The 144,179-nt window shown below is 39.1% G+C and overlaps 1 protein-coding gene, 4 long non-coding RNA genes, 1 other non-coding gene and 3 gene segments (V, D, J or C); 3 read left to right on the top strand and 6 right to left on the bottom strand.

Annotated features, from left to right (window-relative positions):
- Positions 1-1,979: 1,979 nt before the first annotated feature.
- Positions 1,980-5,812, bottom strand: LOC113043622 (uncharacterized). The gene is made up of 2 exons (XM_026203120.1): positions 5,016-5,812; positions 1,980-4,556 (listed from the first exon to the last, which is right to left on the bottom strand). The coding sequence occupies exon 2, from the start codon at positions 3,454-3,456 to the stop codon at positions 1,993-1,995; it is 1,464 nt and encodes a 487-aa protein (XP_026058905.1). The 5' UTR covers positions 3,457-4,556; positions 5,016-5,812; the 3' UTR covers positions 1,980-1,992.
- On the top strand, positions 5,218-8,423 carry LOC113043673 (immunoglobulin lambda constant 7-like). The segment is given in 4 exon segments: positions 5,218-5,254; positions 5,421-5,608; positions 6,991-7,039; positions 7,891-8,423. Coding segments are annotated over 4 exon segments (588 nt in total).
- A 22,670-nt stretch (positions 8,424-31,093) lies between these two features.
- Positions 31,094-31,175, bottom strand: trnal-aag (transfer RNA leucine (anticodon AAG)). Its single transcript has one exon. It is a non-coding gene; the product is annotated as a tRNA-Leu (tRNA).
- A 20,756-nt stretch (positions 31,176-51,931) lies between these two features.
- Positions 51,932-52,665, top strand: LOC113043906 (uncharacterized). Its single transcript, XR_003275817.1, has 2 exons — positions 51,932-52,183; positions 52,438-52,665. It is a non-coding gene; the product is annotated as an uncharacterized LOC113043906 (long non-coding RNA).
- Positions 52,666-65,810: 13,145 nt separating this feature from the next.
- On the bottom strand, positions 65,811-66,505 carry LOC113043905 (immunoglobulin kappa variable 1D-13-like). The segment is given in 2 exon segments: positions 65,811-66,136; positions 66,252-66,505. Coding segments are annotated over 2 exon segments (375 nt in total).
- Positions 66,506-85,577: 19,072 nt separating this feature from the next.
- LOC113043620 (uncharacterized) lies at positions 85,578-95,517 on the bottom strand. Its single transcript, XR_003275761.1, has 3 exons — positions 95,506-95,517; positions 91,652-91,655; positions 85,578-85,913 (listed from the first exon to the last, which is right to left on the bottom strand). It is a non-coding gene; the product is annotated as an uncharacterized LOC113043620 (long non-coding RNA).
- LOC113043621 (uncharacterized) lies at positions 91,975-92,623 on the bottom strand. The gene is made up of 2 exons (XR_003275762.1): positions 92,495-92,623; positions 91,975-92,330 (listed from the first exon to the last, which is right to left on the bottom strand). It is a non-coding gene; the product is annotated as an uncharacterized LOC113043621 (long non-coding RNA).
- Positions 95,518-125,716: 30,199 nt separating the features above from the next.
- On the top strand, positions 125,717-126,463 carry LOC113043617 (immunoglobulin kappa variable 1D-13-like). The segment is given in 2 exon segments: positions 125,717-125,855; positions 126,050-126,463. Coding segments are annotated over 2 exon segments (363 nt in total).
- A 16,302-nt stretch (positions 126,464-142,765) lies between these two features.
- LOC113043619 (uncharacterized) lies at positions 142,766-143,606 on the bottom strand. The gene is made up of 3 exons (XR_003275760.1): positions 143,567-143,606; positions 142,899-142,960; positions 142,766-142,805 (listed from the first exon to the last, which is right to left on the bottom strand). It is a non-coding gene; the product is annotated as an uncharacterized LOC113043619 (long non-coding RNA).
- Positions 143,607-144,179: the final 573 nt, after the last annotated feature.

Raw genomic sequence — 144,179 nt, 5'->3', positions numbered from 1 at the left:
CTTCTTAGAGAAAAATGGTATATGTGAGGATTTCCAGTCAGGATTTAGACCGTATCATAGTACTGAAACTGCTCTCCTTAGAGTTACAAATGATCTGCTCTTATCATCTGATCGTGGGTGTATCTCTCTATTAGTTTTATTGGATCTTAGTGCTGCGTTTGACACAATTGACCACAACATTCTTTTGCATAGACTTGAACACTTTGTTGGCATCAGTGGAAGTGCATTAGCATGGTTTAAATCGTACTTATATGACCGCCATCAGTTCGTAGCAGTGAATGAAGATGTATCATATCGATCACAAGTGCAGTATGGAGTACCTCAAGGCTCAGTTCTAGGGCCGCTACTCTTCACGCTTTATATGTTACCCTTGGGAGATATCATCAGGAAACATGGTGTTAGCTTTCACTGTTATGCTGATGATACGCAGCTCTATATTTCCTCGCAGCCCGGTGAAACACACCAATTTGAAAAACTAAGGGAATGCATAGTCGATATAAAAAATTGGATGACGAGTAATTTCTTACTGCTAAATTCAGAAAAAACAGAGGTGTTAATCATAGGGCCTAAAAACTCTACTTGTAATAACCTAGAACACTGTCTAAGACTTGATGGTTGCTCTGTCAATTCTTCGTCATCAGTTAGGAACCTAGGTGTGCTACTTGATCGCAATCTTTCCTTAGAAAGCCACGTTTCTAGCATTTGTAAAACTGCATTTTTCCATCTCAAAAATATATCTAAATTACGGCCTATGCTCTCAATGTCAAATGCAGAAATGTTAATCCATGCATTTATGACTTCAAGGCTAGACTACTGTAATGCTTTATTGGGTGGTTGTTCTGCACGCTTGGTAAACAAACTACAGCTAGTCCAAAATGCAGCAGCAAGAGTTCTTACTAGAACCAGGAAGTATGACCATATTAGCCCGGTCCTGTCCACACTGCACTGGCTCCCTATCAAACATCGTATAGATTTTAAAATATTGCTTATTACTTATAAAGCCCTGAATGGTTTAGCACCTCAGTATTTGAATGAGCTCCTTTTACATTATACTCCTCTACGTCCGCTACGTTCTCAAAACTCAGGCAATTTGATAATACCTAGAATATCAAAATCAACTGCGGGCGGCAGATCCTTTTCCTATTTGGCGCCTAAACTCTGGAATAACCTACCTAACATTGTTCAGGAGGCAGACACACTCTTGCAGTTTAAATCTAGATTAAAGACCCATCTCTTTAACCTGGCATACACATAACATACTAATATGCTTTTAATATCCAAATCCGTTAAAGGATTTTTAGGCTGCATTAATTAGGTAAACTGGAACCGGAACACTTCACATAACACCGTACTTTCTACATCATTAGAAGAATGGCATCTATGCTAATATTTGTCTGTTTCTCTCTTGTTCCGAGGTCACCATGGCCACCAGATCCAGTCTGTGTCCAGATCAGAGGGTCACTGCAGTCACCCGGATCCAGTACGTATCCAGACCAGATGGTGGATCAGCACCTAGAAAGGACCTCTACTGCCCTGAAAGACAGTGGAGACCAGGACAACTAGAGCCATAGATACAGATCCCCCGTAAAGACCTTGTCTCAGAGGAGCACCAGGACAAGACCACAGGAAACAGATGATTCTTCTGCACAATCTGACTTTGCTGCAGCCTGGAATTGAACTACTGGTTTCGTCTGGTCAGAGGAGAACTGGCCCCCCAACTGAGCCTGGTTTCTCCCAAGGTTTTTTTCTCCATTCTGTCACCGATGGAGTTTCGGTTCCTTGCCGCTGTCGCCTCTGGCTTGCTTAGTTGGGGTCACTTCATCTACAGCGATATCGTTGACTTGATTGCAAATTAAAACAGACACTATTTCAACTGAACAGAGATGACATCAATGAATTCAATGATGAACTGCCTTTAACTATCATTTTGCATTATTGAGACACTGTTTTCCAAATGAATGTTGTTCAGTGCTTTGGCGCAATGTATTTTGTTTAAAGCACTATATAAATAAAGGTGATTGATTGATTGACTTGGGCTTGGATTTCAGCAACTTGTTTCTTTAGTTCGAAACTATCAGAGCTGGGCACATCACATGAACAGACTGACACTTGGTTGGAGGCTGCTCGTGACTTCGGGTAGGCATTATGGGGCTTAGTCATCCCAAGATGCTTCCTCATCTGTTCCTCTTTAGAGGCGTGTTTGTCTTCTTGAGTTCGAATGAGCACTGCTAATTCGGCAAAAGTGGGGGGTCGGATTTCTCTTTTTCCAAGCTGAAGATCAGCAATGAGACCATTGTCCCAACACCCTCTGCAGAATTGTTTCAAAAGGTAACGGTCACGTTCACTTTCTGCTATGCCACCTCGTCTGATTGCTGCACTCAAAATGACCTGTAGGCGGTGCAGGTAGTCTGATGGTTTTTCACTCTGATTTTGTAGAGTGCTCATGAGTTTGGCCAACAACTCGTCTCCATCCTCGACTGAACCATATACGGACTCTAACAGCTCAAGATACACAGCAGGCAGGGCTGGAGGGCGCACAAGTTTTACAATATCAGCAGCTGGAGGTAAGAGACTGTCAAGGATTTTTCGCGTTCTGTGCAGGTCAGAGATGGAAGGGTCATTTATCAAGAAGTCGACACTTGCACGCCAGGTGTCGAAATCTGGTTCATTGGGGGGACGAGGAGACCTCCCTGAGAAAACCCTCAAACGGACTGAGGTTTGCTGTGACAGAGTAGCTTCGCTTGTCTTCACAATGTGTTCAACCACCATTCTCTGGACACTGGGTGGGTCCACAATATTTGTGAAAGCAGGGCAGCTTGTCACAGTAAAGTTATCAGTGGTAGTTTCTGGAGAAGGGGGAGACACAGATGTCTTTTTATTCTTGGTTGGGTTTTTAGTTTCTGAGCTTTGAGTTGGTGTCACTTTTGAATTAGTCAGGGGGCTACTTATTGACGATGGGGTGGTGGCCTCTGCACTCTGGGAGTCACTGCTAGAACCATGACAGCTAGTTTGCTGAGATTCTGCTGGAGCTTGCTTTTCAGAATGGGTTTCTCGGAGTTTCTCCAGTTCCTCTTGAAGCACACTCTGGAAAGACAGTCCACTTTCTTCAGCAATGGCCTTCAATTCCTCAAGATACCCTTCAGTGGCAGTGCAGATAGAAGGTTGAGTGTAGACAGTAGCTAAGGCACGCACTCGGAAGGTAACACCTGGGTCAGAGAGACTCCCCAAAGTTAAGGGTAAGAAGGGACACACATTTTTAATTGCTGAGTAATGGTTATATTCTATGATGGCATTTCTGTGAAACTCTGAACCTTGGTTGTCAATGATAATAGTGCGGCTAATTGAACCATATCTCTCCAGGTACTTTTCCAGCTCATTGTCTACTTCAGTTAACGTAAGGCCTTCGACTATGAGAGCATTTGCTACGTTAACGTTTTCTCGCTTCACAATATCCATCCGTTTCTCTTGTTTTACTAATTTCCCTTCTCTGTTTCTTTAACAGTTACCCTTTTTGCAAGAACCGACTCCTGGCTGGCTCGCCAACTTTTATGTAACATTCGTCCTACAGCCTACATGTTCACTATGTCTCGGACCAGATCAGAAGTCTATGCTCGCTCTTGAGCCAGTGTTGCAGCAAGACAAGGGAAATAATCACAAAAGACAGGTTTGTAGTTGAAAGGTAAGTAGTTTTTCTTTTATACTCAAAAGGTAAGTATTTTTTATATACTTGTATTAATTTGTGTAACGTTGGAGAAAACCAACAAACAAAGGAGAAAACAAACAAAAACAAACAAAATGACAGCTTCGATAACAAATTAAAAAAAAAAACCTCTTGAAATAAATTCCTTGGAATTAAAGATACTTTTACTCAAATATGACTCCTTGTGTGTTATTTCTATAATTAGACATTTAGTTAATTCTAGTTCACTCAATTTAGCTGCTCTAATTCCTTAGCTGGATAGCTATCCACTTTCAAACAACCCTGCTTCTTATTTTCACATAAATGATAAACAAAGTGTATGTTCAATACCAAAATGTTAAATTGTTCAACTTAATACCCTTTGTATTCACTCTTTTTTAAGGAAAATTTCAATAAAAGATGGAAAAAAAATAAAAAAAATAAAACAGCAATAGAGATAATTTCAGATAAACCGTCCAATGAATGACACACCAAATCAGAAATGACTCAAACAATTAAATAGGACTTTAGCTCAGTTCAGTGTCCATCCTGTTTTTGATGTTCAGTTAAAGAATTTCAGATATGCAATTCCGAGATGAAATGAGTGAGAGGAAGGGGAAAAAAAAAACCTTCATTCACAGTTGCAATAACGTCCAGGGAAGGAAAAAAAATGATACGTGTGGTCCTACCACTTTGATGAAACATGAAATTGTCCAAGTTCAGGAAAATCAGGTTGGCTCGCCAGTTTCCACCAATGTTGAGCACTCCTCGTTGATGGCAGAAACAGTTCTAACTCAGAACTCCTCGTTCACTTTCAAAGAGAGATATCAAGGACCGGAAACACAGAAAATAGAGAGAAGGGGGAAAAAAAAACAACCTTGCAAAGACAAGGCAGAAAAAAAAAAATAATTACAATTAATTCTCTTTAAACAGCATTAACACTTAAAATGGCAATTATCACAACAAATTCTTCAAAATGAATATATATACACACATTTACTAGTGCTTATCACCCTTTTCAACCCTAATAGAAACAACTATGGGCTAAAAATGAAGAAAATGACGTCTTAAAATGACGTGCACTCAATTAGCTTTTATAGCTCGTTCCACATGGCTAGCAAAACTCCACGTGAGCTGTGTTACACACATTACACTCATGACGTCAACAAATGTGCATAAAACATTTTCAGCAGCAAATAAACTCTTAATTTACCACTTAAATCACATTTTCTAAGTATATTTCACAAGAATTATACAGATCAGTACCATTTAAGACCACAAAAGACTGAACAATACACAACTATGACTAATTAAGGTAGTTTATGAACTCACTTACCAAGAATAAAGTGCTAATGATTAGAAATAATCTCAGATGAATCAAGAAAATCTTTTCGAATGCCGTTTTCGTCGGATGAATCAGCTCAACTTCTCGTTTAATCTTTAACTCCACAACTGCAAATGAATCTGCATCACTGCTTCAGCAGCCATTTCACTTTTTTTCCGTGACGAGACTCACTTCCCTAACCCGCGCTAGAATGATGACGCAACCCACTCAGGGCGGAGCTAATCCGAATGGTTCAATTTATTTCTTTTTCTAGTCTGTTACATTTTTTGTTATTTATTGAGCAATATTTAATTTCTTAATCATTAAAATAAAGTAATTAAATATTTATATGAAAATCGTTCTTTTCTTTTTGTTTCATAGGTTCAATATGAGTAATAGTAACCTTGGTTACACCAGTACCGCATCGTCAGCTCGAGGACAGGTCCGGGGACGAGGGCGAAGCAGAGGAGGTCGTGCAAGAGGCCTTGCAACTAGGGTCCGAGGAAGTAGAGGCCGAGGACGGGGTGGTCGAAGTGCAGGGCAAGGAGCACTTGAGTTCCCTCAGTTCTCACCATCGCTGGAAAGCCACGCCGATATTAACTCGCGTTTTATTTCTTTGTTTATCCAAAGACTTTTTGTTCATTGCCTTTTCTTGTACTGTTACTGTCTTTTTTTTTTTTTGCCTGGTTTGCCTTCACTAACTGCATAGGCCGGTACTGTGAATGTGCTTGCTGTTTCTCTGCCATTGTTTTGGTATTCCTAGGATCCGTGCGTGCGCAAGTGGGCAGGTCATGTGTGGCAAAAGGGTGGTTGCCATGGTTGCGAGAGAGTGACAGTCGCCTAAGCCAATCCTATGTTTCGTCCCGAATGGAAATAATGAGCTGTGTTTAATACAGATTAAACGGTCTAGAGTCACTCGATTTTTATACGCTTTTTTATCAGAGTACTTACATTTTAATTATGCATTGATATATATAGAGAGTTTAAACAAATTTGGAAGAAAGTTGTTTATAAATTTCTTACCTACCCTGCCTTTAATGCTGTTTTTTTGGGGGGGGGGCTAATCTGTGCAGGGTTGTTATGCCCTGGCAACCAAAAAGACACTTCTTTTGTGACAATTCGGTCTCTCGCTCTGATAGGTGAATGTCTCATCTCTGCTCTGCTGCACGGGAGCGCGCGCTCTTCCGGGAGAAATGCCCTTAGGACCCATATAAGGAAATTCAGCTCCATCTAACGTCACACAGACCCATACTCGAAAAAAACTTTCTGAAACTTGTGACAAACCGGAACAGGTATTTTTGGAACAAAAATACTCCTTCAAACGTACAACTTAATTTTTGAAACTTTGTCCATGTTTAGCATGGGAATCCAACTCTTTAACAGTGTAAAAAACTCAGTATGCATGAAATAGCATTTCACCCCCCCTTTAAAGATGGTGATAGATTACAGCTTGATCATGTGAAGTTTTGTTGTTCTTGTGCTGAGGATTCACAACAGCCTGTACAGTATATATTTACGGTATATATGAACAATTGTGTCTTGATTCTTTTGTCTGAAAATGCAGGTTGTTTTGTGAAATATTATGATTGAGTTGCATATAAAGAACATAAGCAGAAACTCCACAACATCGTCATGATAAAAGAGGTCAAAGGTCACCTCAGAGGTCACAGGTCATCAATTACTGTATATTTCTTTAGAAAGGTCTAAATCAGCAGACAGCTAGAGATTGATAGAGACATACAGGATTTAAAGTCAAAGTGAATCATGTCTATCGTAAATGTGATTAATTAACTCTTCAACTGATTATGAAAATAACTAAATTTATGTTTTTTCTTCAGTTAATAACAAACATTTTGAAAACACTTTGTCTTTGTTCTTAATTTTTGAAGTATTTTTGAAACTAAATGAGTGTTGAAGTGTTTCTCTCTCTGCTGGAGTGTGTGTTCAATCGAGTGGAATAGAGGTTTTTGTACGAGTGTTTCATTAGATTGTATCACTGTGGTACACATTCGGTGGAGGAACTAAACTGGTGCTCGGTAAGTCTGTCTCTTTTGACTGTCTTTTACAAAATTATTAAAATGTTTAGATTTGTTTAATTTATTGTATTTTCACATTTAGAGCTTTAAAATAACTGAATTAAATACTCAGAAAACAAATATTGTCCAAACACATTTCCATGATGTGTCTCACTTTGAGTTTTATCAGTTAATTTTATTTACAGATTTATTTTCATTAATGTTTACACCGTCCATATGATGTTCATATTTTATTATATATATTATATATGGAGAAATGTCATCAGAATGTCAATAAAGTTACTTCTTGTAGTTCAGTCAATGATTTTGAATCTCTTTTGGTCATGCTGTGCTTCAAGAACTTACAAAATACTAAATATGTGACTGTTCAGAAAAGTTGATTCTATTGTTTATTATTATTACAATAATTTGCATTTGATGTGAGATATAGTAATAAAAAAGCAGCTTGAAACATTAACATTTTTAAAAGTGTAAAAAATTATTTAACAGTGTAATAGGATTTTAAGTTCAGTTAAGACAATGTAAGAACTTTATGATGAGATTTAAGACTATACTGGAATTAAAGCGTTCAGTGTCTTTGTACAGTGTCAGCGTTCATGTACATTGTTTCATTTTATGAGGTCTCATTTAAATGTATGTAGTGATTATATAAAGTTTGTATATTGTGTATATATCAGCTGTAGTAATGTTGAATAACGTGAATGATGAGACTGTTGTGATTTTGACTGCACTCCTCATGTCTGCTGCTGAAAGTCCTGTTGAAATGCTGTGAATGCTGCAGGGCAGAAGAGTGCTGGAGCTGCAGTGTGTTTTCTCTGTGTTTGTGAATGTGTTGTGTTTGTCTCCTGCAGCTGGTCCCACAGTGAAGCCCTCAGTGTCTCTGCTGCCACCCTCTTCTCTGCAGATCTCTGGAGACTCAGCCGCACTGCTCTGCCTGCTCAGCTCTTACTCTCCACAGGGGGCGCTGGTGAGCTGGACACTGGACGGCTCAGAGGTCACCGAGGGGGTTGTGACCAGCGCAGAGAGTGAGCAGGACGGCCGCTACAGCCGCAGTAGTGTCCTGACCCTCAGCACAGCACGCTGGGAAGCGGGAGAGCAGTACGTCTGCAGAGTAACACATGATGGAGCTCCTCATGAAGCCTCGTTCCACAAGAGTCGCTGTTAGTCGCTCGCAGTGCTGATGTTTCTCCAGTGAGCGCTGCTCTCTCCTGAAGATGAGAGTATCTGAGTGTCCTGTGTCAGGCAGGATTCACATGAGTCTAGTGCTGCAGCTGTAGTCATTTACAACTCAATACTGAAAGAGAGCTCTAGTGTCAAAGCACTGGCTGATCTTTCAATCTGCTGTGTTTGCTGCAACATTCAATAAAGCTTCTCAACAAACTCCAATTGTTTCTGACAACATCATTCAACTAACAGATGAAGATGCATGTAGTGTTTGTCCAGGTGTCTTTCAAAAGCTCGATCAGTAGCAGTAAATCTAGTCAAATAAAGCTCTTGGGGTTTGAACATGGTCTCTGGAGACAGAGCTGCTCTATTCTGAGAGGATCACAATCACTCCACTCTGACAATGCAAATTAGATTTTCAGCTCACACTCCCAGAGTCACTGTTTGATTGGTTACATGATCTGGACTGAAACACACCAGTTTCACTTCTGCTGTAGTCCAGCAGCCCAGGTGAAAAGGAAATATTTTTAAATGGTGCTTTTTTTGGACATACTTAGTATATTTTGTTTTTAACTATTGTGTACTTACATTAAAAATTAATAATTTGATACAATGCACTTATTGTGTACACACGTTTTTACATTGCACTTTAGTACTGTAGGAGCCATAAGGCTATAAATAATGTTACTTAATGTCATGGCTGTATTTAGCTAGGGTCTGTACTTCCCCCTGTGGTAAAGGGAAAGAATTGCACCACTTTGGGGACTTCCTCAAGGCAGCCATCTTAAACAGGAAGTGATGTGGCAAAGGGGAAGAGGGAAGGGAGACAGTTTTTTGAACTACATTATACTACACTGTTTGTTTTTGAATTAAGAGTTTTGTTTCCAAGTTTTCACCTTTTGGTTACAATAAATCTCAAGTCTGGTTAAAACAGGTGTAGCATCAAACATACTTTCCCTCACGGAAGTGGCTTAAGAAGGAAAGGAAGCCACTACATTAAGTCAAAAAACTCCCAAGAAGGACATACAGGCATGCGGTAGGCCCAGTGAAGGCTAAATTCAGAATGATCGAGCCATGTGTGGCGGCATCGACAGCTTTCTAAGGATTCTGAAACTCATCCAATGCGTGAGTAAACAAGGGTGAACTTATTTCTAAGAGCTGTGGTTGAGAAATTTTGGCTTTGATCAAAGCATGGTACAAAAAGTTGATGCTTACGTGTACATTGTGGCCTGTTGATTCTAAGGAAAGCTGGATACTTGATTGTGCTTGTTTGTGTCAAACATGGCTGATGAAAAGGATGAAATTGGACAAAGCATTGGATCCCTCAGTTCTATGCGTAGGGGAAAGCTTGGCGTGTGCACACGTAGGATGAATGAAGTAAAGGCATTGCTTGCTGATGGTGGTGATGTAGAATCAATAAAAAGAAGTGCAGAGACATTTTTTATGTCACTTGGAGAATTTAAGTCTGCCATAGTCTTGTGCAAGAACAAATATCTGATGATATCAGAGAAAATGAGCGTATTGACTGGTTTGAGCCTAAAATGGCTACATTTGAGAACTTTATGAGTGAATATGCAGAGATGTATAAAGTACTAGAGACCCATACTTGAGTAAAAGTCAGTGTTAATTTCGTTGACTAAATATTTTCGTCATTATTTTCGTCACGAATATATTTTTGCGGACGAAAACGAAACAAAAACTAAAATAGAAGGCACTGATGGAGACTAAAACTATGACTAAATTGATTGACATTATCGTCAATGAATAAAGGACGAGACGAAAATAGACTGTGACGAAAATCAAATCAGCAGATGGGAGAGATGCGAGGAATGAGCAAAAGAACCGGCAAAACGGAACAGGCGAGACTGCATGAGAGAAGAGAACCAATCCGAGCCTGACTTATTGAGACGTGAAGCGAAGGTTTTCAGTTTTTAAATGAGCTCACAGGAAGTCGGCATTCGAAGAGGTGATGTCTAAAAGAGCGACAAAATGTCCACAGCTCACTTCACATTTGACGACGAACAAAACAAAACAAAGCGTAAAGCACGCGGATCGCTCATTCGTGGCAAGAACACAACCAATTTGAAAAGACATTTACAGACGAGCCACCTGGACATTTTCTCAAATGTAATTTCACAACGATGTTCTTTTGTTTATTGAGCTAAGCAAAATTGGAAGACTGCGGTGCGTAGATGTTGTAGCATTAAATATTACGAACTGAAAAGTAATGTAAAATAGCCCCTTCTTCAAGTTAGATGAGAGCACAATACTAATACGCAATATTATGATACATACATTTGATTAATACCAATGTTTAGTATATTTTATAATGTTCTACTTGTTGACAATATCACAAATATTTCTATATTAGTCATGTGAAACGTGAATGTTCAAATCCTATCATTATACATACTAATCTAGCAATATTGTAGTATTTAAAACATACAATATTGCTAGACAAATGAATACCTTATAAAATCTTGTTACTTTTTTTATCCACCTAATTTACTTTAAATGTATGCACTTATTGTTCAGCTCAGCTGTAAGCTTTAAGGTCCTGGACCTAACTTTACTTTTCTTTTATTGATGGTCAATTGGCAGCTAGTTATTGTTTATATTATCATGACAGTGTTTGTTGCTGCATAAAAGCTTTTGAAACGTAATAAAAACAGAGTTGTGTTGAAATAAAGTTGAATTTGTGTTTTATATATTTTGGTTAAGTTTGTTTCCTATACCAGCTGTAAAAAATTGTCTAGTAAATCTGTTATTGATTTTAGTCTTATTTTAGTCGACTAAAATACCAAGCAATTTTAGTCGACTAAAATAAGACTAAAATTAAAACAAATCAGATGACTAAAACTTGACTAAAACTAAAAAGAATTATAGTCAAAAGACTAAGACTAAAACTAAATTAAAATTTCGTGTCAAAATTAACACTGGTAAAAGTACAAGTGCTCTATCAAAAAAGTGACTTGAGTAGAAGTTGAAGTGCTCTTTAAGCACCACACTTAAGTAGAAGTACTAAAGTATTCAAAATTTTTTGTACTTAAGTATTGCAAGTAGTCTATTTTAAAATGTACTACTCAAGTACTGAAAGTAAAAGTAGAAGTATTGTGTTATGTAGCTGTTAAAGAAAGTAGTCAAAAGTTTGAACATATTGTTTTTACTATTTCAAATGATTAACCTAAAGGACAATCACAATTCCTTTGACTGTAACTTCTTGTAAACAAAAAACGGTTACTAGGGTTAGTTAGCCCAATTTGCAAAATGATGTCATTAATAACTTACCCTCATGTTGTTTCACACCCATAAGACATCAGAGGGTCATTTAGAATTTTTTGAAGCATCGAAAATACATTTTGGTCCAAAAATAGCAAAAACTACGACTTTATTCAGCATTGCCTTCTCTTCCGTGTCTGTTGTAAGACAGTTAAAAACAAAGCAGTTTGTGATATCTGGTTCGCGAACGAATCATTCGATGTAACCGGATCTTTTTGAAACCGTTCACCAAATCGAACTGAATCGTTTTAAACAGTTCGCGTCTCCAATACGCATTAATCCACAGATGAATTAAGCTGTAAACTTGTTTAATGTGTCTGACACTCCCTCTGAGTTAAAACAAACCAATATCCCGGAGTAATTCATTGACTCAAACAGTACACTGACTGAACTGCTGTGAAGAGAGAACTGAAGATGAACACCGAGCTGATTCTATGTTAATGTTATGAGCCCAGGTGCAGTCAAGGCCAATGACGCCATTGCATCGAGCGCAAAAGAATCGGTGAACAGTTTTCTTCAACTGGTTTATTGAATCGAAATGTCAGAAAGAACTAACGTTACTGGTCATCCGAGAACCGATGCAACCGGTTCTTGACTCGTGAACGAGTCATTATCTGGCTCGGCTCGGTGTTCATTTCTCTCTTCACAGCAGTTCAGTCAACACGTCTTCTTAATCGCTTGTTTCGTTCAATGATGTGCCAGCTTCATCAAACCTGCCATCTACAGTTCTGGCAGTGGTTTGTAATGGAATGATTCGTAACATTATTATAATTGTAACGAGTAACGATGCAGCACATAAAAGAAATATCGGAGTAAAAGTATTAAACTCAGCGAAAATATGTACCGAAGTAAAAGTGGAAGTAGGAGAAAAAAATAATACTCTAGTAAAGTACAGATACCGCCTTTTAGTACTTAAATACAGTAGTGAAGTAGTTCTACTTCGTTACTATACATCTCTGTGAATATGAGATGTGGAAAAATGTTCAAAAGGATCCACAAACACTTATCGAGCCAAGTGATAGCGTTTCGAATGTGTCCAATAGGGCTGTAGTACTCGAGTCCGGTCTTGGACTTGAGTCCGGACTCGAGACATTTTTCTGCCGTCTCGGACTTGTCTCGGACTCTTTGCATTTGCACTCGGACTTGTCCATTGGACTCGCCAAGTCTTCTAGTTGGTCTCGACCGAGTCCAGCAAAAAAAAGAAAAGAAAAAATTTCTCCTTCAAAACAAAACCACATTTGCATGATGTCGCGACTGAAAACGTGTGGAAAACGCTAGGCGCGCCGCTCTCCTTATTTCCAAACTCTGTATCCTGCGCTTGCGCTCCAGTGGCGTCTGCTGTTGCTGGGCAACCATGACCCGCTCTCCATGATGATGCATAAGTTTCAGCAAAGAATAAATGGATTTCCAGCACTAAACATCCCTTTCAGTAGCTCTGATAATAGATTAATTTACAAAATGGCTTTCCTTGTACAGCTATGATCATCTGTTTCTCCATCTTAGCTTTCAGTATTGTTCATAGAAAGGATGTGTATGACCAGCGGTGCACTTACTGCGACCTGAAAAGTTTAGATGTTTCTAATTTAATTTTCTACCTGTTAGATTGTGTTTTATTTACGTCTACACCTAGATCGCCTCAAACATCCCCTTTACAATAATGAAATACTAATTATTGTTGTACAGTATAGGGGTTGCAAGACTACTGATTTCTAGTCGATTTTTTTTTTTTTATAAAAAAATGCTTGAGTTACTCGACTCGTGGTTCATGCTATTGCAAATTAAAACACTAAATCTTTTTTTTTAATGGATAAACGCTTATTAATTTATTGCCTTATGCAAAAGTTACATATGTAAATTTTAAAAACTTTATAATTATGACATTACATATTAAAATTTTCATGTAACAGCCAGTATTTGTATATGTAGCAATCACACATTTTTTCCTATCTGCATTCGGATACAGCGTCGTACAGTTACTTAATAAGACCGTTATGAATTTTTATATTTTTTTTTGTAGTTATCACTGAACAAGTATGTCGTGTTAAACTAAAATAATTATTAATTTCTAAAATAATATTTATCATGCAAGCAGAGAGATGTCATGACAAATGTTCAGTGATCATCTGAACATGACTGAATCCATTCAATGCGCACATTTTCATTACGCAGAACACTATAAGCGAGTCTATAATGTTTAGTGAACTTCACTAAACAGATGTGTGTGTGCCGCGCAAACCAGCATAAGGTAAAGATGCAAACATGTAGGACAAGTAGACAATGTATCCATATCTAAGCTGATTAGCCTACTCTTGAGAGGGAACTGATTTGGTTTTTGAGAGACTGAGATGCGCAGCGCTGCTGTTTGATTGGTGAGCACGCTGTGCTTATTCCATTCATTAGTATCATATCGTAGCCTAAGCTTTAAATCATTGCCTTTTAAATATATAAAAATACTATAACGTGTATGATGTATTATTATAGCTAAAATGACTCTTGCAACACTCTGAATTCTGAGAGATGAACAGAGAAGCGACAACAATGCGGTGTTTGATTTGTGCTCTTTTCACTCATAAAGTTCATTCATTCACTTCTGGCGCTGTTTCCCTGGCTCACCTGTTATCTAGCCAACACCAAACTGTCTCAGCTTCAGCCGAGTATTCAGGCAGAATTATTCCTTCTCAGTTATTCATTTTTTAAGCCATTATCCTTGCCATTCCGAATAAGGTATTTGGCTTCAGGCACAACCCTAATTATTACATTACATATTTTATTTTTACATGCAACATAGATAAGGTCATATAGTAACAGCTCCACGTAATATTGTAATTCTAAAATTCACGTCGTACTTGCAAACACTTTGTATGCATTATGGTTAATGCATGCATGATTGTTTCCAACAGCGCCGAGTAGTCTATGCAAGCACTAGTATAGTATGACAAAAATATTGCTGCATGACAAAAATATCGCTGTATTTATGTGCGCATGCCCAGTAGAGTCAAACGTATCCCTTATATCCTTAACTGCGTGCATTTGTCATATCCCGAGCTTTGCATGTGTGTGTGCACTGTGCCAAGGCATCAGTCATTTTAATTTTTGACCACAGACATAACGTCAGCAAAAGCAGCATTATTAAGTATATAAAATGAAAATAAAGTACATAAAAATAATTTGACCTTACAGCTCCAAACTCTGTTCTAGAGGGCCAGTGTCCTTTATAGTTTAGCTCCCAGGGTCAGACTGGGGGTAACACCAGTACTGATTACCAATGCCCCAAAGGAAGAGAGGGCCCTTGAAAAGTATGAATCTGAAATATATTTTATTTTACCTGGATATTTTCATGGGTGGGGGGCATGGGGGCCCATCAGGACTGCCTATGCATAGGGCCCGGGAACTTGTGTAACGCCCCTGTTAGCTTTAACCCTAATTATACACACTTGAACCAGCTAATCAAGCTCTTACTAGACACACTAATCTTCCAGGTGTGTTAAGGCCAGTTGGAGCTAAACTTTTCAGGACATTGGCCCTCCAGGATCTAGTTTGGAGACCCCTGTGCTACAGAGTTGTTACTTTGCACATGCTTTTTGATCATTACAAATAATAATGTAAATTAATTTTCTTAGAATAGGAGATATGCTGTCTCTCGCATCGCAAACATTATCAGTAGTTAAGTATGTTGTCTTGAAGAGGACCCTTTTTTCTCTCATTTGGACTCGGTCTTGACTTGGACTCGAAACTTTTGGACTTGGACTTGACTTGGACTCTAACCTCTTTGGACTCTGTCTTGACTCGGTCTCGACTAGTCCTGGACTTGGACTTGACTTGGACTCGACAAAGCTGGACTTGACTACAGCTCTAGTGTCCAAGAGGTCACATAAATCTCGTTGTTCTCACAGCTCAAGTATATCATCATCGGTATCATCAATGAGGATATGCAAAGCTGTATTAAAACAAAAACATGCCCTTGAAATGGAAAAGGCTGCTTTGAATATGAGACTGGAAACAGTAAATTTGGAATGTGACATAGCTGCAGATTATGCTAAACTGAAGGTCTTTGAAGACTCTGCAACAACAGCAAGCCCAAGTCTACAAGTTCAATCTGTTAATTTTCAGCAATCTTTTGAACCTAAGGACGAAATGAATGAGTATCTTGAAAAGTACGGTGCTGAGAATTCTAAGACATCAACGAAACAGGATCATACATCACCAGGACCCTCGCCATCTTTTGAATTTCTTCAACTTGGAGCTATCCCAAAAACTCGGTTGAGTTTTGGAGGTTGAACAACAAAGTAGCACATTAAAAGTCCAATGTTGAGGAGGCTACAGCAGCAACATCTGATAATCCTGCTACAACTTTTCAAAATCCATCTGTTAGTTTCACAGACGTGGGGCTTACAAATATGAATCTTTCGAATGTGGTGCAGAGGCAAAATGACATTGCTGAACTTATGGTCTTGCAGCAAAAGCACAAATTACTCCCATCTAGAGAAATTCCAGTGTTCGATGGAGATCCACTAAATTTTAGCCCTTTCATGCAAGCCTTTGAACATGGCATAGAAGATAATTACTTCTGGCCAGTCAAAGGAACTTGTCCGAAGCTGCTTGCGTATGGATACTAGAAGGGGTTATGGTAAAGCTAAGAAGCTCCTCAAATGTCATTTTGGTGATGAAGTGAAATCACCAGTGCTTATATGGAAAAGGCCCTAGGCTTATGCACTTTATTTGAGAGGCTGTTGCAATGCTTCGGAAGACCTTCCTAACATGCTTGATCTTGATTTGCCTTCCAATCTTAAACAGGTTATATCCAAACTCCCATATAAACTATGTGAAAGGTGGAGAAAAATAGCATGTGACTTTCTTGAAAGAACACACAGTAGAGCCAAATTCCAGGACGTGGTTGCCTTTATTGAAAAACAGGCAAAGATACTTCAAGACCCTCTCTTTGGTAATATTCTAGACCCTACTTCTGCTACAAAGGGCATTAGGGCAGAGACAGGGTCTCGTCCTTTCAAGTCCGGGAGTAAGAAAAGCTTTGCTACTTCCATATCACCACTGATAACCAGTATGAAAGAAATAAAGATCCATGAGGCTATAGGTGTTGCATTACAGGCTCCCTGCTTGTTCTGTTCTCGCAATCATGCATTGGAAGCATGTCGTCAGATAGCGTTAAAGCCTCATGGAGAGAAGATCGATTTTCTAAAGGGAAAAGGACTATGCTTTGCATGTCTTCTAAATGAACATATGAGCAAAGCCTGTAGAAAACGTCTGGATTGTAAGACTTGTCACAGAAGCCACCCAACAATTCTCCATGTCGAAAGTATGCCCCTCAAAGAGCAATACACTTCTCAGAAGGATAAAGGTTGCAGTAACTTAATTACAATTGCCATGGTGACAGCAGAACAGGTGGAGCCAGGCCCTTTAGACTAAAAACTTGCTATTTTGCCAGTGAAGATAAAGACCGGCAATGGGAGTAACAAACTGAGACTTATGCTTTCTTGATCCAGGAAGTTCTGCAACTTTCTGTACAGAAAGTATAACTAAAAAGCTACATGTAAGAGGGAGGAGAACAGAAGTTCTACTCGGGACTATGGGACAAGAAAGACCAATATATACATAAAAATTGGATGGGTTGGAAGTAGCCTTGACAGTAACAATTTTTTGCCCCTGCCAGAGGTTTTTACTCAAGCTTCTATACCAGTTGGTAAAGAAAACTGTGGCGAGGGGGTGTGGTTTTTGCCGGAATCTGCAACGGGAGAGAGACGAGGGAGCAGAGCGAGGCATAAGTAGGTCAAGTGCAAATAACGAACACGTGTGTTTGATTGCAGTAATTGGCGTGGAGAGACCGGATATAAGCCGAGTCACCACAGAGAGAGAGCGAGAGAGACACGCTGGGACCTCATGCAGTGCTGGGAAAAAATCGACAGAAAGTGAATTCTGAGTTATTAGCTGTGAATGTTCATTACTCTACTGTTTGTGCCAAGAGGGCACCGTTATTTTCTTTTGTCTTCGAATAAACGAGCGTCCCAGCAACCAGCCGACCCCTGTCTTCTTCCTTCCTACTAAGACTGTATTGAACCTCATCACACTGGTGCCGAAACCCGGGAAGGAAGAAGATCGCCGCCACCATGCAATCTCCATCAGGTACGCCATTTGCGGACATTATCCAGTCGCTCGCTGGATCTCAACTATGAGGTAGCTCGAACAGATAGGGGCGGGGCACATCAAATATATCACCTCAGCCTGCTTAAAAAATGGTCTGAGGCTGAATCAGTGATGCTGGCGACGGTAGTGAGTGGGGAGGAGGATCTCGGTCAAAAAGTCAGTTCAAAATTCCAATCTCTCGCTCTGGCCCCTGGAGGAGACCACCTCTCGCCCTCGCAGCTCACTGATATAAAGTCTATTCAAGCAGCGTTTGCTGATGTGTTCTCGCCCCTGCCTGGTCGAACGAATCTCATTCAGCACCCTGTTGAGACTGAGCCGGGCGTGGTAGTTCGCAGCCGGCCATATAGATTACCCGAACATAAAAAAAGGTGGTTCAAGGGGAGTTAGAGGCAATTCTAAAAATGGGAGTAATAAAAGAGTCCAACAGTGACTGGGCGAGCCCGATAGTGTTAGTTCCTAAAACGGATGGCTCAGTGCGGTTCTGTGTGGATTTTAGAAAGGTGAATGCTGTGTCAAAATTCGACGCATATCCAATGCCCAGGGTGGACGAATTGCTTGATCTACTAGGCACTGCTCGCTTTTATTCGACGCTGGACTTAACTAAGGGTTATTGGCAGATCCCCTTGTCTCCCATGACCAAAGAAAAAACAGCTTTCACAACGCCGTTCGGTTTACACCAATTTGTTACTCTTCAGTTCGGGTTGTTCGGGGCTCCAGCCACTTTTCAGCGTCTGATGGACAAAATTCTCCGTCCGGATGCTGCATATGCTGCCGCTTACCTGGATGACATCATCATCTACAGTGGTGATTGGCAGCGACATATGCAGCATTTGTGAGTGGTCCTGAAGACGCTGAAGAGGGCTGGGCTTGCGGCTAATCCGAAGAAGTGTGCAATTGGGCGAGTGGAAGTAAGATATCTGGGTTTCCACTTGGGTCATGGACAGGTGCGTCCCCAAATTGATAAGACGACAGCAGTTGCAACGTGTCCAAGGCCTAAGACCAAAAAGGAGGTTAGACAGTTCCTGGGGCTGGCAGGTTATTATAGAAGGTTTGTACCTAATTTTTCGGAAACTGCTAGCCCGCTGACTGATTTAACTAAAAAGGAGGCACCAGATAGAGTCCAGTGGACGGAGCAGTGTCAGCAGGCTTTCACCCAGATAAAGGCTGCTCTGTGTGGCGGACCGCTCCTAAATGCTCCTAACTTTTCTCTCCCATTTATCTTGCAGACAGACGCGTCGAACAGAGGGCTGGACACAGTCCTGTCCCAGGAGGTGGAGGGGGAAGAACGGCCGGTGCTGTACATCAGTTGGAATCTCTCTAAGAGAGAGACGATGTACAGCACCATAGAAAAATAGTGTCTGGCTATCAAATGGGCTGTTCTTACCCTATGGTATTACCTCCTGGGGCGGGAGTTCACCCTCTGTTAGGACCACGCTCCCCTGCAGTGGCTCCACTGCATGAAAGATACCAACGCGCGGATCACCCGGTGGTATCTCGCTTTACAACCTTTTAAATTTCAGGTGATCCACAGGCCGGAAGAACAGATGGCTGTGGCTGACTTCCTCTCCAGGAGGGGGGGGGGAGGCTGCAGGCCGGATGGCTCCCCGGCCTGAGTCGGTCGGTGGGGGTATGTGGCAAAGGGAGCGTGGTTTGGTGGAAACGGGAGAGAGACGAGGGAGCAGAGCGAGGCGTAAGTTGGTCAAGTGCAAATAACGAACACGTGTGTTTGATTGCAGTAATTGGCGTGGAGAGAACAGATATAAGCCGAGTCACCGCAGAGAGAGAGAGAGAGAGAGAGAGAGAGAGAGACACGCTGGGACTTCGTGCAGTGGTGGGAAAAAAACGACAAAAAGTGAATTCTGAGTTATTAGCTGTGAATGTGCATTACTCTACTGTTTGTGCCAAGAGGGCATTTTCTTTTGTCTTTGAATAAACGAGCATCCCAGCAACCAGCCGACCCCTGTCTTTTTCCTTCCTACTAAGACTGTATTGAACCTCATCACACAAACATTCCTACTCAAGAGGACATTCAGCACTGGCCATATCTCAAAGAGATCAGTTTGAATTCCATTGAAGCAGAAGTCGTCTGTGGATTGGAGTTAATGCTCCAAAGCTTATAGAGCCATGGAGGGTCATTAATAGTCAAGAAGACGGACCCTATGCAGTCCTAACTTAATTGGGATGGCTTATTAATGGACCATTGGGCAGAAGCCCATCTATAAGCAGAAATGAATGACTAAAGGTGTAGGATTTCAATTTCCAGCATGGAACAGCTCATCCTGAGTCAGCTGAATCATGATTTTCCTGAAAAGGTATGTGATGAGAAGTCTGAGTATGCAGCAGAGGACAGGATGTTCCTCAAAATTGCAGCAGACTCGGTTGTTAAACAAGATGGTCACTATCAACTTCGACTTCCATTCCGTCAAGAGGAGGTTCACCTACCTAATAATAGAATGATAGCTGAACAGAGAGCTAATACCCTCATGAAGAGATTCCATAGAGATGACATGTTATTTGATGATTATAAGGAATTCATGGATAACCTCTTGGAGAAAGGGTATGCCGAAAAGGTGACACTAGATCAGCTGTCAGGAAAATTCAGAAGAGTATGGTACATACCCCATCATGGTGTGTACCACAAGAGGAAAAAGAAGATAAGGGTTGTATTTCATTGCGGATATTCATTTCAAGACACATTCTTAAATAAAGAGCTTCTACAGGGACCTGATCTCTCTAACAGTCTCCTTGGAGTTATCCTTCGATTCCGTCAAGAACCCGTGGCAGTTATGGCGGTTATTGAAGGAATGTTTCATCAGGTTAAAGTCACACCTGAGGACGTTGACTTTCTGCAGTTCTTATGGTGGCCTAACGGTGATATAAGCCAACCATTGGTAGAATATCAGATGTTAGTTCACCTCTTTGGTGCTGTCTCTTCACCTAGTTGTGCAAACTATGCACTCAAGAAAACAGCAGAGGACAACGAGGGCAGTGTTGGTAAAGAACTTCTTAGTACCATTCGAAGGAACTTCTATGTTGACAACTGCCTAACTTCCTTACCCAAAGAGGATGCAGCTATTGCCCTGATTCGAGACTTGACAGCGGTCTGCGCCACCGGCGGATTTAGACTGACAAAGTGGACAAGTAATAGTCGCTCTGCCCCAGCCTCAATTCCAGTAGAGGAGAAGGCCAAGGACGTGAAGGCGTTAGATCTTGATATTGATAAACTCCCTGTGTAAAGAGCTCTTGGAATTCAGTGGAGCACCGAAACAGACTCATTTTTCTTTAAGGTTAACTTAAAAAAGTGAAGTGACATTCAGCCAAGTATGGTGACCCATACTCAGAATTTGTGCTCTGCATTTAACCCATCCGAAATGCACACACACAGAGCAGTGAACACACACACACACACTGTGAGCACACACCCGGAGCAGTGGGCAGCCATTTATGCTGCGGTGCCCAGGGAGCAGTTGGGGGTTCGATGCCTTGCTCAAGGGCACCTAAGTCGTGGTATTGAAGGTGGAGAGAGAGCTGTTCATACACTAACCCCACCCACAATTCCATCCGGGCCGAGACTAGAACTCACAACCCTTCAATTGGGAGTCCAACCCTCTAACCATTAGGCCACGACTTCCCCAAAGGAAGTCCTTCCCCTAAAGGAGCAACATTCCACCAAGAGGATAATTCTTTCTACTGTGAATTCCATCTACGATCCAATTGGGTTTCTTGCCCCATTGATTCTTCCTGCAAAAAGAATCCAACAGGAACTTTGCCGAGTCAGTTATGGTTGGGATGATAAGATTCCAGACAACTTAATATTAAAAGGACAAAAACAAAATATTGGAAGGAATGGCTCGAGTGTTTGGACAAACGTAACCATCTAAGTATTCGCAGATGTATCAAACCAGCAAGTTACGGCAAATAAAAACTGCCCAGCTACATCACTTTAGTGATGCGAGTGAATCAGGGTACGGTACTGCTAGTTACCTGCGTCTTACCAACATCAGTGGTGATGTTCATGTGGCCTTTGTATTAAGCAAGGCCACAGTTGCTCCATTAAAACCTGTAACTATCCCCAGGCTTGAGTTGGCAGCTGCTGTCCTTGCAACATGTGTTGACAGAATGCTAAAGACAGAAATTGAAATTCCACTCACAAAATCTTTTTTCTGGACAGAAAGCACATCTGTCTTAAAATACATCTTTAATGACACAACACGATTTAAAACATACGTTGCAAATAGAGTTGTCTGAGAAAGCCCAGTGGCATTATGTGAATGGCTCACTGAACCCTGAAGATACAGCATCAAGCGGCCTGTCAGTCGGTTCCTTTCTTGGTTCAGAAAGATGGTGGAATGGTCCAGAATTCCTTTCATTACCTGAATCAAACTGGCCTTGCTTTCCGGACGAGCAAATGACCATATCTTGTGACGACTCCGAGATAGTGAAAAGGGCTATGGCTTTTACTACAGTTTTAACAGGAGGCTCTGATACTGTTAACAAATTCATCGAGCACTTCTCTTCTTGGAATAGCCTCAAAAGGGCTACTGCATGGATTCTGAAGTTTAAATGGATGCTTCGGATGATGAGCCAAAAACAAAAAGATGCTCACTCAATTCTTCATCTACAAAGCATCAAACCTCATTATTCGGCCAGGTCCAATGACAGGAAAGCTGAGAGCAAAACTCAATTTGGAGATGAAGAGCGTTCAGTGGATGATCTTAAGCAAGCAGAGAAGGCGTTAGTAGGCTTTATCCAGCAACAGACATTTCAATCGGAAATTGCATCTCTAAAAAAAAGACATACTGTTAAGAAAATTAGCAGTATCTATAAACTCGATCCTTTTCTGATAGATGGTATCTTAAGAGTTGGAGGGAGGCTGCATAAGATGTCAATGCCTGAAGATTTGAAACATCAAAGTAATTTTGCCAAAGAACAGTTATCTGTCCACATTACTTTTAGACCACATTCGTCAATCATTAGGTCATTGCAGAAAAAAATCAGATACTCTCAAAGCTTCGCCAGAAATACTGGATAGTTCATGCCAATTCCGCTGCCCGGAAGCTAGTCAAGAACTGCCTGCCATGCAGACGTTGGAATGGAGCAAAAAATGCCCAATCTACCTCTAAGTCATCTAGCTTGTGACTCCCCTCCATTTACATGTGTAGGTACAGATTATTTTGGTCCAGTTGAGGTAAAAAGGGTCCGGAGCCTGGTAAAGCGATATGATGTCTTATTTACATGCTTGGCGAGCAGAGCAATCCATCTAGAAATGGCCTATTCATTGGATACAGATTCCTGCATTTTGGCCTTGAGAAGTTTCATATGTAGAAGAGGTCAAGTTCAAGAAATGATATCAGACAATGGAACTAATTACGTAGGAGCCGAACGAGAGCTTAGAGATTGTCTCGCTAAGCTGGATAACAGCAAGATCAAACGTGCAATGTTGAACGAGGGAATCAAATGGGGTTTTAATCCTCCCTCAGGGGATCATCATGGAGGTGTATGGGAAAGGATTGTCCGCATCATTAAGAAGTCTCTGTATTCCGTCCTAAAACAACAAGCCTTAGATGAAGAGGGACTACAGACTGCACTCTGTGAGGTAGAGGCTATAGTCAATGATCGCCCTATTACTACCATTTTTGATGATATCACTGATCCCGAGCCTCTTACACCTAATCATCTCCTACTCCAGAAAGGAAAACCGATTCTGCCACCTGGATTATTCATGAAAAATGACTTGTATTCAAGACGGAGATGGAGACAAGTCCAGTATATCAGTTATCTTTTTCGGAAGAGATGGACAAGAGAGTACCTGCCATTGATGCAAGAGAGGCAGAAATGGCATGAAGTGCGAAAAAATCTTAAGACGGGAGACATAGTTCTTATAGTGGATGATACATCGCCTAGAAACTCTTGGCCTATGGGACGGATCACAAAGACCTTGCCTGACAAAAGTTGACGTTCATCGTGTCTTGGTTAAAACAAAGTCCAACATACTGGAAAGACCTATTAATAAGCTTCAAGAGTAACCCTTTTGACAATTTTTGGGACTATTTTTGAATCTTTTTCTTTAATTGATTTCTCCATTGGACTATTTTTGAATCTTTTTCTTTGATTGATTTTTCTATTGGACTATTTTTGAATCTTTTTCTTTGATTGATTTTTCCATTGGACTATTTTTGAATCTTTTTCTTTGATTTATTTTTCTATTGGACTATTTCTGAATCTTTTTCTTTGATTGATTTTTCCATTGGACTATTTCAGAAACTTTTGTGTGTGCAAACATATTTAAAAAATCTTGAAGTACATTGTAATATGTATTTATATGGCTCCTCAATATATGTATAATTTATATAATTGCCTTTTCATCGTCAATTAAGGGGCTGGAATGTAGGAGCCATAAGGCTATTAATAATGTTACTTAATGTCATGGCTGAGGAGGAAGAGGGAGAGTGCTACAATGTACCTGCCTATTTGCTTTTTTGGTTGTTTGAAAATGTCCTGAAAATATGCCTTCTGAATGAACAGTGAAAATCAAAGGCTGCAGTGTTTTATATAAAGTAGACTAGTGTGTTCCCCCTGATCTGAAAGTGTATGCATATGATGCAAGTATGTGTAATTTTTTCATCAGAGTTACACTTTGACAAAGGAATGTAAGGTTTTGATAGCAGAGTTTAGGTTTTGATAGTAGAGCTTCAATTTGACAAAGATGTGAATGGTATATTTCCCAGTGTTGTGTCATGTTTTCTTGTGTGTAGAGTTTTAGCACAACGAGGGAAGTTTTGCAAAATGTGTTCAAGCAATGGGCAAAAACTGTAATAGAAAAAACACTATACTGTAAACAGCGAAAATCATGGCAATTGTGCATACGTGGGCTCATGGATCCCGCCGTCTGTTGGGCTCTGGCCACAGGACCTCATCGGCATCGCAAGCAATGTCTTCTCCTGCTAGGCACCGGGGAAAATATCCCCTTGCATGTCGAAACCAACCATGGATTGCGGTCACCTGAATGTTACCGCAGGCCTGTTCATTTGCCTGCAGAAGAGACATGCGGCGTGTGGGTGGACTCTCTGCCCAGCTTCCCTCACAGTCAGGCCATGGTTGATGACATGGTCCACCAAAGTTGCTCTTATATCATCAGAAATATGGGTCCGTGCATGGCCTCTTCGACTTAGACCTCCTCCTCCTCCTCCTCTTCCTGCTTTTCCTCTTGCTCTTCCTCTTCCTCTCCCTCCATCCATGCTTGCAAAGTTCTTGAAATGGCTAAACTGAGGGCTTTTTGTAGCTGGCTGATTGGTGTTCAGTTTTAGTATGCAGGACCAAGTGTGTTGCAGAATTGCAACTAGAGTGCAAAGCAGCGCTTTTGTTTACATGTGTTTGAGGTATGGTAACAAAAGCTTCAAGTTGTGTTTCTTTAGTCTAAGCATGGGTCTATAGTGTTCAAGCAACGGAAAAAAACTGTTTTAGTGTTTGTTCATTGATCAGTGGTGTGTGTGTGTGTGATTGTGTTATCAGTGGTGTGTGTGTGTCGATCAGTGTTGTGTGTCGATCAGTGTTGTTTATGTTTGTGTGGATCAGTGTTGTGTGTGTGTGTGTGTGCGTGTGTGTGCGTGTGTGTGTGATTGGTGTTGATCAGTGTTGTGTGTGTGTTTGTGTGGATCAGTATTGTGTGTGTGTGTCTGTGTCGATCAGTGTTGTGTGTGTTTGTGATTGTGTTGATCAGTGTTGTGTTTGTGTGTGTGTGATTGTGTCGATCAGTGTTGTGTGTGTGATTGTGTCGATCAGTGTTGTGTGTGTGTATTTGTGTCGATTAGTGTTGCATGTGTGTGATTGTGTTGATCAGTGTTGTGTGTGTGTGTTTGTGTCGATCAGTGTTGTGTGTGTGTGTGTTTGTGTCGATCAGTGTTGTGTGTGTGATTGTGTTGATCAGTCGATACCACTTTCTGATGACACCGTGGCTAGACGAATTGTCGACATGAGTGATGACATTGAATGCCAACTTGTTGAATGAATAAAGGCAAGCCTTTATTTTGTCATTCAACTGGACAAATCAACGGACATAAGCAACGCACTGTTACTGTTAGTTTTTGTCTGATATTTCATGGACTGCAATCTTTGTGAAGATCTGCTGTTTTGCAAAGAACTTCCAACGAGAACAGCGGCAGATAATTTCATGCACTGCCTTGATGATTACTTTACTGAAGCACGTCCTGATATTGCTGAGTTAGATGTGTTCCTGGGTCAACATATTTTGTTGACCCTGGAAAACCATTTTACTCCAAACATGTATTCTTGACCATATCCCTACACCTAAACCTAGCCTTAACCATGAGTAATCCCTAAAATCAGAGGAAATGACAGATGAATGACACTGATGTAAAAGCACCAAACAGTGATTTTAAGCGTAAACTTCACATAATCTATACACTGGTTCTTCAAATCTGATCAGTTAATCACAATGTTGTTCCAGGGAAAACAAAGATATTGTCCCAGGAACGTCTCACTTGGTAAAATCAGGTTCTGCGTCACTGAAAAAGGTCTTGATTGGAAATACTGCTCAGGTATTTTCACAAACGGCACGGCTGCTATGACGGTAAAACATCACGGTGTCGTTAAACAAATCCAAGCGCGAGCAATAGAAGTGAAGTGGACACATTGTTTCTTGAACGGGGTAGTCTTGCAAAAAATCAGAACTGCATGAGGCCATGAACATTATTGTGAAAACTGTGAACTATATTAAGAAAAATGCACTCAACTCAAGGTGTTTTGCAGCTCTGTATGAACGACTTGATGCTGTTGCAGCTCTTGTACCACAGTGAAATACGGTGGCTTTCAAGATGATGTGTCCTTAATCGTCTTTTTGAACTGAGAAAAGAAGTGCACAAATTTCTAGAAGAGCAATGATCCCCTGTGGCTGAACATCACACTAATGATCAATTTTGTGCAAAACTGGTCTACTTATCTGATGTATTTGATCAGTTAAATCAGCTGAGTGTATCAGTCAATGCAAGGCAGAAACAGCACAGTGTTTTTTGGTTTCAGACAATATTGAGGGATTCAAGAAAAACTGATTCTTTGGAATAGAAGAGTCAAGAAAGGATATTTAAAATGGACTGTGGCAAAACAGTGGAAAACTGTTCTGTGGTCAGAAGAATCAAAATTTGAAGTTCTTTTGGGAAAACTGGGATGCCATGTCATCCGGACTAAAGGACAACCCAAGTTGTTATCAGTTCAGAAGCCTGCATCTCTGATGGTATGGGGTTGCATGAGTGCGTGTAACATGGGTAGTTTACATCTGGAAAGACACCATCAATGCTGAAAGGTATATCCAAGTTCTAGAACAACATATTCTCCCATCCAGACGTCGTCTCTTTCAGGGAAGACCTTGCATTTTCCAACATGACAATGCCAGTCCACATACTGCATCAATTACAACATCACGGCTGTGTAGAAGAAGGATCCGGGTACTGAAATGGCCAGCCTGCAGTCCAGATCTTTCACCCATAGAAAACATTTGCCATGTCATAAAGAGGAAGATGTGACAAAGAAGACCTAAGACAATTGAGCAGCTAGAAGCCTGTAATAGACAAGAATGGGACAACATTCATATTCCTAAACTTGAGCAACTTGTTTCCTCAGTCCCCAGACGTTTGCAGACTGTTATAAAAAGAAGAGGGAATGCCACACAGTGGTAAACATGGCCTTGTCCCAACTTTTTTGAGATCTGTTGAAGTCATGAAATTTAAAATCAACAAATTTTTACCTTAAAATTATACCTTTTTTCAGTTTAAACATTTGATATGTCATCTATGTTGTATTCTGAATAAAATATTGAAATTTGAAACTTCCACATCATTGCTTTCTGTTATTATTCACAATTTGTACAGTGTCCCAACTTTTTGGAATCAGGTTTGTCATTTTAATAATAAATAAGTACATCATTTTCATTGTATGAATAGTTTTTAAAGTGCAAAATGTCTTGTGAGTCCCACAGCAGGCCTTAGTGTGTTACTTACATTTAGTAATTTTGCTATAATCTATATGATGTTTGTGATCTTCTCATCAGCAGCTGCAGTGTCTCTCAGCTGTATCAGTGCAGTCACTGTGACTCTGACTGACGGAGGTTTTTGTACGACTCTTTATCACTGTGTGAACACACCATCATTGTTATACACCTGACAGTAATAATCTCCTGTATCTTCAGTCTGGACTCCACTGATGGTCAGAGAGAAATCACTTCCATAGTTTGATCCACTGCCACTGAATCTAGAAGGAGTTCCAATGTTATGGGTTGATATAGCATATATGAGGCGTCTAGGAGCTTCTCCAGGTTTCTTCTGATACCAAGACACACGGTTATAGCAGCTAGTAAGTGTCTGACTTGATTTACAGTTGATTGTAAAAGTTTCTCCTTGATTGATGGATTTTATTGCTGGATTCTGAGTCACTGTCCTTTGTCCCCAGATCTCTGAATTGAGACATCTTAGCTGTTTAGTGAATATTTTTGATCATATATTAACATTCTAATATATGATACTATATGAGATGATGTAGTATAGTTTGTGATTTATTATTCACAAACTCCATACAAACATATTTAAGATATTTACCCTGGATGCAGAGCGTCAGAGTCCAGATGAGGATGATGATGTTGTTCATTGTTGTTGTTGTGTCTTGTGTGATGATGAAGATTGTGTTCTGTTCTGCTCTCAGTCATGAAGTGTTAAACTCACAGCTCTATAAACACTCTCATGCAAAGTGTCTCTGTATGTAAATGCTCTGTATGTAAAACACAGACAGACAGCTGTCAAAAAAAAAACAGACAGCTGTCAGTCTCAGAATGCAGATTAATTTCATTTTGCATGTTCATGTTCTATAAACCAATAACATACATAACAATAACATGAATACTTTGATGAATATTAGCACTCACTCCTATCCTCATGAAGTACTTTGAGAGGTTCATCATGAAGCACATCAAGAACCTGCTGACCCCCACTCTGGACCCACTACAGTTTGTATACCGCCCAAAACGCTCAACAGATGATGCCATCACAACAACCCTACATCTAGCTCTCCCTCACCTGGATAAAAAAGATACATATGTCAGAATGCTGTTCATAGGGTGTACTCACACTAGCCAGTTTGAACCGTGCCCGAGTGCGTTTGACCACCAAAGCGCGGTCCGTTTGACTAGTGTGAGTGCTCCAAACCGTGCCTGGGCGCGGCTCGATTAGCCGGCCCTGGCCCGCTTGGAAGAGGTGGGCAAGGGCACGGTTCAGTTGGACTCGGGCGCGGTTCGCATGCAGTGTGAGTGCTTACCGTGCTGGAGCACGGAAAAGGACTCGTTGCGTCACGGTTTTGCGACGCTCCAAAACCAACATGGCAGGGAAAGGGTCGCTTTGGTCTACGGCAGAGGTGCAAAACGCATAAAAACTAAAAACTGCAAAGTCCTTGCTGCACTTCAGCTGGTACCTTGCAAACATCCTCATACCAGCAGCAAGATTACGTGAACATTTTCGCGCCACTAAGGCGACACATCTGTTTAACAACAGGCTGTGAGAGGGATGTGGACCAAACGACACAAAATTATCCACAAAGAAAACAGATGTACTCCATTGTGTTCAGAGAGCGCTGCTCTTCCTGTTTATCCCGAAACCGTCGCACCATAATGACGTAAGCGTGCTCCGGCACGAATGCTGAAACCCTATATGTGAGTTCAGGCCAGAGGGGGAGTGGGAAGGGGACAATCGTACTCTGGCCCGATTCATGGCAACCGTGCCTAGTGTGAGTACACCCATAGACTTCAGCTCAACATTTAACTTAAGTTCACTTTGCTGATACACAAGCAGCAAAGCCCAGCTCAAACCACGTCATCAAGTTTACTGATGACCTGTCCATGGTGGGTCTTATAAGCAAAGGAGATGAATCAGCGTAGAGAGAGGAGATGCATCGGCTAGTGGACTGGTGTAAAGTTAACAAACTATCCCTGAATGTGGACAAAACTAAAGAGATGGTTGTTGACTTTAGGAGATCACATGCAGCGGATCGTGAGGACAGCTGTAAAGATCATTGGAGTCTATTTCCCCTCTATCACAGACGTTTAGTCCACACTCTGCATTTGGAAACCCATCACGATTACTAGTGACCCCACACACCCCTCAAACCAGCTCTTCACCCTCCTGCCGACCGATAGAAGGTACAGAAGCATTCGGACCCTCACGGTCAGATTACAGGACAGTCTCTTCCCTCGAGTCATCAGACTCCTCAACTCCACGTTAACTGACCTGACAACTACACTCACACATATACACCGCTACTAAAAATACCTGAATCACAAACACATGAAACCCAACTTGCATACTTTGCACATCCGCACATTTGCATAAATTGACCTCAAAATTGTGCCTTGTCTATTAATATTGTGACCTGTTCTATGTACAAAAAAAAAAAAGTATATATATATATATATATATATATATATATATATATGTTTGTGTGTGTGTTTGTGTGTTTTGTAATGTCCCAGGCTGTTGCACGGTTTCATTCTAGGAATGCACACACTCACTTTATGTAGTCTGTATTTTTTTTTATGTTCAACTTTTTACTTTACTTTTAGTTTTAGTATTATGTTAGATTATTTAAGATATTTTAATTATGTATATTGTTTTGCACAGTACAATTTGAGATTTGTAGTTAATGTTGTTGTGTAGCACCTTGGTCCTGGAGAAACGCTGTTTCCTTTCACGGTGTATGAGCTGTATAGAGCTGAAACGATATTAAAGCCTCTCTGACTCTGACTCATTGCTCATATCTTAGAATTGGGATTTTCTAAGACAAATGATGCGAAATTATGTGAAAATATTTGTATCTGTATAAAAGAGCATTAGTACAAACTTTGTACACATTTATAACATGAAAATAGTTCAACATTTTTTATAAAACTGTAAAGATTAAATAATAATAGTAATAATAATAATAATAAAGTAAAGACAGACAATCACAATATTCATTAATATTATCCTTTATATTACATATATATATATATATATATATATATATATATATATATATATATATATATAATATGTGTGAAGTGAAAGTGAAAGTGACATTCAGCCAAGTATGGTGACCCATAGCCTACTCAGAATTTGTGCTCTGCATTTAACCCATCCGAAATGCACACACACAGAGCAGTGAACACACACAGACACACTGTGAGCACACACCCGGAGCAGTGGGAAGCCATTTATGCTGCGGCGCCCGGGGAGCAGTTGGGGGTTAGATGCCTTGCTCAAGGGCACCAAAGTCATGGTATTGAAGGTGGAGAGAGAGCTGTTCATTCACTACCGCCACCCACAATTCCGTCCGGCCCGAGACTCGAACTCACAACCCTTTGATTGGGAGTCCGACGCTCTAACCATTAGGCCACGACTTCCCCAAAAAAGGCTTTCCTGGCAGCGGTGGGATTCGAACCCACGCCCCCGAAGAGACTGGAGCCTTAATCCAGCGCCTTAGACCACTCGGCCACGCTACCTTGTTTTTTGTGTATGTGTGTGTGTATATATATATATATATATATATGTATGTATGTATTATTACATCACAGGTGTTAATGATTTCATGAATATGAACACATTTGGATTTTCTTGTTCATGGTTATGAGTGCTGAACTTCTTCTGAACCATAAAGTGACATTTGTGGCCGTTCTGTCGGCTGATGTGTTTGATTCAGTCACTTTGTGCTTGTATTTAAAATGAACTGAGATCTATAAAGATTGATGCATTTAGAAACAAATAAAATAAAAATTGTGTGCATTGTTTCTTGGTCTTGTAAATTACTCAAAATTTCAGAAAATTATATGCACGTCTTTATAAATGAGGCCCTAGAACTCAAGCTCATATTTTTTTTTATTGAATATCAATCAGTGAATTATGAAAACACCTGCAGAAGATGGAAATTAAGACACAAGACTGTGTAATCAAATTGTGAGTCTCAAACACTGAAACAGATCACTGTTGGTTTCTCTGTGTGTTGACTCTGTGTAGTTTTACTGTATCATGAAGCTCCTGTGAGGATGCTGAACATCTGCTGATGGAGCTGCTCTATTCTGAGAGGAACACAATCACTCAAATATGAGTTTGACTGTTTGACTCTTTATTCTCTGAAATGAGTCAGTTGTGTTGGACTGATGGAGAGATGAGGTTTGTTCACACTGAGACTCTAAGCAGTCATACTGACCTTCTGAATGATTGAATCAACTGTTGATCTGTGAATGATTCATCACGAACATCAGATGAGAGAATCAGATGAGCCAGACAATAAGTTACTGGCCTGACTTGATCATGAGTCAGTGAGTCTTTTACAATAATGTCCTTCAGAGCTTCAGTCAAATACAGACATCAAAATATTATAAAGAGAGGGGAAATATTGGAAAATTGTTTACATTCGTGATGCCAAGTTTTGCAAGAACAAGCAGCACACATTTATTTGTTCTTCTAGACAATGTGAAATCTAGTAATTTACAGTAAAATTGTATGTTTTATTGGTATTGTCAACACAGTTTGTCACTTTTTAACTCCACCAGACAATCACGTGAACTCTGATGCAATTCAACTCGTGTCATGAATAGGTAATCAGATTCACATATTGATCAATAATATAAAAATATACAAGAGTGTGATTATAATTAATAATTTATGGGAGTAGTAGCAATTATATTTTGGGTGAGCTGTTCGGGGTCTGTGAGACCCCAGCTATAGAACATGATAAAATTCAGTAGAGGTGTGACGTGCATTCAGTTTCTGTCTGGTGCTCAGGTTATTCTAAACTATTCTACTGAATCCTAAATAAATACACACACCCACACACCCACACACACAACCAAGTTCAATGAAACAAGAGTCATGCAAAGGGCCGATTTTTTCAAACCATTTGTCCTGACCTTCTGATATTATATGATGTTCTAAGCTTCAAACTTCATCAATCACATGGTATTGCTATTTTAATACAAGCATCGGCACAATGTGTGATACAATAGTGTTTTGAAAACTGTGTCGGAGCATCGGTATCAATTGTCCCATCACTAGATTTTGACCCATTGCTTGGTTTTGACTACTCTCTCCTTGTTTCTACTATTAGATCTCTGCTTCTCAACTTTATCATACAACTAAATAGTCTCTGAAATGTTTGATATGCTGAGTGATTGTGTTGTTTGTGATCCTCTCATCAGCAGCTGCAGTGTCTCTCAGCTGTATCAGTGCAGTCACTGTGACTCTGACTGACGGAGGTTTTTGTACGACTCTTTATCACATAGCTACTACTGATCCAGTGTCCACGCAGACAGTAATAATCTCCTGTATCTTCAGTCTGGCGAGAGAGAAATCAGTTCTGGATCCACTGCCACTGAATCTAGAAGTGTGTTTGAATCTCTTTGGACTGCATAACGAATGAGTTTAGGAGCTTCTCCAGGTTTCTGCTGGTATCATTTGAGTTTTTGGCCCCGCTTACACCTGCCATTAAAGGAAGATGTTTTGGTCAATCACATCATAGGTAAACATTTGTTTTACATGTTTTGTTTTATATGCATCCGACCACATGAGCGTCTTCACTACAAGCACAATCCAGTCTACCTCTGGAAGGTCAAAAGTGGACAAACTCAACACATTTTACACTTGTTTACACTTGTATTAAGCTTTTGTCCACTTGTGATAAGATCAATGAAAAGGCATCTTAATATCAGGTGTAAACAGTACAGGTTCTGTACAGACACTGATTACTGCAATCTATGAATCCATTGTGAGTCTTTGTGTGTAATTTTTATATTCAGCTTTTGACTGCAGTGCTGTGGATGATTGATTATTTTTTTAGATGTTGTGCATGAAAATTGTATTTTGTTCAGCCACTATAGCTACAAGATCACTTTCTACAAGCTACAGCGATCACAAAAATGGACTTTATAATTGAAGAAGGGGATGGATGCTGAGCAGTGTTGTGGGTAACGCATTACAAAGTAACGCGTTAGAGTACTCTAATTACTTTTTTCCTGAAATGTGTAACTTAACGCGTTAGTTCCGTGCGTAAGTAATCAGTAACTTCGTTATTTTTTTTTAAAAAGTAATCCGTTATTTTAAGGAAAGGAAAATCCCGACTGCAGCCTGCTTTTTGTCAGACAGTAGTCCTAGGTCTACTGTGCCATCTGCGGATGTATCAGCGGAGCCGAAGCTCTGTGATCGTAAAGTCAATGGCTGTGATGCGTCTGTGCCCTGCGCCTGACCCTGTGTGTGTGTGTGGGTTTTTTTTTTTTTTTCGAACTCCCGGCAAGATGGCAGAGAGGACAGCGTTTGGTTTATGGAAGTACGCACATTATTTTAAATTTGTCAACAAAAAGAAAAGAACATAACGGGAAAATGCACACTCTGCTTTGGTGAAAAGCTTCTGTCGACCGCCAAAAATTCTACCTCAAATTTAACGCTACGTTTTAATCACTACTTTGAAGAGTAAATGTAAGAGGACTGTGTTAAAGCGAATTTAGGCTTGTGACTGTGAGTGACACTTTAATAATAATTAGTTCGGCTATTAAGCGATTTGTCATTTGCCTGTGTGGCAGTGAAGGATTTAATTTGTTTTGTTATCATTTTTGTTTGACAGTAAGCAGTTAATTTCTTTTAGATCGTTGGCTGGCTGGTTGTTCATCATTTCTAAATGGATTTAAATCTGCAAGCCTGTTTAAGGTTGTGTTTACAAGTAAGCATATTTGTACTTTGATAACTGCATTATTTAAAGTTAAAGAAAAATCAGGAGTTATCTTGTGGTGCTCATAATATACAGTAGCCTAAGCTACTCGGGCTGGGTAACGTTAGGTGCGAATTTTGATTAATAATATGTTCTGTGATAATAAATAAATAAAACGCCATGTGGAATAGCTTATTGCTGACTGTCTTTCCTGTTATTGTTATCCTGCAGTGTTAATTTAGTCGGATGACTGACGTTATTCATTGTCGGGAGTCACGACTTCTAGGTGCATTTAAAGGGGCCGGGGGCTGTGTCTGTCGTGTGTGAGCCGCTGCAAACGGCTTTTAATTTTTGGTAACGCATGAGTACTCTAACGCGTTACTTTTATGAATAGGTAACGCTGTATCATAACTGATTACTTTTAATTGATGGTAACGTTGTAACCTAACTAACTACTTTCCAAAGTAACTATACCCAACACTGATACCCAACAAGAGAGAGAATATCATGCTGAACTCAGGGAAGCAGCTACATGTGTGCAGGAACATTTTAGTAAATTTGGTGGACATCTGCTGATAAACAAACAGTGAATTCAGCTGGGGTTTAGTCATGGGGTAGAAAAATTGAAAGAGATGTTATTTTTCTGATGCACAGGCACTGATTATTGTAATCTTTCCTTTCTTTCTTAGAAGTTTGTGTGTATATATATATATATATATATATATATATATATATATATATATATATATATATATATATATATATATATATATTATACAAACATTGTTACAGTAGATAAAGTCCAGTGCCAATAAAGATATACAAAATTGTAAATGTTTATAAACATTTACAAATGATGAATAGTTTCCACTTTAGATTGGGTATTGCAAAAAACATTGACAAATAATTAATAAATGATTTGTAAATGAAGTTGTGCAAATAGTAAGTCTACTCAACAAACCAAAACCAAATATATGACCTTTACAGACTGTGATTATGAGTTAATGAATATATTAACTATTAAATAATTTGTTAAGTGATTAAAATGTCTAATTAATTTAAAATTAACAAGCACATTGACATATTTCTTATATGTTAATATAATCGAGTAATGATTAGCTAAACATTATATAATATTTGTTAAATATTTATTAATGAAAGTTATTATAAAGTGTTACCACTGATTAAATACACACACACACAAACACAAAGGTCATTCTTTTTTAATTATTTAAATATTTTGGGTTGTTTCTGGGGTGGACATTTTGATTTAACCCTTCAAGTCCCTCAACAATATTTCAATTAGTCTGAGGTCTGGACTCTGATGATCATTAAAACCTTTCATTTCATTCTTCTCAGACATTCCTCTTGCATGATTAATGTCACAATTACCTTTGACTTTTCTGTCCAGAGCACATTGTTCCAGTCATTTAGTCCTCATACAGATCAGGATAGAGCAGATAGATCTGATATTCAAATGTTCATGTTAGTAAATTAATACACAAATAAATAGTTAATTTTAATATCCGTATGCCATAATGTGAAATAATGTGAAAATGTGTTACTTTTTTAGTCACTGTGTTGTTTGTGATCCTCTCATCAGCAGCTGCAGTGTCTCTCAGCTGTATCAGTGCAGTCACTGTGACTCTGACTGACGGAGGTTTTTGTACGACTCTTTATCACTGTGTGAACACATAGCTACTAGGACAGTGTACACTCATACAGTAATAATCTCCTGTATCCAGGGCCGCGGGAAGTAATTTTGAACAGGGGGTGCTGTGAATTTTTTTTTTTTACAAAAAACCTATGAGCCTATAGGCCTATTTAAAATACATTTTAAAAATATATACATTGAGATTTACTACTTTATTGTCATATACACTTCAGTGCACAGCCAGCCAGGGTCTGAAACACACAGACATCGGTTCTCAGATATGCGCAATGCGCTATTAATCTGAAGCAGAAGCAGAATCAGAAATAATAGTTTAAATAATAGTTTAATAATCGAAAAAAACGAAATAATTACTTTCATTACAATTTCAGATAGCCTATACATACATGCAACTCATTTATATACAACAAATAATATTACAACAAAATATAATATTGATCAAACTTCACAATAACGCTAAAACAATGCAATCGATTTGGTCAGCTGGCTTGAGTCACTGCACGTTTATGTCACACGCAACTCTATTAACTCCAAAATCTTTTTACACACACCACAAGGAAATAATCTCTGACTATTTAAGCAATTTGTTTATTGAACAGTTCTCCACATCCATTACGCAAAGAACACACGCACAGTATAAAGCTTTCTGTCTCCATCTCCAACCTTTTTACACAAACCACAAGGAATCTCCGACTATTTAATAGGGCTGGGTAAAAAATAGATTTTTCGATTAATCGTTTTTTAAAATGTGGTCGATTCAAAATCGATTCTCAAAGGCCATGAATCGATTTTTTTCCGTATTTATTTCCGCATACATTGAACGTAATATTAGCGTTAATCTAATTACAAATCTTCTCCACTAGATATCACCCTCTCACGTGCCTTGTGCGATGTTACCAACGAACCTGTCATTCATTCATTCAGTTTAAAGCAGTGGTTCCATTTTCTGCAATGTGCGTCAGGTCATGCTCCCGTTCGCTTCTTACAGACTGCATCTTAAAGCCTCTTATACTTTCTGCGTCCTCGAGTCCGCTATGGACCGCTATGCAGGCTTGATGTAAACATCGCCATCGGAGAGCGTGTACCGAGGCTCTGAGCAGAGCAGACAACCGCGCGGACAGGTTGCGCGTGGTCAGTTGTCTTCAAAAGCACAATTGCACATGTTCAGACAGTGTGAAGAAGCCTATTGCCAATTGAACCAATCGGGCCGGGCTCGGGCTTGTGCGGTAAATGAGCGGTCATGTAATGTTTCGATTAGCGCGAGAAATATGCGAAAATGTATGCTGAGTAGTTGAAACGGAGGCTTGCTTCTGACGATTACGTTTTGGTAGCACCAGCAACTAAAGCAAAGTCTGAGGTTTGGAAAAGTTTTGACCTTGTTTATAATGAGAATAATGAGTGAATAATGACGCACCATCAGTGAGCGCAGGAGCGCGCTGAAGACATCTACAGTGGATTCAATCATTTTCCTCCACATAAACACTTAGGCCTTACCTAATATTGGTGAGTAAATGTTTTTCAAATAATAACTAAATATTACTTGAGTCTTAAATGCATAATGTAGACAGAGTAGGCTATATAAGCTAATGTTGGCATTATTATTTTATTATGTCAGCTGCTATGGCGAAGCAAATCCGGCAGAGCCTTTATCTTAATTCATTTCGTTATTGCCAAATACCCATCTTAATTTATAATTTATCTTAATTAAATTTTTTAAGAAAGACTTGTTTTTATTGGTGCGTTGGCCTATTTATATGCTAAATGAGCCTATACCTTAGGGCTATTTATAGAGTGCTGAGATGTTACGATGTTACAGAGGACTTATTTTATTTCTTTGTTCAAACTTCCAAGTGGCCTATTACGTTAGTCATGTATAAATTATGTTAAACTATGTATAAATGACTCATTCCTGACAAAAGGCAAAAGAGCTGTGTGCTGCTTACATTTGAATAATGTCGGGTTGTAAATGGGTTCGGGCTTTTAAAAAGCGGTCAATCAAAATGTACGTGTCGGCTCGGGACATGTCGGGCTTAACTTTTAAGGCCCGATTACAGCTCTAATAGAAAATCGAATCGAAAATCGAAATCGAATCGAGAATCGAAATATAATCGATTTGAGAGCTTGTGAATCGAAATCGAATCGATCTGGAACATCTGAATCGATACCCAGCCCTACTATTTAAACGTTATTTAACAGTTCTCCACAACCATTACACAAAGAACACACGAACGAAATAATACTCTCCATCTCCATCCCCACCACCTTAAAAAAATACTATAGTGTACTACTTACAATTGCTTGGCTAGTCAAAGCTGATCCCACACTTGTTGCCAAAAAAAAAAGTTACAAGCGCGTTACAAATATTTTAATAGGCCTACATTTTTTTAATCTCCCTCTCGTCACTAGGGGGTGCTGCAGCACCCCCAGCACCCCCACTTCCCGCGGCCATGCCTGTATCTTCAGTCTGGACTCCACTGATGGTCAGAGAGAAATCAGTGCCAGATCCACTGCCACTGAATCTAGAAGGAGTTCCAGTGTAACGGCTTGTTGCATCATGTACGAGGAGTTTAGGAGCTTCTCCAGGTTTCTGTAAGTACCAGGCTAAGTCATCACCACCACACACACTACTGCTGGTTTTACAGTTTATTCTGACGTCTTGTCCTTGAGCTGGTGTTATTACTGATGGACTCTGAGTTACTGTATACTGTCCCCTACACTCTGAAAAAGAAAAAAGAAATGTAATTAAAAACTGTAATTTTATATATATATATATATATATATATATATATATATATATATTTTTTTTTTTTAACTTCAAAGTATGTATAATCTTTGTTAAAATTTTACTACACAAACCTTCAGCAAACAGTGTGAGAGTCCAGATGAGGATGATGATGTTGTTCATTGTTGTTGTTGTGTCTTGTGTGATGATGAAGATTGTGTTCTGTTCTGCTCTCAGTCATGAAGTGTTAAACTCACAGCTCTATAAACACTCTCAGAAATCCAGGGGTGTGTCTGTGTTGTGCCCCCCCCCCCCCCCCCCCTAATTTGTAGAAAATGTCTATCTGCATCTGGCAGTGTCAGATCCTCACATGTGTAGGCAGCTGCCTAGGGACGATTTTTTTTCTCTTCTTTATAGTTAATTTTAGGCTGTTTCTATAATTTTATCTTAATGACAAATCTAAAGAGTGAATATTGTTACGTGATCCATGTAATGCATGAGCAAAAATCTCTCCACTCGCAACCGGATAACCTCCAAACTGTACGTATGGTTTTAAATATACATTGTACTTTTCTCTGCTCTGCTCTCGCTCAGATATTGTGTGTACCCTCAAACATTGTTCTCGCATCACTGAAGACCAGAAGTTTTTTTTTTTTTTTTTAATTCAGGTGAAGAGAAGACTTTTCTCACTAATTGGAAGCAAGCTGGTTGTATTCAGCCTTCTCTAGTAATTTATTTTGTTATTTAGTACTTATTTTAATTTAGTGCTTACAAACGGGTGCATAGTCATTATTATTATTATCATCATCATTATAATAATTATTATAATTATTATTTACTCTTACAGTTACATTGCTGTAGTTTCTACAGCAACATTTTACAAGATGCAGCTGTAATTCGCAATGCATTATGGGTCAAATAAGGTTTTACAGTTGTTAACAGTATATTTCCACGTCAACTGTAATTCATTTACAAGAAGCAGGTGTTTCCTACACTAACTTACTGTAGTGTGGCATTATGGGATTGTGCGCGCATCATTCAAATTCAGAAACCCAGCCGACTGGAGCAGCCCGAGAACGATTGAAGATAAGAGGCTTTATTCATAATTCCTGGTAAGTTCACTTAATTATACTTAAGAAATATAACCTTTTATATTTATTTAAGTTAATCTATAAGTAATTTCATGTCACAATAGCCTCCTATCCTGACATTCAGTGGCCTTGTTAACTTCTGTGCAGTAAACTGGGAATTGCTACTACATAGTTACGCCAAATGTTCGATTTTTGGAAGTAAAATGTTCTTATTGAGAGCATTTAAAAGTAGTGTTTACCTAATGCGAACGATTGTCATAGTAACTAACGTTAATATCTATCTAAATAACTGACGAACAGCAACATTTGAAATTTCATTCGTTTATATGTGTTCAACTATCCCATATTGACTCGACGCCTTACTATAATAAGTGAAAGAGATCTTTATTTGCTCGACTGGACAAGTTAGCCTGATTAAAAAAGAAAAAAGAAAAGAAAAAAAGACTGAGGAAGCATCGAAACGCGAGACTGATTCTGATTATATACGTTTCATTCAACATCAAAACAAGCTTAACCGCACACATAAACTCTTTTATATATAAAAAAATATTTTGCTCATTCTCAAATCAAAACTCTCCAAACTTGAGCTAAATGATTCATCTTTTTGAAGGGATCGATTTAATGAATGACTCAGTTGATTCCCTCATTAAGTTATTTACTGCCACCTAATGGCGGATTAGTTTCAGGTTTAATAAGTAGCATTGTTTTTTTCCAACATTTATTAATTGTATTTTCAAATTTCATGTCATTACACAGTTGTAATTTTGCACTGTTAATTATTTAATTTGATTGGTGGTACAGTTCTACAATGTAATATTACAATTTATAATTAAAAATTATATAATTTATAATAGTTTGTTTATTCTAAAATATATGCCTTTTTGGGTGTTAATTTTGGTCTCATTTACAGTACATAATACTTTAAAGGATTGACAAGATTATTTTCTTTATGTCTTGTAGGTGCAAAGAATAGCAGCTGATGTGGAGAAATGTTCGATGCTTCAAGACTTTGGAGCTGATTTTATTAGGTAATATATTCATTATTTAAATAATTTGATAAACTTGTAATTTAGATTACATTTTATATTGAAATACTACATTGTAGGTTACATTATTGCTTATATTTATTCATTTCAGGTCCACCCAGTGGCTTTTGACTTTTTGAGGGTCAGATGGTTGTGAATTCATACCTCAACATTGTGCGTGCCGGGAGCAGGCATCTTTTGCACACATAAATTTTTTCAAAGGTAACAAGTTTTACTTAAGTAATTTCATTCGCGAAAAAGGTTACTTATTCAAAATGAAATGTAGTCATTCATCACTGTTTACTGTTAATGTCATTCCAAACCCGTAAAAGCTTTGTTCATCTTCGGAACACAATTTTAGATATTTCAGTTGAGAACCGGGAGGCTTGCGTCTGTCCCAATGACTGCCAAACAATTAACAATGTCTAAGCCCAGAAAAGTATGAAAAGAATTGTCAGAATAATCCATCTGCCATCAGTGGTTCAACTGTAATTTTACGGAGCTACAATAATTTTTTCATGCAAAGAAAACAAATAGAACAACTTTATTCAACAAAGTCGTTATTTTTTATTATGTCAGCCGCACCACACGGATACACTGTTTTCGTTCAAATCAAAGCGTAAATAAACATAGAAAACATGTCCATGTGACCCAGCTGACACAGAACAGGCTATGTAGTGTGTGTCCAACAGATACTCTCCAAAAATGGCACTACACTGACGCAGAGGAGACTAATTGTTGAATAAATCCTTATTTTAGTTTTCTTTGCATACAAAAAATATTGTCGTCACTTCATAATGTTACTGTTGAACCACTGATGGACTATTCTGATGATGTCTTTCATACTTTTCTGGGCCTTGACAGTGGTATTTACTGGAGAGTCTATGGGACAGTCACAATCTTCCCAGTTAGCATTCAGAATATCTTAAATTGTGTTCCGAAGACGAACGAACCTTTTACGTAATGTCCAGTAATGTCCTGTAATCCATTTTACAGCAATTAACATCATTTTTACAGGATTTTATTGGCAACTTTTTGCCAGTAAAATACTGTAAATTCTACAGTACATTTTTTACAGTTATGCATTTCTGGTCTCAAATTGTAGCTTTTTACTTCTTACAGTTTATAAATGCATGTATTTCTGACATGATGGTTATTTTCTATACACTGAATGTTGTAACAAAGGTAATAAAGAGTATTTATTAATGAACACATGATTATGGTGGGTTTAATTTCCTTGATTTCTCTTCTTTGAACAACACTTTTCCAAATTATATGGTCTCCCTTTTTTCTATTGATCTGTAATTATAATATTGCTAGAATCCCTTACAATTTATCTAAATTTCATAAACAGGCATTACTTAAGCTCCCATCACCGGTACTTCATTTGGAACAATCAAGACATTTTTATATATTTTTTTTTTCTTGGCTGCTTCTCAGTTATTTAACTCGGAAGGTCTTATTTTAATTAATGAAGAATTATTATGTAAATGTAATTTTCCAGTAACTCCCAAAGAATTCTCCATTATCATGGACGCTATTCTAAAAGGAGCTGTTCTGCTTTTAAGAGACTCTGTTAGATCATCCAGCACTTTATCTTTATCTTTAGACCCATTTGAAATCCCAGTATGAAAACTATGCTTTTTGACACATCCTTCATCATGTAACTTTAAGATTAGATCACTTTTTCAAAAGTAGCGTGTAACAACTCCATATGTAATATCTTATTGGAAGAATGTGGTTGATCATTGATTGGAAAGTATGGACTCTGTCTTCGGAATGCATAATAACTAACAAGCTTAGATGAATCTCATTCAAATTTTACCCTCCTAAAGTGTTTTTGAAAAGGTTTAAATCAGACATACTGTAGATACAAGCTGTTGTTTTTGTGGTGACCCTAATGAAACTGATATGCATATCTTTAGGGATTGTTCGCATACACAGCTATTTTGGATTGAATTTTCTAATGTTATCCATCGCAGTGTGCTACAGGGGTTCTCTCTGCTTTTTAAGGATGTACTGTTTCAACACAGTCTGAGGAGGGCGGATCTCTTGGCAGAGAGTAGATTTGAAAGAATGGCGGAGGCTGCTCATCGGAAATGAGTATAAAGTACAATTTGTCGGCGAGTGTTCTCTGTTGCGCACGGTGGCTTGTCAGATGTGCGACAGCTTGACTCGGGAGAACAACATTCATACACTTTACAATAAGGTTAATTCATTAAACATTAGTGTATTGACTTACATGAACTAACAATGAGTAATAGTTATACATTTGTTAAAGTATTTATTAATCTTTGTTAATGTTAGTTAATATAAATAAAGCTGTTCATTGATTGTTCATGTTAGTTCAGTGCATTAACTAATATTAACAAGATTTTAATAAAGAATTATTAAATGTGGAAATTAACATGAATAAAGATGAACAATTGCTGTATAAGTGCAGATCATTATTAGTTAATGTTATTTAATGTAGTTAACTAATGTAACTTATTTTAAAGTGTTAGCGTTTTACAGTTAAGGTGTACAGTTAGACACAAGCATTATTTTAATAAGAGATAAAATAGATATAGTTAAAGCTGCGGTAGGTAACTTTTGACGCTCTAGCGGTTAATAAACAGAAGAATCACAAAGGTACTGGGTTACTCCGCCGCGGTATCCCCGAAGCAATCTAAAATAGTCCGAATATAAACACTTATTATAGGTGTACCCTAGTGATTCAGGACAAGCTACAAACATGGTTTGGAAAATGGATTTATGGTGTACTCGCTTATTATATACATTTTTCTACATTTTGAACAGAAACAAAGTAAGTAAATAAATGTTATATATATATATAGCACATTTAAACATAGCAGGTCTATCCAAAGTGCTGAACAAAGTAAAAACAAATAGAATAAAACACAGAAACAACCAAACAGAAACAGCATCAGGAGAAAAATGCTGAAAAAATGCCAGGGAATAAAAATACGTTTTCAATTTAGATTTAAAAATAGCAATTGAAGGTGGAAGCCAGATATCTAGAGGCAATTGGTTCCATATATGTTACATATACATTCCAACAAAGTTACGGACCGCAGCTCTGATTGGTTGTTTCTTAACGGGAGCGATTTATTTTCTGCAAATGGCAATAAGACCACTGGGAGGAGCCAAAGGAGCTTGATTTTTTCACAGATTATCTGTCTCATATTCTACTCTCAGGACATAATGACAGGTTTAACAAATATGTAAAAAATGCATTTTTACAAAAGTTACCAACTGCAGCTTTGATAATAAAAATATAGTGCCGAAGCAAATAAAAAACGTAACTAATTTAAATGATTGTAAAATTAACAATAAAATATATAAAATAAATTAAATGACCAATACTAATAAAAAAATATGTGTTTTACATGAATTTAGAAATGTTTTTAGATCGGTTATTTATTATGTGGTTTCATTGTTTGTATGGTGTTACTGTCTGCAAACAATAACAAATATTTTATCCAAAATCTGTGTTCACGCCACCTTATACAATTACTAAAGTTCATTAGTAATTAATATTTTTATGAAAACATGTTTTAAGTTAGGCGTCCCTTATTTTTCTGTATTGAAGGTGGCAACCCTACGTAGAGGGGGGTCGTCCGATATTTGAATGCAAATCCCTCATCTTTGGATTTTGACGAGCCTGGCTTATCCATCTAGCGGTTTTCCTGCACTGGAAAGTATGGTTTCAGGCGATTGATTTTAATGCTCCTAATTGTGTATTTTGCAATAGCATGCGGCACAGATACTGTTACAATCATAAATTGGTGCAGTGACCTTATATTTTATTGGAGCAGAAACCCTGGTCTAAATCGGAATCACGACTTTTTTAATATAATTTTGGGCTACATTAAAAACGGCATAATTGCAGGACTGCATATTTGCTGTAGACTTAAACATGCCTTAATTTAAGTGGGATAATTTTAATTGTCGATGGTATTTCTGTTTGCAATGGCTTATAGTGAGCCTACTTGGCTTTTTTTGTGACCAAAAAAAAAAAAACACCCAAAAAAGGATTAGCATACTTTTGTAGGCCTTTCATCTCAACACTAATTATGAAGTTGTGATAAATAGCCTGCTGCAGAAATGTTTATATTACCTAATATGGACACATCCTTTGGCAAAGAGATGGATGCATTCTGGGATGTGATGTGTTAAAATCAAATGTAATGGCTAACACATACCCGTGTTTCCTTAGACATTTCTGCTGACCCCTTTAAAATTTTGAGCGAGGATATAAAATATTAAGACTGTACTTTTTCATTATGATTTATATTTTGGCCCAGTTTTGTGCAAAGCGTCACTGTGTGCGACCATCACAGAAACCATTGCCCAGTGCGATTCTACCACGGTAAGTCACTTACAACAGTCTAATAAGCAAGAGAAATGAATAGGCATTAATGGTCCAAAATTAATACAATAATGAGTTTATATATATATATATATAAAAACATGGTGTGTGTGTGTGTCTGTGTGTATGTATATATATATGTATATGTATATATATATATATATATATATATATGTGTGTGTGTGTGTGTGTGTGTGTGTGTGTGTGTGTGTGTGTGTGTGTGTGTGTGTGTGTGTGTGTGTGTGTTATTCCTGTTTGTTTATCCATTTGAATTAAAGCAGAACCAGGATGTGTTCAAAATATCGTGATAGAACCCTTGCTCACACATATAGGGCGCCGTTTTTAAAGCTGCTCATGCTGAAAATAGCAGCAACATTTTGTCACATTTAGCCTCAAACAATGTAAAAAAAAAAGGGTATGAATTTTTTGATGGTCACTTTTTAGCACATTTACCACAATATTTGTCAACTAAAAGATATGTTAAGTAGTTAAATATGAATATTAAATGTTAAACCTAAATGTTAAATGTTAAATCTAAATGCTAAATATTAAATCTAAATCTAAATGTTAAATATAAATATAAATATAAAATCTAAATGTTAAATATAAATATATATGTTAAATATATATTTTTTAAAATCTTAATGTTACATTTTAAGTCTAAATCTAAATGTTAAATCTAAATGTTGAATCTAAATGTTGAATCTAAATGTTTCGGGTGAAATTAAATATTTAGCTAATATGCAAATTCCAAAATGCGTGAAGCTTGATGAGGTCAGTGTGTGTTTATAGCATCGTGTTAAATAAGGAACTAATAAAAAATCATCTCATCCGAGGAAATTGACTCTTGGACATGGATTATCGTGATAATGACTACCGTATTTTCCGGACTATAAGTCACACTTTTTTCATAGTTTGGCTGGTCCTGCAACTTATTTATCAAAATTAATTTGACATGAACCAAGAGAAAACATGACCGTCTACAGCCACGAGAGGGTGGTCTATGCTGCTCAATGCTCCTGTAGTTTTTATATTTTTAACTCCACTAATGTGATTTTTTATATATGTATATAGAATTAGAAAACCCAAATCTCTATAATATTTTTTCAATTAATTTATGTATTTTTTTTTTTCTTGTATAGGATCTCATATGATGAACACGTAACATTTTTATTTACTGTTTTATGGCGTTACGATTTTTATTTTTAAATACAACCGTCTTACCCTGATCTTTTATGTTATAAGTTTGGCAATAATAATAAAAAGAGGTACAGGTGCACTACCACTTCACAGCATCATCTGACTCCACAGTCCAGTACAGTTTCTCTCAGCGACTCTACAATGTCTGCACACGTCGAACAGCTGCTCGAAGATCTCACCTTTGGAGAAGACTGATGATTTTATACTCTAAAAATGTAAGTATTACTACTCAAAAATGAAGATTACCCCATAACGAACTGCATCCTTTGCCCACCCCAACACTTACAGGCAATAATAATGATAAATGCTAACCAATAATTATATACATTTTTTTTCCTTAATGACTAATTTCAAACTCACGAGATGGTTCAAATACAATATCGATATACGTGTCTCAAAACAACGTGCATACCAAAAGCTCAAGATTTTATTTATTTTTCCCCAATCAAAATCATACCAAATATGAACCAAATTCCATCTTATGATGTAATTTCGTTTTAGGACGAGCTCCCATTTGTTACGATCTCTTCTGAGTCACAACAAAATAAGTCACCACACACCACAGCTAATTAATAAATGGATTTATTAATCCGTATGATAGAACAATATTAAGAATCAGTGTAAATGATAATCAGTGTGTCAGTAGGTGGGTGCAAATGTATATGGAAATCAGCAGTCTAACAATCCCAGAGGAGATGGATCAAAGGGCACAGGTGATCTCCCAAATCCCTCACATCTCATGAGTTCTCCAAGCTGACAAGAGTCCAACATACAGCACAAACGTGACCAGTGCAAGATCTGCCCAGGATCAGCCCCCCATGCTCTCATCTCTGTCCCACGCTGTGTCCGAAACCGCTCCCTATCCACTATATAGTGCATTATATGGGGTGTCAGCCATTTTGTAGTGCTGTCCGAATTCTGAGTGAACTACTTCATTCCCTACATTTGTCCACTATTTTTACCCACAATTCATTCTGATTTCGAGTGTACAAACGATGTACACTCGCTGAAGCACTATTTCTCACAATCCAATGCTAAGGAGCGTCGAGCTGGAAGCGAGAGCGAGAGCGGGAGCGAGCGAGTTTGAATGAGAGATGAAGTTTACATCTTTATTATTTCTGTTTTAACGTTTTTCCTACATTATTTATATTAAAATGTTATGTACTGTAGGCAATAACTCAGTTTAATATTTGACTAATTTACTGAGGTGGCATCGTTGTTAACTTACAAAAATGATGATAATTTGGTAGATAATTAAAATTGTTTCGTTAATAACAGGTAGTGCATTCTAATGTAAAATTAACGGTCGCCTGAGGACGCTCTACAACCATCTTATCTGAGCTCAAAACGCTGCTTGAGCGATTATCAAGATACTATAAATAATAAATAAATAATTATGAACGTGTTTATGTGTGTTTATTTTAATAGCATTTAATGATTATGAACAGAAAAGCATTACAAAAAAAATTTATAATTATATACCATCAATGAAATCACAGAGCTGACGCGGAGGTATGCATAACTGCAATATAAAATAATTTTGAGAATTATTGCTATTAGTATGATTTTCTAAAATTAGGTACATGTGACGGAGTGTGACGGGGTGGAACCAAAAATGATTGGAGAGAGAGTGTATGGTGTACTGTGTACTGTGGAGTTTGGGCAAAGAGAGATACACACACAGGGCTGAGTATACAAATATATTTATTGGAGCATTGTGTTCAGATGCATTGTGTGATGTGAACAGTGTTGGGTGTAATGGTAATAATATTACTTTTTTCAGTAACTAGTAGTGTAAGGCATTACTCGTCTGAAAATGGTAATATTATTACAGTTTTCCCAAGCTAGTTACTTGCGTTACATTTGCCAGTAGCACCTTCATCACTCACAAGGCACACAACACAGAGAACAGAAGGGAAGGGAAGGAGGGCGTGAATGGAACAGTGATTGGTCTGGGTTTGGCACGAGGTATCATTTACTATCACTGATTGGTCGACAGCCGGCAGCAGAGCGGCACGCTCAGACAGATGGGGAAAAATGGAAGCGTCAACAACGGCAAGCTCTTTTTCAGAGGAAGGTTCCCAGCAACAGAAAGCTAGTTTCGACGGGTGGAGATTCAGTAATTATTTTGTAGGAGTGCTCCGATCACGATCGGCCGCTCGTTAATGCGCATCTCAGTAAAGCCGGTTCTCTAATCAGCGGTTTATTCCATCAGGTGCGTGAACCATATGTTCATACAACCGTGCCAATAAACGCTGAAAATGAACGTGGATTTGCGCATCTTCTCAGTTAATAACGGCTCTGTGTAGTAACAGCTGCTCTATGTGAAATCACGCACCTGATGGAATTAACCGCTGATTAGAGAACAGGTGTACTTACGAGCAGTAATATAAGTGAGTTGTGTAAACAGTGATTTATGTGACTTCAATTATTTCTTATTAAACTGAAATCGAAAAGTAAAAAGTATTTTTGGGAAAAACCACATCCTGGTGTTAGTCTTCATATGCTGCTGAATAGTGTTAACACGGATATAGAAAAATAAGGAGTGCAAGAGATTGATTCCTAATGTCAGTTTATTTTTAATTAATACTACAGTAGTTCGGTTCCCTTTACATCTTTAACTACCCGTTAATTTATCAATTGAATGGGTGACCTATCCTCATTAATAGAGCAAACATTTGCCCCCCCTGAGAGAATTGGCAGGAGCCGCCACTGATAAAGACCCTAAAGAACACTCCTCCTTTGTATGTTCTCCCTCCATCTGATGCATCTCAGGCAATCATAGAGTAATTAAGAAAAAAAGATGTAACTAGTAATATAACTAGTTACTTTCTCCAGGGAGTAATAAAGTAAAGTAAGGCATTACTATTTTTGAGAGTAATATGTAATATGTAATATATTACTTTTTTGAGTAACTAGCCCCAACACTGGATGTGAAGTTAACACATTGAAGATCTGCTAGGATTGCAGGAAGGAGATCGTGCTGCCAGTTGTGTCGGATGTCGGTTATCTGGAAGAGAAGTGGAAAGATCCAGTGTTAATGAAAGTGTGAGTACACTGAAATATTCATTGTGTCAACAGTTATTTTGCAAATGTGGAATATCCATATACCTCTTGTGAGTTATGACCAGTGTGAGCGGCCCCACCGTAATACAGTATTGTTCAAAATAATAGCAGTACAATGTGACTAACCAGAATAATCAAGGTTTTTCGTATATTTTTTTATTGCTACGTGGCAAACAAGTTACCAGTAGGTTCAGTAGATTCTCAGAAAACAAATGAGACCCAGCATTCATGATATGCACGCTCTTAAGGCTGTGCAATTGGGCAATTAGTTGAATTAGTTGAAAGGGGTGTGTTCAAAAAAATAGCAGTGTGGCATTCAATCACTGAGGTCATCAATTTTGTGAAGAAACAGGTGTGAATCAGGTGGCCCCTATTTAAGGATGAAGCCAACACTTGTTGAACATGCATTTGAAAGCTGAGGAAAATGGGTCGTTCAAGACATTGTTCAGAAGAACAGCGTACTTTGATTAAAAAGTTGATTAGAGAGGGGAAAACCTATAAAGAGGTGCAAAAAATGATAGGCTGTTCAGCTAAAATGATCTCCAATGCCTTAAAATGGAGAGCAAAACCAGAGAGACATGGAAGAAAACGGAAGACAACCATCAAAATGGATTGAAGAATAACCAGAATGGCAAAGGCTCAGCCAATGATCACCTCCAGGATGATCAAAGACAGTCTGGAGTTACCTGTAAGTACTGTGACCGTTAGAAGACGTCTGTGTGAAGCTAATCTATTTTCAAGAATCCCCCGCAAAGTCCCTCTGTTAAAAAAAAGGCATGTGCAGAAGAGGTTACAATTTGCCAAAGAACACATCAACTGGCCTAAAGAGAAATGGAGGAACATTTTGTGGACTGATGAGAGTAAAATTGTTCTTTTTGGGTCCAAGGGCCACAGGCAGTTTGTGAGACGACCCCCAAACTCTGAATTCAAGCCACAGTACACAGTGAAGACAGTGAAGCATGGAGGTGCAAGCATCATGATATGGGCATGTTTCTCCTACTATGGTGTTGGGCCTATTTATCGCATACCAGGGATCATGGATCAGTTTGCATATGTTAAAATACTTGAAGAGGTCATGTTGCCCTATGCTGAAGAGGACATGCCCTTGAAATGGTTGTTTCAACAAGACAATGACCCAAAACACACTAGTAAATGGGCAAAGTCTTGGTTCCAAACCAACAAAATTAATGTTATGGAGTGGCCAGCCCAATCTCCAGACCTTAATCCAATTGAGAACTTGTGGGGTGATATCAAAAATGCTGTTTCTGAAGCAAAACCAAGAAATGTGAATGAATTGTGGAATGTTGTTAAAGAATCATGGAGTGGAATAACAGCTGAGAGGTGCCACAAGTTGGTTGACTCCATGCCACACAGATGTCAAGCAGTTTTAAAAAACTGTGGTCATACAACTAAATATTAGTTTAGTGATTCACAGGATTGCTAAATCCCAGAAAAAAAAATGTTTGTACAAAATAGTTTTGAGTTTGTACAGTCAAAGGTAGACACTGCTATTTTTTTGAACACACCCCTTTCAACTAATTGCCCAATTGCACAGCCTTAAGAGCGTGCATATCATGAATGCTGGGTCTTGTTTGTTTTCTGACAATCTACTGAACCTACTGGTAACTTGTTTGCCACGTAGCAATAAAAAATATACTAAAAATCTTGATTATTCTGGTTAGTCACATTGTACTGCTATTATTTTGAACAATACTGTAGGATTGGTGGGTGAGCCGGAACCAGCGAAAAAGGAGTCTGGTGCCTTGTCGTGGCTGTGACGTTTCCTCTGGCCGTCTGCTGCATCAGTGCCCCCAACGTCCAGGAACTAATCCCCGGTCCTATGTGGTTTTGACCCTAATTCACTGTGAGTGTGTGGAGTGCAGTGGGCGAGTCCTTTTCTTTGCTGTGTGTACACTTGAAGTCTGCTGTGTCATGTTGTCCGTAACCACCCTCTAGGCTGGGAGAGAAAACCCTGTGGAGAAGAACGTGCACCGGTGTTGTGAGACGACCGTCTTTTATATACATGCCCGCTCGTGGGTTTGGACCCCTACTCCGCCGAGTGGTGACGTGTCAACAATAGCAAGTAAGGAACAGTGTGCATATTGTGGGGGACGACGACTGAGTGAAGTGTTGGCTGCTATATGAACATCCAGCTGTGTAGCCCTTGTGTATGAATACCTGTTTGTGGAGTGCTTTCAGAGGTTCGTCCCTGTCTAGATCTCTGGTCCGTTGTCTGGAAGAGAGGAGAGGGAAGCGTTCGAGTCATTCCTGAGGTACATACCCGGTGGCACAAATCTACCTGAAGTCACCCAGTGTGGTGGCACCAGCTGAGGCCGTGGAAGGCCCAACTTGCAGCAACTTCAATCTGTACTTCTATCCACTCTTGGTCAAATTCGAGAGGTGGTGTGCCTTTCTCCATATATTCACTGAAGCTAAGTAAATTTGTGAAGGAACTCTGTCTGTCTGTTACCAGTCCTACAGGTCTGAGCTTGAGGCTCTGAGTCGTAGTGGGAGAGTTTCCACGGTTAGAGGTGACCGTGTTGAGTGTTGGTCTGGGAAGTCTGCCCCGGTGAAGAAGACCACAGTTGTCGTGACATATACACCTTCTCTAGACTCCCGAGCTGAAAAGGGCTAAAGCCTGACGTCCACCTCTTCGAGGGTCTGTGAGTTGTATCCATTCAGTATTGTCATTGTATACCCACCTGCATGCCCAGAGCAAAGCTCCAGTCGCCCTTTGTATGCCCTTCTGTACGCCCACCGCTAAGAGCCAGCGTATTGTCCTTGTATACTTACTTGTATGCCCAGAGTCAAGCTCTAGTTGCCCTTGTATACTCACCTGTATCTCGTGGTGAACGGCGTCAGGTACGCACCCCACCCAATTCATCAGAGTCACTTACCTTTTTTACTCTGCGTGCAGGGACTGGAAGGGCCCCAACGACGGTTCTCCTGCAGGAAAAACACAAAGGCATTACTGAGAAAAACCCTGTTGAGTCACGTGAAGGAAAGGACACAAATTACCTACAGGCTTAACTGAGAGTCCCCGTGACAGAGTCAGAAGCGACTCGGACCTATACTCTCTGGCCCCGAGATTGGATTTTAGATCACCTTTACACCTTTAAATTTAAATAAAGTTGTTTTAATTATACTCACTCACTCTCGTGTGTCTGGTCATTGGGGTGTTCTTGGGACCTCCTCGAGGTGGAAACTAGGGAGGGGCGAGACTCACGACATCTGTGGTCCGCTCCGACCTGTGACATACATGTAATATAAAAGTACATATGGCAAAGTTTTTGCAACCGCTCCAAGTCTCACCCGCAGTGAGGCGATAAGGTCAGGTGAGTTTGCTGGCCAACTAAAAGCCTAAGTCCATTCAGTTAGTGTTTGATGGGTCTACTCGTGTTCCTGCCGTTTCCATTGTGGATTATCCCCTGTGTTTCCTGGATTAAAGACTATTATTTGTACTCCAAGTTTCTTTTGTTCCTCCCAGCACAGATCGTGACGGTGTAACTTTCGGCCCTCTAGCGCTTATGCTTCTTGTAGAAAAATATTGTGTCTTAATCATGACAGTTGATGAATGAATGAAAACATGATTATTACTTGTAATTTATCACGATCACAAATCACGATCACAAATTAAATGGGATTTTCAGCCCACACTCCCACCCACTGGGCAAAGTTTTGTCCAGTAGACGTCTTTTTATGTCTTTGGAGAAGTTGAAAAGACGTCCACTGAGGGGCCAGAATGAAAGTTTTTATGACGTATTTTTTGACGTGTTCTGTTTGTCCGATTTAGATGTTCACAAAACCTTCTTACAAGGTTGAAAACTAGTTCAAAAGTATTCAGTGGAAATATTTTCAACACCATTTAAGGTTCATTTAGGCAGAATTTATACTGTTTCTGGAACAAATCAACACTCAGACTCATGTTATTTCAATGTAATTTCCAGACACAGGTTTGTCCTAAAATCAAGAAAATAAAACAATCTTTATGAAATAATGAAATAACTGATGACTGAGCATGTGGTAAAATCAACTGCAAATCAAAGACATTAAATCTCTGAAGATCTCAGCAGAGGAGGAAAATTCATTCAAGTTTTAATATTTTATTAGCTAAACAAATGCAAAGCTTCCACCAAGAACAAATAATTCAAGCAAGAGTACAGCGCTGCCTTCAGTTACCCGGATGAATCTGTGTTATTGGCTTTTACTGGTTGTTATCAAGGGATAGCAAACCTCGAAATGTTGCGACTGACCAATCAGAATCAAGTATTCCACCGAGCCGTGCAATGAGGCCCAATAATGAATTTCAACTAAAAGCTAAAGATCAGTCTTTTATTTGGTTATTTGAATATCATACTAAAACTGACTTCCTCATAATTTTGTTCTTGATTTTCAAATGCTTCTTTGGAAAGACTTTCAGTGTTAAAATATAAAATGTATTATAATGATAACTATTACAATACCTAATAATATTCTCATGACTGTGGCGCCATTTCTACTGAAAATTAGAATAAATAAAACATCAAATTGAAAAACAAAGGTAAATATGAATAATATATTTTTGAGTCATGTCCAATCAAGCTATAATTTCACTACTGACATTTCAATCACAGAATGATTCTTAGCACAATACATAATTTGAGATTTTCACTTTGGAGAAGAAGAAAAAAAAATTAGGAATTAAATTTTAATGTTCTGTTAAATGCAAAAGGAAATGTTATGATGAACTAATTTTGTGTAATTCTGGATTGAAAGGACACGAGGACTATTTCCCTGAATACTGTAAATATCATCAGATTACATTGGATTGTTTAATGCTGGAACATTTTAAATTATTAATTAAATACATCCATGTTGAAGTTATGAGTGAAAACCACATTTAAGAACCAGAAAGACTCATTAATCATTACAAGACTATCACATTTTTGTAAATGAGACTGTTATAAGAAATATCTTCCATCAGCAGCTGCAGTGTCTCTCAGCTGTATCAGTGCAGTCACTGTGACTCTGACTGACGGAGGTTTTTGTACGACTCTTTATCACTGTGTGAACACATGTTGACTGTTTGGATAGTGAAAACTCTGACAGTAATAATCTCCTGTATCTTCAGTCTGGACTCCACTGATGGTCAGAGAGAAATATTTTCCAGTACTCGCTGTTCCACTGCCACTGAATCTAGATGGAGTTCCTGACTGAAGGGTGTTTATGTAATAAATGAGGAGTTTATGAGCTTCTCCAGGTTTCTGCTGATACCAGGCTAAGTAGTTGCTAAGTATCCCTACATCTATGTTACACTCTATTGTAGCTGTTTGACCAAGCTGGACAGTTTTAACTTTAGGTTGAGTCAAAGTGACTCCTCTGGAGGCTGAAGAAAGGAAAATAAAGTTAGTTTGTCAGTAAATCACCTTTTATAGCAAAATATTGGTATATTAAAATGGTAAAAACGAACAATAGCTTATTATTTAAATCAAACCCTAATATTCCACCCTGAATAAAAGCTGCAATGGTCCAGATGAGGATGATGATATTGTTCATTGTTGTTGTTGTGTCTTGTGAGATGATGAAGATTGTGTTCTGTTCTGCTCTCAGTCATGAAGTGTTAAACTCACAGCTCTATAAACACTCTCAGAGCACTGAAGCATGTGCTGACCATGCAAAGAAGTGGGCAGGATTCACAACAGATTAAAAAAAAAAAAAGTTGAGCTGCTAACAAAACCATATTATAGTATATTTGATTTAAGATTTTCACAAATATTATTTTGGTAACATTTTAGTATAGGGACCAATTCTCACTATTAAATGATGTTTATTAAGATGCCAATTATTAACATATTGACTGTACCTAAACTTAAAGGGTTAGTTCACCCAAAAATGAATATTCTGTCATTAATTACTAAGCCTCATGTCTTTCCAAACCACAAATTAAGATATTATTGAAGAAATCTGAACTCTCTGATCCTCCATAGACAGAAATAGAATAAACACGATCAACGTCCAGAAACATAGCAAGGAGATCGGTAACATAATCCATGTGACATCAGGGTTCAACCATAATATTATGAAGCTATGAGAATACTTTATGTATTACTAACTATTAATAAGCAGGGAATTGAGAGTTTTCTTTTTTTGTAGTTAAAATAGATCTTAAAATAAAGTACGTCATTATTTTTAGTAACTGTTGTTGAATCCAGGGCCGGGGTTTCAAATGTAAAGTGGATTCACAGTGATTGAGCTGCAGATGAAGAATAGAAACATTAAGAGAAACACAACCTCATCCATGATAAAAGAGGTCAAAGGTCATTAGGTCATTAAATATATACTGTATCTTGAAAAAGTGTTACATAAGAACATTTTGAAGATATTTTATTTGAAAGCTTTATTCTTACTTTTTTTTAAATATTTTTTTTTTTTAACTAAATGACTGCGTGTCACCAACAGCTGAGGTGTTTCTACTGTCAGTGTGTTGAAGTGTTTCTCTCTCTGCTGGAGTGTGTGTTCACTCGAGTGGAATAGAGGTTTTTGTACGAGTGTTTCATAGGATTGTATCACTGTGGTACACATTCGGTGGAGGAACTAAACTTGTCCTCGTTAAGTCTGTCTTTTTAATTCTTGCAATTTAGATTAAAAAAAAAAAAAGAATTTTAAAAATTGAAACAACAAAATTATTATTGACAATAAATATTATTTATAAAAAATATTTAATCTAAAATATTGTTTCATTTTTTTATTGTGAAAGTGTAAACTACTCATCATTTTTAAATCTTTCACCCCAGTGTGTACACACACACACACACAACCTGTAACCGGCAGGTTTGTAAAACATTTACAACTGATGTAAATGTTTGTAAATGTAAATGTCTAGTTTACACTAGATTAAAGAATGCAGAAAGTGTTGTAAATGATGTATTCATGCGTTTACACAACAGGTTTTGAACACTTTGTAGTGTGTACTGCAGTGTAAGGGCGACTGGTGAGAGTTAGACAGATGTCTTCTGACACACATGGAGTATTTGAACTCTGTGAGATAAAAGTACAATGTTGATATTTCAGTGATTTAGAAGTGATTAATAATATATTAACTAGTAACTTCACTAGTAATTATACAAAAAAAATCATTGAATTAACTTTTTTTTAAGATGAGTAATTTCAATCAATTTATTTTAGCTACATTTAAATACACAAATTTAGTTAATAATTTTTTTTTTTTTTACTTAACTATCAACATTTTCATTTTAATGTAGCTAAAATATATTGTTTGCAAATACTTACCTTAAAAAATGTAGTATATATTGTTTTTAGTGTTTTAACCTTTAACTAAGGTTTCTGTTTGATTATTTCATGATGCTATTTTTAAAGATAACTTACAAGATCTATAAATCGCAAGCAATGTCTTCTTCTGGGTCTATAGTGTTCAAGCAACGGAAAAAAAACTGTATTAGTGTTTGTTCATTGATCAGTGGTGTGTGTGATTGTGTTGATCAGTGTTGTGTGTGATTGTGTCGATCAGTGTTGTGTGTGATTGTGTCGATCAGTGTTGTCTGTGTGTTTGTGTCGATCAGTGTTGTGTGCGTGTATGTGTCGATCAGTGTTGTGTGTGTGATTGCGTGGATCAGTGTTGTGTGTGTGTGTGTGTGTGTGTGTGTGTTGTGACGATCCGTGTTGTGTGTGTGATTGTGTTGATCAGTGTTGTGTGTGTGATTGTGTCGATCAGTGTTGTGTGTGTGATTGTGTCGATCAGTGTTGTGTGTGATTGTGTCGATCAGTGTTGTGTGTTGATTGTGTTATTAGTGTTGTGTGTGTGATTGTGTTGATCAGTGTTGTGTGTGTGATTGTGTCGATCAGTGTTGTGTGTGATTGTGTTGATCAGTGTTGTGTGTGTGATTGTGTTGATCAGTGTCGTGTGTGTGATTGTGTCGATCAGTGTTGTGTGTGTGATTGTGTCGATCAGTGTTGTCTGTGTGTTTGTGTCGATCAGTGTTGTGTGTGTGATTGTGTGGAACAGTGTTGTGTGTGTGTATGTGTCGATCAGTGTTGTGTGTGTGATTGCGTGGATCAGTGTTGTGTGTGTGTGTGTGTGTGTGTGTTGTGACGATCAGTGTTGTGTGTGTGATTGTGTTGATCAGTGTTGTGTGTGTGATTGTGTTGATCAGTGTTGTGTGTGTGATTGCGTGTGTGTGTTTTTGTTGATCAGTGTTGTGTGTGTGTGATTGTGTTAATCAGTGTTGTGTGTGTGTGATTGTGTTAATCAGTGTTGTGTGTGTGTGTGTGTGTGTTTGTGTCGATCAGTGTTGTGTGTGTGATTGTGCTGAAATTCAGTAGATACCACTTTCTGATGACACCGTGGCTAGACGAATTGTTGACATAAGTGATGACATTGAATGCCAACTTATGGAATGAATAAAGGCAAGCCTTTATTTTGTCATTCAACTGGACAAATCAACGGACATAAGCAACGCACTGTTACTGTTAGTTTCTGTCTGATATTTCATGGACTGTAATCTTTGTGAAAATCTGCTGTTTTGCAAAGAGTTTCCAACGAGAACAGCGGCAGATAATTTCATGCACTGCCTTGATGATTACTCCACTGAAGCACGTCCTGATATTGCTGAGTTAGATGTGTTCAACAACATTTTACTCCAAAAATGTATTATTGACCATATCCCTACACCTAAACCTAGCCTTAACCATGAGTCATCCCTAAAATCAGAGGTAATGATAGACGAATGACACTGATGTAACGGAAACAGGTCAATTTAGCTCAAAGGGAATCATTTAAGATTTAAGGGAATTTGAACAGAATCACTGTTTCACGGCTGATCACTGAGACGCCCTGCGATTCACTGAACGAGCCGTTTTACATCAAATCTGTGTGGATATTAATTTCCAAACTATAGTGAAAACACTATCAATTAGCACAGTAACAAGATCGGCAGTTTAAGACTCTCTTTTCAATATGAATAAGGCTTTATTAGATTAAGACATATAAATTAATCTAACACATAAACGCACGCACTCACACATTCACACAAGTTGCAGGAAGATCGAAAGTTAGGGAAAAATGAGTTTAAGAGAATGGAAATATGGAATCCCAAGTTTACAGCAATACGTTAAATTGCATAAACATGAACAACCATCAATCACGTAATTAGCCCTCGCATTGAGTTCCTGAATGAGTATAAAATAATATTAGATACACCAGTAAAGGTCACAGTCTGGAGGTTACTTGCGTCTCCTGTGAAAAGGGAGCCCCGTTGAAAGGGGGTATCCCAATGTCACTGATTGGCTGGAAGTTCAGTAGGCGCTGAAGTGACGTCTTGGGAAGGCCCGTGGTGGGGCGGTGGCTGAAGATGGAATTGTGTGGCTGGTTGAAGTTGAACGCGCAGACGAGGTCGACGTTACAAAACTTAACTCAGAACACGAAACTCTCAAACGGAAAAGAAAAGAAATAAAGTTTGACGAGACAAGGTGGTGTTCCTTCTCATCGTGGCTAAGTTGCATGCTGGAACCACGCTTAAAGAACAGTGATAACAAACAGCATGGCTAAAAGCCAAAGCTAGGTGGCAAAGCTACAAGCTAAAAGCTAAGAGCAGGCATGACTAGTAGCAGAAGCAAAGCTAACAACTAAAAGCAGACATGACTAATAGCAGCAGCATAGCTAGAGACTAAAAGCAAAGATTTTATGGTGTCCTGAGTATTTAAACTGGCCTGTTGGCCACACCTCAAATGTTGTCTTGACCAATCAGATATTATCTTGGCTCAGGGGTATCATAAATCATATGTTTATCTTACCAAGCATGTGGTCCGAATATTCCCACTCTTGCAGGGTCTAACCGAATATGATAGATTTGACCAATAATTTATTGTCAGGACAATATCAAGCAAGCAGATTCAATTAGATAGATACTAGGCATGACTATGTACCCTTAAGTTCCCATAGTTATCAAAATACATACACAATAAGTGATTATAACATGATAGTCAAATGTGTGGGTTACATATAAATGAATATGGAGTTAAGCGATGGAATGATATTCATTTAGAAGTCATTTTGGGGTTCATTTTGGTCCATATATATGTACAAAAGATAGTTTCTTTGTCATTCTCTGACATAGGGATGTTCTGTGAAGACAGAGGCCCCTCCCCCCTTAGGAATTTCAGGTTCTGCTAGGTGGCGGGAAGTCAATGGAAGTGTTTAACTCATGGGTTTCCATGTGATGTCCAGCGTTGCATTTCAATTATGAACAACAAATTTGACAATCTCTTCTGTGAATTAAAATTGTCAATAATTGTTCTAGTGGTGTTAATGTTGAAAGCTGTTTTGTAAACAAGCTGGTTGGTTATCTTCCTGGAGACTTGTGGCACAGAATGTTTTATGACTTCCTGAGGAATTCGCCTCGTGTTCCAAACACAGCTTTGATAGACTCTTTAATTTGTCTGGTTCGACTTATTTCAGTTACACTCATGTACAAGCACTAAACAGTGATTTTAAGTGTAAACTTAACAAAATCTATAAACTGGTTCTTCAAATCTAATTGGTTAATCACAATGTTGTTCCAGGGAATGTTGTTCCAACTTTGTAAAATCAGGTTCTGCTTCACTGAAAAAGGTATTAATTGGAAATCCTGCTCAGGTATTTTCACAAATGGCACGGCTGCTATGACGGTAAAATATCACGGTATCGTTAAACAAATCCAAGAGCGAGCAATAGAAGTGAAGTGGACACAGGGAAGTCTTTCAAAAAATCAGAACTGCATGAGCCCATTAACATTGTTGTGAAAACTGTGAACTATATTAAGAAAAATGCACTCAACTCAAGGTGTTTTGCAGCTCTGTATGAACGACTTGATGCTGATCATGTGCAGCTCTTGTACCACAGTGAAATACGGTGGCTTTCTAGATGATGTGTCCTTAATCGTCTTTTTGAACTGAGAAAAGAAGTGCACAAATTTCTAGAAGAGCAATGATCCCCTGTGGCTGAACATCACACTAATGATCAATTTTGTGCATAACTGGTCTACTTATCTGATGTATTTGATCAGTTAAATCAGCTGAGTGCATCAATCAATGCAAGGCAGAAACAGCACAGTGTTTTTGGTTTCAGACAAAATTGAGGGATTCAAGAAAAACTGATTCTTTGGAATAGAAGAGTCAAGAAGGGATATTTAAAATGGACTGTGGCAAAACAGTGGAAAACTGTTCTGTGGTCAGAAGAATCAAAATTTGAAGTTCTTTTGGGAAAACTGGGATGCCATGTCATCCGGACTAAAGAGGACAAGGACAACCCAAGTTGTTATCAGCTCTCAGTTCAGAAGCCTGCATCTCTGATGCTATGGGGTTGCATGAGTGCGTGTGGCATGGGCAGCTTACATCTGGAAAGGCACCATCAATGCTGAAAGGTATATCCAAGTTATAGAACAACATATGTTTCTTTGTATATGTAAAACGTACTGTATTTGTTTGATAGTTATTTTTTTATTTGCAAAACAAATTGGATTAGATTGTGAGTGATGTTTTGTACAGTATTGTTCAAAATAATAGCAGTACAATGTGACTAACCAGAATAATCAAGGTTTTTAGTATATTTTTTATTGCTACGTGGCAAACAAGTTACCAGTAGGTTCAGTAGATTGTCAGAAAACAAACAAGACCCAGCATTCATGATATGCACGCTCTTAAGGCTGTGCAATTGGGCAATTAGTTGAAAGGGGTGTGTTCAAAAAAATAGCAGTGTCTACCTTTGACTGTACAAACTCAAAACTATTTTGTACAAACATTTTTTTTTTCTGGGATTTAGCAATCCTGTGAATCACTAAACTAATATTTAGTTGTATGACCACAGTTTTTTAAAACTGCTTGACATCTGGGTGGCATGGAGTCAACCAACTTGTGGCACCTCTCAGCTGTTATTCCACTCCATGATTCTTTAACAACATTCCACAATTCATTCACATTTCTTGGTTTTGCTTCAGAAACAGCATTTTTGATATCACCCCACAAGTTCTCAATTGGATTAAGGTCTGGAGATTGGGCTGGCCACTCCATAACATTAATTTTGTTGGTTTGGAACCAAGACTTTGCCCGTTTACTAGTGTGTTTTGGGTCATTGTCTTGTTGAAACAACCATTTCAAGGGCATGTCCTCTTCAGCATAGGGCAACATGACCTCTTCAAGTATTTTAACATATGCAAACTGATCCATGATCCCTGGTATGCGATAAATAGGCCCAACACCATAGTAGGAGAAACATGCCCATATCATGATGCTTGCACCTCCATGCTTCACTGTCTTCACTGTGTACTGTGGCTTGAATTCAGAGTTTGGGGGTCGTCTCACAAACTGCCTGTGGCCCTTGGACCCAAAAAGAACAATTTTACTCTCATCAGTCCACAAAATGTTCCTCCATTTCTCTTTAGGCCAGTTGATGTGTTCTTTGGCAAATTGTAACCTCTTCTGCACATGCCTTTTTTTTAACAGAGGGACTTTGCGGGGGATTCTTGAAAATAGATTAGCTTCACACAGACGTCTTCTAACGGTCACAGTACTTACAGGTAACTCCAGACTGTCTTTGATCATCCTGGAGGTGATCATTGGCTGAGCCTTTGCCATTCTGGTTATTCTTCAATCCATTTTGATGGTTGTCTTCCGTTTTCTTCCACGTCTCTCTGGTTTTGCTCTCCATTTTAAGGCATTGGAGATCATTTTAGCTGAACAGCCTATCATTTTTTGCACCTCTTTATAGGTTTTCCCCTCTCTAATCAACTTTTTAATCAAAGTACGCTGTTCTTCTGAACAATGTCTTGAACGACCCATTTTCCTCAGCTTTCAAATGCATGTTCAACAAGTGTTGGCTTCATCCTTAAATAGGGGCCACCTGATTCACACCTGTTTCTTCACAAAATTGATGACCTCAGTGATTGAATGCCACACTGCTATTTTTTTTAACACACCCCTTTCAACTAATTCAAGTAATTGCCCAATTGCACAGCCTTAAGAGCGTGCATATCATGAATGCTGGGTCTCATTTGTTTTCTGAGAATCTACTGAACCTACTGGTAACTTGTTTGCCACGTAGCAATAAAAAAATATACGAAAAACCTTGATTATTCTGGTTAGTCACATTGTACTGCTATTATTTTGAACAATACTGTATTTGCAAACCACACTGAGTTTGTTTGTGAATCGTTGGGTGTGAGTAAAACACGTTTTGTGTGTGTGTGAGGTTTTGGCATGTTTGCTAATGTTTTTGATGTTTTGAATGTTTTGAAAATGTGTGTAAGCAGCTGGAACAAAACTGTAATACTTTTTGATAAACATAAACTGCACAAACTGAAATACCGAAAATGTTTGCATTCATATTTTATCACAAATTATATGTGTATATATAGATTATTTTTTTTTTTTTGATAAAGTACAGTACAGCTTGGTTCGATACAGTTTCATTTCTTCTGGAAAGATCTATATCTCTTATAAGTATTACGTGGAGGTCTTTCTTTCCCTAATTTTAGACTGTATGCTCAAGTCTTTTCCCTCTGCCCTCTGCCTATTCACCCTTTGCGCAAACTAATCTCCCTCCTCTGTTTCAGTCATCTATCTTATTTTTTTTTTTCATGAACATTCATACAAATCTTTATCTATTACAAATGTTTGGGCTAAGGATCTTAATGAGGATGTGCATGTTTTATTTTCGGATCAGATATGGAAAAGTTTAAACTGTCTTCTAAAAACCCAAACCACCAAATGATTCATTAGAAATTGTTGCATAGGGTTTAATTAACTCCAATGAAACATTTTCATATGAATCTGTCCTAAGTGCAATCTCTGTTCGCAAGGATCTTTAGGCACATTTTTGAATTTTTTTCTTTTTTGGTCTCAGCTCTCACGGGACCTTTCTTATTTGTTGTGTACTGAGATATGTTTGACTCCACACCATTTTTTCATGAATTACTTTTCACCATGACCTCACCTAGTCCGTCCAACAAAGATGTTTACTGTTAGCTGCTCTCACTGCAGCGAAAAAGTTGCTAGTCAATCGTAGGAATCCTCCTCACACAATAGACAGACGAACCTGGGTGGTATATTTGTTAGACAGCATCTCGATGGAACTCTCAACTTCTCGTATACATGGATCTAATGTGAAAACTGTTAATTTATGGCATTCATCTTTTAATGTTGTTTCATCTTTTCTTAAAGGGGGGGGTGAAATGCTCGTTTTCACTCAATATCCTGTTAATCTTGAGTACCTATAGAGTAGTACTGCATCCTTCATAAATCCAAAAAGTCTTTAGTTTTATTATATTCATAAGAGAAAGATAGTCTTTACCGATTTTTCCTGGAAAAACACGACCGGCTGGAGGCGTGGCGTGTGGGCGGAGCTACAGAATCACGAGCGCGAATAGGCTTTTGCGTTGAGAGCATGTGGAAGCTGTGACATTACCGTGAGGGAAAACCCATCATCCAAAACAAACCATGGCTTACAGTCAGATTCAGCCGTTTATTTATGATCCAGAATCAGATCCAGAGGCTGAAACTGAATGAAAGCAGCAGCAGCCACGACTCGCTCCGAGCGGGGCTCGAACCTGGGTCTCTGGCATGGGAGGGGACGCACTAACAAGGAGGCAGAGATATTTTAAGCAGTTTTACTCACCGCCTGCAGTTCCAACACACGATCGTGACCCTTTTTCCTTGGGATTGCATCATCCTTAAGAAATAAACGATACGCAAATCCGTCGTCAAACTTGGCCTTGTGAACAAGCATCTTCGAAATGCAGGGAACAAACAAAAACACTTGCACAACTCCGTTGATGCTCTGTAAAAATAAACTCCATCCACTGGTCCCTTAATGCAGTTTTTTTTTTGATAATCTGTGCAGGGTTGTCTTGCCCTGGCAACCAAAAACACACTTCTTTTGTGACTTTTCGCGACGCTCTCGCTCTGATCAGTGAATCGCTCTGATCAGTGAAATGTCTGTGCTGCTCAGCCTCGCTATACGGGAGCGCGCGCTCTTCCGGCAGACGCGCCCTTAGGACCCATATAAGGAAATTCCGCTCCATCTAACGTCACACAGAGCCATACTCGAAAAAAACTTTCCGAAACTTGTGACAAACCGGAAGGAGTATTTTGGGAACAAAAATTCTCCTTCAAACGTACAACTTAATTTTTGAAACTTTGTCCATGTTTAGCATGGGAATCCAACTCTTTAACAGTGTAAAAAACTCAGTATGCATGAAATAGCATTTCACCCCCCCTTTAAATATAAATATTTATCTTCTCTACTCTTTAGTTTACCAGGGGGTGGGATGGGTTGGGGTGGGTTGTACAGTTGCTTTCTGTTTTATACTATTGTTCACAGAAGAAATTTCAATAAACAGTTGTTAAAAAAAAAAAAAAAAAAAAAGGAGAAGTGAGGAGAGATCATTGTTCAGAGCAGATCCACTCACTCTCTCCTCTGCATTCTCACTGATGTCTCACATCGAGACCAACAGCACATGAGAGACTCCAATCATTCTCCACACTGAGCTTTACTCTCTCTCATCTGACATCTGCTCTGCTTTCACCAACAACAGCAGAAAAGAGTGCATGTGTGCTTTTACACAGCTGTATCATGAAGCTCCTGTGAGGACGCTGAACATCTGCTGATGGAGCTGCTCTATTCTGAGAGGAACACAATCACTCAAATATGAGTTTGACTGTTTGACTCTTTATTCTCTGAAATGAGTCAGTTGTGTTGGAAAATCCTCAAAGAGCCTCTTACTCCATCAATGTACAGGTACATCGAGAAAACCGCAAATAGTGTCAGAAGGAACCCTTTTCAGTCCTACATTGCGTCAAATAGACATTATGTGAAGCATTTGTTTTCATGTGGTTTGTGAGCTTGACTTCAAAAATACCACATACCAGAAGAAAAATGTATTTGAGTAGTGTCACCTTGCGATATGGCAAATGACTATGAAGAAACCAAATTGTAATATTATCATTGCATGTTTTGACTTATTGGCAAATGTCAAACCATATCATAATAATGAGAATTAATTTTATATTGTATTATCATGAAACTGCTGTTTGTTACATACTGTATCTCCTCAAGTGTGCCATTACATGGTCCATACTTTCCATGGACTGATTTGAAGACCCTATTATGACACATCATGAACTTTAACTTTCACATCAAGTAAATAATAAATAAAGAAAATGTGTTTAATCTCATCCTCCATCAGCAGCTGCAGTGTCTCTCAGCTGTATCAGTGCAGTCACTGTGACTCTGACTGACGGAGGTTTTTGTACGACTCTTTATCACTGTGTGAACACATATTGACTGTTGACTGGATAGTGTAAACTCTGACAGTAATAATCTCCTGTATCTTCAGTCTGGACTCCACTGATGGTCAGAGAGAAATCACTTCCATAGTCAGATCCACTGCCACTAAATCTAGATGGAGTTCCTGACTGGAGGCTGTTTATGTCATGAATGAGGAGTTTAGGAGTTTCTCCAGGTTTCTGCTGATACCAGGCCAAATCATTAGAGGTTAGTCCTACATCCAGATTACACTCTATTGTAGCTGTTTGACCGAGCTGGACAGTCTTAACTTTAGGCTGAGTCAAAGTGATTCCTCTGGATTCTGAATAAAAACAATAAACATGTAAATTTCACTTATAGCATAATATAGGCATATCATATTAAAATGCTATAAAACAGCAACAGCATAATATTACTGTCACAAATGATAATTCTACCATGAATAAAAACCCCACTGGTCCAGATGAGGATGATGATGTTGTTCATTGTTGTTGTTGTGTCTTGTGTGATGATGAAGATTGTGTTCTGTTCTGCTCTCAGTCATGAAGTGTTAAACTCACAGCTCTATAAACACTCTCAGAGCACTGAAGCATGTGCTGACCATGCAAAGAAGTGGGCAGGATTCACAACTGCTAGTGCTGCTAATGTACATATATATGATATCAGTGTAGATGCAACACTTAGAAATAACACTCTAGAAATAACAAACTCATAACAAACTCATATAATCTATTCATGCATGATTAATTTGTCTAATAAGTGAAAGCATCTGATAGTAAAGGAGTTCATCAAATACATTTCCTTAAAAAAGTGTTAGTCAGCACGTAGCAAAAAAAAAAAAATAATTATGAGAGATGTCTTATTTTTACCGTAAAAGCAGGTGCAGCCATTTGTAAATGTAATGTCTGGATTCCAGTGTCATCTGCTTCCAGCTAGTTTTAGCTGTGAAAAAAAAAAAAAAAATGATGCTTGATATTGCAAATTGATTTGTCTTACCATATTATGTTATTGTATTACAGTCTCTTAATTATGAACACAATGGTTTGTATTGCAAACAGTTTTATCGTTTAAACACTTGTTATTCTTCTCATTGTTTCCCTCCAGAGGATAATGAACCAGTAAGTCTTGCACAGCTTACTTGTTAAAAAAGTGGATAGAGTACCATAAAAATCTAACTCAATCATGTCTATTGTAAGTGAGAAAAATAAACTCTTTAAATGATAATGAAAATAATAATTATTAAATAATTATTGTAAAACACCCCAAAATACATACTAAATGTTTAATTGAAAAATGCACATAAGAAATATGAGAGATTATCTCTACTTAAATATATTATATATTTCTGTTTTCACTGATAACTTTTAACATGATAGATTTCATTTATGAGGTTACACAGAAATTAATATAGTGATTGTGTAGTTTGTATATTGCATATATATCAGCTGTAGCGATATTGAATATCATGAATGATGAGATTGTAGTGATTTTGACTGCACTCCTCATGTCTGCTGCTGAAAGTGTGTTTTCTCTGTGTTTGTGAATGTGTTGTGTTTGTCTCCTGCAGCTGGTCCCACAGTGAAGCCCTCAGTGTCTCTGCTGCCGCCCTCTTCTCTGCAGATCTCTGGAGACTCAGCCGCACTGCTCTGCCTGCTCAGCTCTTACTCTCCACAGGGGGCGCTGGTGAGCTGGACGGCTCAGAGGTCACCGAGGGGGTTGTGACCAGCGCAGCGAGCGAGCAGGACGGCCGCTACAGCCGCAGTCGTGTCCTGACCCTCAGCAAAGCACGCTGGGAAGCGGGAGAGCAGTACGTCTGCAGAGTAACACATGATGGAGCTCCTCATGAGGCCTCGTTCCACAAGAGTCGCTGTTAGTCGCTCGCAGTGCTGATGTTTCTCCAGTGAGCGCTGCTCTCTCCTGAAGATGAGCGTATCTGAGTGTCCTGTGTCAGGCAGGATTCACATGAGTCTAGTGCTGCAGCTGTAGTCATTTACAACTCATTACTGAAAGAGAGCTCTAGTGTCAAAGCACTGGCTGATCTTTCAATCTGCTGTGTTTGCTGCAACATTCAATAAAGCTTCTCAACAAACTCCATTTGTGTCTGACAACATCATTCAACTAACAGATGAAGATGCATGTAGTGTTTGTCCAGGTGTTTTTCAGAAGCTCGATCAGTAGCAGTAAATCTAGTCAAATAAAGCTCTTGGGGTTTGAACATGGTCTCTGGAGACAGAGCTGCTCTATTCTGAGAGGATCACAAACACTCCACCCTGACAATGCAAATGAGATTTTCAGCTCACACTCCCAGAGTCACTGTTTGATTGGTTACATGATCTGGACTGAAACACACCAGTTTCACTTCTGCTTTAGTCAAGCAGCCCATGTGAAAAGGACATATATTTAAATTGTGCTTTTTTGGACATACTTACAGTAGTGTACAACATGTTCCACTGTTGAGCTTAAACCGGGTGTGCTAGTGCGTGCCAGGGCGAGTCGCATTTCCACTGTCACTTCTGGGGCTTGATCGTGCCTCGCCGGGGCTTCCTGGGGGCCAACGCCCCCTTCAGGCCCTGACTGTGGAAACCCTGCGCTTTTCCGGCCTCGGTACTACTGGCCCGGGGCTATGAGCCCCACCCGGCCCATTTTAAGCCCTGGCTCACACTGGCCCGACAGTGGAAATGCGGCTAATAATAGTAGAAAAACTTTTGGTAGGATGTGATAAAGATAATGTTAATACAAAAATAACAATAAATACAAACAAAGAAACATTACCTCAGGAGGAGGGCCCAAACGAAGAAAATCCTAGATCTTCCTTTACTCCCCAATTAACCTCTAAACAGGATAATACAAAAAACAGGTATGCCTAAACAAGTATGCTCCACCCTACCTTACCCACAAGCTTAACTGATTATTAGTAAACCATCAATTCAACAAACAACAAGCACAATAAGCACTCATAGGCCTGGAGAGCAGGGGTCCGTTTCACAGAGGAGGTTAAGTGAAAACTCTGAGTATGTTAACCCTGAAATAAGGGAAACTCTAGGTTTTTTGTTTCAGAATGGGAGGTTTGTCAAACCCGAGAAAGCAGGGTAAGTCAGTTATCATAGTAACTTACTCTATGAACCTAACCTGGTCAGGAACAGGTTTTCTTTGGTAAACCCAGAGTTTCTTTCAATCTCCTCCCCCTTTCATTAATGCACGCTGGAAAAAAGCTCTTCTTACTAAGTAGTTTTTTTGTCTTCTTCTTTCCCTCAAGTCCAAATATAAAAAATATATATATATAAAATAAAGATTGAGTTTCTATATAAGAAAATTATATAAGATACTTAGTCTTGTGTCATGGGGGGGATCTAAATTAAGTGCATTTTACTTAAGTAAAATTATATGCCAGTGTACAAATAATCTTTGTTTATATTTATACAGTAACAAAACCATGGTACAGGTGTCCCATAGCAGTATACACAGTCATCCATCATACAGTCCATCATATAGTTATACAATGATAGTTCAAGGGTTGAATGAAGGGCAATAGCACCAGTCCAAACAGAAATCAAGAAATAAAGAAAATCAACATACTTTCCCAAGGAAATTCCAAAGAGGTTACCAAACACACCAAAAGTCATTAGACTTCTGGTGTAAATCACAGGTTTGTTTTTCTAAAGGTAGATATGTGGCAACTTGACTCAACCACATATTGACGGAATGGACATGACGAGTGGACCACAACAAAAGTATAAATTTTCTTGTCAAAAGGTACAAAAATGTAACACACATTCTTGATCGTGGTTGAGATGTAATTCAGCTTTACAGTTCAAGAGATAGATACTTTGGGATAAAGCAAAAGATTTACCAATAATCTTCTGAACAGCTTTATGTATTGTGGAAGATTTTTATTAGTAAAGTTTCAATTAATCAAGTATATAATCAATGTGAATCTAGCCATTTTTGTTTTAAAGTTATTATTCTATTAAACTCTTACAGGCCTAAAATCTAATAGACAAGTTGCCTAGGCCCTGGAATGCACAGAGATAAGCATATGGTCAGACATACCTTAAAGGCCTCCCCTCCCCTTGTGATTTATGATGGTCTAAAAGGAGACATGTCTATGTGGGACCGCCCCATGTATGATGTATATAAGGAAAAACCAAATAACGCACGGGAGAGTTCCTTGCAACGTCCTCTCGACTTTGTTTTGTTTAAAATAAAGTCTTTTCTTCGGTGAGAAACCCCTGACTGAGTGTGATTCTTCTGAGAACCGGCGAAATACACCACAGATTTGGCACCCCAGATGGGACTGGACAAGAGTGGCAGAGTGGACAGCCGCTTTTGAGCTGACCGATGATCAACACAACCGGGTGGCCACCATAAAACAAGGTAAGCATTTTTGCTTATAAAATTCGTTTGTGTTGGTTGAGGTCAGTTCTGAGTGGTAAGGACACTTAAAATCTACTCTTCCAAATTTAGAAAAAATAGGATATCCAAATTGAAAAAGGGGTTTCACTCCAGAAGAAATAACCGCATGCACATATTTGGTTTATTGAAAGGAAAGCCTTGTAAGGTAACCTAGATTTAAAACAAAAAGGGTGTAGGCAAAAAGACATTGTATGCAATGGTCTATGTTTATTGGATAGCTGTGACCTAGGAAAGGGCAGTGATAAACGGATAAGCAGACAGAATAAGTGGGCCTTTAAGGACGCTCTAGGTAGAGCGAGCTCTAGAAAGAGCTGTGTTTTGTTGTGTGGATGAAACTGTGTCCGGACGAATGACCGTATGAACGATGATGAATGTATGAACAAATAAATTCCGTATTGGGTGGGTAAGGGTCGAGCACCGTTCCTGGACCTTCACTTAGGTGTGAACCGGCAGAATTGGACTCGTCCCAGATCCACTTGAGAGGGATGAATGTATGATGAGCCTTGACAATAAAAGGACAATTAATGAATGATTATCTCTTAGATAAAGGGAAAAAGTATGCAAGCATAAGCACTCTGGCTCAATAAAGAGTGTAGCAAGTGTGAATGGGCTTAGGAAATTAGTATCAATAAAGTTTGAACCGAGATCTATAATAGAGTTTTGAAATTTGGATGTCTGTGTGAAAGGGGAGAACATTTTCTGAGCCCAGTACAGTAAGAGTGAGAGCAAGGGAGGAAGTTCCCACATTAAAGATTTAATACATGGGTGGACAAAAAAGGAAAGAGAAGTAAAAATAAAAATAAAGAATTATAGTTAGAAATAGTTATCTAAAAAGTGATAAATAAAATAGGGTAAATAAAATAGACAGTTAAATAATAATATAAATTTAAAAAAGTGTAAACGCATGAGACAATAAAAAACTAAATTCAAAAGGGTATGACACATAAAAAAGAATAGAGAGTAGGGTGAAAGGGGTAAAAAATAGTTAAATTCAGTGAAAGGAAAGGAAGAGATTGTAACCAAGTTACTATATAAAACTAAAAAGTTGATTGTTGGTGGTAATAATATAAATAAAGATATGGCAGCCACACCAGTGGAAATCCTTGGATTAAAAAATCCACTGTGTAAAGAGCAAATAGACAAAATCTCGATAAAATGGCAGAAGAGAACAAAAAATATGATGACAAAATGGCCAAAGGAAGGGACATTTGATGTGGCATTGTGTGAGGAAATGGAAACTCTGATAAAAAACTATAAAACTAAAAGCATCAATATGAAAAAAGAAAAAAGAGAAACAAAACGGGAAAAAGAGAAAAAAGTACTTGCGCTGTTTAAAAAAGAAGGTGAAGATATGTTGAAGAGTATAAAACAGGCTAGGAAAGTCCTAAAGGAGACAGAGAAAGATAACATGAGAAAAGAAAAGATATATGCAGACCCCCCTCCCTATCCGCCTTTAGGAAAAGAATTCCCATTACTCAAGGGAACCATGGAGGTAACAGGAGAACTAGAGTTAGAAGGGCAGTTAGAGATGGAAGATAGAGAGGAACCAGCTGTAAAAACACAGAAGCAAACTAGACAGGAGAATGCAGAAGGTCTGCAACTCGACTGTTATAGACAAGCACGTACAGCGTTAGAAAAAATGAAAGCATGTCAGGAAGACAAAACCTGGTTTGAGGAAGGATTAGAAAGAAAACGGAGGAAAGATAGAGATATTGTAGCACAAGCACAAGCTTTGGAAGAAGAAATGGAAGAGAAAATTAGAGAATCAGGGAAAAAGATCAGAGAGGTAAATAAATTGGAAAGAGGAAAGAGTAAGTTGTTCTATGGTAGTGAGGATGAGAATCAGGCAGAGGAGTTATTTGAGAACGGTAAATGGGAACAGGGCAGAGATAAAGGGACACTTAGACCACTGGCCGCACAGCTCCCAATTTTAATCAAGGGTGAGCAGGGACAGTATGTCCCCTGGGCTTCACAGGACCTCGAGGGGCTTGTCACTCGCCTTCCTGATATTCATGAGGGTGCAGGGAAATTCATTAAAGTGTTTGAAGAGGAAACAATGGGAAAGCTATTGGCAGTGGGAGATGTTAAAGCTCTGCTGGCTAAAATTCTTGGAGGGACAAAGATGGATGAAATTCTTCTTACCACGACTCTAAACAGAGCAGTGAACTCTCACAATATGGATGGGATTGTTTTTGATGCATTCCGCCCAGCAGTATGGCAGGCATTGCGTGCGGAGTATCCGATCAGACTGAATCCTAAATCACTGAAGGGAGAAGGAATTGGAGATTTAGAAAATCCAACCACTTATGTCCAAAAAGAGCTGAAAAGGTGGAAACAAGAAACTGAGGGGGATCCCGAAAGAGACCCATTAATGTCAAGAGAAAGAGTTACAACGTAAACTAACTCAATTACAGCTTGAAGAACTCACAAAGAAAAATAAGAAAAATATTCAAGCTTCAGTGACAAATGCAACAGCCGAACAAATGACTCTAATGCCTCCAGTAATTGCTCCACAACCTACTACTCAGTCAAGCCTACTTACAGCAGTCCCTCCAAATGAACACTTGAACTCTGTGCCCATAATAAATGTTTATACTCAACAGCCAGGACAAATGGGATGGAGAAAAAACCCCATACAGCAAAGAGGCAGAGGCAGAGGCAGAGGCCTCCCCCCTTGTGCTGGGACTGTGGACAGCCCGGACACATCAAAGCTGACTGTCCAACTCAACAATGGCCACAGCAACCTCAGGGTAGAAGGGAGATGAGCTGGCAACAGCCTACTCAGGGCCCAGTGCAGGGCCCAGTAAACCCTTGGGGAGGTCCCAATCCAGGCTATTAGGGGTGCCCAGAGAATCCTAAAGGGGAGAGTCAGCTTCCAATTTTATCAACAAAAGCTGATCAAGAGCCTATTATGCAGATTAAAAATAGAGGGAGAACCATTTCCATTTATGGTAGATACGGGGGCAAATTTAACATGCATTAATTTGAAATATGCTTCACATCTCCCCTTGTCTGGAAAATTTGCAAAGACAATAGGATTCTCGGGAAAAATGCAATTGATTCCCATAACAGCTCCAGTGTGTCTACAAACAAAAGATCAAAGTATAACAATGCCCATTCTGGTATCAAATCAAACTCCTATTAATTTGTTAGGAAGAGATGCATTGTGTAAATTAGGACTACAAATTTGGTGTTCTCCAGAAGGTATATATATTGATTCAATAGGAACAGAAAAACAAATGATGGTTGCAGAGCCAAAAGCAAATGTTTTTTGGATAGGACAGATAGAACAAGATGTGAGACAGACTGTCAATAAATGGGGAAAGTTTATTGAAGCACAGATACCTGAAGCACAGCTATCAAAGTCTGAATTTCATTGCACAATGATGTATGATCAAGAAAGGGATGAAGATATAGAACAGAAATGGCAAAAAGAAACAAAAGGACAGCAGATTGAAATAGTCTCCCAGTACATCATCATAGGTAAGGAGGGAGCAGCTTTAAACATACCAGAAAGTGAGTTTGTCAAAAAATGGTTCAATGTAAATAACTCTGTCCCGCATATTGCAGTATATGTAGGAAGAAATTGGAAAGCAAAAGATTTAGGACCAATGATGAAAAGGGCAGAACAAAGCAAATGGGAATCAACAGAAAACCCATTGATTTTTCATTCAGCTGACAAAAATTACATCAAAATTCTGTGTGCAACCAGTTTGCTGGGAATTCCACAGGAAGTAGTTATCAGCCAAAATAAAATGACACAGATGACTACAGCATCTGATTTAATAAACACAAATGAGACTGAATTATTTAAGGAAATGGAGTGTCAGGTACCAACTGAGCTATGGTCTCAACATGACACAGATATTGGATTAATAAAATCAGCAAATCCAGTAAGAGTTCAACTAAAGCCAAATGCACGTCTGCCTAGAAAAGCACAATATCCCTTACGGGCAGATGCGGAAGCAGGAATAAAGGAGACAATTGAAGGCTTAGTGAAGGCAGGGGTATTGATAGAAACTACTAGTTACTGTAACACTCCAATTATGCCTGTAATCAAATCAGACAAAAATAGATGGCGACTTGTTCATGATTTACGAACAATAAATGAAATAACGGAAGATATGCCAGCTGAGGTACCAAACCCGCACACTTTACTGACAAATGTCCCTCCTGATGCCAAATACTTTACTGTAATTGATCTTTGCTCTGCCTACTTTAGTGTACCGCTTGCAGAAGAGAGTAAATATTTATTTGCATTTACACTTGCAAATAAGCAATATACATATACCAGGCTTCCTCAGGGATATAAACATTCACCACATATATTCAACAAGATTTTGAAGGATGATTTAGAAGACCTTGTAATAGACGGTACACTATTACAATACATGGATGATTTGATTATCTGTTCTACCTCACTAGAACAATGTCACAAAGACTCAATTAAGGTGTTGACAAAATTAGCAGAAGGAGGACACAAGGTGTCTAAAAACAAATTGCAGTATTGCCAGCCTCAAGTGGAATACTTGGGAAGATTAATTGCATTTGGTACCCGAGCTATAGCACCAGCTCAGTTAGAAGGTATAAGTAAAACACCGTTACCTCAGACAGTAGGACAAATGATGACGTTTCTAGGAATGACGGGCTTTAGTGCCGATTGGATAGAAGACTATGCAGTAAAGACAGGGCCTTTGAGAGAAATTATGAAACAAGCAGGATTACAACATTTAAGAAATCCATTAAAATGGAACACAGATGCCTTACTAGCATTTGAAGCAATAAAAAAAGAATTACAACAGGCCCCTGCCCTGGGAATGGCAGAATATGATAAAATGTTTCATCTATACGTGGCAAATAGAGTTGATGGTTATGCATCAGCTGTATTAATGCAAGAGACCTGTAGTGGGAGGAAAAAACAGCCTATAGCATACTATAGCACAAAATTAGACAATGTAGCCCAGGGATACCCACCATGTTACCAACAGGGTTTAGCTGCAGTGTATTATGCTTATGAAAAAGCATCCACAATAACTATGGGGTATCCCGTAACAATATATACCCATCACAAAGTTGTGGAATTAATAGAACAAGGGAAATTTGTTCTGACACAAGCTCGAATTCTAGCCTATTCCTCATTACTCACATATCCAGATGTTACTATTAAAAGATGCCATACAGTTAATCCAGCTGAATTAATTCCTTTGGCTTTTGAAGGAGAACCTCATGAGTGTGTGAATGAGTCCTTGGCATTTACTAGATTACGACCAGATCTAGAATCAACACCTATTACTGAAGCAGAAGTAACTTACTTTGTAGATGGTTCTAGCTTTAGGGATCACGAAGGAAATCATACAGGATATTCAGTAGTGAAGAAAAACAAAAAAGAATTTGAATCTGTGATATCACAACATTGTGTACAGCCCTGCTCTGCTCAATTAGCAGAATTAAAAGCTCTCACAACTGCATGTCAGTTAGCAAAAGGACAAACTGCTAACATTTTACAGATTCAGCGTATGCTCATGGTGTATGTCATCTAATCGGAGCAGTGTGGAAACAAAGAGGTTTCAAAAAGAGTGATGGGACTCCCATTCAACATAGTGAACAAATAGGGCAATTGATTTCTGCTATGATGCTACCAAAACGACTAGCAATAATCAAATGTCAAGCACACAAGAAGGGAAATGACTATGTCATCAAAGGAAATAATGCAGCAGATCTAGAAGCTAAAAAAGCTTCAGGGTGTCAAGTAGCAGTATTAGCACCTGTTGTACTTATCGAGCCTCATCCTCAATTGGATGACATTATTCGAATACAACAACAAGCAGGCCCCTATGAACAATCAATGTGGCAACAATAGCTAAAAAAGACTCACAGGAAATTTGGCGTACACATGAAGGACACATTGTTGCACCTACTTCACTGTTGAATATTCTTATTACAGATGCACATGGTTTTGACCATTGTGCAAGGGGAGAAGTAGTAAGAAAAATTAAACAGCAAGGATATTGGTCTCCTTATTTATATGCAATGGTGGATGAATTTTTGTCCACATGTGAAGTATGTGCTAAATACAATGTAAGAAAAGGCATGGTGACACCAATAGGCCATATTCCAACACCTGAAGGCCCCTTTAAACATCTTGTATGTGATTATGTGGATATGATAAAGCGTGTACAAGGCAAAAGATACATGCTTGTTATCATAGACAGGTTTAGCAGATGGGTGGAAGCAGTACCATCCGCGGATCTAGGAGCAGGAACTGTAATTAAATTCCTAACAAGAGAGGTAATTCCTAGATTTGGAATTCCATCAGAAATAAGTTCAGATAATGGGTCGGCATTCATACAAAAAACTGTGAAACAAGTGTTGCAACAATTAAGAATAAAACAGAGACTAGGATGCGTTTATAGACCTCAGTCACAAGGGATAGTGGAGAGGGTTAATGGAGTTATCAAGGCTAAAATAAACAAAATATGTGAAAGTACTAAACTTAATTGGATTGATGCATTACCGCTCGCACTAATGAGCTATCGCATGCAAACTAACAGGAGCACACACTTAACACTGCATGAAATGCTTACGGGTCGACCCATGCCTGTGCCATATTGTAGAGGTCCCTATAAAGGACCTCCTCTAGAACAATTACAAATGGAACTTCGCTCTTATATGAAGAAACTAACTGCCATACATAAAGCTATCTATTTACAGGAAAAAAGAAAAGAGCCCAGTGAGGAATCGGAGACGGTCTGTCCAGTTGTTCCAGGGGACCAAGTTTATCTGAGGGTATTCCGGAGAAAATGGAATGAGCCCAGGAGAGAAGGACCCTACACAGTGGTGAGAGCTACTCCAACAGCAGTTCAAGTGGAGGGAAGCACAACCTGGTATCATCTAAACCACTGTACTAGAGTTCCCACAGGAAAGGCAGAAAGAAAGGAAAGCAGACAACCAGACAATACAGGAGAGAGCAATGAGGAAGAATCAGAGACACATGATGAAGTGCAAACTGACGAGAGCTCTTTCCTCCTGTCAGACAAACTGGAGAGGACAGAGAATAAGTCTGACAACATGTCTGAAGACCATTCTATGCCTAATGAATCTCATAATGCAGACTCAAACTCAACCAATAGAAAGCAACCTGACTTCCCTTCAATTGACTTTACAACCTTTGAACAAAAGTGATAATGTGATCAACCCAACAGAACCAACGATAATCAAAAATCGTAGAGACATTGATTATGATGTTCAAGGTGATGAAGACGTTAGTCAAATTGATGCATTATGGGATACAGCCCAAAATAATGAATGGTATAAATGGGCAGCCTTTACAGCTAAAGAAACAGGAAAAGAAAATTGCTTGCTGTGCTCCAAATCTCCGTTAAACAAAGTAATAGCCATACCAAATTCATATGACTACCGAAAATGTGCCCAATTTGGAAGAAACTTTTGTCATTTAACAGATTTTACCAGGCCATATTGTATTGCCGAATGCCTTGGATTTTTAGGAAATCCTAAATTAACAGATTATTTCTTTAGACCACTCTGGGGATCCTGGTGTCAGTATTCAGATATCGGTCAAAATATAAAAATTGAAAAACAAAAAGTAGAGATTCCAAAATGGTATAGCATAGATTATAAACAAGAATATGAGTGTTTCCATAAACCAAAAGGAACCCAAGATGTGGGTAAATTTAAAGGAAGATGTGCTATTATTTGGTATATAGATAAGAAAAATTCTTGGAAATCAGGAGTTCCTTCTAGAGCTCCAGATCTTTTAGCATTCGGAACAACTAAAGGAAGTAAGATAGCACCTGAAAAATGTGAAAATCAAACTATAGCCTTACCTCCAATAGAAATGTATGAAGATCAATCATTAATAATAGCAGATTTCTTTTGGATCTGTGGAGGTGAAATATTATTGCCGTCTTTACCAGCTGGATGGAAAGGTATATGTGTAAGAGTAAGGTTACTTCAAGAAGTTAGCATGGCACAATGGGGAACAGAACAGAGCACGAAAAAGGAAGACAATAGAACTAAAAGAGGATACGAGCCAGACCCTGACATATATTTAGACTCAATTGGACAGCCAAGAGGAATTCCTAATAAATTCAAGGCAAGAAGTGAAATAAAAGGAGGTTTTGAGTCAATCCTGGTTTGGATCACACCAAACAAAAATACAGAGTGGATTAATTGTATCTATTATAATCAACAAAGATTCATTAATTATACTGATGAGGCTTTAACTTTACTAGGCGACCAAGTGCATGCAACAAGCAGAATGACATGGCAAAATAGACAGGCTCTTAATTGGCTCTTGGCAGACAAGGGAGGAGTTTGTGTTATGTTTGGAGATCAATGTTGTACATTTATCCCAAATAACACCGCCCCTGGAGGAGCTTTCAGTGAAGTTATGACAAAAATTAAAAAATTAAGAAATGAAATTACAACAAATGCCGGAAGAGACCAACACATTTGGGATTGGATTGATGTGAAATTTGGAGCATGGGGAGCATGGTTTGTTAAACTAGGAATGTTTTTAGGAGTTGCCATATTAATAGGAGGATTATTATTTTGCTGTGTATTACCTTTATTAAGATCATTAATCATCAATGCTACTGTTAAGCAAATGGGAGTGATAAAAGTCCCAATTAATCAACAAAGGATCATTGAAAAGAGTCTGGAGGAATATTATGAAGGATGGCTAAACAAACTGAACTTGAATGAGCAAACTTTGGACGATAGTTCTATCAACTCTGAGGATGATGAAGATGTCTAAGGGTTAACCATACCCTGGATATAAGTGCCAGTTGAACTTCGGCCCAGGGAGGCTCTCTACGATACATAAAGTATCTGAGCCGAAGATCAACTTTTATAATCTTGTGATATTCAATTATTGATGTAATGTATGTATTTTATGTCTTTTATACATAACTGTGATAACCACAGGCAAGTGCTGAACCAATTACACGCTCACGCTTTTAACATTGTGTACTATTAAAGAAGGAATTTGGGAGACTGGATCTTTTACTCCCTCCTCATCAAATAAGGAGAGAGATGTTTGGTCCAGTAATCCCTCAGAGTGGAATTCCATAATCTAGTCACTGGTGATAATACAATGTGACTTATTTAGTCACTAGGTAGTGTAACTAATATGACTGGATTATGGAGTAGCACTCTGGATAAGAATAATCAAATGTGAGACTTATTAAGTCTCAAAGGGGAGAATATGTGGAAGATTTTTATTAGTAAAGTTTCAATTAATCAAGTATATAATCAAAGTGAATCTAGCCATTTTTGTTTTAAAGTTATTATTCTATTAAACTCTTACAGGCCTAAAATCTAATAGACAAGTTGCCTAGGCCCTGGAATGCACAGAGATAAGCATATGGTCAGACATACCTTAAAGGCCTCCCCTCCCCTTGTGATTTATGATGGTCTAAAAGGAGACATGTCTATGTGGGACCGCCCCATGTATGATGTATATAAGGAAAAACCAAATAACGCACGGGAGAGTTCCTTGCAACGTCCTCTCGACTTTGTTTTGTTTAAAATAAAGTCTTTTCTTCGGTGAGAAACCCCTGACTGAGTGTGATTCTTCTGAGAACCGGCGAAATACACCACAGTATCTCTTTCCAGTAAGTCTTAATCATATCACAGTCCCAAAACACATGCAAACACAGTTGGGAAGCATTAAGAAAGATCTTGTGGAGGCAAACCGGCGTTAAATAAGTCCTGTAAATGAACTTGAAGCTTTGCTCATGGTTTGATATTGATGCGACTCTGAAGTAGATGCCAGAACAGAGCGAAACCCAATCCTCGTCACTGAGATTAGTTCCAAAATCTTTTTCCCATACTAGTTTCAAAGGATCTAAGGAGGAGGAACCGACATTAGACAACATGGCGTAAAAAACAGAGATCCTATTTTTAAGAGAAACTGAACAGTACAGTTGTTTTTCTATGTCAAAGAGATTTAAGCGTATTCTCTCGTCCTTTAGAAGTGATTCCAGAAAATGTCATAGTTGAAAACATTTGTAGAAATCCTTATTAGGTAAATTAAATTCCTTTTTTAACAACTGAGATGGCTCTTGTCAAATAGCTGGCCTAGCTCCAAAATTCTCCTCAATCTCCAAGAATGAAGACCAATGTTCTGGATAGCACGGGGTAGATCAGGCTTGAATGAAATTGGAGATTTTAAAGATGGGATGCTTGGAATGTTCAAATACTTTTAAATATCTTTCCATGCTAGGAGAGTGTTTGAAACCATAAAAATATTAGATACTGATTCAATTTTATGTACATTGTAAATAAATGGTAGGGTACAAAACAAATTTGGACAACATCTCAAAGCCTCAATCCCTACCCACTGTGAGTCCATCCTGTTTAGAAACCTGTTTTAGTGCGACCCCTCCTAAATCTCTGGGTTTCAGTAAAATAGAAAATTTTAGTTGAGGCTTTTTTTTTATTCCAGATAAATTTTGATATAATGGAATTTACATTTTTAAAGAAAACAGCAGTTAAATAACAGGGCAGATTTTGAAATAAAAAGTTTAACCTAGGTAAAATGTTCACCTTTATGACGTTAATCTTGCCCAAAAAAGAAATAGGGAGGTTTGACCAGTCGGACAGGTCCTGGCAAATTTTGGTAACTAATGGGGTGTAATTAGCTTTGAATAAATCACACAAATTGGGTGTAATGTTTATTCCTAAATATTGAAGACCTGATGGAGCAGAGCGAAACGGAGAGAGCCTAAAGCAGCTTCGGGGGGAGCATACAAGTATAAGGCCTGAAATTTATTCAGATTAATTTTATAGCCAGATAAAGTACTGTATTCACTAATAATCAAAATAATTGTGTCAATGGAAGTCTCTGTATATTTAAAATATAATAACACATCATCGGCATAAAGAAAATACGATGCTCTTCTGAGTCTACTCTGAAACCCTGTATATTAGTATTGGCCCTCATTGCTGCAGCCAGAGGTTCAATTACCAAAGAAAATAAAAGAGGTGAGAGTGGACAACCTTGGTGGCAGCCTCTACCAACCGGAAATCTGCCAGACACTAGCCGGTTCGTATTAACCGCCGCCATAGGCAGGGAATAAAAGAGTTTAATCAAAAAAATAAAATTGTGCCCTAAATTTATCTTCTCTAATATGGCAAAAAGAAAAGGCCAATTCACCCAATAGAATGCCTTTTCGGCATCAAGTGAAACAATTAATATGGGATCCTTGGTAATATGTACATAATCTAGAATATTCAGTAATCTACGGATATTGTCAGAACCATATCTAGATTTTACAAACCCGGTCTGATCAGGGGAATGATAGAAGGAAGGATGGATTCGAAGCATCGAGACATTGCTTTAGCTATGATTATGTAATCTACATGCAATAAACTGATCAGGCGGTAAGAGGAGCAATCCAAAGGGTCTTTATCTTTTTTTTAAATGAGGCTGATGATGGCAGAGGACCAAGACTCAAGCATTGAGTTTAGCTCTGAAATGTTGATAATTGCAGGCATTAGAACTGGGCTAATATCTTGCCAAAATTGCTTGTAGAATACAAGCGGGAACCCATCTGGGCCTGGGGCTTTGCCTGATGGCATGGACTGAATAGCTTGCCAGATTTCCTCCTCAGTGAAGGGGGCATTTAAAAGAACTCTATTTGTTTCAGAAACAACAGTAAGAGAAAAATTACAAAGATAATCTGATATATCTTTCATTAAACAACAGCCTTCAGATTTGTATAAAGTCCTGTAAAAATCTGAAAGAATTTTCTGAGGATAAAAAGAGACCTTGCCCTTTGGAGTCCTGATTGCCTTTATAACTCTTTCTTGTTGTGTTTTTTTAAGTTGATATGCAAGTAAACTACTAGGTTTATTTCTGAATTCGTAATATTTTTGCTTACTAAAAAAACAGTAATTTCTTGATATGCTCTGTGTGGTCTAAATTTAATTTTGCTCTTGCTCTGTTTAGCTGAATCCAATTGGTTTGATTTGTTGTTTGTTTGTGTTGATTTTCTAGGTGAATCACTTCGGTCTCTAATTCTTTCCTTTTTTTGGTCTTGAGTTTGCTCACTAAAGAAGAATAGGAGATAATGTGGCCAGGTAACACCGCTTTAGCAGCATCCCACTTTGTCACTGAAGAAACTTGAGAGTTATGGTTTTCCTGCCAGTACTGAACTATTTTCTGTTTTAGGAACATACAGAAGCTGTCATTATTCAAATGTGAAACATTAAACTTCCAATAATTGGATTTAGGAATAGACAAATTGATATCAAAATCTAAATATACAGGGCTGTGTTCGGACAAAGCAATAGGGCCAATATAGCGGGATTTCACTTGGTGAATACATTCAGATGGTGCAAAGAAATAGTCCAACTTGGAATAAGAGTTATGGGGTTGAGAATAGAATGTGTAATTTCTGTCTTTCGGGTGTAGCTCCCTCCAAATATCTGCTAGGCCTAAATCTTTACAAACATTCCGTAAAGTACGGGAGGATTTGTGACCTGTCGTGGTCTGCGGAGTGGATTTATCCAAATTATTATCAATTATACAATTAAAATCACCACCTAAGAACCCAGGTTTCCACAAAACCAGTTAAAATGCAAAACTGTCTCAGATATAAAATTGGGGCAATCACTATTTGGGGCATATACATTTCCAATAGTGAGATGCACTCCGAAAATATAGCCTAAGATTAGTACTAATCTCCCTTTAGAGTCAGACTCTACATAATCCAGATTGAATGGAATGTTCTTGTGAATTAAAATTCCCACCCCCTAATACGACCTACAAATAGACGGCGGAGAAAGCGAGGAAGAAGGGCAGGGAGACAGATTCAATTGAAAAAACTCTTTAAACTGGGGATCTTGGACTTCAACCACAGACCTTCATGTCTTTATTCTGTCTTCCCTGATGTCCCCATGGCTCTGGTTCCGGTGTACCCGAGAAACTCTACCTCTGGTCGTGGTGTGTGTTTGGTAAATCTGAGGTCGCTGCCACGAGCCTCTTTCTCTGCTTCAGGTGTTCCTGCACCGCTCAGGATGGGTCTGATAAATGCTCGTTCAATTGCAAACAAGTCTCTTCTGCTCGGCGATTTATTTACCTCCAAAAGCATGGATTTTATGTTGCTTACGGAGACTTGGCAACGGAATATGGAATACTATTACTTAAATGAACTCTGTCCTATGGACTGTAATTTTATCAGCACGCCAAGACTCACAGGTCGGGGTGGAGGTCTTGCTGTGGTTTTTAAAAGACATTTTATCTGCCAGTCAGTGAGCGCTGACACGTACTCTTCTTTTGAATTACAGATGATTAAGGTGGGTTGCTCAAACTCATTTTATTGTATTCTAGTGTACCGACCACCTGGGCCAGCTGCCTCTTTTCTCATTGATTTTTCTGACTTCTTATCATCTATTATTAAGCTGGATAGAGTGATTATTGTTGCCGATTTTAATATCCATGTGGATAATGATACTTGTACAAATGTTTCTGAATTTGTAAATATTACTGAATCTTTTAACTTCACTCAGCATGTAGTTGGCCCTACGCACAACAAGGGACATACGCTTGATCTGGTCTTTTCTTATGGTGTAAATATTAATAATGTCTGTATTGAAGATGTTTTTATAAGTGATCACAATTGCATCTTTTTTGATCTTGTGTGTGATGAGGATCTTCTCCCTGCAAAACGAGAGTCCTGTTCACGTTTGATTAACCAGTGTACTGTTGAGAAATTTTCAGCTGCATTCGACTCAAGCCTGGTTCTTATTTCGAAAGATGTAGACGCTTGTGCACAGGCTTTTAATGATCACTGTACTGTGTTGTTGGACAAAGTGGCACCTTTTAAAACTAGAGAAATTTCATCTGTCAATACATCACCGTGGATTAATGACGCCATTCGTAGCTTAAGGCATGTTTGTCGGAGAACTGAGCGCTTATGGAAAGCGACTCAGCTACAAGTTCACCGATTGTATCTTAAAGAGCTCTATAGGGACTTACACAAAATGATTAAAGAGGCTAGAGCCTCTTATTTTACTAATCTGATTTCTGCCTGTAAAAAGAATCCAAAAGCTCTCTTTGAAACTATTAACAACATTGTTTCTCCTGCTGCATGTATTGTCCCTGTGTTTGCAAATGTTTACTGCAATCGCTTTTTGTTTCATTTTATGGACAAGGTTAGAGCTGTCAGGGCAGGCTTGGTTCCATCAGCTAACCATCATATAGTTAAAGATCATAGACCTTCAATATTGGACTCTTTCTGCCCTATTACCCTGAATGACATCATGGAATTAGTGGGCTCGATGAGACCATCTCAAAGCCCTGTTGATATTTTACCTACTACTTTACTTTTAAAATCCATAAATCATCTGGGCCCATGTTTGGTTTCAATTTTAAACCTATCTCTTCAGTTGGGCCAGGTTCCTAGCTGCTTTAAGCATGCTGTTGTTCAGCCTATCTTGAAAAATAATAATCTTGATGCAGCTTCATTTAAAAACTATTTCTAAGTTGCCCTTTCTTTCTAAAATTTTAGAAAAGGTTGTTGCGAAGCAGCTAAATAATGTTTTGGATTCCCATAATATCCTTGATAAGTTTCAGTCTGGTTTTCGTAAAAATCATTCAACTGAGACTGCCCTCCTTAGGGTATCAAATGACATTTTGATGGCTGCTGATGGGGGTAAATGCTCTGTGCTGGTTCTATTAGATCTTAGTGCGGCGTTTGATACCGTGGATCACTGCACTATGATTGATAGACTGAAAACAACTGTGGGCATTACTGGATCAGCTCTGGATTGGTTTTCCTCCTATCTTTCAGACAGGAGTTTCTCTGTGTCCGTAGGAACATATATGTCAGACTCTGCTCCTTTGGCAGAAAGGCAGGAAATTGGGGATCTATCATCTTTGGACTGTAATGTTGTGCGAAATTTGGGTGTCATTTTTGATAAATCTATGTGTTTTAGCAGTCATGTAAAATCTGTGGTTTGTTCCTGTTTTTTCCATCTCAGGAACATCGCTAAGATTAGATCTGTGGTTTCTAAAAAAGAGATGGAGATGCTTATTCATGCTTTTATTTCTTCTCGTCTTGACTTTTGCAATGTACTGTACACTTGTTTAAACAAATCCTCTATGGACAAGTTGCAAGTGGTACAGAATGCAGCTGCAAGACTTTTGAATAAGACCAACAGAAGAACACATATTACACCTATACTTAAGGCTCTACATTGGCTTCCAATTAGTTTTAGAGTACAGTTTAAAATTTTAACCATTACTTACAGAGCCTTGCATGATCAGGCTCCCTCTTATATCCAGGATATACTGCATGTATACATTTCTGGTCGCTCTTTGAGGTCTTCTGGTCAAGACCTTTTAACTGTTCCTAGAACACGTTTTAAAACAAGAGGTGACCGAGCCTTCTGTGTGGTGGCTCCAAGGCTCTGGAACTCCCTTCCATTAGCCTTGAGAGCTTTGGATTCAGTGGAAGCTTTTAAAAAATGCCTTAAGACGCATCTTTTTAGACAAGCATTTAATTAGCAATATGGTTTTGTATGTTTTTGTGTATCTGTGTATATTTGTATGTTATGTGCATGAGTATATCTGTTAAGTGTATATTTTAATTTAATTTTGTGAAGCACTTTGTGACTTTTTTGTCTGTGAAAAGTGCTATAGAAATAAAGCTTACTTACTTACTTACTTACTTACTATTTGACTTATAAGAGGAGTAATATATCTGTTCCACCCAGTCTCTTTTGAGTTTACAATGTTCAGTGTCCGATAAGTGGATTTCTTGTAACAAAGCAATGGACACATGTTCCTTTTTCAGAAATGTCAGAATTTTCTTCCTCTTTATAACATGGCCGATACCCTTCACATCCCAAGCTACTAACTTGAGAATATCATGCATGCAAACAAAATAAAAATGTTAAGACGCTGATGAGCTGATAATGATAAACGTAGATCTTGTATATAAAAGACACCAAGTTTGAACAGAACAGTACCACAAATTGAACACTGAGTTAACCCAAAAAAATTAACCCCCCCCTGGCCCCATCCCCAAACGATAGGGCACAAAGAACATTATTAAGTCACAAAATGAGATAATGAACATAAATAAAGATGTCATCGTAATAATGCCACTGAGGAAAAAAGCCCACTCAAGAATCGCTCCTATATAAAAAAAATGCAATACGTAATTGCAATTAAGGCCAATAAATAATAATAATAAAGTATATATATATATATATATATATATATATATATATATATATATATATATATATATATATATATATATATATATATATATATATATTAGGGGTGTAACGGTTCACAAAATTCACGGTTCGGTTCGATACGATACACTGATGTCACGGTTCGGTTCGGTACGGTACGTTTTAGATACAGCAAAATGCAAAAACATCTCAACTTTTCAGAATGCCGCAAGCGCACCGCGGGTCATGTGACAAGAACTAACCAATCAGCTTCATCCTTTCCCATAACAACGTTGAAAACTCAGCCAAGATGAAGGAACAGCTGATTATAGTTGTATATGGATTGCAATTTTGAAATAAATTTAGTAGCAGAGCTACTGCAAGCGATTTTTAGAGCTGCAAATCCATTTACCCTTTGCTGAAATTTCCGCGTCTCATGGAGAGAGCACGTCATTGTTGCTTAGAAAAGACAGACGCCTCATGAGCGCTTCTGCCCGAGCGCTTTGGAAAGGAGGAGAAAGACGTGCTTAGCGTTTTCCACGCGTTTTTAGGAGCGATATGTGAACGGACCCTAAGGCGCTCGCTCACTCAACAGACCAGAAATATAAGATCCTAAAATAACCAACAGGTCTGGTGTTTGGGTGCACTTTGGATTCCCTGTAAGCTATAATACTGGTGTCTAAATGCTGCAGGCATAGTTTGTTGCGTGCATGTTTCTCCTTTTTTTCGTCTTTTCCCAGATACTGACACAATAAGGTGATGTCGGCGTAAATGAGTTGACGTTTCAAGTATTCACGCTGGTGTTTTTTTTTTTTTGAAGCAATGAAGCAACCGCGCGAAGCCCTCACTATATAGGATTTTAGAAAGAATGCAGAGCACTAGTGTAGTGTGCAAACTTACCACAGTGTGGATTTCAGAAAGTGTGCAAAGACTTCACGTGCACACTTACCATAACATGGATTTACAAATAATGTTCTAAGGAGGGGCTCTCATGTCACTCTGATCGAGCAGCTCATAGATGGAATCATGCATCTCAAACAATATGTTTGGGAGTCATCTTCTTTTTCTAGTCTGTTAAACGCATTGGCCATTTTGCAACGAGCCTTCAGCGCGTACTGAGTGAGCGAGCGCCTGACTGAGTCATAACATAACATAAACATATAAGTTGGTGTTTTTTTCTTCTTCGGGAGTGTCAGGGGCGTTGCCTGTTACGTCGTTTGGGTTATTGGGCTACCTTGTTGAACGCATATCATTATATTTCTCTTTTTTTTTTTCAAATATAATTAATTAGTCCAACGAACCGTTCAATACGAATACGCGTATCGTTACACCCCTAATATATATATATATATATATATATATATATATATATATATATATATATATATATATATATATATATATATATATATATATATATATATATATATATATATATATATATATATATATATATATGAAGAGTTCAGATGCAAAAGCCTCTAAATGCCATCTGAAATTTTCATCTAAAATTGGGATTTTTATCAGGCTCCTATATTTATGTTCAGTTATTTCACTTTAATAGTCTGGCAAAGGACCTGCACATTGCCATTAAAGTAAAATGACTCAACCTAAGCATAGGAGCTTGATAAAAATCCTAATTTTAGATGCAAATTTCAAATGCAAAAATGGCATTTAGAGGCTTTTGCATCTGAACTCTTTCGTATATATATATATATATATATATATATATATATATATATATATATATATATATAAAACTACCCTTAATCACTTACAAGTGTGGCGGGTTCAGAAGAAAAAAAATCCTCCGAAAAATACAGCGCTTATTACAGATGAAGATGAAAAAATAAATTATCTGTCCATAGAGTCCAGAAAAACTTTAACTGAGTTCGGATCATCAAACAAGCGGATCTGTCCCGAGTGTAAGCATCTTAGCCGAGGAGGGTAGGCGAATCTGTGATATATGCCACGGGAGACCATGACCGGATTCCAGACTAGGAAAAATTGGTGGCTGGTAATCTAATGTAGCAGAAATGAGTCGAACCAGACAAATTAAAGAGTCTATCAGAGCTGTGTGCATTGAAACATGAGCTGAATTCCTCAGGAAGTCATAAATCAGTTCTAGTGCCACAAGAACCAAGCAGATTACCAACCAACTTGTGCACACAACAGCTTTCAACATGAACACCACTAGAGCATTTATTTACAATTTCAATTCGAAGAAGAGATTGTCAAATGTATTGTTCGTGATTGAAATGCAACGCTGGACATCACATGTAAACCCAGGAGATCAAGTTAAATACTTGCATTGACTTCCCCCACCCAGCAGAACCAGACTGAAATTCCTAAGGGGGAAGGGCTTTAAACCTCTGTCTTCACAGAAAAGTCCCTTTGCCAGAGAATGGCAAAGAAACTGCTTTTTATACATTATATATGGACCAGAATGAACTCAAAAAGACTTATAAATGAATCATTCCATTGCTTAACTCCATATTCATTTATGTGTAACCCACACATTTGACTATCATGTATAATCACTTATTGTGTATGTCTTTTGATAACTATAGGATACATAGTCATGTCTAGTATTGATATAATCAAATTTTCTTGCTTGATATTGTCCTGACAATCATTTATTTGTAAAATATATCATAATCGTGTTATAGGAATCATGTCCAAAATTAGAACCTGTGAGGCAAGAACCACATGCTTGGTAAGATAAACAAATGATTTATGATACCCCCCCCCCGAGCCAAGACCATATCTGATTGGTCAAGGCAACATTTGAGGGGTGGCCAACAAGGAAGTTTAAATACTTTGGACACCATGAAATTTTGCTTTTAGTCTGCTTTTAGTTCCAGCCTTGCTCGTGCTATCAGTCATGCTATTAGTCATGCCTGCTCTTAGCTTTTATCTTGTAGGTTTGCTACCTAGCTTTAGCTTGTAGCATCTAGCCATGCGGTTAGTCATCATTGTTCTTTGAGCGCGGTTCCAGCGTGCCTGTCTGCTGTTACTATGCCACGATGAGAAGGAACACAACCTAGTCTCGTCCAACTTTATTTCTTTTCTTTTCCGTTTGAGAGTTTCGTGTTCTGAGTTAAGTTTTGTAACGTCGACCTCGTCTGCGCGTTTGAACTCCAACCAGCCACACAACTCCAGCTTCAGCCAACACCCAAACACGGGCTCCCCAAGACGTCACTTCAGCCACTACTGAACTTCCAGCCAATCAGCGACACCGGGATACCCCTTTCAACGGGAGTCCCTTTCACAGCAAACGAAGGCAACGTATTCCCAGATATTTGTTGTGCTGGTGTATCTAATATAATTTTAACCCCATTGAGGAACTCAATGCGAGCGCTAATTACGTGATTGATGGTTGTTCATGTTTATGCAATTTAACGTATTGCTGTGAACTTGGGATTCCATATTTCCATTCTCTTAAACTCATTTTTCCCTAACTTTCGACCTTCCTGCAACTTGTGTGAATGTGTGTGTGCGTGCGTTTATGTGTTAGATTAGTTTATATGTCTTAGATTTATCTAATAAAGCCTTATTCATATTGAAAAGAGAAGTGTCTTGTGTTTTGTGCTTACAAGTTAATGTCTTAAACTGCCGATCTTGTTACTGTGCTAATTGATAGTGTTTCACTATAGTTTGGATATTAGTATCCAGCGCAGATTTGATGTTAAACGGCTAGTTCACTGAATCGCAGGGCGTCTCCGTGACCAGCCGTGAAACAGTGATTCTGTTCAGATTCCCTTTAAAATCTTAAATGATTCTCTTTTAGCTAAATTGACCTGTTTCCGTTACATTTATTATGGTGGAGAATGCGGGCAGTTTAATCTAAATTGTGAGCATAAACCAAGTTATTTAATCTTTGATTTTGCTAAAGGAATGAAAGATGAGAAGCTAGCGAGACGTGAGTGTGTTTGTGTGACCCGTGACGTAAGCAGCGCGCGCCCCCCTGCTTGAATGAAAGGAGCTAAAGGAGACTTTAACTCAAGTCCGTCTCTTCAATGTTAACAGCAGTAAGTGAACTTAAAAGTAAACATCTGAGATCGTACAATAAGGTAGAAATTGAGCGTGTTCCTCATTTGTGTAATGCCTTGTTTTATAGCTGATTTGATTTCACTGCGTGTTCCAGTGTCTCAAACGCTATCTCAGTCACTGTTTGCTGAACGGAGCTAAACTGTTAGGGCCGGTTTCCCGTACGGGAATTAAGCCTAGTTGTAGACTAAATGTCATTTTAAACCTGGATTTATTGAAGTAGCTTTCTAACACATGGATTACAAAAGTCTCAGACTTGCACTAGTCTAGACTTAAAACAATCGGATTTCTAGAAGTAGGATTAGACCTAATTCAGATCTAAATGAAGTCTTAAATTAAACCTGGTCAGAAGCAGGTTTAACCTCAGATTAAAAACTTCTTGCCTCAAGGCTCACGTTCATAGTAGCAGAAAATGGATTACCTCGACTATTTCAACGACAATCAGAGACCACCACCAAGACTAGAAAGAAGGTTGCTGAAAGACAGGAGCAACCCACTAAATAATTTTGATGATTTACATTTTCTTGACCGTTTCCGTATGTCAAAGGAAAATGCAACAGATATAATTGGTTTGCTGCAGCCCAAGCTTTCAGGTGACTTAGTCAGGGGCACTCCTATTTCTCCTTCCTTACAAATATTAATTACCTTAAGGTTTTTGGCATGTGGAACCTTCCATCGTGAAACTGGGGATTTGTGTGGTGTAGGTGAATCAACAGTGTGCAAAATAGTACACAGAGTCTGCAGTGCTATATGTGAACTGAAAAAGGATTTCATCAAATTCCCAAATGCTGCTGAACAGGCCACCTACAAGGTAGATTCTATGAATATGGTAACTTCCCTGGAGTCATTGGTTGTATCGATGGCTGCCACATTCCCATCAAGTGTCCCTCTACAGCAGATGCTGAGGAATTCAGAAATCGTAAAAACTGGTTTTCAATAAATGTACAAGGAGTGTGCACTCCCACTATGCAGTTCTCCAATATTATTGCACGTTGGAAAGGTTCAACCCATGACTCAAGGATTTTCCACAACTCCTTTGTACGGTCAGTTTGAAACAAGACAACACTCTGGAATTCTACTTGGTGACAGTGGGTATGCACAGACAAACTTCTTGTTCACCCCCTATCTCCATCCAGTCAGACCAGAGCAACAGCGCTATAACCAAGCTCACATGCTCACCAGAGGGCTAATAGAGCGCATGTTTGGTGTATGGAAGAATCGTTTCCAGTGTCTCCGAAATACACTGCGGTTTGAACCTAGGAGGTGCTGCATTGTTATTATTGCAACAGCAGTGCTTCATAATTTTCTTAAACAGTGTGGCTGCCCAGACCCTGATATTGCAAATGATGATGACCAACATATCCCTATCGCTGAGCTAGCCAATGACAGAAATGGACTTGCTTACAGAGATGCTTTTGCTTTGCAGCACTTCTCATAAATGAGCCTTGAGTGATACATAAATGATTGGCATAGACAGGTAAAAAAAAAATTCATGAAATTATTTATTTAACTGAGATTTTGTTCCAAAGTCAGTTGACACTGCTGCTGCTTCATGTCTCTCTCTTTCATAGACAACTCAAGATGAAGGATTTTCATTTTGACTTCATGTTCTTCTTTTAAATATTGTAATTTACGTTCATGGAACTCTATGGCAAGTTTCTCATGAATGGTCATCCTTTTCCCTCTTGACCTGCTGCCTGGATTAGAGACTGCTGGATGCTGACTACTGCTACTGCAGGAGACTGGATGCTGCTGCATGTTGGTGCTGGCTGCTGCTGGATTCATTTGAGCATCTTGACTGTTCCCTGCGCCCCCCAAGTCCTGTGTCAAGATCAGGTCATCTTTGTATGAAAAAAATAAATAAATAGCATTACATTTGACTTCAACAATAAAGGTCATTACATAATTTTTGTTACAAGACATGACTTGCATTTAATTATGTTGGATGGGATAGCACGTTACTGTAAATGAGACGTGTTAAATGAGTCTTTGAAAGATTCCTCACCTGAACTGTCCAAATGGTCATCATCTGGAATACCTTCCAGGGGTTGCTGACTTTCAATAATCCCAGCCAACAAGTCCCCCAACTCCTTTGTGTCTGGTGGAACTGGGAGTCCCCCGCCTGTCTTGAAACGCTCTTGAAGCGTAGCAGCAGTTGTTTTTTTCAGGTTTATTTTTATGTTTTTCCACAGGACCTTTACAAGATAATATTTACTCGGAAGTAGGACTTCTATATAATATTGTTTTCTTTTTACATTTCATTAATGAAAACATTTATAATTGACTGATTTGTAAGAATGGGGCAACAATAAATCTTACCTGAACTTGTTGGAGTGTCTGTTTGGTTACTTTTTCATTTGAGTTGAATTGATTCAATATGGAAATCCATGCCTTCTTCTTCTTGTTTTCTGTACCTGAATCATGCTGTTTGTTTTCAATTACAGGATAATTTGATACAATTTGTTTAAAAAGGGTCTTCTCAAATTCACTGAAGTTTTTTGAGCGTTTTCTTCTGCCTTGATCCATTTTTTGGTTAAGTGTAATGCCTCCTGTTCCACACACTCCTTAAGACTAATGAATTACAAGTAGTCCATACCAGGTTTTTATAGCAACCTCTCCTTAGCCACATGTGCATGCCATTCACAAAGTGAATGCAATCTCGCGTAACACTGCGTGTGTCCGAGAGTAATTTGAATGGGAGTGTTTAAAAGCTTGATCAAGTAAATTTTAACTGTGTACCAACAGCGAAGGAAAACTTTTATGTTTGTGTCCAGAAAAACTGGCACGGAGATTCAAATTGCTGAGAGTGATATAACTGCGTCCCCTTTACTACAGCAGGAAGCTGCTATTTGAATTAAGATAAATTTTACTCTATACGAACTGAGAGTTTAAGTGCCACATCGCAAAACAAACTGAAAGGCGGTGTTGTTATTTGTACAGTGTTGAAATGAGCCGACATTTCATGTAACATGCTTAACTGTATTTGCAACAATGCAACGATTCATGTGCTAATCCACTAGAATGTGTTTTGGTTGCCATAGTGACGACCGTGACCCGGAAGACTTAACGTACTTCCGGAGCAACTCTGAACTGTGCACGCGCAGTGCACAAACTCCGCGGTGTCGCTAAGCTAACGAAACCATTGCATTTACATTGAAGTCTATACTAAAGCCACTACCCTCAAAGGTTAGCCATTAGCATTACCATCCAGTGGTAGAATAATGTGTGTTTGGGCAACGCTGACGTGATTTAACCATTTTAAACATCTTAACTAACACTTGTTAGTCTCTTTCTTTTTATCGCTCTCTTTTCTCACTAGACCACTTATTTTCATTTTACTAGAAAGGGAAATACTGACTCACAATTATTAATTGTCAAATTGAAATTTTATTGAAACATTAAATTTATTTGGAAGCATTTAAAATTTCCCTCTCAGATCATTTCACATGATCTTTTATTTCTAGTATTCTCTTTTGGGCCTAATTATTTTAGGAAGAATTAAGCCTTGAACTTTGGAAGTTTAAGTAAACTTATTCTTCCTAATTTATTTATTACCCATCTGAATACATGCTATTCAGACCTTTAATTATTTGAATGTGTTTTACCCCTCTTCCTATTTTGGTTGTACACTTAACCACTATTGTTTTACTTATTTATTTCCTCTTTTTAATTTCATTTTTGCATATTTTGCCCATTTATTAATTTTTTTTTATTTTCCTATTTCTTACCATTTCTTTTGTGTATCCTAGCCTGGGAACGACAAACCTGAGCCCTAAAAGGAGACATTGTTATCCCTCACTACGAGTTCAAATAAATTAGAAAGACAACTCTCTTTCACTTAAAGTTTATTTTGTTTGATTAGTTGTGCAGCAACTAACACAACGCTCTCCTTGTAGTTGAGATAACCGCTACTGAGACTTACCATCTCCGTCCTCTCTCTCCTTTACTTTCCTCTTCTCTTTTTACATTTGTAGGACATGTAAGAACCATCAATCAATTCTAAGTGAAGTAAATACACAATCGTGCCAAAGACGACGAATCATCCTTATGAATTTGATTGTAATCATCCTCTCATTTGTTCTTCCTAACCTCCCTACATTTGGAAATGCAATCCAAGTTTTAGCATCTCATCCAACGTTGAGATCAATTTAATAGAGATACGTGTTGAGCAACTGTCGCCTTCGCAGACTCCCTGGTGAGAGGTCCAACTGAAAGGTGTTCGGTGTCAATCCTGGCAGACTAAGAAAAGAGATATCAGAATTATTATTGTATTCTTTTGTCCAAAGCAAGAAATATAATAATATTGTTTATGTTTTTGATAACATTTAATTGGAAAAAAAATAATTTTCCTCATTTGAAAAACAGAAATTTTTGCTTGTCGTTTGAATTTGTTTTTCACCTCTGTCTCTCTTTTACTCTTCCTCATTAGAGTGACAAAGTCTTCACATCTCTAGTCTACTTAGACACCCTGAGACCAACACAGTCATTACCACATTTCACTAGTGGTTCACAATCACTGATACAACACTTAGTTGTCCCACCACACATAGGCTTTTACTCCACACAGATCTGTGTCAGTCTCTCTTCTCCCCAGCGTGCCAACATGCCGCAGACTGCAGACCCCATTTCCCATGGGGCTGATGTGAACACTTTGCTGAGAGGCATGACAGACAGCCTCACTCCAAAGACATTTGAACTGTTATTATTTTTAATAATAATCCTAATCCTGAGAAGATTCCTGACACAAGATTCAAGCCAGAACAACAACCACGAGGAGCTAGTCAAGATCACGAGCTCACTAAGCTATGCCTTCACAACCCAGCTGAAACTGAGCGACAAGCACATCACCCACCTTCAAGAGGAGCTGACACGTGCTCAACATCGCATAGACAAGCTGGAAGTGAAAGTTAAAGATCAACTCAAAGCACCCAGCGAGAGGGAGCGGGAAACAACGGAACAAGTTATGAAGCTCCAAGCAGCCCTGGCAGCAGCTCAGCTCGACCAGCAACATGCAACGGCTGCTCAGAAAGACCTGGTAAACAGACTCCAGTATGCCAAACAGCTACTAGAGAAAGCCAAGCTAGACATCAGAAACAAGAATTCTGAAATCAGTGCTTTGAAAGACCACCTTGAAAGGTACAGAACTGAAATAGACAATCTGACCCAACAACAAGACGATACCAACGATGAGCTCTACATGGTCAGAAAAGAACTCCAAAATGCTTACAAGCACAAACTAGAGCCAAGAAAAGAGAAACATCTCTTAGCCTCATCACTGCTGAGCAGAGCAGAGTCCCACGTCCAAGAACTGGCATATGACGAAAGGAGCGAAGGGCCACAACCCAAAACCTCACCTGCCTTCGCCACACAACCCTTTCCTGCCAACGAAAGAAAACCTCCCGTCCAAGGCCTTGAAGCTGCACACGGGATGACAATCAAAGACCTCAACAAGCTGTCTGAAAACATCAGCAGGTTCAACCCGGACTCCACAGAGAGCCCCGACATCCAAGCTTACCTGCGAGATATCGAATTTCACCTGGAAGTGAGACCTCATGTGACTGACAGAGACTGGTTATACCTCATTAGAGCCACGTCCAGCTCCGAGGTACGAAACTTTCTAGATCGACAGCCCAGTCAAACTAAGTCAAACTACCAGCGACTTCGTGAGGTCCTGATTAAAGAGTTTACAGACCCAGAGTCTGAACATGGACTGTTAACTGCCTTGGAAACCAAACAAGGTCGTCAAGAGACTCCACAAGCTTATTACAACCGACTCCGACAAGCCTACTTTGGTGCACACAACAGCCCTGACCTTGAAGAGGATGTGAACTTCAAAACCCTCTTTCTAAAAAATCTGCACCCCGGAGTCAGTCACCATCTAGGTGTCATGGCCTGTCCGAACTCCATGACCATCCAACAGTTGCGTGACCTAACACAGAAGGCCTATAACAAGCAGAAGTTGGCCTCAAAGAAAGGTAACAAAACATCCACACTCTTGAATTCTGTCAACAAAGACTCAAGCCTTGCACTGGACGACACCCAGTGGCATCACAACACCAGAGTCTTCCATCAAGAGCACAGAGAACGTGACGCCCATATCCATGACCGCTTTCAGCCCAACTGCTGGAAAAATCCATGGGACCAGCCACGCTTCTCAAGAAACCAAAAGGATAAGAACATCTGGAAACCTAACCAGATATCCAAAGGTAATCAGCTGACTCATCCAAGAGCAACTCGTGTGGGTAAGCGACAACAAAACCCACCTCAGCACCACTCAGACATGCACAGTGCTGAGTATGCACAAGAACATGACCGCTTACCATTTGAAGACACGGAACAAGTCATGGAACAACTAAGAGAGTTCCTTCAAGACAATTTACATGCAGGTGACCACAAATTTGAGTCATGCTCGCTGTGACCAGCGACAGAACGGAAGGCCGGTGATCACCTGGTGCACCACATCAGAGATGACAAGCACCTGTTCAACAACGACCCAGAACGAACAAGTCTTTCACGGCCAACTGTTGATGAAAAATCTGAGGTACTAAAGGACATCACCTCAGACACCTAACACAGTCACTAACAAACTGTCAAATTAACTCCAACTCCAAGTACCAAACTCCCTGTCTGTGCAACAGCAACCACCAGAGCACAGAAGGTCAGAAAGTCTGCTACAGCCAGAAGGCATCACAAGAAGAATGCAACATAGGAGACAAAGTTTTGCAACTCAGCTTCACACAGCCATGCCAAACTGCCTCAGACTGTCTGCCAAATAACTTCCTGCCTTGCTGGACTGACCCCTCATTAGACCATGGACACGCCCTCATCCAAGCCAAGGATGCAGAGAGCCAGTCTTCAGTGACATGCTAGAAAAAGGGGGAGACAACACAGACTTGAACAGATCTGACCACACATGCACTACACCAGTAACACACAACATTACCTACACCCAGAGGTAAACACATCTACTGATAACACAGTCAACAAACATATTCTTCCCACAGGTAGAATATCCAACTTTTAGTGTAACAAAGTTACACATACCCACCATGAAGAAACGTGCAGCCATCCTCACAATAGGTAGAACACCTGACACTAAGTTAAGGTTCATGACACACTAGCTGCACCTGACATCCTAGCTCAATAGTAGTTGTAACCCATGCTAGGAAAACCCACAGCAGCCTTGTTTTGTTTTGTTCTTCTTTTACCTATCCTTCTCCTTCCCCTCTTTCCTGAGTAGGTGAAATGCCTAGACACCCTGCGAGGGTCGAAGGTCTGATATTAGGATTGACTCGCAACACCTAATATCCGCCAGCCACTCTAAACTGAATGGAAGCCAGAGAGCTCCATGCATGATAGGTCAATTGGTCATTGAATTGAAAATGAAATTACTATAAAACTAATGGTAAATGTGTAAAGTAAGACAACCTAGAAGAACCAAACAAAGTTAACCACAAATTTGATTGATGAATCAAAATAAAACAACAATTTCCAAAACGATCTAAACTATCCTCAATGTGCTAAACTACACTGACTAATTGAACTCAACCACATGTACCTAAATAACCTGATGCCTGCACCAGTACAGTAACTGTCATGGAGGTGTTGTCTTGCTGTTTGCTGTGTTTGTCTGCTTCTTCTGCCTTTGTTTCTCCAGCGGTCGACGATGTCTTCACCTAAACACCTCGCCGATCGAAAGGGGGATATATGTAGCAGAAATGAGTCGAACCAGACAAATTAAAGAGTCTATCAGAGCTGTGTGCATTGAAACATGACCTGAATTCCTCAGGAAGTCATAAATCAGCTCTAGTGCCACAAGAACCAAGCAGATTACCAACCAACTTGTGTACACAACAGCTTTCAACATGAACACCACTAGAGCATTTATTTACAATTTCAATTCGAAGAAGAGATTGTCAAATTTATTGTTCGTGATTGAAATGCAACGCTGGACATCACATGTAAACCCAGGAGATCAAGTTAAATACTTGCATTGACTTCCCCCACCCAGCAGAACCAGACTGAAATTCCTAAGGGGGAAGGGCTTTAAACCTCTGTCTTCACAGAAAAGTCCCTTTGTCAGAGAATGGCAAAGAAACTGCTTTTTGTTCATTATATATGGACCATAATGAACTCAAAAAGACTTATAAATGAATCATTCCATTGCTTAACTCCATATTCATTTATGTGTAACCCACACATTTGACTATCATGTATAATCACTTATTGTGTATGTCTTTTGATAACTATAGGATACATAGTCATGTCTAGTATTGATATAATCAAATTTTCTTGCTTGATATTGTCCTGACAATCATTTATTTGTAAAATATATCATAATCGTGTTATAGGAATCATGTCCAAAATTAGAACCTGTGAGGCAAGAACCACATGCTTGGTAAGATAAACAAATGATTTATGATACCCCCCCGAGCCAAGACCATATCTGATTGGTCAAGGCAACATTTGAGGGGTGGCCAACAAGGAAGTTTAAATACTTTGGACACCATGAAATTTTGCTTTTAGTCTGCTTTTAGTTCCAGCCTTGCTCGTGCTATCAGTCATGCTATTAGTCATGCCTGCTCTTAGCTTTTAGCTTGTAGGTTTGCTACCTAGCTTTAGCTTGTAGCATCTAGCCATGCGGTTAGTCATCATTGTTCTTTGAGCACGGTTCCAGCGTGCCTGTCTGCTGTTACTATGCCACGATGAGAAGGAACACAACCTAGTCTCGTCAAACTTTATTTCTTTTCTTTTCCGTTTGAGAGTTTCGTGTTCTGAGTTAAGTTTTGTAACGTCGACCTCGTCTGCGCGTTTGAACTCCAACCAGCCACACAACTCCAGCTTCAGCCAACGCCCAAGCACGGGCTCCCCAAGACGTCACTTCAGCCACTACTGAACTTCCAGCCAATCAGCGACACCGGGATAGCCCTTTCAACGGGAGTCCCTTTCACAGCAAACGAAGGCAACGTATTCCCAGATATTTGTTGTGCTGGTGTATCTAATATAATTTTAACCCCATTGAGGAACTCAATGCGAGCGCTAATTACGTGATTGATGGTTGTTCATGTTTATGCAATTTAACGTATTGCTGTGAACTTGGGATTCCATATTTCCATTCTCTTAAACTCATTTTTCCCTAACTTTCGACCTTCCTGCAACTTGTGTGAATGTGTGTGTGCATGCGTTTATGTGTTAGATTAATTTATGTGTCTTAGATTTATCTAATAAAGCCTTATTCATATTGAAAAGAGAAGTATCTTGTGTTTTGTGCTTACAAGTTAATGTCTTAAACTGCCGATCTTGTTACTGTGCTAATTGATAGTGTTTCACTATAGTTTGGATATTAGTATCCAGCGCAGATTTGATGTTAAACGGCTAGTTCACTGAATCGCAGGGCGTCTCCGTGACCAGCCGTGAAACAGTGATTCTGTTCAAATTCCCTTTAAAATCTTAAATGATTCCCTTTGAGCTAAATTGACCTGTTTCCGTTACACTAAACTACACTTAAATGGCGAGAGGCCCGTAAATGACACTGGCAGTGAATTGTGGGCGTACTCCACCATAGAGAGCTGTTGGCTCCAGAAGGACGGATTCTTGGCAACCAGACATTGCAACATTCTTTCAAGGTCCTGATTGGCTCGCTCAGACTGACCATTGCTCTGGGGATGATAGTCCAAGGACAGACTGACCGTGGCCCCCAGTAATTTACAAAATTCTTGCCAAAATTTGGATACGAATTGGGAACCCCTGTCAGAGACCACGTCCATCGGGAGACCATGTAACTGAAAGAAGTGATCTATGACTGTGACCGCTCTCTCCTTGGCTGAAGGTAATTTGGGCAAGGGGATGAAATGTGCCGCCTTCCAGAACCAGTCCACTACCGTTAAAACAACCATCATGCCATTAGAGGGTGGGAGGACGGTGACAAAATCTAGAGCGATATGGGACCAGGGTCTCAAAGGACAGGCAGCGGTCGAAGTAACCCATCTAGGGGTCGGTTAGATGTCTTACCAGTGGCACAGACTGAACAAGCCAAAACAAAATCGTGAATGTCGCGAGCCATAAGTGGCCACCAGAATCGTTGCTTAACTAGAAAACTAGTGCGAGTCACTCCTGGATGACAAGCCACATTGGAACAATGACCCCATCGAATAACGTCGGACCGTAACCCCTCCGGCAAAAACTAACAACTCGGTGGGCAACCAGGCGGAGGTGTTACCCCTTCTAAGGCTGTCTTGACCTTCGATACGATCTCCCATACCAAAGTGGAGATAACAACTTTCTAAGGTAAAATACACTCGGGAGTGACCGGGCGTTCGGATGGATCAAATATAAGAGATAAAGAGTCGGGTTTGATGTTCTTAGACCCCGGGCAGTACGAGAGAGCAAAATCAAAATGTACAAAAAAAGCCCACCGAGCCTGCCTGGAGTTGAGTCTTTTAGCTGATCTGATGTATTCAAGATTTTTATGGTTGGTCCAAATGATAAAAGGTACCCCAGAACCCTCTAACCAATGATGCCACTCCTCCAACGTTAACTTAACTGCCAACAATTCCCTGTTACCAATGTCATAATTACGTTCGGCAGGCGATAGTCGATGAGAAAAGAACGCGCAGGGATGCATCTTATCGTCTGAGGTAGCACGTAGTGAAAGCACTGCTCCTACTCCCACCTCTGACGCGTCGACCTCCACCACGAACTGACGTGTGGGGTCAGGGGTGACAAGAATGGGAGCCGAAACAAAGTGACTTTTGAGGTTGGTGAACACTGCCTCGGCAGTGTTCGATCACCTGAAGGTCGTTCGGGGGGAGGTCAAGGCAGTCAGAGGTGCCAGTAGTTGACTGAAGTTGCGAATGAAACGCCGGTAAAAATTGGCGAACCCCAGAAACTGCTGTAGGGCCTTACAGGAATCTGGACTTGGCCAATCTACCACAGCCTTAACCTTGTCAGGGTCCATGCGCACTCCCTCAGAAGAGATGATGTACCCTAGGAAGGGAACAGACTGTGCATGAAACAAGCATTTCTCCGCCTTGACATAAAGCCCATTCTCTAAGAGTCTCTGGAGCACTCGTCTGACATGTTGAACGTGTTCCTGGAGAGACAAAGAGAAAATCAATATATCATCCAGGTAAACTTATATTAATTAATCTACCATGTCTCTCAACACGTCATTCACGAGTGCCTGGAAAACCGCTGGGCTGTCCATTCATCCCCCTTCCTGATGCAAACCAAATGATATGCATTGCTTTAGTCCAGTTTTGTGAAAATGGATGCTCCCTGCAATCTCTCGAAAGCTGAAGACATCAACGGCAAAGGATAAGAATTCTTTACCGTGATGTTGTTCAGCTCTCGGTGAACCATCCTTCTTTCCAACGAAAAAGAACCCCGCAGGAGAAGAGGAAGGCTGGATGAACCCAAAGGCCAGAGAATCAGAAATATATTTCTCCATGGCCTCCCTCTCAAGAACAGAAAGAGAGTAAAGTTTGCCCTTAGGCGGAGTCTTACCTGGCAGTAGATCTATCGCACAGTCATAGGAACTATGCGGAGGGAGAAAAGCAGCACAGGACTTACTGAACACTTCCTTCAGGTGGAGGTACTCCGCGGGCACGTTAGACAAATCCATTGCCTTACTCTGAAACACAGAACCAGACACAGAGGGACAGGCAGACACTAAACAACATTCATGACAGTGGTTACTCCATGTGGAAATTGTGTTAGTGCACCAGTCGACCCGGGGGTTGTGTTTAAAGAGCCACGGGTGTCCCAAAACCACTGGTGCAAGTGGTGAGTCCATGAGGAGAAATAAGAGGGTTCATTATCGAGTGACAGCGGCGAGGAATGAGTGGTCTTCTTTTTGTCTTTTTCTTTTGCTTTCTGCGAGCGTGTTGATCCGAAAATCTGAAAATCCTTGTCCGAAGTTGGGTCAGACATGACTGAAGGTCCGTAAAATAGTTTAAAACGAAAGATTCAGAGGAAAAAATGCTAATTAGTTGAATATTAGAGTGGAGCCAAGTACTCAAGCAGCCATCTCGCTCTGGGCCACGTGACGCCCCAATAAAAATAATCTTAATGCAAATGGAAAACAAGATTATTCTGAGTGTCTATTACTAAGTGCAAGTCGACTGTAGCTCTGCTACTGTCACAGCCACACCATCTACACTCCCTGAATCGGACACTTACGCCACGCCCACTCGTTCCCAATCACCAAAATTCTGAACACCTGTGCATCATCACCTGTGCCACATATAAAGCCCTCCGTCACCATCACCCATTGTCTGGTCTAGCACCGATCCCCTCACACTTACCTGAACGCCATTCGTCTGACTTACCTGATCTTCTGAACCCTCTTCGTCATCATCTGTATCCTGTTCCCATCGTCTTCGTCTGAGTCGCCATCTGTATCACCATCACCTAAAGAAAAGTTGTGTTATCACTGGGTTATCTACGTGTCAAGAGATTATCATTCTGTGTTTACTTGGTGTCAAGATTCACCTGTGTCTGAAACCTCTGATTCACAATAAACACTATTGCACCGAGTCCTCTGTGTCCTCGTCTGTGTCTGACAGAAGACCAGACCAAATGCAGAGCTCTTCAGACACAGGCGAGGACCACACCGCGGATCCCTTCACTGAACTGGTTCACGCTGTACGGTCCTCACTCATGCAACAAACTCAACTTTCCTCACCAGCTGTCAACAGTTCACCGCCATCAAACACCGCTACAACTCCGGTCACTTCTTCAGTTGCCCCCGCGAGTCCCATGCCCAAACCAGCGACATACAGCGGCGTGGCAGAGGATTGCAGCGGGTTTCTGCTACAGTGTTCACTCTACATGGAGTCCAACGCTCACTTACTCACCAACGAACGCAGCCGAGTTGCATTTATCATCAATCTGCTCACAGGTAAAGCTCTCCAATGGGCTCAATCTCTCTGGGAGTCGAACTCATCTGTTACTGGATCTGTTACTGATTTCTGTTCTCAGTTAAAATCTGTCTTTGGTCAACAAACTTCTGAATTATCTGTTCATGATCAACTGTTTACAATTCGCCAACTGAGAAATGAGTCCATGAGTGATTATGCTGTACGCTTCCGTACATTCGCTTACATAAGCGGTTGGAATGAAACTGCCTTAATTACAGCATATCGCCACGGTTTATGTGAGAAGATACAAAGTTTGATTGTTGTATATGAAGATTCACTGGGACTTGAGTGTCTTATTCAGAAATCCATCAGAGTCGCCCAGAGACAATGACTGCATGTCATCAACTCACTCCCGCTGTACTACCTCCGCCCGCTATACCATCTGTCGCTCCTCCACCACCTGAACCCATGCAAGTAGACTCACACCACCTATCTACATCGGAACGTCAGCGTAGGATTACCACCGGGCTGTGTCTCTATTGTGGGGGAGATGGACACCTATTACCATCATGTCCAGTATGACCTCCACGCCCAGCGGTGAGTACCATCCATATACCACCTCAAACTGCTAATTTGACTAAAACCTGGGTTAATCTAAGACATCTCCACTCTTCTGTTTCAGTACAAGCCCTCATTGACTCCGGTTCGGCGGGGAACTTCATCAACCAGCAAACATTAACTCGTCTAAGTGTCAAGCATCATCGAAGCCCCGTCGAACTCAAAATAACAACTATACGAGGAAAGCCGCTGGGCAGCAGTGTTAATTTCGTTGACTAAATATTTTCGTCATTATTTTCGTCACGAATATATTTTTGCGGACGAAAACGAAACGAAAACTAAAATAGAAGGCACTGATGGAGACTAAAATTATGACTAAATTGATTGACATTATCGTCAACGAATAAAGGACGAGACGAAAATAGACTGTGACGAAAATCAAATCAGCAGATGGGAGAGATGCGAGGAATGAGCAAAAGAACCGGCAAAACGGAACAGGCGAGACTGCATGAGAGAAGAGAACCAATCCGAGCCTGACTTATTGAGACGTGAAGCGAAGGTTTTCAGTTTTTAAATGAGCTCCCGGGAAGTCGGCATTCGAAGAGGTGATGTCTAAAAGAGCGACAAAATGTCCACAGCTCACTTCACATTTGACGACGAACAAAACAAAACAAAGCGTAAAGCACGCGGAGCGCTCATTCGAGGCAAGAACACAACCAATTTGAAAAGACATTTACAGACGAGCCACCTGGACATTTTCTCAAATGTAATTTCACAACGATGTTCTTTTGTTTATTGAGCTAAGCAAAATTGGAAGACTGCAGTGCGTAGATGTTGTAGCATTAAATATTACGAACTGAAAAGTAATGTAAAATAGCCCCTTCTTCAAGTTAGATGAGAGCACAATACTAATACATAATATAATGATACATACATTTGATTAATACCAATGTTTAGTATATTTTATAATGTTCTACTTGTTGACAATATCACAAATATTTCTATATTAGTCATGTGAAACGTGAATGTTCAAATCCTATCATTATACATACTAATCTAGCAATATTGTAGTATTTAAAACATACAATATTGCTAGACAAATGAATACCTTATAAAATCTTGTTACTTTTTTTATCCACCTAATTTACTTTAAATGTATGCACTTATTGTTCAGCTCAGCTGTAAGCTTTAAGGTCCTGGACCTAACTTTATTTTTCTTTTATTGATGGTCAATTGGCAGCTAGTTATTGTTTATATTATCATGACAGTGTTTGTTGCTGCATAAAAGCTTTTGAATCGAAATAAAGACACAGTTGTGTTGAAATAAAGTTGAATTTGTGTGTTATATATTTTGGTTAAGTTTGTTTCCTATACCAGCTGTAAAAAATTGTCTAGTAAATTTGTTATTGATTTTAGTCTTATTTTAGTCGACTAAAATACCAAGCAATTTTAGTCGACTAAAATACCAAGCAATTTTAGTCGACTAAAATACCAAGCAATTTTAGTTGACTAAAATAAGACTAAAATTAAAACAAATCAGATGACTAAAACTTGACTAAAACTAAAAAGAATTATAGTCAAAAGACTAAGACTAAAACTAAATTAAAATTTTGTGTCAAAATTAACACTGCTGGGCAGAGGTCGTGTCCGCTATTTCTCCCCCACAGTCATCCTCCACGTGGGTATCTTGCATGAGGAAGACATCACGTTCATGGTGCTGGAGGAATCCACCGCAGACATCATGCTGGGACGCCCATGGCTTACCCAACATCAACCACACATCCATTGGCCCACGGGTGAGATCCTGAAATGGGGAAAATCCTGTCATTCTACCTGCATCACTCCACCAGTTAAAATTCCCAAGGTCATTCCTTCCATCAAGAAGTCATCCCTACCAGTCCAGTCCACATCAGTGGAAAGCCCCGAAACTAAGGTTGAACATACCATTCCTCCAGAATATCGGGCGTTTCAGGATGTGTTCAGCAAGCGGTTGGCAACGAAACTTCCACCTCATTGGCCATTGGACTGCGCTATCAACCTCCTGCCTGGAGCAACCCTTCCCAAGGGACGAGTCTATCCTCTGTCCATCCCGGAGCAGAAGGCCATGGAGGAGTACGTACAGGAAGCTCTCGCTCAAGAATTCATCCGACCATCTACTTCCCCTGCTGCTTCCAGCTTTTTCTTCGTGGCCAAGAAGGACGGAGGCTTGAGGCCGTGTATAGATTATCGCCATCTCAACTCTCAATCAGTCAAATTCAGTAATCCTCTTCCCCTGGTCCCAGCTGCATTAGAACAACTACGCGGAGCCAATATCTTCACGAAACTGGACTTGAGGAGTGCCTATAATTTGATCCGCATCCGGAAGGGGGACGAGTGGAAGACTGCTTTCATCACTCCTTCCGGGCACTATGAATACAGGGTCATGCCATATGGGTTATCCAACAGTCCATCTGTCTTTCAAAACTACATGAACGAAGTCTTCAGAGAATACCTTAACCAGTTCGTAATCATCTATATCGACGATATCCTCATTTACTCCACATCCAAAGAAGAACACATCCAACACGTCATACTCGTACTCCGAAAACTCCGGGAACACCATCTGTACCTCAAGTTGGAAAAATGTGAGTTCCACACGGGATACGTCATCGACCCACGTGGCGTGAAGATGGACCAGGGGAAGGTGGAAGCCATCACACACTGGCCTCAACCTGGTTCCATAAAAGAACTCCAACACTTCCTGGGCTTTGCCAACTTTTATAGAAGATTCATCAAGAACTACAGTTTACTCAGCTCACCTCTAACCTCACTCCTCCGGAACCGGCCCAAGTCTCTGTCCTGGAACCCTATGGCCACTGAAGCTTTCCACCAGCTAAAACAAGCCTTCAAGACCGCTCCGATCCTAGTTCACCCTGATCCCAACCGACAGTTCATCGTGGAAGTGGACGCCTCATCAACCGGGGTCGGAGCGGTACTTTCCCAGCGGCAGGGGGATCCTCCATGACTCCATCCATGTGCCTTCTTCTCAAAGAAACTATCCCCGGTGGAACAGAATTACGACATTGGTAACCGTGAGCTTCTGGCCATCAAGCTGGCTCTTGAAGAGTGGCGTCATTGACTGGAGGGAGCCAAGGTCCCTTTTGAAGTGATAACTGATCACCGGAACCTGGAATACCTCCGTGAAGCTAAGAGACTGAATCATCGCCAAGCTAGATGGGCCCTATTCTTCACGAGATTCGACTTTAAAGTCACTTATCGCCCTGGCTCCCAGAATAATAGAGCTGATGCTCTCTCCCGCCTTCATCAGCCAGATCCAGAACCAGAATCTCCTGAACCAATCCTCCCTCCAGCCATGATTGTAAGTCCCATTCAATGGGATATTAATCGTCTGATTGAACAAGAAAACCTTCAACACCCTGCTCCGCCGGGAGGTCCAGAAGGGAAACTCTTCGTCCCTCCTCAACATCGGATTACCTTTCTGGACTTAGCTCATACCTCTCCGGGATCTGGACATCCAGACATCCAGACATCCACTCCTAGGAGACTCCCGGAAGGTAAACTGGTGCCTCTGCCCATTCCAGAACGTCCATGGACCCATATAGGTGTTGATTTCATGACTGACCTCCCTCCTTCTCAAGGCAACACCTGTTTGCTGGTAGTAGTCGACAGGTTTTCGAAGTCATGCAAACTCATCCCTCTCAAAGGACTTACCACTGCATTTGAAGCGGCAGAGGCACTATTCCACAATGTATTCCGTCACTTTGGCATTCCAGAAGACATCGTCTCCGACAGGGGTCCCCAATTCATCTCCAGGGTCTGGTCAGCTATCTTCCGTCTCCTAGGAGTATCCGTCAGCCTCTCTTCAGGATACCATCCACAGACCAACGGCCAGACTGAGCGTAAGATACAAGAGATTGGGAGATTCCTGAGGGTATACTGCCACCGTAACCAGGACTGTTGGAGCCAGTACCTACCCTGGGCAGAATACGCACAGAACTCCCTCCAGCAATCTACCACTCCTTCCAGTTCCTGAGAGGAACTGGAACACGCAGTGAAATCAAATCAGCTATAAACAAGGCATTACACAAATGAGGAACACTCTCAATTTCTACCTTATTGTACAATCTCAGATGTTTACTTTTAAGTTCACTTACTGCTGTTAACAATGGAGAGGCGGACTTTGAGTTGGAGTCTCCTCTAGCTGCTTTCATTCATTTGAGGGGGCGTGCGCTGCTTACGTCACGGGTCACACACACACACACACTCACGTCTTGCTAGATTCTCATCTTTCATCCGCAGCAAAATAAAAGATTAAATAACTTGGTTTATGCTCACAATTTAGATTAAACTGCCCACATGCATTCTCCACCATAATATTGTAAGGGAAACAGGTCAATTTAGCTCAAAGGGAATCATTTAAGATTTTAAAGGGAATTTGAACAGAATCACTGTTTCACGGCTGATCACTAAGACGCCCTGCGATTCACTGAACGAGCCATTTAACATCAAATCTGCGTTGGATATTATTACCCAAAGTATAGTGAAAACACTATCAATTAGCACAGTAACAAGATCGGCAGTTTAAGACATTAACTTGTAAGGACAAAACACAAGATACTTCTCTTTTCAATATGGATAAAGCTTTATTAGATAAATCTAAGACATATAAACTAATCTAACACATAAACGCATGCACTCACACATTCACACAAGTTGCAGGAAGATCGAAAGTTAGGGAAAGATGAGTTTAAGAGAATGGATCCCAAGTTTACAGCAATACGTTAAATTGCATAGACATGAACAGCCATCAATCACTTAATTTACCCTCGCATTGAGTTCCTCAATGAGGTTAAAATTATATTAGATACACCAGCACAAATGTCTGAAGGTACATTGCCTGATGGTGTCCCTTTGTTTTCGCTGATTGGCTGGTTGAAGTTGAACGCGCAGACGAGGTCAGACGGTGTTAAAAAACTTAACTCAGAACATGAAACTCTAAAACGTAAAAGAAAAAAAATAAAGTTTGACGAGACTAAGTTGTGTTTTTTCTCATCGTGGCTAATTAGCAGCAGGCGTGCAGGCTGAAGCACGCTGCAACCACACTCAAAGAACAGTGATGACAAACAGCATGGCTAAAAGCTAAAGCTAAGAAGCAAAGCTAAAAGCTAAAACTAAAAGCAGGCATGACTAGTAGCAGAAGCAAAGCTATAGACTAGAAAATCAAGATTTTATGGTGTCCTGAGTATTTAAACTGGCCTGTTGGCCACACCTCAAATGTTGTCTTGACCAATCAGATATTGTCTTGGCTCGGGGGTATCATAAATCATATGTTTATCTTACCAAGCATGTGGTCCGAATTTTCCCGCTCTTGCAGGGTCTAATTTTGGACATGATTCCTATAACACAAATATGATACATTTGACCAATAATTGATAGTCAAGACAATTTCAAGCAAGCAGATTCAATTACATAGATACTAGGCATGACTATGTATCCTTAAGCTATCCCATAGTTATCAAAAGACATACACAATAAGTGATTATAACATGATAGTCGAATGTGTGGGTTACAAATAAATGAATATGGAGTGAAGCGATGGACTGATTCATTTATAAGTCTTTTTGAGTTCATTCTGGTCCATATATATGTACAAAAGACAGTTTCTTTGCCATTTTCTTGACAAATATTTCTGTTGAAACCAGAGGTTCAAAGCCCTTCCCCCTTAGGAATTTCAGTCTGGTTCTGCTGGGTGGGGAAAGTGAATGGAACTTGTGTAGTACTCTCATGGGTTTACATGTGATATCGAGCGTTGCATTTCAATTACGAACAACAAATTTGACAATCTCTTCTGTGAATTAAAATTGCCAATAATTGTTCTGTTGTTAATGTTGAAAGCTGTTTTGTGAAAAAGTTGGTTGGTCATCTTGCTTGGGTCTTGTGGCACTAGAACTGATTTATGACTTCCTGAGGAATTCGGCTCATGTTTCAAACACAGCCCTGATCGACTCTTTAATTTGTCTGGTTCGAGTCATTTCTGTTACAAAAATCTCCTTCGTCTTCTCCACGTTCAGAGAGAGATTGTTGTCACCTCACCAACCGGCCAGGTGGCTCAACCCACTCCTGTAGTTTGTGTCATCCTTGTTGCTAATGAGACCTACCACAGTCGTGTCATCCACAAACTTAATGAAGAGGTTGGAGTTGTGTGTTTGTATACTTATTTTATGCATACTTAATTATATCGATCTAGCCAACGAATCCTGGCTAGATGGGTATAATTAATGTTTTCAAATTTAAAAGCGGATTGGACATGATAAAACATCCTTCCTACAATGTTGCTTACATCTGTTTAGAAATTCACCAAGATTGCTTTATTCTTTCTACTGATGATTATGTGGTTCAGCATGAGCAGTTCACAGGGCGAGAAGGGTCTGGCTGCAGACTTGCACTTGCACTCTCAGACTTGCATTCTCAGACTTGCACTCTAAGAGTACTCACACTTGTGCTTCCGCTAGCGACCTCACTTGCAGTCTTTATTTTATCTTTATTTTTTTGTTCTATTTATTTATAACTTTTTGTTTGAATCTCTCAACATTTTACAACAGTAGCCAGGTAGTGAAGACAAGAAAAAAGAAACTAAATTACAATGTCACTTGCAATCGCTACTTGCACTCTCCGCCACCTGTGACGACATTTGCAATCAACACAAATCGTGCATGTTGCCAATGGAGACAAGACGCTGTGGCGGTGATTAAATGATTAAAACTAAATTAGTAGGCCTACTACTATAATGTACAGGGTCCTGCAAGAAAAAGACAAGACCGGCAAATCCGTGGCCACAGAACAGCAGAATATGAACGCAATGAACAAAGTCTTTCGTTAAGCGTTTTCCTCCTGTAGGAAAAACAATCACTTAATATGGCATAATGTATTAGGATACGTTAATTTCAATTAAAAGATCAAATCCGATATATAGTTATTATTTAATGTACTACAAGGCAAGCAGATGGCTATGAACACAATGCGAACGTTTATGCGAATGTTTATTTTATTTTATATCATTTGTTGTTGTTTTGTTTTTTTAGCCTAACCAGGGACTGGGGCTGCAAATTAGCCTTTGGCTAGAAGCCTATATGTAGAGCATGGGCAGCATGAAACTGTAGCAATGTTATACTGCATTGTCCCTGTTAAATAAACTGATAAATAAATAAACGTTTAATGTGGCCTAATAACAGACTAAGATGATAAAGACAATTCAGTAGGCATAGCCTATATGTCTTGTTGTTGACTCAATGTATATACAGACCAGCAAATATGAACGTGCATTATGAAATGCATTAAGTGATTTTAAAAGGATCAACTCCGTACAGGCAAGCAGACGAGTATAGAACGCAGTGCGTTAAATTGTACATAACGTTTTCCTCCTATAGAAAATCATTATAAATAAAACACATAATGTAGCTTAATGGACAAAGACAGTGATATAAACAAGTTGTAGACAGTTTATTCTATATGGAAAAATGCTTAACGCGAAACTTTGCGCGTTGCGTTTAATCTTGTCTCCATTGGCAACATGCTCGATTTGTGTCGATTGCAAGTGTCACAGGTACCAGAGAGTGCAAGTAGCGATTGCAAGTGACATTGTAATTTAGTTTCCTTTTTTCTTGTCTTCACCACCTGGCTACTGTTATAAAATGTTGGGAAATTCAAACAAAAAGTAAAAAAATAAAAAAAATCAATCAAAAAAAAATATATATATCGCTAGCAGAAGTACAAGTGTCTGAGAGTGCAAGTCTGAGAATGCAAGTCTGAGAGTGCAATTGCAAGTCTGCATGCAGACCCTCTTGCACAGGGCTCTTTTCATTCAAACACAAACCATTTAAATGCGCAATACTTCTTTAACTACTATAATAGTTCTGGCTGTTATATATATAAGATCATAAGGTTTCTGACTGTCAAACGAGACAGAGATTTCTGATAAAGCATGTATGTTTTATTAATTTTATTTGATAACATTATAACTTTAACTGTACAATTTAACGTAATGTAATTATGGTATGTTTGCATTAATTAAAAGATCTGTGTTTGCGTTCATGTGTGTTTTTATCAATATTTATCTGTTTTGTGAAAGATCTACAGCATAAATCATCATCTGTATATATGCAGCACATGTATATTTTTATGAATTCTTTTGCATAAATCAGATAAAACAAATATTATAGTTAATCATGTATTGTATCAATGTACAACCCCTTTTCTTAAAAAATATGTTTGATGCAAATTTAACTGTGTAAAATATTAAAATATGTTGTATAACAAACTGAAGTATGTGCACAATTGAGAAATGGATACTTATGAAGATAAATCGCAGCCTACTTCACACACACACACACACACACATGTATATATGCACACACTCACAAGATCAGAAATCCAAGATAGCAAAGATATGCAACTAGCCCATTGTTCAACTAATGTAAAATGTAATAAACGAAAATTCTATTGGTGTGTAAGAGTATATAAATATCATAATTGTTAACTTTCTAAACCATATTTTGTGTGTCGTTTATACACTCACAGACATCAACATTTGGCATATGAAACACAACAATGGTGGCATGCTTTATGCCAGCATACAAAACACATTCATCGCTCCCAGCATGCATTACTGCATTTTGTTTTATCATCACCATTGTTGAGGAATTTGTGACAACAATACAAAATACAAAATTTTATTCTAATATACTTGCTATAATCACAGTATCACAGTTGTATAAACACAGAACTTTATTATGTAAAAATAAAAACAATACATTACCTGTATATTGTTTGATATAAATTCATGCCAATTAGTTGCCAGGAATTCCCTGTAAAATTGCAATAATTTTTTTTAGCAGTGTAGAGAACTGTAAATTAACTATGTATCAGATTACTGATTTAAAAAAAAATTACATTGTGCATTTCACATAAAGCAATCAACTGTCATTTGTTTTGCTGTATAATATTTTAATTGATTTTACAGAAATTAGAATTAATTTTAAAGGATTTTTTTGCCAACTTTTTTGCTAGTAAAATCCTGAAAATTCTACATTTATAAAATGTATAATTTATTATTATTATTATTATTTAGTGTTGATGTTTATTTTAACTGTAGAAATTTAAGCAAATGTCCAAATAAGTTTTAACAACTTCCCTTTGTTCAATCTGTAGTCACATTTTGCAAAACACTATACACAATTAGCACAACATCAGTCTGTTGTGATCATACCTTTAAAACAACTCATGTTGTTTTACCACAATATTCAGTAAACTATCATGTTTCTAAAATGCTTATATTTTATTTCAACATAAGCTTACCCCATACAAAAATCATAGATCTTTCTTACCTTTATATTATTATTTTTTTTCAAATGCTTAACTGACCAATCACCATTATCAAAAAAAGTTTTCTCATATAAATTGTATAATGATTGTTTTTTAAAATGACCTGCAAAAAAAAAAAAAAAAAAAAAAAAAAAATTAACAGGACTTAAAAAGTTAAGAAGCAAACTGTACACTAAGAGAGTTGTGACAACGCCTAATGCTCCTGCCACCATCTTGGAAATCATCTGCTTATGTAATAGAAAGTTAAAGCCATCTCTAAAGTGAAGTGAAGTGACATTCAGCCAAGTATGGTGACCCATACTCAGAATTTGTGCTCTGCATTTAACCCATCCGAAATGCACACACACAGAGCAGTGAACACACACACACACACACTGTGAGCACACACCCGGAGCAGTGGGCAGCCATTTATGCTGCGGCGCCCGGGGAGCAGTTGGGGGTTCGATGCCTTGCTCAAGGGCACCTAAGTCGTGGTATTGAAGGTGGAGAGAGAGCTGTTCGTGCACTCCCCCCACCCACAATTCCGTCCAGCCCGAGACTAGAACCCACAACCCTTCGATTGGGAGTCCAACCCTCTAACCATTAGGCCACGACTTACCCCGAAGCCGAAGCCGACTTACCCTCAAGCCGAAGGGCAAACTCATCTAATCTGCATTCATTATTATTCAAACTAGATCTGTCTCTGTCAGAAGAAGATGCGTCAATGATAATGAAGGCTATATCTTCAACATAAAGCATTTCTGCAGACTCTGTTGATATTCTCCTTGATTCCTTAAATTCAAAAGTTAAGAATGTTATTGATGATATTGCTCCAATAATAGTCAGTAAGAAAACAAACAGACAGAAATCAGTTTGGAAAAGATCAACAACAGTTCAGACTTTGAAAAAACAATTCAGAAAAGCAGAGCGGATGTGGAGGAAGACAAAACTTGAAATTCACTATAGCATCTATAAAGACAGCCTTCATGATTTTAATGTGAAACTAGCCACAGCTAGACAAAATTATTCTTAAACCTTATAAACAGTAACTTAAACTTCACTCATACTCTTTATGCCACTGTTGAGAGACTGACAAACCCACCAATTCCCAGATAAATGTTCTCAGACTCCATATGCAATGAGTTTGCTTCTTTCTTTTCTGAGAAGATCATCAATATCAGGAAGGCGATTAGCATACCCTTAAAGTAATGCAGAGGTCATATTCGGCCACAATATTAAAAAGATACTACGTCTATTTTTGAAGCAATTGATAGCAAAAAAAATACAAAAAAATACATAGTGCAGCACCTAAAATCGTCAACCTGCTATCTTGACACACTTCTCACATCTTTTTTCAAAAGTGTGCTTAACTGTTTAGAAGCAGATCATTTAGAAGTGGTGAATGCATCACTTCTTTCTGGGACATTTCCAAACTCCTTAAAAACTGCAATTTTGATAACACCATTTTGAGCAATTATAGACCAATATCTAATCTTCATTTTATAGGTAAAATTATAGAAAAGGTCGTTTTTAATCAGCTGAATAAATACTTAAACTCAAATGGATGCCTGGACAATTTTCAATCTGTTTTTTGACTAAATCACAGCACAGAGACAGCACTCATTAAGATAATAAATGATATTCGCTTAAATTGTGACTCTGACAAAAGCTGGTATTGCTAGATCTCAGTGCTGCGTTTGACACTGTCAATCGTAACATACTACTAGAGAGACTGGAAAACTGGGTCGGGCTTTCTGGGATGGTACTCAAATGGTTCAGGTCATACTTAGAAGGGAGAGGCTATATACTCGATGGCGCCGCACATCGCTGCTTCAGTGCTTGGCTCTCCAGTGTTTGTGTTGTTTTTGTTCGTTTTTCCTGTTTTTTGTTTAATGCTGTTTTATAACAAAGTTCGGGAGGAACAGTCGCAGTTCATTAACCTGATTAACACAAGTGGAGACCAATCAGTAATCAACTCATGACAAGGTATAAATAACAGCAGAACCTATCTCTGTTCATTGACAGTTTTCAGCATCCCGGTTCGCGCTGTCTGTCATCTTATCACAGACGAAATCTTCCTTCCAACAAGGAGATCAATACCGGTGATTTTTCAGATATGCTACTTTGCCGACCATGATCATTAAACACGGCCGTTGAGCACCATCAAACGTCATCGCGACAGCTGCTCTTCGTGCCAAGCCACACGTCGTGGCCAATAGACCGTGCAAAGTTCAAACTCGCCTCGCTTGACACCACAATTGATCCGATCAAGACCGGGCTCTCTTTGAGCGCTGGAATCGCAGCACCAGCAGGCATTCAACCAGCCCGCTCCTCAGTTCTTACTGCAGCAAGCCTCTTTCACTTCCCGCAGCGGCTCAGCCTTTCACCGCGGCTTTTTCCGGCCGAGGCGCAGTTTGAGGCCGCCTCATCTAGCGGCGCAGACCGTGCGTCATAAATCAATACATTTTCAGATGAAGACGGTAAATACAGGTTGCGGCCAGAAGTAGTGCGAGCCGCGTGGAGTTCCGATCACATATGTATGTGGAAATTCAGATCCAAATTGAGCCTCGGATGCGTTCAAATATTTAAACTTCTGCGACCAGGCCGTGTGCAAACGCCCGACGGGATGTGATCTTTCGGTGCGAGGTCAGAATTACCTATATTTTGTTAACCTTGACATTATTCTTCAACATAATTTATGTAAAATGGTGGTTCATAATAATTATGGCAGAAATAATTATTAAACCATTATTTACGTGATTAGCCCCACAAAACCTACTGTTTTTATTTAGGGGGTAATCTGATTTGTGACGATGTATTCATACATTATACATTCTATTCATTCAAATTATTAACTTTACCATGGTGAACATGTCAAGGTAACAGTTAGGGCTACTGCACGACCAGTTTGAAAGTTAAGCACGCCTGCCGCGAGAGGGAGAAATGCGACAATCGTGTACAAATGTCGCGTGCTGTGGAAAGGAGGCTTAAAGTTCGTTAAATCAGGCCATGAGGTAGTCATCATCCACACTGAAATGTCCAAAGATATTATCTGCCTTACCGTGCATGTTTAAACCTCACTGAGGTTTTACAGACAAGTTTCATGCAATTATTCTGGCAGGACCAATTTTCTTGGGGACACATTTCACCATCTACTGGCGTGATCATTATACCCTCGTTTTGCCGCAGGACAGCAGTGTGAGTAAATTCTGAGTTTTTCTAGGACCGTAATATGAAAGCATGCAAGTAAATATCTTTAGAACTGCTTGTAAAGTGAATAGCACATAACTGCAATTAACGTTATTGCCATAATCATGTCTGTTGGTATGTTTTACAGACATAATGATTTTCATTGCATAATGATTCTCATAGTTTTCAGAAGCCTCTGTTTCCACAGTCTATATACAACGTGAAACCAGTGTTCCAGATGTATCCATTAGTGCTAGTGATGTGTCGTTCGTAAACGAATCGTTCTTTTTGAACGAATCTTTTAGGTGAACGAATCTTTTAGGCGAACAAATCGTTCATGTTATCCACGGACTCATATTTCTCGTTCAGTAAAGTTCCTCCCTTCATAGCAGCGCGGCGCTTTAAGCAGCGCATGCGCAGCTCAGTGAACCGGGTAACAACCGTTTCATCCTGTCAAAGAATTACTCAACATCGAGCCGATAGCCTTCGAGTATGAGATGTGAGAGTATGTGATTTGTTGAATGTAGTAACGAATACGCCCTTCAATGAACGAGTTTCATATGAGTCTGAACTAGATCTAGAGATCTTATCGTTCGTGAGTGAAATGACTGAACTGGCACACTTGTCATTCGTGAACGAACTGAATGAACGGATACATGTCGTTTGTGAATTAAATGAACTGGCACATAGCTTATCTTGTTCGCGTTCGTTGACGTAAGACATAACACATAATACACTCTTTTGCCACCTGCTGGCATATTCTGTGTAAAACGAAGAAATTATCTCTGAACTAATCATTTTGGTGAATGAACCGAAAATGAACGAATCTCTAGAAAGAATCATAATTTCCACCACTAATTAGTGCTGCAACGACGTGTCGACGTCATCGTTTACGTCGACTACAAAATGCGTGCAATGCGTGGACGCGTCACACTGTTTACATCTCGCATAATGGCATATGGCGAATGAAGAAGTTGCATTCTATCACAAACAGAGACCACTGTTATTAAAAGTATGAGAATACTTTAAACAGAGGACAAATAAAACGTCTCTTTGTTCCCTTTGCAAAACCGATATGGTGTACCACGGCAGCACAACTGCGATGAGCGAGCACCTCAGAGGAACATCTAGGCGCTCTCCGGTGTCTCCATGCAATTTAACTGGTTACCCTGATCTGGTGACCAACTTCCTGGTTCAGGTCTGATATTCTTGCGCTGCGGCATCCTGAAAAGTTGAGATGTTTTCAACTCGATGCGGTGCAGACGCGCCTGAGAAGGAGAAAAAAAAAAAAAAAAAAAAAAAAAAAAAAAAGACGTGATGGGTGAACGGCCGCTTAAAAGACAGCGCGCCACGAGACAACAGTCACAAACCACCGAGCTACCCAGAATCAGCTCCAGATCTCTGGAAACCATGCTAAACCTTGCAGAGCCATAACTACATTCTATGGTCATGATGCTAAAGAACATTCCACGACGTCTCAGACAACGGTAAATTTATGGCTACCGTGGTTTAATTATAAATGCTGTCATAAACTCATATTTACAATAGTAAAATAATTTTTTGCCTCTTATTTTATACTGTATAAAACTTCCTCCACATTGGTTGAAAATGAACAAAGGTTGAAAATGTTACTAACCTGCCTACTCTTCCCACAGTCAAGGAGGGGGAACTCAGGGCCCAGTGGTTAGAGAGTGGACTCCTAACCCTAGGAGCAGGGCACCGAACCCCCAGCTGCACCCTGGGCACCGCAGCATAAATGGTTGCCCACTGCTCCGGGCGTGCGTTCACGGTGTGTGCGCGTTCACTGCCGTATGTGCACTTGGATGGGTTAAATGCAGAGCTGCTTCCACAGGAGCCTTTTCCATATCTCCCCATTGCCGCAGCAGTGCCTGCTCCCGCAGGAGCCTTTTCCGTATCTCCTCACTGCCGCAGCAGTGTCTGCTCCCGCAGGAGCCCCTTTCGTATCTCCTCACTGCCGCAGCAGTGTCTGCTCCCGCAGGAGCCCCTTTCGTATCTCCTCACTGCCACAGCAGTGTCTGCTCCCGCAGGAGCCCCTTTTGTATCTCCTCACTGCCACAGCAGTGTCTGCTCCCGCAGGAGCCTTTTCTGTACCTCCCCCAGATATAAAAAAAAAAAAAAAAAAAAAAAGTCATCATGTTAAGCCATTTCACTGAAATAAGCTGTTCAGTTTTCACAATAAGCGACGTGAATTTCAACAAGGGTTTATGATCAGCTTTGATGCCCCACATTCCCAGTCGCATTAGCCTCTGCACAATACGCCGTTTTCAAACATAATAAAAAATTTTAATTTAAAAGTCTCTCAGCGGACGCAGTAAATATTTATCCGTTTCCACTGCCCGTCCAGCAAGCACCAGTCTCTCAGCGGACGCAGTAAATATTTATTTGTTTCCAATGTCCGTCCAGCGAGCACCAGTCTCTCAACGGACGCAGTAAGTATTTATTTGTTTCCACTGTCCGTCCAGCGAGCACCAGTCTCTCAGCGGACGCAGTAAATATTTATTTGTTTCCACTGCCCGTCCAGCGAGCACGAGTCTCTCAGCGGACGCAGTAAATATTTATTTGTTTCCACTGTCCGTCCAGCGAGCACCAGTCTCTCAGCAGACGCAGTAAATATTTATCCGTTTCCACTGTCCGTCCAGCGAGCACCAGTCTCTCAGCGGACGCAGTAAATATTTATCCGTTTCCACTGTCCGTCCAGCGAGCACGAGTCTCTCAGCGGACGCAGTAAATATTTATCCGTTTCCACTGTCCGTCCAGCGAGCACCAGTCTCTCAGAGGACGCAGTAAATATTTATCCGTTTCCACTGTCCGTCCAGCGAGCACGAGTCTCTCAACGGACGCAGTAAATATTTATTTGTTTCCACTGCCCGTCCAGTGAGCACGAGTCTCTCAGCGGACGCAGTAAATATTTATCCGTTTCCACTGTCCGTCCAGCGAGAACGAGTCTCTCAGCGGACGCAGTAAATATTTATTCGTTTCCACTGCCCGTCCAGCGAGCACCAGTCTCTCAGCGGACGCAGTAAATATTTATCCGTTTCCACTGTCCGTCCAGCGAGCACCAGTCTCTCAGCGGACACAGTAAATATTTATCCGTTTCCACTGCCCGTCCAGCGAGCACCAGTCTCTCAGCGGACGCAGTAAATATTTATCCGTTTCCACTGCCCGTCCAGCGAGCACCAGTCTCTCAGCGGACGCAGTAAATATTTATTCGTTTCCACTGCCCGTCCAGCGAGCACCAGTCTCTCAGCGGACGCAGTAAATATTTATTTGTTTCCACTGTCCGTCCAGCGAGCACCAGTCTCTCAGCGGACGCAGTAAATATTTATCCGTTTCCACTGTCCGTCCAGCGAGCACCAGTCTGTCAGCGGACGCAGTAAATATTTATTTGTTTCCACTGCCCGTACAGCGAGCACGAGTCTCTCAGCGGACGCAGTAAATATTTATCCGTTTCCACTGTCCGTCCAGCGAGCACGAGTCTCTCAACGGACACAGTAAATATTTATTTGTTTCCACTGTCCGTCCAGCGAGCACCAGTCTCTCAGCGGACGCAGTAAGTCCATCCAGCAAGCACTAGTCTCTCAGCGGACGCAGTAAATATTTATCCGTTCCACTGTCCGTCCAGCGAGCACTAGTATATTTATCCGTTTCCACTGTCCGTCCAGCGAGCACCAGTCTCTCAGAGGACGCAGTAAATATTTATCCGTTTCCACTTTCCGTCCAGTGAGCATGAGTCTCTCAGCGGACGCAGTAAATATTTATTTGTTTCCACTGTCCGTCCAGCGAGCACCAGTCTCTCAGCGGACGCAGTAAATATTTATTCGTTTCCACTGTCTGTCCAGCGAGCATGAGTCTCTCAGCGGACGCAGTAAATATTTATTCGTTTCCACTGTCCGTCCAGCGAGCATGAGTCTCTCAGCGGACGCAGTAAATATTTATTCGTTTCCACTGTCCGTCCAGCGAGCATGAGTCTCTCAGCGGACGCAGTAAATATTTATTCGTTTCCACTGTCCGTCCAGCGAGCACGAGTCTCTCAGCGGACGCAGTAAATATTTATTTGTTTCCAATGTCCGTCCAGCGAGCACCAGTCTCTCAGCGGACGCAGTAAATATTTATTCATTCCACTGTCCGTCCAGCGAGCCTCAGTCTCCCAGCGGACCCAGTAAATACCTATTTGTCTCCTCTATCAGTCCGCGAGCACTAGTCTCACAGCGGACTCAATAACATCTATTTTTCCACTGTTTGTCCAGCGAGCACTAGTCTCCCAGCGGACGCAGAAATATCCATTGATTTCCCTGTCCATCCAGCGAGCGCTAGTCTCTCAGCGGATGCAGTAATTATCTAATTCCTTCGACCTGTCCATTGGGCCTCAGTCTCCAAGGGGACACTGTAAATACATATTTTTTCCTCTGCCTGTCCAGCGAGCACTAGTCTCTCAGCGGACGCAGGGACATAATTCGTCTCCCATATCTGTCCAGCGAGCCTCAGTCTCCCAGCGGACGCAGTAATATCTATTGGTTTCCTCTGTCTGTCCAACGAGCACTAGTGTCCCAGCGGACGCAGTAAATACCTATTCATTCCTCTACCCGTCCAGCGAGCCTCAGTCTCCCAGTGGACGCAGTATGCATCCATCTCTTTCTGTTCTTCATCCAGCGAGCCAGTCTTCCAGCGGATGCAGGAATATAATTTGTTTCCTCTATCTGTCATTACGCATCTAGTCAATATATCATTACACCTCGCAGGCAGACGGTGGAGCCCGTCTTCCCGACATCGTAACCGCTTCTTCCTCAACTATTAACCAACAGGACCTGCCTGCTCCTCTACTTCTGCCAGAGGCAATGCGAGATCTCCTGGTCAAACGACCATACTTCTAAAAACGTCAGCCCGCCAAATCTCTGCGTTTTGGGGGGTTCGTAGTCTGGCGGCTGTCCTTTTGCTCTCTTGTTTTTGGGGGAGTACTCTGGGTTCGGGCCACATCCCGAGCTCGGAGCCCTCCACCCGGACAGCACGCCAAATACGCATAAACTTACGGTATTAATATACGTAGATGTGAACTCGTGAAATGCTGTTTTATAACAAAGTTCGGGAGGAACAGTCGCAGTTCATTAACCTGATTAACACAAGTGGAGACCAATCAGTAATCAACTCATGACAAGGTATAAATAACAGCAGAACCTATCTCTGTTCATTGACAGTTTTCAGCATCCCTCCTCCACCCCATTTCTCCTCACTTATAGATCCATCTACTCTTACCACAACGGGGGGGGGAGTACTCTGGGTTCGGGCCACATCCCGAGCTCGGAGCCCTCCACCCGGACAGCACGCCAAATACGCATAAACTTACGGTATTAATATACGTAGATGTGAACTCGTGAAACAAACACGATCAGTTTCACCAGGGATGAGCTGCTGAACATTCGGCAGAACACACCACAAGATCTTTTACCAGATTTAAATTATTCAGACGTTTTACTGAATGTTGTTATTGGAGGAGCGGCGGCGCTGATCAAGCGCTTCAGGACGTGCAGACGGGGGAAGCGAGCGGGAGCGCTCGTCAGACTCAGGAAGTGCGGATTTCGAACGCCGTTGCCTAGCATCCATCTGGCAAATCTCCGCTCTCTACCCAACAAAACAGACGAACTCCTTCTGCTCTCTTGGACAAATAAGGATTTCTCTCACTCTGCTGCTCTGTGTTTCACGGAAACCTGGCTGAATGACGCCATACCGGACAGCGCGCTCCATCTGCCGGGCTTTCAGCTGTTCAGAGCGGATCGCGAATCAGAATCAACTGGGAAATCGCGCGGCAGCGGGACATGCTTTTACATCAATGAACGGTGGTGTACAGATGTAATTGTGTTAAAGAAGATGTGCTGTCCTGATCTAGAAATGCAGTTTGTCAACTGCAAGCCGTTCTATTCGCCGCGGGAGTTTCACTCGTTCATTCTGGTCAGTGTTTACATCCATCCTCAAGCGCATGTGAGCTCAGCTTTACAGAAACTTGCTGATCAGATCACAGACACAGAACAACAACACCCGGACTCTGTTTTAATCATTCTTGGGGACTTTAATAAAGCCAATCTCTCCCGTGAACTGCCAAAATACAGACGGCATGTTACATGTCCCACAAGAGACGGTAATATATTGGATCACTGCTACACCACAATAAAGGATGCATTTCACTCTGTTCCACGATCAGCTTTGGGACGTTCTGATCACTGTCTGGTTCATCTCATACCGTCCTACAAGCAAAAACTTAAATCTGCTAAACCTGTAGTAAGGACTGTGAAGAGATGGACCAGCGAAACGGAGCAGGATTTACAATCTTGTTTTGACATCACTGATTGGAGTGTTTTTGAAGCTGCTACCACCGATCTGGACGAACTCACAGAGACCGTAACATCCTATATTAGTTTCTGTGAGGATGTATGCATTCCTACCAGGACTTATTTAACATTCAACAATGATAAGCCATGGTTTACAGTAAAACTCGTCAGGCCAAAGAGGATGCCTACAGAAATGGGGACAGGGTCTTGTACAATCAGGCCAGGAACACACTGAACAAAGAGATAAGAGCGGCTAAAAAGACCTACACTAAAAAGTTGGAAGACCAGTTTACTTCCAACGACTCAACTTCAGTGTGGAGAGGTCTAAGAGCCATCACAAACTACAAGACACCAAGTGGAGACTAGTTTGCCCTGCTCACTAGCCATTATGTAGTCGTTTGGAATCCACTTGGCAGAGGAGCAAAAATTTCATCAGTACCTTCAGCTGGCATGTTCCCGTGACAACGTAGCAGGGTTGCCAGGTTTTCACAACAAAACCCACATACTTGCTACTCCAAAATAGCCCAGTCGCGTTTCGTGGGGTTCCCCCGATAAAAATTTAATTCCAGGAATTGGAGGGCTCCACTGGTAAAATTCCCATTATAGAGGATAAATAGTTAGGCCTACTACCCTGCTGAAATTTAATGTTGGTCATTATGGTGGTACTTTTTAGCCAAATATTTATCAAAGTGGGAATTTGTATTAAAATTTTTAGAACCACTGGTTTAAAGAAATGGTATAAAATGAAATCCTGCTTTTTAAGTATTTTTCGGTAAAACATTTCTTCTTTCCCCTTGAAAAAAAATACACCTAAAAATAGATGCAGAATTATTTTTATATAATTTTTTATTTTTATAGTCTCAGTAATCAATGTTTACTAAACTTGGGCTATTGTTGTTTACTTAAAAAAAATATATTTTTAAATCAACCCTTTCATGCGTAAATTACTGACCCCTTGTTTCCATGGCGAGGCGTCATGATTGTCATGTGACACACCGCAGCCACTAACAGATGTATCGGTATTCATTTTATTTAGTTTTTCATTTTTTATTAAAATGTATACACAAACTTGCTTACTATGTCAACTATCTGATATTCCGATTCTTCGTTTAAAAATCTTTATAAATTATCTTGATCTATAACGAGATGAGCGCTGCAGTTCAGATTCCTGTCAGCCGGATTTAACGTACAGCACTTGAATCCCCCAGTTTCTCCCGAAATACATGAAAGTAAGTGGCTGTTGAACTGGACGAAGAGTAGAGTAAACTTTATTGTTCTGCTATGTGTGTCTGATATATGAATAAAACATGTCTGCAAATTACATTTGATTAGATAGTTTTTGCTGCTTCCATAGACATCAGTGTGTATTTTAAAAACTACCAATGTATTGTTTTACTAGTGATTATGTATATTTAAATGTATGAAACCTAAAATAAACATTATGTGGTTGAAAACACTGCATATTAATTGTGATATATGACAAGCTCAGCGCGTGCGTCTCTGGCTCAGCTCCAGCCAATGCGCGAAAGCGGTTTGAATCTGGCAGTTCTGTGACACTACTGAACAGTATAAATCATACTCTCAGGGGCACAGAAATAAGAATCTAATATATGGTGCAATAATGCTAAAAATGTTAAAATATAATTTACATTTTAAATAATTTTTGTTAAAATATATCTGCCAACATTTGGACTGCCAACCAATCAGCAAACAGCAGCTGGCTGTGACCCCAGCAGTCTATGATATAAACAGATCATTTTTGATTGCACATTGCTAGCTAGAAATATGTCGCAGAGCTCCTTTCTTAATTTTTTTTTAGCAAAAAACCATGGCTTGATGAACAGCCGGACACAAGGCCTTAACGTTACACCTGATGAGGATGTTTCTCCCTCCCCGGGCCAACATCAACAGACAGTGTTGCCAGATTGGAAATGTCCAAGTATCGTACCAGAAATTCAAAACGATCGTATTTGGAAGAAAATTATTACATTTAACAATTAACTACATGTTGACACGACCTTCAAATTACCACTAGGAGTATGGCTGGACGGAAGCAGTGCAACAAAAATACTATCCCATACTTTTGCACAGTAATCTGACAATAAGTGTCACCCAGATTTTCATATGCACACCCAGAGTCTCTTTTCTGGCTACGCTAATGGTAAGGAATTGTTCATCTGCTACATTCCACTGTCACTTTTGATAGAGATTAATTGACCATTTGTAATAGAATTTGATTTTACTTAGTTTAGTAAAAATGTACTGAATTTGATTTTACTTGTTTTACTAAATACACTGTATAGTTAGGGTTCTGATTAAAACAGTGTAACTGGGGTCTCTGAAAACACTGCTTGTGAATAATCTGTTAATATTGTAACTTTCATTTCTATACATTAAATAAGTGTTTAATGAATAGTGTTGTGCACTGTCTCAACCCCACTGTTACTGAACCGTAAAGTGAAAATATTTTACCCTTGGGTTGTGTGCAGGGTCTCTAAGACCCCAGTTATAAACATGATTAAAGGTCATTTTGACAGCCCTCAAACCTTTTTATGCAACAGGTGGTATCATGAAGCACAAGTTTTTTCAACCAGCTGTATTGACCTTCGATACTGCATGACGTTCAAAGCTTCACACTTCATCAATCACATGGTGTTGATCAGCACAGTGTGTGATGCAATTGTGCTTTGAAAACTGCATCTGAGCTGCGGTAACAATTGTACCATCACTAGCTAAATGTGCTCATTGCATGTGTGTTCATGTGGTAGCAATTTTACAAGCTTATAACTAATAAATTCATTTACATTTATCCAAAGTGACTTACAGTATGTTCAGGCTAACAATTATTATTTGTATTTTTTTACCTCACTAAATCCTGCCCACTTCTTTGCATGGTCAGCACATGCTTCAGTGCTCTGAGAGTGTTTATAGAGCTGTGAGTTTAACACTTCATGACTGAGAGCAGAACAGAACACAATCTTCATCATCACACAAGACACAACAACAACAATGAACAACATCATCATCCTCATCTGGACCATTGCAGCTTTTATTCAAGGTAAGAAATAAACAATTTGACACTAATGTTGCTGTTTTGTAAAAAAAAAAATAAAAAAAAAAAAATAATAATATATATATATATATATATATATATATATATATATATATGTATGTGTGTGTGTGTGTGTGTGTGTGTGTGTGTCAGTATATGTGATGTAGTTTTAAACACTGATTTTATTTTCTCTTCTTCAGAATCCAGAGCAGTCACTCTGACTCAACCTGAAGTTATAACTGTCGAGCTCGGTCAAACAGTGATAATAGAGTGTCGTATAGATGTAGGAATATACAGCAACGAATTAGCCTGGTATCAGCAGAAACCTGGAGAAACTCCTAAACTCCTCATATATGACATAAACAGCCTCCAGTCAGGAACTCCATCTAGATTCATTGGCAGTGGAACTTCCATTGTTTTAACTCTGACCATCAGTGGAGTCCAGCCTGAAGATACAGGAGATTATTACTGTCAGAGTTACCACTACATGGGTACTAGGCTGTTCACACAGTGATAAAGAGTCGTACAAAAACCTCCGTCAGTCAGAGTCACAGTGACTGCACTGATACAGCTGAGAGACACTGCAGCTGCTGATGAGAGGATCACAAACAACACAATAAATGACAGTGTATTATATATATATATATATATATATATATATATATATATATATATATATATATATATATATATATATATATATATCAGTGGTGTCAAAAGTATTGGCATTCATTACTCAAGTAGAAGTATAGATACTAGGGTTTAAAAAGACTTTTGTAGAAGTTGAAGTATCAACTCAAGCTTTTTACTCAAGTAAAAGTGTAACAGTACTGGTTTAAAAAACTACTTCAAGTATAAAAGCAATGTGAGGGAAAAAATGCCATTACGGCCATTGGGCCGTGCCCCAGGGGCCTATTGTGCACTACCCCACCTCCTCAAAAAAACATTTTTCTAAAGGCCATAATGACTATAATGTTATATTAAAATGTTCATGTTGAAAAATTTGGGATGCACTAGGATACCTGTTTCAGCCGCATGAGTTACAAAGTTGGTAAAGCCTAGTTATCACAACATTGTCAATCGTGTCATCAATCGCAAATGATAATTTATTAAAACGTCTCGCTACAGCAACTACCTACAGCAGCTTAATTTGTGGAGGAGGAAGAGAAAACACCCATTTGGTAAATGAGCCAGTGAGAAATAATAACTTTTAAGTAGGGTCCAGTGCCTTTTCGATACTTTTAAAAGGTACCGGCGCCTAAACAGTGCCTGAACCGATACTTAAAAAAAAAAAAAGAACCTAAAAAAAAAAAACTATGGATAACTTACTTATAAAGAACATTACAAATATTTAAAATAAATCCACCGATTTCACCTTGGATGCTCTCATTTCCCAAATTGTGCTTCCCTTAATCTAAGGCTAATAAATGTATTTCACAATCTGGGTCATTATTTAATACAAAAGCACACACACATAATGTTTCTACTGTATCTCTGTCAGTCACTCTGATATTTAGTTAAGATGAGTGCTGTCTGTCACTGTCTTTAATCAGTTCTGTGAATTACTGTATGCTCATTCTTTATAAAGTAGCAACAATATCGTTTTTAAAATACAGTACTATGCAAAAGTTTTATGGAAAAGAAAAAAAAAAAATTTTCACCCCCAAAACACCGGCGGCGCCAGGGGGGGTCTTGGGGGGTCTCAAGACCCTGCCAAAAAATGCCTTGACCCCCCATTTGACCCCCCACCCTCTTCCTGATTAAAAAATATATAAATTCGGGATAAAGATCCAAAAATGTTTCCCTTCAAACTACGCAGAACAATAATAAATAATAATTATTTCGACATTTATTCGTATACTGAACCGAGAACCGTTTCTGTCGGACGCGTCCGATTCGAGAACCGATGAGCTGATGATACTGTGCATGTGTGATTCAGTGTGAAGCAGACCGACACACAGAGCGTCTGAACTGAACTGATTCTTTTGGTGATTGATTCTGAACTGATTCTGTGCTAATGTTATAAGCGCAGGTAAACTGAAGGCTTGAATGAAGTGCAATCATCGCCAATGACGACATTACATCGTGCGCAAAAGAACCGGTGAACCATTTTTTTCAACTGGCTTATTTGATCGAATTGTCCGAAAGAACCGGTTCACTTGAGCACCTGCTCCTTTGCCCCTTAAGTGCCCTTTTGACAAAGCAAAATTTCCTCGATTTTTTTTTGTAATAACATAAACTTTTGTAAATGCCTGCCCACGCCCAATCATAATATTAGTACAATTTATTAATAATAATTTAGTCGTAAATAAAATGACCAACATGATGACCTTTCACCTGACAACGACCTCATCCATCCTGGAAGATTCCTCATGCTGCACGCGCATTTTTTTAATTGCTAAAGGACATTTTCAACACCGTGGCAGCTGGTAACTGGTGTTTCATTCTCAGCGAAGTGATTTAGATGTTTATTTACTTATTATTATTTTACAAGAACGATGTGATGTGAGAACATGCAGATACGTTGTTTATATTGCTGTGTGAAGCCTGTAGTGTAGAAGTAACACTAGCGTGCTGTTTGAGGGAGGAAAGTTTCAGACATCGAGGGGTCTGGTCTTTTTTATGTTATTTGACTAAACTTTTATTATATTACATTACTTATTTATTTTTAACACTTAAAAATTATTATCACAACACTGGTAAGGCTTATTCAGATTTTCTCATTCTCTGAAGTATCATTATAAAAATTAAAACAATTCAGAAATGAATTAAAATATAATTATATTTTAAATGTGATGCAAATATTTTTTCTACAATAGCAACAGTGTTTACAACAGCAAGACCACTTTAGCCTGTAAACTCAATAATATCTATCTGGAAATAAATGTAAAAATATCAATGTCAGTAAAAATGCATAATATACCTGACATGAAAGTGCAGTGTGAAGGATATGAATAACAAATGTAGCCTGTCATTTGTTTACATTGCAAAGGAGTTTTTGTTGTTTAGTAGCAGTAATATGCAGTTATTAGCCATGTCCACTGTATTTTTTGTTGGTTTTCATGAGACCCCCCTTGAAAAGACCAGGACCCCCCCATTGCCCCCCCAATCAAAATTGTCTGGAGCCGCCACTGCCCCAAAAAGGGTTTTAAGCCAGTTATTTATATCTTTTGCTGTATTGTGTCCGTAGGAAATATCAGTTTGCCATTAATTTTAATAATAATCTAGTGCGATTTTGAATGAACAAGCAGTTTTGACAATGGCAAAATGAATGTTTGGAAATATAAACTGATATTTTATACTAACGCACTACAGCAAAATATACAGTGGTGGACGAAGTACACAAATCAAGTACTTGAGTAAAAGTACAGATACATATGGTAAAATATTACTCCAGTAAAAGTAAAAGTACTCCTTTTTCAATTTTACTCAAGTGAAAGTACAAAAGTACTCAATTTTTTATGTACTTAAGTAAAAAAGTACTGCAAGGTAGATGTTTGCAATTTTACATAGGCTACTTAATTTAATTTTATATTAGCACATTTTTTTATAATCCTACTGCTCAAAATACCTGGGATTTTTTCCAAAATAACCACTATATGGAGTCAATACATATTTTTGTTGTTGATATGGACTACGCTGATGAGAGTAATGCTCACTGTGAAGCTTACACTGTGATGTACCTCAGAGAAAACAGAGATGACCATCTGATTTTCACCAGTAAGAAAAAAGTATTTTAAAGTTAGTTGTTTTACAGAACATCAAAGTTACAATACAGACCAAAAGTTTGGAAAACTCATACAAAGAGTTTTCTTTATTTTCATGACTATGAAGATTGTAGAGTCACACTGAAGGCATCGAGGGCTATTTGACCAAGAAGGAGAGTGATGGGGTGCTGCGCCAGATGACCTGGCCTCCACAGTCACCGGACCTGAACCCAATCCAGATGGTTTAGGGGTGAGCTGGACCGCAGACAGAAGGAAAAAGGACCAACAAGTGCTAAGCATCTCTCGGGGAACTCCTTCAAGACTGTTGGAAGACATGACTACCTCTTGAAGCTCATCAAGAGAATGCCAAGAGAGTGCAAAGCAGTAATCAAAGCAAAAGGTGGCTACTTTGAAGAACCAAGAATATGACATATTTTCAGTTGTTTCACACTTTTTTGTTATGTATATAATTCCATATATAATTCCACATGTGTTAATTCATAGTTTTGATGCCTTCAGTGTGAATCTACAATTTTCATAGTCATGAAAATAAAGAAAACTCTTTGAATGAGAAGGTGTGTCCAAACTTTTGGTCTATACTGTATATATGACATGATAATAAGGCCTGAAGTTAGGAAGAACATTTTAAGGAAAAAAATAATAACAAAAAATTACATAATGATTTTTTCCTTCTCAAATCTTGTCTGTGGTTTAAAAACACCCCTGGCCAAAGGGGTGCATCTCTTCCCACTTTGATAATTACTGTAGTTACCATGTTCTGAACATCACATCCTTTCTTTTATACCCAGATGTAATCTATCTATCTATCTATCTATCTATCTATCTATCTATCTATCTATCTATCTATATGTGTGTGTGTGTGTGTGTGTGTGTGTGTGTGTGTGTGTGTGTGTGTGTGTGTGTGTGTGGCTGAATAAAAATATTTGGACATTTATAAAAATTACATCAACTTAGCATCAGCTAACAATATTTACTTATTTTCAGTACGATGAACATTCATGTCTGTCTACTCGTCTAGTTAATCCAAACAATATACATATGTATAACGTTACTGTCGATAAACAATATAAAAACAGACGTCACATAGGACATTTTAATAAAACTGTTAACATTACGGCAGCGGTGAATTTGAACATGCATGAGTTATTGTATTTAATCTGTGTTGTTTTAAGTTTTTTTTTGTTGTTTTACCTAAAATTGATGTGTCTACATCGTCTGCACTCGAGCATTTGAGTGGCTTTAAATAGATCTCTCTTTACAACGGATTTAGTTCCCAAACAACTGACAGTTTTGACCTAAATATGATTTTCAGTTACAATAATTAATCCAAAATTTAACCGACATAACTTACTTTTAGCAACATCAGACGCACGCGCGCTCACAAGATCTCCCGGTTCTTACTTCTGGAGACTCGCACTAAACGGTTCATTTGAATCAGTGAGTGGTCGACTCCAGAACAGCTGCAATCGGATCATTCTAATTCGTAAACGAATCGTTTGGTGCGATTCGCGATACGATTTAAGTTTCTTTTGAAAAGACTCAGTTCGTTCATGATGAATCAGACACCGCTTCTGCGTGTCAGAGCACGTGATATATTATAGGGAGTAACGATATGTTTTATGAAATGTAGTAAAGTAAACAGTACGATTTTATGCTTTGGAATGTAGTGAAGTAAAAGTAAAAGTTGCTCAAAATAAAACTACTCCAGTAAAGTACAGATACTTGAAAAATGTACTTAAGTACAGTAACGAAGTAAAGCTACTCCGTTACGGTCCACCACTGAAAATATATAAATAGCCGAACACCATTCTTTTAAGTGAAAATACTAACGTGCCTAAGACTTTTTCACAGTAGCTAATGTATAAAGTACGTATGAATAAGTGTAATTAAAGTATGTGTTCGTTCATATGTGTTAAGGGCTAGATTTTCGCTGGAGGAAACGGCTGTGGTGTGATGATGATTTACAAATCCAGGTTCTCCCTCCATAGGGATCATTCATCTCGAAAAGTAAAGCAGATACGGACCCTCGGCCCACCGTCTATGAGCGGTGACAAGCGAAAACTTTACAGTAGAGGAGAAAGCAACTGCTTCCTCGTGACCTTTTGTAAACTGTATTTATGACAACCCAGCTAACAGTTACGTCATGACGACGTAACTGGACCAGACCATATTCGTTGCAGCGACGTCCCAAATAACGTTCCAGCGACGTAACTTTGTGATTCCCATGTCCGTCGTGGCAACGTTATAGTGGACCGTCGCTGGAACGTGATGAGTATGTCCTAACGACCAAACTGGCACGTTATGAGGACGTGACATTACAGGATCATATTGGCAATTCGTATTTTCACCTCACCATTACCTTGAAATGCATAAAGAACTAATAAACTCAATCCATCTCTGGTGCAAAAAATAAACCTTATGAAATCTAATTGTAATCTAATTATAGGGGATTCAAAGTTAATAAATTATTACATACATGCAATGCAAACAAATACAAAAAACATTACATTCTAATATAAAATAGACAAAAACACACTGCATTCACAAATCAATATTTATTCCGCACTACTTTCTACAAATACTAAGCCAAAACATTTTGAACATTGCACCTGTTCTTTAACCATGCAAAATGTTGGTATAAAAAAGTTATGAGCACAGAAAACTAAACACATCAATTCATAGATTACACAATATAAACAATAGAAAATGTTTGTCTTAAGGATGGGGAGATAGTTAATGACGTTATCAGTGAAAATTATAAATAATTATCAGTAAACTTATTGATACAACTCTACATAATTTAGTGCAACAAAAAATACATGATAAATAGATATGAAACAATTCAGCAGATACTGCACAGAGATACTACACAAAGTAAAACTGTGAGCGTCGTATATGAGGCTCCTGGTATAAATGTCTAGTGGTGATGTGCTTTAATTACACGACATGCAGAAAAAAATTTAGGCTAATTCATGCGCACGATTTTCTATTTCATTCCCTCGATTTGCTAAAACGTGTACACTATTTATACATCAAGAGAACAAATTAGTAAATTGTGCATACGATTTAGCAAATCAATGAAATGTACAAGTAATCATGCACGTTTTAGTACATCAAGGGAACAAATTAGTAAATCATGGACATGATTTCTTTCTTTTTCTTGCATGTCATGATCAGGGCTCTGTGCTCACTATCAGAGGATAAACCTTAACAATATAACAATTACCAAAGAACCATAATTCTTGAGCTTCTCAGAAAAAAAACATTCATAAAGCATAAAAATATGAAAAATGAACAATATAGAGATTTCTAGCATCTCTCCTGGATTATTTGTCCCACCCGAAAAAACTAAGGTTTTTAAGAAAATGAGCATACTGACTTCTGTGATCTGTGATTACTGACTGTGGAGACGACTCTTTCAGACAGTGCTGAGGAGGCAGAGTTAGGTGCAGGACAGCTGATAGAGAAGAGGAAGAGTGTGTTTCTTACCCCAGCAGCAGACAACAGGCTCTTCTGAGGGAAGGACAGGAGGCTTGATGCAGTGTTTTGCTGTAGAACAAGGCTCCTTCTCAGCACCTGATCTTCTTCAGAAAAGAGTTCCTCTAGTGTAGAGTCAGACACTCAGACTTCTTGCAAACTGGAATCTTTTAATAACATTTAGCATATTATTGTAGTCATGTTCATTGTTTTTATTATAACACATGGCAAGTTTATGAGAAAATTGTTAAATGTGTTCTTCCTCCTCTTCTTCATCCTGGGCCTGCACTGTCAACATCCTTCTCTGAGCTGAAAGGGAGGATCATCTTGTTAATGTTGCTCATGTATGTTCACAACCAGTCAAAAATCTGGAATCTTTTCTTTATGGTTTTCAAGAGAAGTCTCTTCTGCTCACCAAGGCTAAATTAATTTGATAAAAAAAAAATTGTACAAAAAAAAAAAAAAAAAAAAAAAGAAATACGTTTTCATACTCTTTTTTTTTTTTTTTAAATATACTTCAACATATTCATTGAAATAATTATGAGGCAAAGTGGAATTTTTCAGTAACTTTACTCCAGTCTTCAGTGTCACATGATCTTTTTCATATACTGATTTGCTGATCAGGAAACATTGCTGATTATCACAAATCAGTGCATTTACATGCACCTAATCGCATTATTGCCACTATGATCAAGTGTACATCTGCTCATGACATACATGATGTAAATCACATCTGCAGTTAGCTTACTACGGTTGTTAGTTCCACTGAACTCTATTGGTAACGAAGGAACTTTTTGACCAAAGTTGGTTTTAGGGAAGCGCACCCCATATTAGAAATGATGGGGAAGAAATTTAGCATTTCTGGAAAGTTGAATTTTTTTTTCATGATTATGTTATAAAACACAAAGTTCAAAACATTGAACTCTAACAGTGGTATTCAATTTTATGAATTCTTGCTATTAGCCCCCCCCCAAAAAAAAATAAAAATAAAATAGATATAACTGTAGTGTAGACAAAAAGTTTAGGCAGCACAACTGTTTTCAACACTGATAATAATCAGAAAAATTTATTGAACAATAAATCATCATATTAGAATGATTTGTGAAGATTATATGTGACACTGAAGACTGGAGAAATTAATGCTGAAAATATAGCTGTGCATTATAGAAATAAATTAAACTTTTAAAATATATTTAAAACTTTTGACCAGCTGTGTACATTACCACATTTAAATGAGAACTCAACTTGTAATAAATAATGCACACATTCTCAAAGAACTTACATTCTGGTGATAACTTCCTTCCCTCACTGCTGTCAGATCCCTTCAGTCATTCCCAGACCTCCTTGTTTTTAATCTTTCCCTCAAATCTACAGAAACAAACATCATTTTATAGACAATTTGGATAAGTCACGAATTGCAATTATTATATAACTAGAATCACAATGCTAAATTATATATATATAAAATTATAAATATATATTGAATCGGCACACAAGTATCGGGATAGTATTGAATTGGCAGATTAGCATATCGTCCCAGCCCTAGTTACTACAGTCAAAACAATGAAACTCTCTTCAAGAGCGCACAATAACTGATATTTAAAACTGTTAAAAGAAAAGGCTCAAAATATTGCACACATATTATACACAACAATATCTCTTCCTTTGATGTTTTGAACATTTCTATGAGTAATGCTACACGCTGTGACTCTGTGTTGCTTCAAGTGCATCATTCTGCGCACTGGTTGTTTTACGCGCTGCACGCTGTATAGGAGCCATACCCTTTCGTATTGTAATACATTAGCACAATGAAAGATTCTTGTTCTGTCCCATCTACCACATGTTGCTGCCTTCATTACTGTGCTATACATTTAAAAGAAATGTATTTTTATCACACACACACACACACACACACATATACATATATATACATACATATACATGCAAGTCCTCCTTCAGAAATACAGTGATATAAAAACACCTGTGCCTCGTTTTGATATTTAAACATAAATGTAAGAAATTATTAAACGTGCAGTATGTAACATTACTCATGTTTATTCAACGAAGCCTTTTTGAAAATCGATCAGTTTTAAAATTGTGGCGAGTCTCCAAAAATAAATAAATGTATGGGAAACACATCCCGCAGCACTACCACCTGAGCCCAACTTCAGTCTACTCATCACATTGACTTTAACTGCGTTTGTAGGAGGTACCGCAGCCAGACTGATATACACAACACAGACCGGAAGTTAACTTAGGTCCAGGCGCGTGCGCTCGATGATACCATCTATATATCTATATCTACAGGTCCTTCTCAAAAAATTAGCATATTGTGATGAAGTTCATTATTTTCCATAATGTAATGATAAAAAATAAACTTTCATATATTTTAGATTCATTGCACACCAACTGAAATATTTCAGGTCTTTTATTGTTTTAATACTGATGATTTTGGCATACAGCTCATGAAAACCCAAAATTCCTATCTCAAAAAATTAGCATATCATGAAAAGGTTCTCTAAACAAGCTATTAACCTAATCATCTGGATCAACTAATTAACTTTAAACACCTGAAAAAGATTCCGGAGGCTTTTAATAACTCCCAGCCTGGTTCATTACTCAAAACCGCAATCATGGGTAAGACTGCTGACCTGACTGCTGTCCAGAAGGCCATCATTGACACCCTCAAGCGAGAGGGTAAGACACAGAAATACATTTCTGAACGAATATGCTGTTCCCAGAGTGCTGTATCAAGGCACTTCAGTGGGAAATCTGTGGAAGGAAAAAGTGTGGCCAAAAACGCTGCACGATGAGAAGAGGTAACCGGACCCAGAGGAAGATTGTGGAGAAGGACAGATTCCAGACCTTGGGGGACCTGCGGAAGCAGTTGACTGAGTCTGGAGTAGAAACATCCAGAGCCACCGTGCACAGGCGTGTGCAGGAAATGGGCTACAGGTGCCGCATTCCCCAGGTCAGAAACAGTGGCAGAAGCGCCTGACCTGGGCTACAGAGAAGTAGCACTGGACTTTTGGACAAATTTTGCATGTCATTCGGAAATCAAGGTGTCAGAATCTGGAGAAAGACTGGGGAGAAGGAAATGCCAAAATACCTGAAGTCCAGTGTTAAGTACCCACAGTCAGTGATGGTCTGGGGTGCCATGTCAGCTGCTGGTGTTGGTCCACTGTGTTTTATCAAGGGCATGGTCAATGCAGCTAGCTATCAGGAGATTTCGGAGCACTTCATGCTTCCATCTGCTGAAAAGCTTTATGGAGATGAAGATTTCGTTTTTCAGCACGACCTGGCACCTGCTCGCAGTGCCAAAACCACTAGTAAATGGTTTACTGACCATGGTATTACTGTGCTCAATTGGCTTGCCAACTGTCCTGACCTGAACCCCATAGAGAATCTGTGGGATATTGTGAAGAGAAAGTTGAGAGACGCAAGACCCAACACTCTGGATGAGCTTAAAGCCGCTATCGAAGCATCCTGGGCCTCCATAACACCTCAGCAGTGCCACAGGCTGATTGCCTCCATGCCACGCCGCATAGAAGCAGTCATTTCTGCAAAAGGATTCCCGACCAAGTATTGAGTGAATAACTGAACATAATTATTTGAAGGTTGACTTTTTTGTATTAAAAACACTTTTCTTTTATTGGTCGGATGAAATATGCTAATATTTTGAGACAGGTATTTTGGGTTTTCATGAGCTGTATGCCAAAATCATCAGTATTAAAACAATAAAAGACCTGAAATATTTCAGTTGGTGTGCAATGAATCTAAAATATATGAAAGTTTAATTTTTATCATTACATTATGGAAAATAATGAGAAGGACGTGTATGTATATATATATATATATATATATATATATATATATATATGTATATATATATATATATATATATATACACACACATACATACATATATATATATATATATATATATATATATATATATATATATATATATATAGTATAGACCAAAAGTTTGGACACACCTTCTCATTCAAAGAGTTTTCTTTATGTTCATGACTATGAAAATTGTAGATTCACACTGAAGGCATCAAAACTATGAATTAACACGTGTGGAATTATATATGGAATTATATAAATAACAAAAAAGTGTGAAACAACTGAAAACATGTCATATTCTAGGTTCTTCAAAGTAGCCACCTTTTGCTTTGATTACTGCTTTGCACACTCTTGGCATTCTCTTGATGAGCTTCAAGAGGAAGTCACCTGAAATGGTCTTCCAACAGTCTTGAAGGAGTTCCCCGAGAGATGCTTAGCACTTGTTGGCCCTTTTGCCTTCTGTCTGCGGTCCAGCTCACCCCTAAACCATCTCGATTGGGTTCAGGTCCGGTGACTGTGGAGGCCAGGTCATCACTCTCCTTTTTGGTCAAATAGCCCTTGATGCCTTCAGTGTGACTCTACAATTTTCATAGTCATGAAAATGAAGAAAACTCTTTGAATGAGAAGGTGTGTCCAAACTTTTGGTCTTTACTGTAATTATATATATATATATAGATATATATATATATATATTAACGTTTGGCTGTGACGGTGGCTGATTTTTACCACCGCGGTAGTCATGGACCAACAACCGCCGGTGGCGCGGTGTTGATAAAAAAAAAAAATAATAATAATATATTATATATATATATATATATATATATATATATATTAGTGCTGTCAATCGATTAAAAAAAATTAACTAATTAATCGCACATTTTTTAAAAATTAATCGCGATTAATCGCAATTAAAAGACTGAAACTTTTTGGATATGTAAATGTAAAATGTAAATAATTAATGTAAACTCAAGACAAAGAAACTATTTAAATTCAAAATATGATTGTTTATTGGAATTTTTGTTTAACTTGTGACTTGATTTTCTCATGTAAACAACATACCTGCAATAAACCATCAATTTCCTCCAAATTAACTGTTGGCTTGAAAGCCATATTTATTACAGAAATAAAAACACAGGCATGTAAGTACCATTTGAATTTCAAAAAAATCAATGCCAATAAAAAACAAAAATGATTTCCATGTTGAATTCTAAGTGGACTGCAAAAAAATTCCAAAGTATAGTCATTGCCAGTGCTTTAAGTGGGCCAGTATGCACCAGTACTCAGTACCGCCACTTCCAAATATAGCTCTTGAGCGTACCGCCACCTCTCAGTGCGCCCAGAACGTGCTTGTAGCGTACCGGTACGCTCATTTGGACATCTGTTTTAATAGAGGTTTTAATCTTTTACCTGCACTGCCGATTTTCAGAGCGCCCTTCACAATGCAAGCTTCCTAATTCATCCCACCCAGAGCAGAAACTACGTTACCCATTCACCCTTAAGTTATACAAATGAATAGCGCATGTGTCGCTTTTCCCACTGTTAAGTGTCAACAAGTCAACGTGGCCGGAGAAGGTGTGTGAAACTCGTTGTGAGTTATACTAAAGCAAAATCTTGAGTATTTATTGTCTGATAAACATTAAAAACTGTCTGCGGAGGTTGAGTCGTCCTGCAGCCCCCGCTGGCTGTTCATTGGCTGCAGCATCTTTTTTCTAAGTTCTAAAAAAATACCTTAGACGGCAAGGCACAAATTTAGATATTCATTTATCTAATTAATCTATAGCCTATGCACAAAAACAATATGATCTTTTTGTTTTAAAGCTTGATGAAGAGAGAGAGCGCAAGTTGCTGCAGCTGCGAGGAGGACAGTGACGCACGCGTACAGGAGTGATTGACAGTTCGCGGCACTGTGTACAAAAAAATACTCCGCTACACAATTATTTGTTATTTTCGTTTAAGCTTATTAACGTTAGCGTTACAGAAAGGTCTGATTTACGCACTGTTACAGTCATTGTTTTTTTTATTTTTTTTTTAAACAATGACATTTGAGTTCATGATTTTAATGTTGCTGTTTCTTGTGGCAGACTGAATGAAGAGTAATGTTTCTTGTGGCAGACTGAAGAGTAATCCGGCAGAGTTTTATACTGAAACTTTCCGTCTAAAAGTCCTTCCTTGGTCTTATCCATATTTCTTTGCACGTTGAACACACATAGGCCACAACTGAAAATAAAAAAAACTGCAACCGCGTTAATTGCGTTAATTTTTTTTAACGCGTTAAATATTTCAAATTAATCGAATGCGTTAACGCGCTAATTTTGACAGCACTAATATATATATATATATATATTAGGGGTGTAACGGTTCACAAAATTCACGGTTCGGTTCTATACGATACAGTGATGTCACGGTTTGGTTCGGTACGTTTTAGATACAGCAAAAATTAAAAACATCTCAACTTTTCAGAATGCCGCAAGCGCACCACGGGTCATGTGCCAAGAACTAAACAATCACAATCAGCTTCATCCTTTCCCGTAACAACGTTGAAAGCTCAGCCAAGATGAAGGAACAGCTGATCATAGTTGTATATGGATTGCAATTTTGAAATATATTTAGTAGCAGAGCTAGCCTACTGCAAGCGATTTTTAGAGCTGCAAATCCATTTATCCTTTGCTGAAATTTCCGCGTCTTCGTGGAGAGAGCACGTCATGGTTGCTTAGCAAAGGCAGACGCCTCACGGGCGCTTCTGCCCGAGCGCTTTGGAACGGAGGAGAAAGACGCGCCTAGCGTTTTCCACGCGTTTTTAGGCACGTTATGTGAACGGCCCCTAAGGCGCTCGCTCACTCAGCACGCGCTGAAGGCTCGTTGCAAAATGTCTAATGCATTTAACAGACCAGAAATAGAAGATCCTCCAATAACCAACAGGTCTGGTGTTTGGGTGCACTTTGGATTCCCTGTAAGCTATAATGGTGATGATAGAATGAATGGTAAAGAGTAAGGTCTCATATCCGCGGCTATAACGTAAATGAAGCCTACCAATCGCTGCAGTGATGTCTTTTGCCCTGTTTGAATCCATTGGAAATGTCTGTCTAAATGCTGCGGGGATAGTTTGTTATGTGTATGTTTCTCCTTTTTTTTCATCTTTTCCCAGATACTGACACACTAAGGTGATGTCGGCGTAAATGAGTTGACATGTTTTAAGTATTCCCGCTGGTGTTTTTTTTTTTTTTTATATATATTCCCGCTGGTGTACCCTATTGTCATGTAGATGCAACATACCGTTTTTTTTTTTTTTATCTACCACTGTCTTGCCATCACCATTATAGCTTACAGGGAATCCAAAGTGCACCCAAACACCAGACCTGTTGGTTATTGGAGGATCTTCTATTACTGGTCTGTCAAACGCATTGGCCACTGCGTACCGTGCATGAACTGCTCACTCACTCAGCGCGTACTGAGTGAGCGAGCGCCTGACTGAGTAGCCTAACATAAACATATAAGTTGATGTTTTTTTCTTCTTCGGGGGTGTCAGGGGCGTTGCCTGTTAAGTCGTTTGGGTTATTGGGCTACCTTGTTGAACGCATTATCATTATATTTCACTTTCTTTTTTTTTTCCAAATATAAATTAATTAGTCCAACGAACCGTTCGGTACATAATGCATACCGCGTACCGAACCGAAAGCCTCGTACCGAATGGTTCAATATGAATACGCGTATCGTTACACCCCTAATATATATATATATATATATATATATATATATATATATATATATATATATATATAATTAATGTATAAATATATTATTCTCAAAATGTGCTAATTAACGAAGGCGATCATTTTTTTCAGTTTAAGGTATTCAAAATATTTAACGTAGGGGCGTGGATGGCCACCCACTCAAAACTGCTGCTTCTGTCACTTTTTCTCATGACAAGAAGTGAATTTATTCTGTCGCAGAATGACTGAACAGGAGACGTTTCAGACACGCGCTCCTCTTCACTTTATTATCAGGTGCAAGTTAAGGGAACACGGAAACGGTCCTGCCGGAGCGCGCTTCCATTATGCGTATCCTTTCATTTCAAACTGCGTAATAAACTATGTGCAAGCAGTGTCGTGGTCAGTTAATTCATGGAATTACCAAAAAAAGGTGATTAAAGCTGACTTAAACTGTGCATGCATGTAATATATTTTATATATATTATATACAGGATATATGTAAGCACATGTCTATGAAATCAGCCCAGCACTGTCTCACTCATCTACCACATCGTCAGTTCGTGTTTATTTGAGAACTTCTGTCAGTGAACGCCGCCTGCAAAACACTAAAATAAATATTAAAAAAAAATAATGCAGCTGAACAAGAAAAACGCCTAAATAAGAAAATTAAATACACCCTGTCTAACGGACGCGAGCGCGCAGCGTGACAAAATACTCATAGTCAGTGATGCTATACTGGATGCAGCACAACACGACATGATAAATCCCCGTTCGGTCTGTGAGGTACTGACACAGAGTTCAAATATCCTGTATCGACACTAGACAGACTAAACCAGTTGCAACGCGGTGGTGTTGCGTCCGGTTTACTTTTCCGCCACCAAGCAAGCTAAGTAACTCCTCATCTGCATGCACTCTCTTTGAAATAGAAATTGTTGCCATATTTCTTGTTACCATTTTTATTTATCGCTGTCTTGTTTGTATTTGGCCAGTTTGGAGAAAGCCTCACCAAACCTGACCAGCCAGCGTTTGCGATCATGAGAACTTGTGCAAACACGGATGGGTGACATGAAGGCTCAACACTAAATTTATTTGCTGAATGCATAAACTATTTTCCTGCGCTCAAATATCTCAATCTAAAGGAAACGCTGTATCTGAGGTAATTTGTTTTATTACCATAGACTTAGAATTTGCAACTATTACAGTTATTACACTTATATACAAAATGTTGTATTATGCTTGCTATAGAGTGTGTGACGTCACATGCACTACCGCCGGTGGCAGTACACAACCGCGGTGGTCGGCGGTGACGCGGTTGTCACAGCAACCGTCACAGCCCTAGGTTAACGATTAATCGATTATTTGATCGTTAATTTAAACGACGATCAATCATGGAAATGATTGAAAATTGACATCCCTACACAGAAGTATAGAAAATTCTACATTGATTAAAAAAAAAAAAAAAAAACCACACTGATATCGGATCAGAATTACTGTCTCTTCTCATAGTGACAGCCAATCACATTAGTTTTCTGGTATTGCATGCACTTGATTGGCTTGCGTCTGCGCTAGGGTATTTGCATAAGATGTTCTGACTGGAGGACGGCTGCATTGGCGCTTGAAAAGACTTCAACTTCTATTTAGAATTAATTTCTAGAATTAATTTCACCATGCTTGATGTCACTTCATTTAAAAGTAAACGAGAGGCGTTGATGCCCCGTGTGATAGGGCGTTATATGTCTGGATACCGCTCCACAAATCTTTCAACCACGAGAAATGTAGTTCCAGCACGGCCTTACATCCAGCACAGCAGAATGGTCAGGATGACCTGAAACACATAACCAACTGAAATCAATTTAAAAGTATTTAGTCTTGCCTGAGTGATGCTGAAACAACCAGGTTTAGTTTTTCACCCAGGAGAAACTGCTTCCTGTGGAACAGTCTCCATGAAGAATGATCTCTTGATCCTGGATCCTTGCTGCCATCCACTCGGAGATGATTTGGAGGATATGTGGTTGTGTCTAAAGGGTAATGAATCAATGTTACAAGAATACTGATAGCAGCACTATTGATCCTGTACCTTATGTAAATGTTTTCAGTACCAAATCAGGAACCAAATTAGTACCAGTTCTTGAAACCCATCTCTACTTGTAATAGTTGTCTTGTTGCTGCTGCCCAGACTGTCTCTTCCCCTGATGATAAATATATGTGTTCATTTTAAAGCAATAAATAATACATTTAAATTACTAGGTGGTAACAAATATATTTCCTTATAAGGAACTCACTGAATCATTGACCTCAACTGGTGGCAGTAAGGACCTGTTTTTATACAGTCTATGGTAAAGACCTAAAAAAAGTGAACAATTTGTTTACTTTTTGTGAAACGAAAGTATCAGATCAATTTGAGAATTAAACTAGCATTAAAAAGCATGCATGTGAAAAACACCATCAACACCAATAATGAACAGATGACAGAATTTACAAGCCTGCCACTTGAGGGAGAAAAGGGGAAATTATTAATCCCACATAACGTTACACTGAACATGATTTCGGCAGCCTCGGTCTAATTAACGTTAAACTTTATACAGCGGTTTATATTCAAGTTCACAGAATGGCTAGCATGAGCATCATCAAGCTCGAGCGGCAGGCATTCAAACAAACTAATTAACGTTACTACGGTTAAAAATTGAATAATTAGAAAGTGAATACTGTATAGTTTATAGTGTTAAATTTCAAATAATTTAAAACAGGTAAGGTTATATTCGATTTTAACAGTTAACGTTACCTTAGACCAACTCTGAGACTGCTTTTGAGCTAATTAACCAAACAGAGCATTTATTTATTAAATTGAAAGAAAAAAACCTACAAAAATACAAAACACTACTCCTCTTTGATGGCATTTAACGTTATATCAGTTAAAATCTATGAATAAAAGTAGATTTATAGGACTTACCTTTCCTCCGTGTCCGTCCGCTGGAAGTTGGAAGTTGACCGTTACAAAATGACGGGCACGCGCACTTCGCGCACTTCACTCAGAAAGGGCACGCGCACGTCGCGCACTTCACTCAGAAAATGACGTGCGCTGCTAGTTTAAGGTTTAAATGTTCATTTGTCCCGTACTCTCTTTCATTAACAGACATTATCACCATTTGCTAAGTAAATTGTTTATTTTATTTTATTGTTCTTAAACTGATGGCATATATATATATATATATATATATATATATATATATATATATATATATATATATATATATATATATATATATATATATATATTATTTTAACATGCTTGATTAATTTTTTTTATATTTCCCAAAGAATATGCTGTTCAAATGGTATCTTAATAATAATAATAATACATCTAGTGCAATAATATTAAAAGTTATCTGAAGACCAGCTGACCACGTCGCTACAATGTCCCCAATGAGACTAACTAGCAACGTCTTTTGAGTACGTGCCCACGACGTTTCTGGGAAGTTAGCCAAGATTTCAAAAAATGGAACTTTACCACTACGTCCTCACAGGGCCGTCGCCAGAACAAACCAAATGGGGGGGCATTTAAT

The sequence above is a fragment of the Carassius auratus genome, chromosome 25, assembly GCF_003368295.1.
Source record: "Carassius auratus strain Wakin chromosome 25, ASM336829v1, whole genome shotgun sequence".
Lineage (NCBI taxonomy): Eukaryota > Metazoa > Chordata > Actinopteri > Cypriniformes > Cyprinidae > Carassius > Carassius auratus.
Note: the sequence above shows the minus strand (reverse complement) of the source record. Positions and strands in the feature narration are given on the sequence as shown.

Excerpts from the sequence above, each read along its gene's own strand:
- LOC113043622 (XM_026203120.1), bottom strand. The coding sequence starts at position 3,456 with ATGGATATTGTGAAGCGAGAAAACGTTAACGTAGCAAATGCTCTCATA.